The sequence below is a fragment of the Tyto alba genome, unplaced genomic scaffold (genome assembly GCF_018691265.1).
Source record: "Tyto alba isolate M040663 unplaced genomic scaffold, T.alba_DEE_v4.0 Super-Scaffold_14, whole genome shotgun sequence".
Classification (NCBI taxonomy): domain Eukaryota; kingdom Metazoa; phylum Chordata; class Aves; order Strigiformes; family Tytonidae; genus Tyto; species Tyto alba.
Genome location: NW_024881276.1, coordinates 25,657,005 through 25,759,773, shown reverse-complemented (window position 1 = coordinate 25,759,773; position 102,769 = coordinate 25,657,005). Strand labels below are relative to the sequence as shown.

Sequence of the window (102,769 nt, the reverse complement as noted above, 5' to 3'; positions counted from 1 at the left end):
TGCCTGCGGGCGAGCGAGCCCCCCCGGGGCCGAGGGACCCTCCGCCCGCCGGGGCGGAGCTGAGGGGGCTGCGGCAGGGCCGGGCGGGTTTGACCGAGCACCGGCGCCGGCCGCGGGTTTGCGCAGGCGCAGAAGCCGCAGCCGACGCGGGGAGCGGGCGGGTCCGTCCCCTCACGGCGAGGCGGGAGCGGGTGCCCGGGGGTCGCCGCCGAGCGAAGGCGGAGCGGTGGCCGAGCCCAGCCTTCGGCGCCGCGCTGCCGGGCGCCGCGTTTTCACCGCGCTCCCCTTCCGCGGGTGGAGCCGCGGGTTTCTCTCCATCCCCCGCCCCCGCGGTGATAAAGCCCGTGGTTTTACCCGGGGGTCAGGGTTGGTGCGTGCGCGGCCCGGCGGTCGGCAACGGCCGTTGCGTTGGGCGGGTGCAGCAGCAGAGGTTTATTTCGCGGTTTTCAGTTTTCCCCGTTGAGGTGTTTCCCAAACGTGAGGGGTGCCCGGTGCGGGCAGGGCTGCGCTGTGCGTGCAGGTCTGATGCTAGTGATTCAAAAAGTCAGGCACTGACATCATACTGGGTTAAGGAAAAAATAAATTAAAAAAAAAAAACATGCAAGTGGAAAAGCGTGCAGGACTCCGTATGCCAACTCAAGGGTGTTCAGCAGACACAGTCGACTGTGGTAGGGGCACACCTTTGCTGGGCTCGGTGTGTTTTGCGTCCTCTGTGGTGCAGGCTGACGAGGCCCCGCAGCTCATGGAGCCCCCCTAGTTCCAGAGGGCCTCGGCAGTGAAAAGCGGTACGTCTCGCAGGAGCCCTTGGAGAGCTGCGTCTGCGGGACAGGGCCCCGTTTCTGGAGCCGGAGCCGAGGCCGAGCTGCCAGCTCGCAAGCAGGAACGGAGGAGCTGCTGGTGGGAGCCAAACGTCCGGAGGAGAAGGGAAGCAGGCAACGGGCTGAAAGGCATTTAGGGTGGTTAAAATACATCTTCCTATGGCTGCTGTTGTAGCTACCACTGAACGATGCTACTCATCACCACCCACCCTCGAATTCTTCCATTTATAGTGCTGTTCATTTAGAGTAAGCCCCACCGTTTTCAATACCCTTCACACCTAACAGAGGCACCTTTAAAGATAAGAATGCATTAGCTGGCAATGCATGCCAACAGAGCTGGAAGTCTTCGTAGCCCAGTGTAAGAGACCACACACATTCCATTCCTGCTTCCAGACTCTGATAAGTGTCCTGTGCAACCAGAATTTGTGATTTCTTGCAGGCATTAATTGATTACAGCAAGTTCTTGCTCTACTTGAATTACTTCTTAAACCACTCATCATTCTGATAAAATGCTTACACTTAATTTCTAGACATTTTTTCAAAGTAGGTAGACTCAGAAATACTGGCTATGCTGTGAGAAGACAAAGTAAATTAAGGAAATGTGTATGCTGTACAATTAGAATGACAGCTATCCCTTTACTAACTAGAAATGCTCTTGCGGGCGACTGGGTAACTTTAAAACAACAGCAGCAAACAGAGCACTCTTTTCCAAGACCTTTCTGCCAGGAACACCTCGTATCTCTATTCAACCCACTTCTTACTTAAATAACCACACAAGTATATCATGCCTGGAGGAAAACTTAGTGCATGTTGGGATTTGCATGTATTTCATGGGAAAAAGAGTAGTGGAAAAGGGAGGTGAGTGAATGAGAAGTAGGTGCATTTGCCTTCAGGACAAAGTTTCTCATTTTTCTCTTTGATTATGCAATCTAAGATCTTCTCTTTGGCATCTTTAAAAATGGTGCTTTGTCACTGATTCCACTGTTTCTTCAGCAAAAATCTTCTGTTTGCGTCAGCACGGACTTCACAGAAGGGCATTAAGGCAACTATTCTTTACTTTTTAAGACACAGATCCCAAAAGAACCCACTATTGCCCAAATACTCCCAACCTATGTACCCATATTTACTTTGAAAAGCAATCCCAAATGCTACAAGGTAACTAGGGCCCTTGGGCACAAGTGCTATCTGTACGTCAGTCGGACAAATGTATTTATTCCTCTGGAAACTCAGATTAGGGTTTTAATGCAGGCATGGGTGTGGAGAGAAGGGAAGAGAAGCTCACACATGCAGTTGATTTATTTTTTACCTACTCACAACACAGCCAGTGTAATAGATTGAGAGCCATTGCTTTTCATCTCCGGCTCCTTGGCAAAGCAAGAAACTAGGGTCAGAGCTTCCCCACCCTTTCCTTTAATGAGCTGATTTGATTGTTTTGGTTTTTGATTGTAAAACACCCCTGTTTATTCCAGTGCCATCCCCTCGATGACACTCCAGTGCCCAACGTGCATGCAGACACCACGTACGCAACAGAACACGTCTATTCTGTGCGTGAGAAAAGACAGGCACTCTTGAGAAAACGCTGCCCACAACCCTGCTTTTGCTCTTCCCAAAAGTGATGAAATGTGGATCTGCTTCATTCTCTTATCATTTGAGCATCTTACTCTTTGGTTTCTGCATGTTGCTGCATATAACACACTGAGCGTGTCTTACCTTTGAATTTAATTTATGGTGAACTGAACACACACTAACACTTTCCCCTATACAAGTAACAGAATACAGGTTCTGTTAGAAAAAAGCACCTAAACTAATGTTAACAGCACTGCATCCACCATGACTTACCATAGTGAGGTACAGAAGGCTAAGTGTGTGTTCTCCCACATCGTTTTTAGCTATACTTCCAATGTTATTTCATTGCCTCTCAGGTCCCTCTTTCCCCCCACTTTTGAATCTGTTTCTTGAAGTTCCCTGCACGTGAGAGGTACAAGTCCCAGAGACAGTCGCGTTCCTGCGAGCTCTGGGGAAGCAGCCAGCTGGGTCGGGAAGAGATACTGAAATGAGCACGTGGCTTGAGGGGCAGGCTGACAGCGCTCGGCTGGTCCCTGCTCTCATTAACACCACCCAGCGCTTCAATTCCTACGTGAGTGATGTTGGCAAATGAGCCAGAGCATGTGCTGTCGCCTTCCTTGAGCTAGCCTCACGGCAAGAACCTCAGACTCTTGTGGGTAGGAGAAGGGTGCAAATCTGTAGAAAATTAGCATCATTAATTTCTCCTAATTTTAACTCCTCATTCTGTCATTACTACACATCTGTTTTTTGTAGCCTTTTAAATTTTGCCACGCTTACAGGACACCTTAAAAACTTTTTAGGATCAAAATGTCTAAGTAAACAGAAAAGTACAGGAAAGCACTCAACTGACAGCAAAAAGACATTACAACTTAAAAACTTTGCTTTAGATTAAATAAATCCCCAAACTCAGTATTTTTTGTTTTGACATCAGCTGCTCTACAGCTGATACACCTAATAACCCAATTTCCAAAAGCATTAGCGATTAACCAGGCACTGTAACTGGTCAAAACAGCTCCTGGGTGGGGCGGAGAGGCCATCGCATTGCACTGCAAACGCTGATGAAACCCTGGCTCTAGGGGTGAGACTGAGCTCTCCTGGGCAAGTCTCCCCTCCTCGGCCATGCTCAAAGCATACCTGCTCTGCCCTTTTCAGCTCAGCTGTTGGGAATTTAAGTTTAGCAACAGTGAGCTTGGACTCTTTGTAAGAGTGACCCGACATGCCTGCTGCCGTTAGCTGTACTGCAGGGGCTCAGTATGCTGAATTTCAGTCTGAGCTGAACTGGCAGCAGAACACATGCAGAACAGCATGCAGGAGGGAAAATAAATCCCACAGAGCTTTTCCACAGCATTTTAGGGTAAGAAACTTATTTTCCAACCATGATCACACTGTATGGCGAGGTACCTGTGGCTTTTGACAGTGTTCCAACATTTTTAATCAAGAAAATTTAATGCCTCCTTGCCAAATACAGTGAAAACATCACAGTAGCATCTCAGCACTGAAGAAAATCACTCTGAGTTGATGACCAACACGAAGGAAACACTTTTCTTCTTTCTCCTGCGGCCAACATGACACTTTGGATTTGCTACAGGGCAAAAGCCCTTATGTGAAAATAAACCTTGGTAACTAGTCCCACAGATGCAAGTCACTTGGCTGCAGAGTCAGTCTCCAAAACTGCAAGCAGAGCTTTGGTGTGCATCATGGTGTGGATCAGCAGTATCCTCCTCCAGTATGTTTCATTTTCCTTTACACCAGATGAGGCCAACACACAACGACCATGAAAAGGCGTGCCAGAAATACAAAGGGTTAAAGATTTTCCAATAGGTATGCCTGTATCAATAATAAATGTAAGGCCAAAAGTAATTGGGAGTGACATTATTATTACTTTAAATAGCACCAAGGAAATCTCATTACCAAACAAGAAATACTTCACAAAGTAATACTAACAAAGATATTTACCCTGTCCATTTTAATGTAGTAACCTCTAGTTTTTATGACTGTCATTCTGGTGTATGGTATTTTTTCCATTCCTAGTTTTCAATATAAGAAATGCAGGCATTTTTATGTATGCAGAACACTAGCAAATCACTCTGACAAGCTGACAGAAAAATCAGTTCTAGAAATAAATTCAACTGTACCTGGCTGTTAACTTTAAGTAATTTCTGGAACAATAAAAAGGTACAGAAACATAGCTGGTTGCATAGGAGACTGACTGGCAAGTTTCTGCAAAAACACTTGCTTTTTATACTGGCACATCTCAAAAGAACAGTTTAATTTTAGAGAGTGTAATAGCACTTGATACAGTAGGTTTTCCTGAGAGAACTCGCCACAGAGTGTAGCCAAGATTTAATCTCCTCTGCTTTCTGTTATTACCCAGTAACAAGCTACAGAATAAATATCTTAGAATGCTACCCCATCTTTCTGTATATCGTGAGATGTACAAAGTTCTATGAGATAGTGATTAAGTTTATCACTTTTGAAGCAAGGCTATGTGATTCAAAGAAAAAATGTTTGATGCATTAAAGAACAGAAAAGAATAACACTGGTAGAGAAAAGGTTCTGTACCTTGATGCTCCTTTACTTCAGAGCCCATGTGCCACAGACAGCATTCAATTAAATAATAGTCTTATTAATAAACAATGACAATACGCAGAACACTACACAATATCATTCCTTTGGCTCAAAGTAATTCCAGTTTGTTACTGAACAGTTGCAAGAACTCCAACACATGGCTGAAAACAATAACCTTCACATCCTATAGATGAAAAGGCTAGTAACAAATTGGCAAAAGGAAATTTAGATTGCACATCCCTTATGTAGCTTTATTTCTTGTGCAGTTTGAAACAGCATCAGTATAACTTTGGTATTCATCTGAAAAAGGCTGAGTTGGGAGGGCAGCTGGCAGTCAGTAGTTCTCCAAGGTAAGCTCTGTCTGAAAAGGCATCCATTTCCAACTTCTCCAAGCAAAATAATTTGTTTGAAACAAAACCAAAGTAATTTGTTTTGAAATGTTTCATGTTGCAGCACACCCAAGATACAGCTGTGTTCTCATAGGGATGTTAGTAACAGTAGTAATAATAAAATCATGCTGAGAGATGACAAGGTACCATAGCAATGGTTGCAGGGAAAGTCAAGATAATTTCTAAAAGGAGTGCTCTGGGAAGATTAGCTTTTAGAGAACTTTCTTTTGCCTGGCCTAGTCAAAGCCCTTGCAGGGGTTATAATTTTCCCTCCTGAAGCAGAATGTTATTTAAGATAATTTTTACAGTAAGAACAATCATCCCCTTGAACAGCCTCCCCAGGGACACAGTAGAATCCCTGTCACTGGAGGTTTTAAAGATGCAGTTGGACAGAGTGCTAGATAATCTCATCTAGGCTCCCTTTCCAAAAAAAGGCTGGAACAGAGAATCTTTTGTGGCCCTTTCCAACCTGCGCTGTTCTATGGTTCTATGATTTTGGGGGTACTGAGAGACCGAAGAGAGACATTTCTTTCCTATGAGGCCACCAACCACCATGCAAGCATTTATTGTGTGATCATTCCTGTTTAAATCAGCTAGAATCAATCACTACCAGAAAGGTAAGATGCTAACTTGCCTGGAAGAGATGATGCAGGCCAGTTAGCGTGGGAGGGGGTATGCTAGGCAGCTTAAGAGTACAGAATACCAGAGGATCACATTAGGATAAAGAGATTTTGTGAAGTCAGAGAGGTCTTTGTAATGGTTGATTACCTCCATATACAATTCTTATCAAAGAGGCAATTCCATGTTAAAATGACTCAGGTTGATCCAATGCATCATGAATGCTACTATCAGTAGCATTAACATAGAGCAGATAAACTCACTCTGCAGCTAAGGCAAAAACTCTCTTTCCCACTTAAATGCTTAACCACCAGTTACACACATCTAAACAAAACCCTGATCTTGTAGAAACTCTCTATGCAGCACTGTAACCCTCCGTGTGTGTGTACATAATATATATATCTGTATTTTTTTAGATGTTAGACATCTTTTATTTACCATTACAACTTGACCTAGGATCTCTCCATTTGCTTTCATTCATTTCTCACCCACCCCCCCCCCCCCCCCCAACACACTGACAAAAGCTAACATGCCTTTGCCATTAGGCACAAAAATGGAGGGGGCAGGGGAAGGGGGGAGTTTCAAGTACATACACAACATATTTCATAAATAAAACCTAGTTTCCTCTTGACCAGTGGGTTTGGTGTGAAGTGGAAGCATTTGTCGACAAGACAGCTGAGGAGAAACTGAACTGGCTCAAGCCAGTGGTGAAATACTCCAGGTGCTAGAGGGGCATAAAACTGAACTTCTCAGGATAGTGGGAGTCTAATAAAATTACAGGATCTCACGGTATTGTGTGAAAAGGATCTGAAGAAGACAAAAGGAGTTAGGGAATGAAAAATTGTCTTTCCCACACTGGTAAAAGTGTCCCTTTCTGGTATGCATCCTTGTCCCATCAAATACAGGTCCCTTCCACACAGACATTTTATAGGCTCACTGACATTTACAGAAAAGTAGTTCTGCTCCACTGACACACAAAATCTGTCACCAGACACCCCTTTCCTATACATGTCCTGTTGCAACCAAGCTTTACACAGAGCCTAGCACACTGAGCCTCCAGACACTGCTATGGCACCAAGAAAACCACTGGAGGTTAACTTTAATATCCAGACATTTATACTTTGGAAGAATTTGTTGTAGAGATTATAAGGCATCCTTTAAGGGTCAAGTTGTCCATGTTAATACAGACTTTCAAAGCTGAAGTAATTCCTAGTCATATTTTTGCTAATACATATAACATTTTCATAAATATGATAGGCACAGACAGGATTTTTACAACCATTAATCTATCTTCACTGGAAAACATAGCAGCTGCTTCATCCTCAGCAAAAATCTTTAGCATGGTTCTGTGGCGCAGTCTGCTGTCCCAAAGGACCTTGTTCTTCAGCCACAGCTGGAAGGACAGATTGCCTTTTCTGGATTCCAGGCAGCAACACGTTTTTTTACTTTCTTACTTTTTGATATCAGCTGCTTTTTCCCTGTGGGAAAGATACTAACTTCTTGACATGCGTAAGTCCAGACTGCACATCAATGTATGAAGAATGGAATGAGAGTGTAGTATCAAGCCATGATGTATTTGACCCAACCCACTATTTATATCCCAGACAGTCATGCAAACCTTGCCCATTATACACTAGGGCATGCTGCCTCCATGTGGCAGAATATACTCTAGATGTTCTTTTTTCTTGTACTTCACACAATCTTGTGTGCGGCTATGAATTTTGGAAAGAGTTTTGGAAACAGAAAGGGCAATATGGGGATGAAAAAATTAACGAATCATATTGATAACTGCTTTTTGCACAGATAGTCACAGGAACACACATTAAAGTACAAAGGCTATATATATATATATATATGTATGTATATATATATAAAAGAATGCTTTCTCAAATGTTTATTACACAATGAAAGAAAACTAATTGAAAAAAATTCACATCCTGAACTTGATCAAAGGGGACTGATTGCTCTTCAGGCATATTAGCTAAAAGTAAGATTGAATGAGCAGTTTTGAAAAATTACATAAAACCGTATCACATTGCTTTTTTCAGTTCATAACTGGTTTGATTCAAACTTGATTAGAAAACCATAAAAGTTCCTTTAGCATTAGACCAGCTATCTGATTCAAGTAGCACTAACACCGTGTTATGGGTACAGGGTTTTCCCTATGACTAAAATGGAAATACTTTGTGAAATTGGTATATTTTCTTCCACACCACACTTATCCCCACCCCAAAGCCCAAACCTCCACCTACTTTACCAATGTTGTTAGATACAAGACCTAAAGAAGATAAAAAACAAGACAGTTATTGTTTTGCCCATTTGTGTCTTTACATTTCAGTCTTTACCAGCTGACCACAAGTGCATGCCACCTCACTGTGAACAAGGTCTTCATATGTAATTTCCAGACTGGAAAGAAGTGACAAGGTATGGCTGAAAGGGTTTTGTAAATCGCCAGTGCCGTAATATTTAGGATTTCCCTGCTTTGGTTAAGATGTATTATGATGCTCCTGTCAAATCTCAATCTTACTACACAGTGCAAGGAGGAGCTAAATTTATGGTGAGATTTGTTTCCTTTTTTTTTATGACAGTGCAAGGTCTAGAGACAGCATGAGACTCTCAAGATCAGGGTGTTGCAGGGTGCTATGCCACTTTTAGCTTACATTTCATTGTATAAACATTTTCCCATCTCTGTTTGGTATCCAGCAAACAATCCTATGAGAAATTTTCCAAATGTCTGTGTGTTTTTGTCTCTAAGTTCTGTCCATTTCAAAACTTTTCAAAGTATAAATTAGTAGCTATACATCTGTTGTTGCTGCTCTGTTTGAACCTGTTGCTGTCCTGACTGCTGTTGTGCCGGCTGTGCCTGGGGCTGCAATACATCAGCCTGAGGCACTGACCTCCACGTCAGAGGATGCTGTTCTGTTATCTGGTTCCCCAGAGGAGCAATGGAGTTCACCAAGGTGGTCAGGTTTATAAAATGGGCCACAGACTGAGGATTGGCTGCCTCTGGCTGCGGCTGGATCTGAATGTCATTTTGGCGGTTGTGCAGCATGGCGGAACCACTGACGGTGTCAAACGTCACGGTGAGAATTGAGTTGTCCAGCTGTAACTGGCGTTCAGGTGCAGTCAGATGGCCCACAGCCACTGGCTGGAGGTTTGTGAATTGGGTCCCAGCTGCCGTCGTAATGGGGGTTACAGTGATGTTTGTCAGCCCGACAGAACTGGAAGGGGCTGTGACATTTGGGTCACCAAGGGTCACCACCACCTGAGGGAAAACAGAAAGGTAACCTCAACCTTATGTCCTGCACCTGACTACCAAATACCGAGCATCAAGAAAGATCACCTGAGTGCTGATGGGCTCAGATGTTGCTACTGCCAGCAAGAGAAGTCACACATACAGAGGGGAACAGAGTGCTTGGAAAATAACAATGTCCACATATCGCAAAAAGAAGGTAATGGGAGGGAGGCATATGCAACATGCAAAACAAGCAGCTGAATTAACTGTCACTTTTAGTCACAGCTTCAGCCAGCTAGTGGTATCTGGCAAACAAGGAGATGGTAATACCAAAGGAAGTGGAAAAAAAAAAAAAAACCCAAAACAAACCAACCATGAGGAGCTTACTGGTCCAACTCCTTGTTTTTTTAGTGTCTACTCATCTCTGTGTTACCACAATTTATCAAATTAGCCCTAAATGGTATGATCACTCCTTTGTGTTTGCTTTTAGGACAAAAGAATTGTTATCCCTCTAAGCAACGATTACTGCCCATCACCCTGCTACTGCAGCTCACCTGCTGGATGCTCTGTACAGCTGAATTAGTCTCATCTCCAACATTCCCCGTGAATTCACCTTCCTTCTCTGTGTATTCACTGAAGGGAGGGTCCTCAGGCACTTGAGCTTCCTCCTCCTCACCTGACTTTTGTTTCCTTTTCTGACCACGTTTAGGAGCTTTTATATGCTGTTTCCCTTCTGGTAATTCTCCCTGTTCCAAGGCTAGTTCCGGCTGGAGCAACACATTTCCAAACAAAACATCAAGGCATTTTGCTTAGTGAAGTTCCAAGTAAGAGACTATAACCTGAAGCTGTTTTACTGTTGATTCTCAAGTGAAGAAACAAACTTTAGCAAAAACGTGATTTCAGAAAATGAGACCTTACTCTGTAACTACTTCTGTTTTACCAGCACCCATGTTACATAACAACATAGATCAGCAGCTTGCATCTGCTTATACACATTAAACTGTGGCTGACTCTCTAAAAAAGCACATTCCTTGGCCATCAGTCTACGCTCAGCTACATTCAGTACCAAAAAAGTGACGTCCTCACCTCAACCTCCCATAGGCCTGGAGCCTACTGGCCACCAGAATTCTGCAATGGCAAATTTACCTGAACAATCCCAATGGAGGAGGCATCAATGGTAGTTGTCTCTGGCAGCTGCTCCAAATCGTCAATCCTCACCGAAAGAATCTGTGGATAAAGAAGTATCAGCCGGTGAACCGCAGCGGTGCATACCACAGTTGAACAATACAGCATCACCCTAATAAATCCTGTCGCAAAGCAAAAATGATATAATCTAACATTTTACACATATAATTTAATACAAGGGATTTAACCGCGGCTTTTTAAAAATAACCTTATGATATATCATCTTTTCTTTATCGCTGAAAACCAAAGTTTAAGGACAACAATAGAAGAATATGTTTACTTTCATATTCTAGATAGAACACAATCCACTGGGAAGTGATGAATTCTATAGAAAACAAACAATGTGTTTGAAAAAAAAAATATTATTTTATCATTTCTATTTATAAACCTATCAACTATTTTCTACTCCATTATTTTCCACTAAATCTATACATCTCAGCTTATCAAAGAACAGAGACAAATTGTCCACTGGACTGCAGACATGTAGCCACATTTTTATTCCAAAAATCAATAAACAAAGCTTTTTGTTGATTTCTTTCCCAGTCACAATGATAAAAAATAGGGATAGTTCAAGGCAAAGCAATACTAATGATAAATTTTGAGTTAAAAAAAAAAAAGCCTCAAAGGGAACAGACAAGCCTTAGTCAACCTAAACAAGAAATGCTGAGGAGAAACACAATAGCTATTCAGAAATTTAGAACAAGGAAAAAGCCCCACTGGGGTCAGACAAAACATCTCTCTAATCCAGTTACTCTGCAGTCAGCATTCATCTTTAATACTAAGAATAATTTTGTATCATCAGCAGATGCTGCCATCACCTCTCTATTCACCACTTCTTTCAGATCACTTCTGAATACAGAGAACACAATGAAGAAAAAGAATCAATTATACTCCCTAATGGATGAAGACAAAACATGAAAAAATATACATTTAAGCTGAGGCAGAAAAAGAAAGGAGATTTAAAATGATCAGAACAACTTCATTTTTAGGGACTGACAATCAGATATGTTTACTACTGAAACACAACATAATGAAAGGGCTGATTCAGTTAAGTGCATGCTTAACAGACACGACCTACAATTGGCCCCAAAAGAACAGAAAAAAAGAGAAAAAAGAAAAAGTCATTCTTTTCAAGTCACTGAAGGAAATAAGCTTTCTTAAAATAAGAAAAAAAACCCAAAACAAAACCACGACACAACCTACCTGCCAAACTAACTCACCTCTGGGTGTTTACGCCTCATATGTCGACTCATGGATGCTCTGGTAGAAACCTTCGTCCCACACAGCTGGCAGCTCTGGGCTTCTACCTTATCATGAGTGAGCTGGATGTGCTTCTGTAGCATGTAATCAGTGACATATTTCTTATCACAGACTGAACATGTCCACTGTTTTCCTACTGGTGGCAGATGGAAGGAAATGCTGTTAGCAACGGCCTCCGAAGATGAGTATCGTATTGTCAGCATCTCAAGAGGAACAATTTTATGTTGGTAACTTGATGTGTAACACTAGTTCCAAGACTGGCAAGTCTAAAGCAAGCCTAGGAACAAAATTAAGCTATTATCTTTGGATACTGTTTTTTAGAGGATTTACCTGTATGAATCAATTTATGAGTCTCCATTGTATTTCTCTCACTAAACGTCTTGCCACAGAGCTCACACATGAAATCTTTGATTCCTGCATGAAGAACATATTTTGCATCAGAGTGAAAACAGTCTAAGGTATCTGGGACAATTCTGAGTCTCATATTACTACTACTAATAATAATAAAAAAAAAAAAATCACAGGCATAAAAGTGGAAGTAGTCCAGCTTCACTAGCTATTTTTATCTAAGCCATGCCACTATATCTGGCAGAGAGTGAATCCAAGAGTAATTATGTGGGAGGTAAAATTTTGTTTTGGGAAATGAGAACTTGAAGACTAACTTAAAACAAAACAAACACTCTAGACCTCCCCTGGACCAAACCCACCTCTCTTATAACAGCAAAACATGAAACTAAATTGTCTCTAAATTGGAGAGACATGGATTTGACCCCCTGGTGGATAAGGAAATGTCTAGATCGTCACACACAAAAGACTGGCAATGGCTCAGTGTCCAAGTGGAGAGCGGTGACAACGGGCGTTCCTCAGGGGTCGGTGTTGGGACCAGCACTGTTTAACGTCTTTGCTGGTGACATGGGCTGTGGGACTGAGTGCACCCTCAGCAAGTTTGCTGACAACACCAAGCTGTGTGGTGTGGCTGACACGCCAGAGGGAAGGGATGCCATCCAGAGGGACCTGGACAGGCTGGAGAGGTGGGCCTGTGCAAACCTCATGAGCTTCAACAAGGCCACGTGCAAGGTCCTGCACGTGGGTCAGGGCAATCCCAAGCACAAATACAGGCTGGGTGATGAGTGGATTGAGAACAGCTTGAGGAGAAGGACTTGGGGATATTAGCAAATGGAAAACTGACTGTGACCCAGCAATGTGCACTTGCAGCCCAGAAAGCCACCCGTGTCCTGGGCTGCATCAAGAGAAGTGTGGCCAGCAGGTTGTGGGAGGGGATTCTGCCCCTCTACTCTGCTCTTGTGAGACCCCACCTGCAGTGGTGGGTCCAGCTCTGGGGCCCCCAACATCAGAAGGACATGGCCCTGCTCGAGTGGGTCCAGGCGGCCACGAAGATGATCAGGGGGCTGGAGCACCTCCATGAGGACAGACAGAGAGTTGGGGTTGCTCAGCCTAGAGAAGAGAAGGCTCCAGGGAGACCTGATAATGGCCTTCCAGTACTTAAAGGGAGCCTACAGGAAAGATGGTGAGGGACTCTTTGTCAAGGAGTGTAGGAATAGGATGAGCGGTACCGCTTTTAAACTGAGAGTAGATTTAAATTAGATATGAGGAAGAAATTCTTTCCTGTGAGGGTGGTGAGGCACTGGCACAGGTTGCCCAGAGAAGCTGTGGCTGCCCCCTCCCTGGAAGGGTTCAAGGCCAGGTTGGATGGGGCTTTGAGCAACCTGGTCTAGTGGAAGGTGTCCCTGCCCATGGCAGGGGGGTTGGAACTAGATGATCTTTAAGGTCCCTTCCAACACAAACCGTTCTGTGATCTTTCCCCAGTTAAACCCTGAACATGTATCCGAGTGCCTGACTCCTCTGTACCCAAGCCTGGTTGAGGCTACCAAGTCCAGCGCCCCCATTTCTCACCAGCCCTGCGTTACCAGGATGTTATGAGGGCCCAGCCTGATCCTCATATCCTGTGATTCTATGACAGCAACCAAACTATGCATCTTAATTGTATAACAGCTGGTCTTGGCTGATAAGAGGACAAAATCTCACTTTTCAAAACAAGAATATGTCTATTTTTTAATTCGTGTTCCTCATACTCTCTGACCGTTCTATGTAAGAATTCTCTCAGGAAGCATTTAAATGATTCAGTACAATTTTTTTACATCTTTAGAGACCTCACCTGTGTGTCTTTTGTAATGCTTCAGCATATTGACTTTCTGTGCAAATTTTCGGTGACATTCCTTGCATTCATATTCTTTAATCCCTTTGTGAAGTTTCATGTGGTGACGAAGCGCATGTTTTGTCTTCATTCCTGTGAGACAGAAAGTACAGCATGACCATTAGTCCATTGCTCCCACCTTTAGAGGAGAGCTCAGGATGATCATGTTGTTAGCCAACAGCTATAAGATTGTATCTGCTGCGTGTCCACAATTGCGTATTTTTATTGTTTAGGTAGCAGTGAATATCATCATAATTATTTTAATTCCTGGAAAAAGCTCTGGAAAACATCTGAGTAACCACTGAGGAAGAAATAAAACAGCCCGGACAAGCAAAGACAAAACATCATTAGAGATGTCAGACTTAATGCCCTCCACTAAAATACCAGTTCAGATTTGTTCAAGTTACAGTGCAAACAATTCAAAAAGTCAAAGCAACTTTGACTCTTAAGGCTCTTAGAGAGAGAAATTCATCCATTTCTTAAGCCTGAAAACAGCCTAGAATTAAAAAATTAACTTGTATTCACTTTTGTGCTGCAAATGCATCGGAACTCAGTCAGGCAAGCACTCCTCAATCTGACAAAAGTAAATTTTATTAACATCAGTTTTGTCTTACAGGCCATGAAACTAGATTGTATAAGATTAGGGGTAGTTTATGTACCCATAAGGCTCCTGATTAATACAGTTTCTACTGCTCAAAAATGCAGAATTTACATCACTCTGAGGACCTTCCCAATATTCTAAGAACGGAAGAAGTTTTAATTCAGATATTCACCTGATATTCAGTATCACAATTAATGGAAAACAAGGCATTAGACATACCTTTGCCACATTCTGCACACAAGTATTCTCGGATATTATCATGGACTCGCATATGTTCTTTTAACATGTCTTTTCTAGCAAATGATTTGCCACATTGCTCACAAGCATGACTTTTTACACCTTAAAAATAAATTTAAAAGACAACATAAACAAAAAAATGTTAATGAAAAATGTGCATCTCCTGAAAACTGACTAAACTGGTGAATTAGAGGGCAACAGTCCACCTGTGCTGTCAACCACATCTTTCATGCATATTGTGGCCCAAACTAAATTAGAAGACTTTGGAGAGAGAGAAAAGCTGGCTCTTTGTGTGAGATCTGAAAAAAAAAGACAAAGCTTGAGATTGGAAAATACTGAATAGCATGAAATAATAATGAGCTGTTAAAATGATTTAGCAATAGCAGTTTTCAGCCTGTGTAATGGTGAAAAGGTAGCATGGATAAGAATCTGGGGAAGAACAGAATACAGAATTAGAATTTTTAGCAGGTGATTCCTGCATCATATTAACTAGGAATCTGGATTGTGTGCCTAGACCAAATATCTTCATTAATACTATCTGCTTTAGATAACTTGTCTACCCTAAAAGCATAAATAAAACATTTATCTTATTGTAACTGACAGTAAAAACCCTTAACTTATTTCCTCCTGAAAAAAAATAAGGCAGGCACTGGCAACAGAAATTTCTTTTTAATATTGATAATAATAAACACATTTTTACCTGTATGTATAAGCTTATGTCTTTCCAGATTTCCTATACTGTTAAAAATCCTTCCACAGATTTCACATGGATGGATGTATCTGAAACCGAAGAGATCAAAAACTGTCATTCTTTTACTGAGACAGGGGTGGTTTTCAGGCATCTCTGTCAGTAACTATATTTCATTTGTTAATACTAACTACTATAAAAAGTTCCTTGAAACATGAATGCATTTTTAAAATGAGCCTTAAGAAATCCCCAAATTCACTGCAAGTTTGGAGCAGTCTGGTATTGCTCAAATCATAGCTTTTAGAAAATATTTACCAAAAATCATAGATTTATACTTTACAAAGCCCAAACTGGGAGGCTGTTGACTAGTCATCTGTGTGAACTGAATTATTAGTGATATATATTTCAAGCTTTTAATAAACATTTTAACACTCATTATACAGTTTCAGATATCTTAGTACAGCCCAATTCTCTAAAAACATCAGGTGGCAGAGCCACTGTAACTTCAAAAAAATAGCTCCTCTTATCAGTCCACCACGTCATCTTACTTCTGCACATTCGGATCAGGCAGGTTCTCCCGATGAATGACCATGTGTGCATGGTAAGTTGCCTTCAAGGCAAAACGTCGATTACAAATGCTACAGCCATAGCCTTTCTCCTTGTGCACATCCATTATGTGCTTCAGGTACTCCTTCCCTCTGCCGAAAGTCAACTGTGGAATGAACCAATAGTGAATGAAAGGCAAAAAAAGTCTGCGGGAACAGCAACGATCTAGTAACACGTTATCAGGATCTAGAGTCAGAGCTAGTAGACATAAATATCCTGTGTATCACTAGATGAAAAAATCTGTGAGAGCTAGATTTAGGCCTGGACCTCTTTGGCCATTACAAGCACGCTGCTACAGGACATCAGTTAACTAATGTGGAAAACTACCTTGAGATGGTATCTCTGCTTCTTACACTGCACAACTAGAGGACCTCCAATCATTTGTGTTCTGAGGAACAGCCTTGAAGAGAACCATGTCTAACCACTACCTGTCAAAGCAAGGATGCCACAGGTGGAGAAAACGTCTTCTGGGCTCCAGGGGCACCGTAAGCTCTAGTCTGCATAGTAAGCTTTGGCAGTAGCTCCACAAGAGTTGGTATTTCTAGGCACTGCAGGGTGATTCTAGCTCAGCTCTTGGAGGCGCTGAAACTGTGACAGACAGCTGCTCCATGACTTTGCTCCCCGGGCTAGGTAACCCTGCATATGCATATATGCTCCAACGTATCAGGGCAAAGTGCCATAACGATGTGATCTTTTGCTCCAGTTTTGGAACCAGTCAAGGTATTTCTGACAACATTGGGCGGCTTGGTGAAGGTGTACTTCGGGTTGAGAAAAAAATAGAGAGATTCTTAACAGCTCAGAAGAGATATTTCACTAACTCATTTGTATGTTGTTCTCCCTTAGGAATGCATGAACCGAAAGAGCCAAAAAGAGCCTCCCCATCTCATCACAGGTAATACTCATTTTCCACACCTGTTCCCTTAAACAACTGTTTACTCACAAACACCTGTAAAAGTGCTAAAAAACCCAGCTTCCAAAAAGTTTTATAATTTGAATGGCACAATTGCCCTCATTTGGAAGCATACAGTTTTATACGGTTTATGTACCCATTAAGTGTCAGGTGTTACAATTACCACACTGAAACCAAGCACGTGATTTACTGCTGTGATACCACATCTTCTTATGCTTACTGACATAAGCTTAAGATCAGCTTGCACTTAAAACCAGTTTGCAGATAAGAACAAAAAACTGAAGTATTATTATCTCCATGTCTTCAAAATGAAGATAAGGTAAGCATTTTCACTATATTAAGTGTAGACTGTGAAGGAGGCTCTGATTTCCAGGGGCCAGGTCAGTGGCTTAACTACCAAAATTCCCCTGTCTCTATGTCAGTTTGGCCAGTTTTGCTGTTCTCACTGATTCCTTTTGCATCCCACCTGCCCCAGCTCAGTGTGCTTGCCCAGTAAGGGCACAGAATCCAGACAGACCTTAAGGACCCCATTCTCCCCCACTGCTTCTTCACAAAATGGTAAAAGCCATGCAGTAAGATGTTTAAAAAGTCTTCCCCTCTCAGCTGACAACTGAATAAAGGATGTTCCAGCAGTACTTCTAATGTCATTCTGTTAGTAATAGAGTAGGCCAAGAATAAGCATTCACACTGAATACAAGCAGCAGTCTTAATCCTCCAAACTGGATATCCACTATAGGACCATCTGATCTCACAGAAACTTATCAATCTGTGGACTGCATAATTCAGAAATGCTATAACGATTTTAATTTGCACATAATTAAAAGGTAGCATGAGATTTGAATGGGCCTTTATGATTTTTTCCTCCAGTTTTGCTTGATTGCTTCCTTGCACACAGGTAAGTGTATGCATATGTATTTCCCGTTTTAAGTGTTTAGCATTCACCTTACAGAACACCACTTGAAGTCTTCTAGAATAGCATCACTTCATAGATTAGAGGTAGTAAGCACTGCAGAAGGGAGCAGACCTGTGGACTGGCCTACTCTTTGTTAATGCTTAATATTATTTAAAAATCTGAATGATTTATAGACATTTCCACTCCTCCTCCCCATCCCAAAACAAGTTAATTTGAAAGTATTTAAAGCTACCTGGCACCTTTTGCAGCTATACTTGTGAGGCTCAGAATCTGCACTTTCATCAGAGTTGTCATCGTTTTCCTCCGATGAGATTCCAATTTTACCAATGAACTCTTCTCTCTGGTGATCATCCATTAGTGCTATGTCCTGTGTAGGGTGGGAAATAATATTGTTTTAATAGATTAAACTTCTATTTCAAAAGGTAACAGTCAGCTTTTGTTGCCATGCAGACTGCCTTGCATTAACAATTGCTACAATTGCTGTAACATTATTTATTTAAAATATCCTCCTGCTTCATTCAATTCAGCTAAACAAAGTTCCTTGGTCTATGACTAAACAAGGAACAACTGTTTATCCAAACAAATAATATTTTTTTTTTGTGTGTGTGTATAAAAGGAACTTTAATGTAAATAGAGACTCAACTGGTACACTATTACATCCATAAAAGCATCTTTATGAGCACCACTGAGTGATTCAGTTAAATTCCTTACAATTCAGTGTTGACTTAGTTGCACCAAAATAATCTGGGTCTGATTAATCACTATTAATAGGTTTTTTTTTTGTGATTTGGAATATTTTGATAAAACCAGGTAAGAAACTCAATACACAGGCAGTTATGCTGGCATATACAAAAGAATCACAGTCACTGGCACGGAAAAGGCAGGAACAATTAGTTCCCTTGTTTGTTTGGTTGGTTTTTTTTTTTTTTGTTTTTTTTTTTTTTTTTGTTTGTTTGTTTTTTTTTTCCCCCCACAAAGAGAGGGGATGACAGTAACCCCTCAGCCCAACCAAACTGCAACTGGAACAGTTTATCTGTCTGCAGCCTTCCTGTTAAACCATCCTCCATGCTTTAAACTGAGCAATCTCTGTGAGTCACCCAAGGTCACAGGGGTGGTTTTCCCATAGCGTTCAGAATAGTGTTCTGTAGTGGGAGCTGACATAACTTCAAATATGATAGTCCATATACTTTGTAGCAATCCAGATGTAGAAACAGAGCCATGGATAAATCAGAGCACAACTCTTGCTAGGCTACTGTAGAAACATCACTGCACAGCGTACATAATCACTGTTGTGTTGCCAGTATGAACACCTAGCTGTAACAGTCTCAATATATTTATTGCTACGTTTATGTGTCTGTTAATTTATTAGAAAAGGCATGTTACTTAACACAGTACCTTAAAATGGACATGAATATGATCTCTCAACACATCCACTCTGAAAAATTTTCGTCCACAGATTTCACAAGTGTATTTCTTGTCTCCGTGTGTTAAAAGGTGTTTATTCATATTGCTCCTACAAGAAAATACCTAAAAGAAAATAAGGAAGAAAGGGTTTTGTATCACATTCCTCAGGGCTACGGTTCTTTGCAGGTTATCCAATGGATAGCACAGAACATATTTACCGTCCTGTTTTATTCATTCTAGTCAGAAACATGTAGGAGCTCCTGTTATCCAGCCAGCAGGCTACCTGACACTGCTGGCACAGCAAAATACAGGTGTACAGTTCCAAGGAACTGACTGAAATTGGCCGTTCATCAGCAGCGGACTTCCAAAAGGCTGCAGCAGAATTACATAGGGTAGACTTAGAAATATTTAGACAGCGTCTTTTGAAACATGGATGCTCCACCTATCTATAGAAAGACACAACCACAGAATCCACTGTCGTTGATATGTAACTTATTCAAAACACCAAACCCAACTACATGCCAATATAAGAGTTGCTTGAGTACATCTTGCATCATGAATCATTAAACTTTTATACAATCAGTAGTTAAACCCTCAGTCTTTGTATCTGTGATAACACCAACTTAAGATCACAAGTGTTAAACACTCAAATGCAACAGTGCCATGGTTATACCATGAATTCACTTTGATTTCCAATAGAAAACGATTCCCAATGCACAGAGTCAACTCCAGCTGTTTACATTCCAGCAGAAAAACTTCACTCTAAATAATACAAGCCATGAGATTTCACTGACAGATACATTGGCCATGTTACATTGTGCTACATGTCCTGAAAAAAAGTCTAGTCTGAATTCCAGTTTTGTTCTTATCTTTGTCCTAACAGCTTCCACCGTCCATGGCCGCAGCGGGCCTGGATATATAATGGAGCTAAGCCAGTTTAGAGAGTGATGTCTTGGCTGGGTGACAGGGCTCGCTGGTAACTAACCACATGCCTGTCCGAGCTGCGAGATAATCTGACTTGGCATGTGTCTCAAGGAGAGTCATTTACCTCAACCTTTTGGCAGGCTGTGTGCCCACCGTACCCCTGGAGTATCCTTGGAGCTACAGTGCAGAGCTCCACGCGGCACACGCTGGGAAAGGCGCCTACCTTCCCACACACGGGGCATCCTGAAGGCTCCTTCTTGTAGCGAACCATGTTTTCCGTGCTGTGCTCAAACTCTTCTCTTTTCACACGCCTCACCCCTTAACAGAACAGTCCCCATCAAAAAAACAAAACAAAAAAAATAAACCATGGTTTTCCACTCCAATCTGCATGCCCTTTCAGGTGAATACTGTAAAGAAGAGTGAAACACTGGGAAGAGCCTTAATGCAGAATTTAATTGCTAACAAAAGGATAATTTCTAAATTAAAACAGTGTCTTAAGAATATAAAAGCAGTCTGCCAAAGTGATATATTATGGCTTACTGGTTATTACACAAATTGTAAAGTGTCTGAAAACAGACATTTATTGTCAACACCTGGAACAGGCAGATCTAGTAGGCCTTGGTGCTTTCATCAGATACCTCACCCAGAAATTCCCCCTTGCAGTCTCTAAGGAAAGAGACAACCACCCAGCATCACCTTTAATGCTCAGTGAGGATTTCAGACCTTCTCTGCTACTTTCAGAGAAGGGAAGAGGGCTGCTGCTGTTCTGTGGCAGTTAAACATGAGACACCTTGCCATTCAACCCCCTGTCCTCCAGCTGTCCTCCAGTTCATGACACAAAGGTCTGAATCACAAGAGCACCCAGTGATGGTCTGCTACGCCCAAAGCACCAAATTAGACAATCTGGCAGCTTTTTTAAAGCCAACTCTGGTTCTATCATCTAGATTGCTACAGGCATTTTAATACATATTTCAGCAATCTACCATCACCCAAGTTTTTCCAGAGTCTGAGTACCTGTAACATCATTAGACGTTTGAGATTTTGAACAGTAAATTCTCAGAATCTCATTTTCATATATTCTTAAGACTTTGAAAGATAACATCACACAGCATAACATTAATACTATATTTATACAGTAGTCACTTTCAGTTATACATTGCAAGTTAATTCTTCGCCTTCAAATTTTCAAGTTAACACACTTTAAAAAAAAAAAGAATAGAATTCAAATAAAGAAAAATATGTAATTAAAATCAGCTCGTTTAAACTGCTGCATAATAAGCCAAGCAACTTTCACATGACCATTAGTAGCACTGAATCCAATCATGTGAGCGTGAGAAAAAATGTAAGTGCATCTCCTAGAAAGTTTTCCATAGAATTAGATAACTCCCCTCCAGGATCCATTAATATTATTTTTAATAAATGTCACATTTTACTGAAACCTGCTACACCAGATCAGTTAACTGACAAAAAAAACCCAACCCAAACAAACAGTTACCATCCAGAAGAATCTAATGCACAATCATTTCCTCAACCTTCCCACCTCTACTGGCAATCCAAGAGTAATGATTAGGTTGATCTGCAGTATACTTACCTTCCAAGTGTCGTCTCTGATGGTCTAGCATGACATCCTTCCGGTAGAACATCTTATTGCAGATTTCACATGCAAACTTCTTATCCCCATGCTTTTTCTTGTGTTTTGAAAGATTACTGTTTGTAGAAAAGAATCTGAAACACATCTCACACTGGAATGTCTTGTCATCTGTAAGAAAAATGAAAAATGCAGCTCTTTACAGACAAAACCAGGTTTTTTCTGTTTGTGAGATAGGTAGTTCTTTTGTTAGATCTGAGTCTTAACATATAATCCATCTTTATATGGACTGAGAAGTGCAAAAGCATGTGTTTTACTTTAAAAAGTTTTTCAAAGGAAATAAATATATATGATGCTAACTTGAACATGGAATCTAGTGTTGTAGCTTCCTCACATGGGCTATTTCTGTTGTGGTCTAGCATACATTCAAATTATGTTTCAAGCGGATTCTGTTACAGCTGATTCAAGTTTTTAATGTTGCTAAAATCACTACACATACAGCAACACGGCATCACACAAACAGCTGTGTCTAAGCACAAGAATACTTCTGCCAGCACTAGCTCCTAATACCAGCCAGTATAGAATACTCCAAAGTAAAGTATAAAATCTCCGAAATATACCATTACATGACAGTAGACCTATGGGGAATTTGTTTTGTATCCAGGAGTTGAGACTTTTCTTGGAACATGAAAGCATAGTCCTGTAGATGGAATCTGCCAGTGCTGCAGCAATCACAAAGAAGTAACAGTTTGATACCTCGAAGAGTAGAGCAAAAACTGCTGCTCATTTTGATCAACTCAGAGAGAAAACGAGCTGCTGCCCTTGAATAAACAGAATACTGAGGTTACTTGACATTACTTTCTATTCTTCATAAGGCTGAATTTTTATAAAAGCTGTACCCTCTGAGGAGAAGTGAGAAAATCTACTCTGAATAGTGCTGTAAGGAATAACTACCCAGGTGATTCTGGACTGACAGTTATCATGGGTCTATAAAAGTAATCAGGATGTCATTTTCTAAGCCTAAAATCACTCAGCATAACTAGTATGAGTAACGAGAGATGGCTATGGGAGAAAAAGACAGGTTCTAGCGACAGTAAGAAAAAAACCCAAAACATCCAGAGAGACTACTGCAAGCACAAAGCAAGCATGAGAAAGCCAAATAAAACTGTAATCCCAGAAAACTACAAACGATCAATAGTACTGGCCCCCTTCCGAGTTTCTCTCTCTGTGGGAGAAAGGAGGTGAAACTTATTTTCAGGAAAGAAAAATCAAACAGAGATGGTGGCAGTGTATCTGTGAACATAGAAATTAAAACCAGTGAAGATACTAGGTGAGCAGAGGATACATGCCACACAGAAAAGCAAAAGCTCAGTTCTAATTGAAATTGGCCAGAGATATAAAAAACTACAAGAAAGAGTTCTTCAGGTATGTGAACAAGCAGAAACAGAAGGAAACTACTGGTCTGCTGTTAAGCAGTAGAGTTGAATTAGTCACCAACAATGCTGAAAAGGCAGAGGTTCTCAACACTTCCATCACCTCTGTCTTTACCAGCACTGTTGGGCCCCAGGCCTTGGGAACAAAAATCCAGGTTGATGCAAACACAGACACACCGTCAGTGAAGGAAGAGTTGGTGTGTGAACTGTTACAGGAGCTTGACCCCTACAAATTGATGGGCCTTGACATTGTCCACCTGAGGGCGTTAAGAGAGCTGGCTGATGTCGTTGCGAGGCTGTTCTCCACAATCCTCGAGAAATTGTGGAGATTGGGGGATGTTCCATAAGACTGGAAGAAGGCTAATGTCACCCCCATCTACAGGAAGGGCTTAAAGGAGGATCCAGAAAATTACAGGCCCTTCAGTCCCTGGGGAAGTTACAGAACAAATCCTCCTGGGGGCTGTCATAAGTTAGATGAATCACATGGTTTGGAAAAGCCAGCACAGATTCACCATGGGCAAATCACACTTAGCAAACCCAATTGCCTTCTACAACGAAGTAACCTGCTCAGTTGATATGAGGTGAGCAGTGGACATTGTCTACCTGGATTCTCCAAGGCTTTCGATGAGGTTCCCCACAGCCTCCTCCTAGAGGAACTGATGTGTTACGCTCTGGACAAGTGCTCTGTGCGGTGGGTGGGGAACGGGCTGACAAGATGCACTCAGAGGGTGGTGGGAAACAGCCCTTATTCAAACTGGCAACCTATGGGGTCCCCCAGGGATCAATACTGGGCCCAGCGCTGTTTAATATCTTCATAAGTGATCGGGATGATGGGACCAAGTGTACCCTGAAGTTTGCTGATACCACCAAACTGAGTGGGGAAGTGGATGCCTTGGAAGGGAGAGCAACCCTGCAGGAAGACCTAGATAGGCTGGAAGAGGGGGCTAACAACAACCTCATGAAGTGCAACAAGGACATGTGTAAGGTCTTGCATCTGGAAAAACATAATCTAGGAGTGCAGCACAGGCTGGGATCTGCCTGGGTGGGGAACAGCTCTGAAGAAAGGGACGTGGGGGTCCTGGTGGACAGCAAGCTCAGTATGAGTGAACAGTGAGCTGCGGCAGCAAGGAAAGCCAACAGGATGCTGGGTGGCATTAACAAGGGGCATCACCATCAGGGATAAGGAAGTCATTATCCCACTCTGCTCAGCGCTTGTCAGGACACGCCTGGAATACTGTGCTCAGCTTTGGTCCCCACTATACAAAAAAAGATGTGGAAAGGTTGGTGAGGGTCCAGAGGAGGGTCAAAAAGACAATCAAGGGACTGGAAAGCCTACCGTGTGAGGAAAGGCTGAGAGAAGTGGGTTTATTCAGCCTTGAGAAGAGAGGGCTTAGGGGAGACCTTATCACCATGTTCCGGTATTTAAAGGTGGCTACAAAGAAGAGGGGGATGCCCTTTTTACAAGGAGTCACATGGCAAAGACAAGGGGTAATGGGTACAAATTACTCCCAGGTAGATTCTGACTGGACACTAGGCAAAATTTTTCACAATGAGAACAATCAGCCATTGCAATAATCTCCCCAGGGAAGTGGTGGATTCCCCAGCACTGGACACTTCTAAGATTCAGCTGGACAGGCTGCAGGGCCTTCTTGTCTAGACTGTGCTTTTGCCAAGAAAGGTTGGATCAGACAATTCCTGAGGTCTCTTCCAACATGGTATTCTATGATTTAATGATGCTAAGTGGATGTGTTGCTCTACAGAATATTGGTTAGACTTTTCTTATAACAAAGAGATTTTTTGATGGAAGCAGGGCAGGTTGCTTGTTGTGGTGATGACATAAATCTGAATTCCTACTCCCCTTCTGTAGTTTCTATGCTGAAACAGATTTGTGGACATTCCCCCAAAATGAAGTAGTGATGCCAGAGGAAGTGGAACGGTTAGCCATTCTCACCTGTCCTGCAGTTATGGAATTCCAATGCACTCTCTATCCGAAAGGCCTTTTCACACGTGGTGCACTTGTATCTGTACTCACTGTCAACCTGAGAATTTCAAACAGTAAGTGTTTAAGGGGGGGAAAAGTCAAGTCATGTCTGACAGAGAAGTTCTAAATCCCAACTACTTTTTCTGTTTTCTGTCTTTTCCAATTCTTCTTCCTTCGGCAGGACATCTATATACACACTGATGCAAAATTCTGATGCTACATCATCCTGCCATGTTCCTACATCTGAGCTCTATGCAAAAAAAAGTAAACCATGCACCTGTGTGCATGCAAGTCTTCCTGATAACCTCTGGTCCAGCAGAGACAGAATTTTTGAGAAGTAAAATGTAATCTGACTCATTCTCCAACTCCAGAACATATGCCAGCCATCTGAGAGTTTAGGACCTTGATGCCAAGTAGCAATGGAAATATTCACTGATAAGGCCCAACTACAGGCATGTATAATATTTACATGGGAGCAGCACTGAAAGGCCCTCACCAACAGGTATGGTGCTGCTGCTGCAAGCACTGCAGTTTTACACACATGCAGGTAGCCCTTAAAGATGCAGCCTTTACCCACAGAGTTCACACATTAAATAGATGGGGATAAATGAAACAGGACAAGCAAACAGGACTGGAACAATTTTATTTAGTACGATAAACTGAAGTCAGATCTCACCTCTACATTGTGCAGGTCCAGCTAACTCTACCCTGTGTCTTGCTGTAATTGATGCCTGAAAACAACTTTCTATAGGAAATTCAGTCACAAAAAAGGACTTGTATGCTCAAAATCACGTCTACTCTTTGCAAATTCATCAACTGTTCTAATAGAAGATGTTATCTCTATCAGTATCATCTCACTTATTCACAAGAATACCCACTCAAATATAATTGACCCAAGCTCCCCAGATAGCACCTGGAAGCTCACTGTACCTTTTCACCTAACCTCAGAAAGAGCCCGCTAGTCATTTCCACTCACTTCGTTCCTGCTGTGCTTGTATGAAACATGCTGCTTCAAGCTCTCTTTACGGCTGAACAGCTTTGCGCATTCCTCACATTTAAATAGTTTGTCACCTGAGGGGATCAATCAAGATAAAATAAAAAAAAAAAGAAAGCAGTCAGAAACTGATAATAATCAACTCCAGGCAAGACAGGGGAAACCAAAGCACAAACAACTGTAAACAAACAGGCTAGTGATGAGAAGCCCTAGTAATTCAGGAGATCCAAACAGTGGATTTTAACCTTTTCCAACAACATTGACAACAATTTTTGTTTGCTTCTCCCACCCTTCTTCAGTGATTATTTTTTCACAGAATCCTTACAAGCAGGTGACCGACCCCTGGACTGCAAATCACAAGCTAAAAAGCACTCAGCTGACATTTACACAATTACAATGTTACCCCATGTGTTTGTGAAGGTGAGCGGCAACACATATGTATATATTTAGAAGGAAGAACAGTTTTGGAAAAAACATCACATTGTCACCTCCATTTAAAATATGTACCTAAATTCAAATTTTTAGTACTCTAATTTCAACTTTCAACTGTTATCTTCTCATGTTCTGGTCTGCAAAACTAAAAGAGTTCCCTAGAGAGAGTTTAAAAAAAAAAAAAAAAGAAAAAAATAATTCTATTAAAATTATGTATCCCAATATCTAAGAATAGCCTAGCTCTTTTACTCAAAGGTGGAACCACTGAGAGACAAAATCAACACGCAAGTGAGGCAAAATCAAACCCACCGTGGGAACGGATGTGCCTGCTGAGGTTGCTGCTGTTCTGGAATATCTTACTGCAGATACTGCATTGATAGACTCGCTTGTGCTCCCCAAGTTGTTTTATCAGCTTCCGCCGTATACCATGTCTACTGGAGAGAATTAAACTTCTTTTGAGGGACATGGTGTTTTGGTGATGAGCAAACCTACTGGATTAGAGAAAGAAAGGCAGGGACTGAAAGGTATCCCAGATTGCAAGAAAGAGTCCCACCAGCTGGCAAAAGCTAGAGGAGTGTTACGCTCAGCTTCTGGCAGGAGAGGGGGGCCTGTAGCTTCCTCATTGCCAAGGAGCCCTCCTGGCCCCCCCTGGAAGCAGCAGATGTCAGAGTGCAGCTCACTCCAATTTTCTTCACCCAGCACAAATGAGGAAAAAAGCAGCAGCCACCAGCCTCAGAGATTCTCTTTGCAGGCTCCTCAGAGAATCATAAAGGATCTGTTCCGCTTATCCTCTGAAAACATTAGCACTACTTCAGCTTAGAAAGCTTGGCAGTTCGCATGCAAAAGGCATACAGGGTAAGAGGGCAGCAGGGCACCAAGAAGCAGTACTGTCCTATTTCCCAGCACAACCACCCGCTGCAATGCATTTTTGATGGCTCTGTCTCTGCTAAGGACTTCAACATATAGCATTACTAGCTAATTTTGAAAAATCAAGTGCTTTATTTTACAAAAAATAATTCAAAAAGCCAATTTTACAGAGACAAAAAGACATAAAAGGATCTAAATTAATCAAATAATAGGAGTCTCCCTGAGGTTCTGTTATACTGAAGTTTTCCCCTCCCACTGCTCTAAATGTGAAGTATCACACACACAAATCAACATGAAGTTATTCATGAGTTAAGATGACAAGCAAGACTGAATAATAATAATAATGGTGAGCATAATTTTTTTTCAGCAAAACTCTCTTTGCCTGCTTAATGACCAACATTCAGCTGGAGTAATATTTCACCTTGCAGCTGCAGGAGGCTTTTGGAATCACACTGAATAAAAGCAGAAACGTGATGAAAAATGAAATCCCCATGGTTTATGCTCCAAAATTCTACCACCAATATCTCACCATCTGTGCACCATCCTCCAGCCATCTTTGTGGCACTCAAAGTCAGCTCTTGTAGCAGCAGCAGCATCACACAATTTTTATGCTAATAAAAAAAGAGCATCTGTGGGCCCAGAAGTTGAGCAGAGCTGTTACATGCTACATAATCTTAATTAAGCCTATCAGGAAATTCTGCATCCCAGAACACTTACTTTGTCACTGAACTGATGCTATTTGTGGTGCTAGGCATCTTTCCTAAAACCAATTCCATAATCCTCTCTTCTGCAGCTGAAGACAGGGCTACCTCTTCTGGTGGGACCTCAGTTACAACATCAGCTACACGTTCCACTGCAAATACATCATAAAAATACAGTGTTAATGTGTATAGCTAGAAATAAAACCTCGAATGCAGAATTTGTAACGAGATGTGGCACCGAACACATTATTTGTCCACAAAAATGTTATTTGTCAATGACAAATAATGGATTGCTAATGAGTAGGTAGTACTTGCAAAAGAGAGAAAGTGGCTACTGAATGACAAGCAAGATGTAGCCAACGTCTCTTACAGAGGCCTAATTTCTTACCTTTCCATCATATCACTAAGGGGTCAGTTTACTATACATCATGAAATTTCCTACTAGAACTTCCCTTAAAGGAGGGTAAAGCCCTGAAAAAGCTCCTTTCAAGAATAAACCTTAAGGTAGAGAGAGGAAGGTGTCTCCTCTTGAGAGTAAGGATGTTTTCTCTCCTGCTCCTTCTTGCAGAAAGATAGGTAGGTCTCTCATAACCACTATCCTGTGTTTCTCTGGGCCTCTCTATTACTAAAATCGTCACAGAAAAATGCAGGTAATTTAAGTACAGGTGCTGCAACAAGGCCCTCAGAGATAATTAACAAATTTTGTAAATCATCTGCTTTAGTAATCTAACTAAAAGCCTCCATCTTGTCTCTGAGCTACATTTTAGGCCTTTTTGAGAAGGCATCAATGCAGACATATGAGGGGATATGTGCTTAGCATTTTCTTAAGTTTTGTTTTACCTGCAGAATCCTTTTCTTCAACAATGACAAGAGGTGCTTCTGCTTTTGCTGTTCTGGGCTTTCTTCCCCGCCTGGCCTTTCTCCTTGAGTCTGTACCAGCACTGGCTGCATCACAAACCACTGGCTGATCCACAGGGGGAGGCTCTGCTGCTTTCTCTGCAACAGCCTCATTTTGGCTGGTTTGGGGGGCACCTTTAGCTTGTTCCAAGTGACTCAGCAAGTGCTCTGAATGTATGGGAAAGAACAAGAGAGTGAGGAGGAAAAAAAACAGTCATGAAACACTCAAAGGGATAGACTGAGCTGAAGCCTCTCTATTGGGTCAACCTCACTTAGCAGAGACTCCTTTCAAATTATTTCAAAAGCTATTTAACAAAGACAGGTATTTGTTACTGCTTTTGACAGACTCTCTTTTCAGTCCTACATTAACAATAGATATCGCTGGAAAAAGGTTGTGTCCCCTGATAATGGGCACATTTCTCCAAATACCCAAGTTATTTAGCAGCCTAGGTCCCCCTTTCAAAAGGGATTCATCAAATGGTCAGAGCTCTTAAATAGCTTAAGTTCTTTTGAAAACTGCATAAAATAGCTGCAAATGCAGAAAAAAAAAATGTATTTCATTACCATTACTAAATCTGTGTCACAAATACTAGACAGACAGTATCACTAAGGATAAGCTGGCATCACTGACCTTATGCAGTTCCCCATCTGTGATATTCCTAACATTCACATGTCACCTTGCAGACAAGAGTGTTATTCCTTCTAGATTCAACATCACAGTTGTTTGCCCAGAGATTGACCACTGCTGTATACAAAATATCACTGTTTTACCTTCCCTGCTACTCTTTCCTTAAAAGGAACACAAAAATGAAAACTTTTATCTTACTCTATCAGGGACAGGGTATGGCTTCACAGTGTCCTGCTCTGGAAGAGCAGAATTCTCCTGATGTTTCTCAGTACTCTCTCGTGAATTTCCAGCACTTCTTACCTGTCAGCAGCTGAGGCTCCTGGAAAGCAGATGAACACACTTTACACGTCCACTGGCTGGACTCTGCTTCTGCAGCTCCACTGCCTTCTGGAGTGTTCACTAAATCACAACAAGAAGAAATACTGAAAAACCTTGAAAATAGGAAGGTGGTAAATCCCTGTAGTTTTATCTTGCAATGACTCCCTGGGTATCACAAGTTACAATTCAGGCAGTAAGAGGCCCACAGGGGCAGCTGGTACCACTTCAGGATTTTCCAAACATGAATGCTTGAAACATCAGAACAGATGAGAAGTCAGAACAGAAACTAAATTATGCCAGGAGATAATATCAGTGCTCTTGTGAAGTCTTGAGGGTCCCTTTACCACTTTTTAAAAAACTGTGATTATCAAAGACACAATATAAAACAATTTTTAGCAACATTAAAACTGGGGTTACCAGTCCTCTTCAGGGTCAGCTGAGGACAGAAGCAGGAGAAGCCTTCTTGCGCTCTGTGAAGAGCGTTGCAGAGTAGGAACATTTGGATTAACAGAAGTAAGGGTGAGGACAATGAAAACCTGGTTTTGAGTGGTGTCATTAATTAGATGTTCTATGAAACCACCATATTCATGTTTTAATTAACATATCAGCTCATGCCAGATAAAGAACATAAAGAAGAAATTAGGGGGAAAATGGAACTGAAATAAAAAAAAAAAAAAAGAGGAAAGTGGTTACTCTGTTCACAGTCCACTGTCTTTAAGTCCTTGGATGATATGTCTGAATTTGTCAAGATACGTCTGATAAATCTGGACTGATTCAGAGATTTTTTTGGTATGCACAAAGCTGAATATTCCTCAGTCTACAAGACTCCCCCAGAGGCGGGGAGGATGACACTGAAATTAGGCCAAGTGAATGGCAGCACAGGAGGTTCAAAAACTGTATCTCAGTTTCTGCCACAGATTTCCTATATGATCATTAGCAAGACAGCTAACCCCTCTCTACCTGAGGAGCCCATCTGTAATGGGACGATAAACTTACTTCCTTCTTTTCACTATTGGCTCTTAAACCAAAAGAACCCAAGGACAAACAAAGGAGGTTGTTCCCTGATACAAATTATGTTCAATGTTCTGCATTACAGAGGTGTGATTTCACCCATGCTATAATAAATAAATAAAACATGACTAGACAATACAGCAACAGAGATTCTTTCTTCACAGGCCACATGAAGAACTTCTTGAGAGCTCTGTCCAGGAGGCCAAAACCAGCAAACTTAAACCCCGAGACTCTGCATAACTTTAAAAAAACCAAAAAGTCAGATTGGTAAGCAACATGTAAACTACTGTATGTGTCTCATGAAGTTGCAGGCTAGTAAAACTGAAAAAGCACTATCTGAAAAATTGAAGTCTGTCTTGGAAAATTATCCCTGACTCTGCAGTTCCCTTGCTCCTTAGCTGCCCCAAGCAGTAAACCTACAAACCCTAGTTGTACACTGGTTTGCCAGGAAGAGTCAGGTCCTGTTTAAGTTTCCTCTTCTTCAGGCTTCCAGGGTGGCTACAGGGCAAACCAGTTTACTTGGAAACACAGATCTGTCAGTTGGCAACTGTTTTGTAGACTTTAGGAAAATAGTCAGAAAGAGGAGAAGCATATTTTGTTTTGGAAACACCAAAACACTGTAGCAATGGGAACCCCATAGGGTTCCCAACCTATAATAGGCAGCATTTTGTCTCTATTGAAGTTGGACTTACAGACAGTAGGATGAAGGATGTAGGAGAAGCTGTTCAAATTCTTCATATTTTTTGCACCCTGCATCCTGCCCATCCCCCCCCCCCAAATCAAGGATGCCAAACTGAAAGACAACTCCCCAGACAACTTCACATTTTAGCTGTGACAGTATCCAAGTTAAATGAATCGATCTTCTGATGAACTGCCCTGTACACATCTGCAACAACTCTCCTCCTCTTCTCCAGGCTACTTCTAGTATCAGTAAGCAAAATTTAGCAAAGTAACCTTTCCAAAGAATAGACACAGAATGGTTTTCTTTTGATCCTGTTCTCCACACTACGTACTCTGAACTTACTTTTAGACATGGCAATTTGTGTTAAGTGGGTTCTTAATTTCATTGTTCCACTTATCAGAGATTACAGAGTAGGGGGGCATTGTTTCATAATTGACTAGTTATTTCCTGAGCCGTTATGTTCTTTGCCAAGAGGATGTGTATTGCATATAAGCTTATCTAAATTTGAGCTCCTGTATCTAGAACAGTCTGAACTCTAATAGGCTTCTGGTATTATTGTAATTTGGGGATGGGCAGTGTTCCTGTCATTTCCCAACAGAACTGTTCTTACATTCACTCACAGTCTCATGTTTTCTTCTAGAACCTGATCATTTGAATGATTACACTTTGCACAGAGAGTCTGAAGATTTTCTTTGCAATTGCCCCCATCCCAACACTAGCCACCTCCAAAGTCAGAAGCAGTTGTGGTTTTCACAAAAATCATCCACCTAAAGGTTTATTGGCCCTTCTGTCACCTTTTAACATGCATATGTACCTTAAGAACCATGCCCACAAAAATAAAAAGAAAAATCCAGACTTTCAAATCCTTTCTAAATTAGTATTTGCTGAAAGTTATATAATCATAATATCTGCATAAAGTGGTACACCTAACAGCTATTCAGATTTGTATCTGTCCTCTATCTCCCTTTAAAATACTGTAATTTTGCATACCTGCTGGATCAGCTGTTGGTATGCTGGATTTCTTCGTTTTTTTATGGGGTAAGACAGCAGATGATGGTTTTGAAGGGATTTTATTCCCCTCTTTATCAGATTCCATCACTACCAAGCACATATCTGTGAAGAGGAAAAACAGTTCCTTTACTTTCCAGACCCTTTGATTCTCTTGCTCTGTGCTGAGGGCAGTAACCCTAGTCAGAAAGCTTTGCCCTATAGCAGGCCTGCAAAAAACATTCTCAAGTAAAATCCTAACCAGGACATTCTTATGCCTGAATCTCATACAACGTGCCTTTCATATTCTAGAGTGTATAGTGAAAGTGCTGAACAGAGAAAACAGGATGTACCTAAACAATATTTTAAAATACCCATACGCACACAAAAATACACAAACAGGTTAAACTAAAGAGGAAAAAGATGAAACCTCTCAGTTAATACCAACTGGAAACATCTTAGAATTCAGAAACCTGTTAACCACATTGATTCAGCTGTATCACTGAAGACTGTGCTTACCATCAAAACCAGACATAAAGTACACTGATGGCAATGGCCTCTCCCCAAGCCATTCGTCACCCCAAACTATACTCAGCATAGCAGTAATACCACTCAGGGAGTACCCTCAACTCAAGTGCAGAAAGAAAATGCCCTTGCAACGCTAAAGGATCATGCCTTTTAGCTGTAGAAATGCAAAAGTAGAAGAAAAAGAAGGGGCAGTGGAACAAAAGACTTCTGGCAATTCTAATTCAGATTCTAAAAAGTCTGCTGCCTTTCTTTGGCAATGCACAAACAATCATGTGGAATGACAGTTCACTCCTGAGCTTATCTTAGTCTAGTGGGTCCCGTGTAAGGCTGCATATGATAAAAGTTGTTTTTTAGAACTGTGTAACAGTTCTGAGCAAAAACACTACAATGGAAAGAGAATGACTTCTTTAGCAAATCTGCATATATGTTTAGACTTACACCGACATTTGGGTTCCTTTGCTTTCTACCCACAAATGTTTTTGATGCAACTACCAGTTTTTAGTTAAGAACTATTTATTCAGTTTGTTCACCCTGAAGAGGCTGAATCATCAACTAGGCCATCCATTTTCAAAAACTCAGATATACCATGGTGAAAAATCTATGTTTTTCCTTGTAGGGCAACCACGGATGCATGTTAGCCTGACTCTAAAGGCTAACAAACTCAGTCAGAGTCTATGTGATAAACAGCACTGTCAACTACAACAGTAGGGGACTATCAATCCCTATCAGGACTGGGCCCTTAGGAAGGATAAAAGGCCCCCACACATACCATTGGCAATACTAGTGACCTGCTTCAGCATTGGCTTTTCCATTTTTTTGGCGTAAAAAGCTGCATACCACACTCGCAGCTCAGTTCCTGGTGGGATGTCCCTGGAGGTGGTGAAGTAAATATCATTGTCATGCTGGAAGGCAGTTAAGTTTTGATGCTCATATTCAGTAGCTGGTCGCACCATCATCATCCAGTTGCAATCATCTTCATTTGAGGTGTCAAAATATACCAGGGGCCCATCCTTCCGGAACACCTGCCAAGCAAAGTATGCATATAATAAAACCCTAACAAATGACAGAAAGTTAAGAAGAATTTTTATTTTTTTGCTTTTGCAACGGCTTCCATTCATCGTACATCAAAGACAAAGCAAGCCTCAACACTTCCATCCGGCATGGCATGATTCATGTATCAGTCACATCCTTCAGATAAGTAAGTCTGAGAGACTACCAAGCGCAGGACGGGAACAAACTGAACTTCTATCTCAAGAATTCCTGCTATAGTCACCAGTTTCTCACAAAATTTGAACAACTGAATACAGGAGAATGGAGGGGAATCCAAACAGCATGCTGTGAAACACCCATCCGCCCAAGTCACATTTCTAAATCATTTCCTTCTGAGTTAGGTATGACTGAAAACTAAGACTAAATTCAATTTTTACAGTAGCATTTTTCCTACCAAAACCTGTCAAGAATAAAACAAATGCAAGACAGAAAAAAAATATTTATTCTGCATGTTCCATAAACCTAATGCGTATTTTGCTCATTAAGCAAACACAATCAAATTAAAGAGACTCATTAAAACAACTGAAATGAACTGCCACAATCATTGTCCGTCTTGTATCATCACATGCAGAAGGTGAAAGACAAGCAGTTTTGCTGACTGTATCCCAGCTCTATCTCCTATAGGGATGTTCACTTCAAACATGCAGAATGAGCCTCTAGTTAGATTCTTCTGTAGCTTGCCCAGAGAATGTTTGTTTAGCTAGTCTGTTATAGGGCATGACTAAAAGATGTCCAAAATAACACCCCTACACACATTTTTTTTTTCCATAACATCCGATAGCATACATTTATCATGGGTAAAATGTTATTGCTTTTCATGTGCCTTGTCTTACCTTCAGGGGAAAAATGGATTCTTTTTCCAGCTTGGCAACTCTCTTGGATTCAAATGGGCCAAACTGGGTACGTTTCACTAGCTGAGTCAGAGCAAACACTCCTTCAGTCCCATCTTCCAATTGTCTTATCTCCAAATTAGAAGGCAGAGATGATCTAAAAATTTAATTGATAAAAACCCCCATAGTTACACATGGGACAACACTGCAGAAACCCATGGAAGAAAGAAGTCAGCATCTATTTCTCCAATCTCCAGTGACAGCAAAGCTTTCTGATCAAAATACCCTAACTTCTATGAGGATTTAAAAATAGAGAACAACTACCAGCAGTGACAGAGGGCCAAATCAGTGGTTACTTGAAAAAGCTCAACCCATGTAAGTCCAGGGACCTGACAGGCTGCACCTCAGGGTGCTGACAGAGCAGTCCAATACTATAGTGAGACTACTCTCTATCATCTTGGAAGGATCATGGGCATCAGGGGAGGTCCCTGATGACTGAAGAAAGACAGATGTTGTACGCATCTTCAAAAAAAGGCCAAAAGGATGATCCAAGGAACTACAGGTTGGTTGGCCTTACTTCAGTCCCTGGGAAAATCATGGAACAGGACCTTTTGGGAGGCATTTAAGGGCACATGAGAAGGTGACTGGAAACAGTCACCACGGACTGATTAAGGGCAACTCATGCCTGACAAACTCTTTGCCTTCCAGGATAAAATTACCAGGTTTGTATGTCATTTCCCTTGACCTTAGTAAGGCTCAACACTATCTCTGTATCCAAGTTGGGATGTTATGGTCTGAACGGATACACAACTAACTAGAGTAAATAACTTGTTAGGTGGTCAGGCTTAGAGGGTCATGATCAACCATTCTTTACACCTGGAGGCCACAACAGCTGGGGTACCACAGAGGTCTGTGCTGGGACCTGCACTATTTAACATCTTTATCAATGACCTAGAAGGGGCAATAGAGTGCACTCTCATTCCACTTGCAGATCACACTAACTGGGGGACATAGTCCATGTGTCTGAGAAGGCAGGATTGCTATCCAGAGGGATCTAGATATCTCAGAGAGATACACCAACAGGAATGACATGAAATTCCAAGGAAAAATGCAAAGTCCTGCATCTGGGAAGAAAGAACCCTAGTCAGTACCATCACTGGGGAGAAAGACCCTGAGGCTGGCATTGGGCAGCAAACTGGACATAAGGCCATAGCACATCCCAGCAGCAAAGGGGGCCAAACATACCCTGGATGATATGAACAGGAGCAGCCAAGTGATTGAGGCAGGTGATCATCCCCCTCTGCTCTGCACTTGCTAGGATCCTATCTATCTGTTGCCTCCTGTTTTGGGCTCCCAGTATGGCAAAGACACTGACAAACTGGAGTGAGCTCAGGGGAGGACCACCAGGATGGTCAGGGCCTTGAGCAGTCACCCTGTGAGGAGAGGCTGGGGGAGCAGAACTTAGTCCCAAAGAGCCACCCGTGAACACCCACCTAGAGGGACTTCATCGGCACGGAGGAGTCTGGCTCCTCCTGTGGGCTCATGGTAAGAGCAGAAGAGACAATAAGCATAAAAATGAAAAATAAGTGGTTCAGCCTGGATGTTAGTTCTCACTGGAATATCCTGAGACCTCTTCCAAAATTAATTATCCTATGACCCTACAGATCTTTGATTATGATCCTGCTTACTTTAAAAAATAACCTAGAACCCTCACCAAATTAACACTTTATATTCTTATGCAGATCATAGCCCTTAAGATGAAAACCCTGGAAGTTTCCCTTCTGTCTTCTACCTTCCTTATTAAAACACTGATACAGTGATCACAAGTGCTTCTGTGCTCCCAGCCGCCCTCATTTACTAAACAAGCTTCTGCGAAAAACTTTGTGTCGTAAATATAGTTATTACATATAATACACAGAAATCGTCTTCCAAAAAAATATTGGAACCACCACATTGGTTTTATGGACACCAAATGCAGCCCTGCCTTTTCACATCTATGCTAACGGATGAAAAGCTAAAAATAATCAGACAGACTACTGACTACTCTATAAAAGCTGACACTAGCAGATCCGCTTTCCTGTCTAGATGAAGAGAAATACAAAAAGACTGCAGTCATAGTGATAAGCAAATTAATTAAAGAAATGCTTTCAATTTTAACAACAGAATATGAAATGTTAGAGAAAGTGAAGTTCAGGAGATGTTTCTTAACACTGTGTTTCTAACCATAAAGCTTTATCTTTTCAGTAGGACAGAGGAAACAACGATCATGTGGTTAAGCAACTAGACTGTTTTTTAAGAGATTCATATCCAGTTTGTGGTTTAACTTGCCCTCAACCTCAGATAACTCACTCTCTCAGCTACTGTTCCCCAGATGTAAAATAAAGGCTGCAATGACATTTCTTCTTTCCTTTACCTTACCTGTTTTCTGCTGTAAATTTTTCAAGAAAATAAATACATTTTTCTGTAACATGGCCATTTTTAAACTCTGCTTTCAAATCCACTATCCAGCAGCCCACACTTTCACTAGGGAAAACTTAGAATCTGTATGTCAAAAAAAGGCTGAAAACCAGTGTATGCACCATATTTGCAAATATTCACAGTTGGAGCATCTGGATCTATGGTAATTCTTCACCGTATTAATAAATAAGAGAGTTAAATTGCAAGGCAAAAAAAAAGAAAGCAAAAAAAGATAAGAAATAATAGCTTAACTTGTAATTGAATCTGCTTAGTACAGGCTAGCGACTTATTGCACTGCCTGGTTTCCATGTACAAGAAAAGCACCTCCATCACCATTTTCTATTATTCCTATGGGCATTTTGAAATTACCCTCAAGAATAAAGCACTTCCAGTGTCAGGGCTGTTAGTACAGTAGACTCCATTAACACTTGGTGTAGGGGATCATCCATGGCAGGTTTCCAGGCACAGGAAGGTGGCACCTGGCAGGAGCTGCAGGGAGCTTCCTTTTCTGGGAAGGCCCAGAAAATCGGCTCTGCCTTCTGCACACATGCCACCAGTATACATTGTGGGACACCAAGAGCGTCCTGCCCAGGCAAAGAGGGGTCATGTCACCTGCACGACAGACCCAGCACATTCAGTATGTGTTACAAGTGGTCCTGGGAATGCACTGGACGGCCTACACAGCCAGCATGCATCTGACTCGCTGACCACGTGCCCATGTTTTCTGTCCATGACTTCCCAAGAAGAAACAGGGAAGCCCTAAGCACTTATTTAATACATTAAGCCATTTGAACTCTCTTCCCCTTTTGGATTTGTACTGCATCTTCACAATAGTTGTTTCTTTCCCCTACCCTTCCATTTTACACCTTAATGTGAATCTTACTGACAAAGCCTGATTGCATTTCTCCGTAAAAATCACTACTCAGTGTTGTCTTTTCGTAACGAGATTTATTCTGTTTCTTTTGGCAAGAACAAATGTTTCTGCTGTGCTGTCACAGGTTATCTGACAGATGCATTACCTCTAATCCTATGTAAAGACTCCCAATAATGAGAACAACTTGTTTTGTTTCTCAGTGGAGGAACTACAGAAGTTATACCAAGCAGAAGGACACAACCATTCATACAAATGAGAAATCCTCACATGTTTCTCTGAAACTAATATGGTATATCTGAGGAGGGGGAAAATTTGCAGGTACTCGACCAAGACAGCAGTCATCACCCCATCTGGCACTATCCGACTTTTTGCCAGAAACCTCAGCGAAAAAGCCAAGTCCTGATGAGCAGCTAGTTATTTTTTGGCTTCAATTCAGTAGAGCACTTCAGCGCGTGCATCAGTTTTTCTATTTAATCAAGGCCATGCGCCTTCCATAGACTGGGACTTCACCTCTTAGCTGTCAGCATGACACCCATTAAACAGCAAATATGCTTTAAAGAACTAACATGAGTGTTGGATTACTCAGAACTAATACAAACATTCCTTACCTTGCTCTGCTCAATACAAAAGAGTCTTTGACTGTCACCACTGGGCCTAGTTCAGGACACTCTGAATCGTGGTACTGCCTACAGTCCTCGCACCCTGCAAGGAAGCAGACAGCATACAGAAAGGTTGATGGAAACACTTTTCTAAGTCAGCTGCCTCCTTCTTTCAAGGGCTAAATACAAAACCTAGCACCAGACAAAATACACATATAGAGGCAGGTGTTTATTTATGTTGCTTAAAATAACATATATAATTGAACATCAAGTTGATAGCTGGTACTTGTGTAGGTGAGATAACACACACCATGATCAATCAGAGGCCAACTGTTTAAATGCTCTCTCAAAGGAAAATAATTGCCATACATCTGCAGTAATTATTCTGCTTACAGATGGCATTATTCTTCAGATAGTGACATAACACCTAGCAGTTACAGAAAACTGCATTACTACCTTCACCAGAGCTCTGGCTTTTAGAAACAGCTTGGGTAGCATGTTTTTTTTAGTGACAGGAGGCATAAACCCAGTACCAGCAGCAGCAGAGCTGACACAGGGCCTCAGTGGGGCACGAGCATGCTGTGGGAGCCCAGCTCTGCCTGGAGCCATGCCTGGCCCACTCACGCTGCTCACCCACGGCGCAGGGAGAGATACCTCCAAGATACTTTCTGGCGCCTTTCCAAGCAAGTCAGCCGGCTGCGCAATACACTTTGGCCACTTCTTCATTCACTGTCAGCTTACCTAAATTAACTTCCAGTTTAAGTGGCTGTAAATTACCCAGGACTGAATGGTTCCTAAGAAACAATTTTCAGACCACGATAATTTGAGGCTTTCTAAAATAAGCCAACTTAACAGGATTTCGAATGCATACACATTGCTTTACAGTGAAAAATAGCTGTCAAACTGTCCTGCCTGGTCAGCTGCTGATGCAGCTTAAGAAGTGATCATCACACAGGGGTTATATTCCTATAGTACAATTTCCATCTGAGCTCCATGCTCACAAGGGCAAGTCAGGTAATCCCAGTAAGGATGCAAAGCAGAGGGTGATTGCACCTTGTTTGGTAGAAGAACAAGACAAAAGCCATGTCATTTCAGGGTATATCTCCTCTGGTAAAGTTACTCTGTACTCCTAACTGGAAACCTCTCCCTCCCAGTACTTTTCCCAGTGAACTAACAAAAGGATTTCTTTTAAGACGTGGAAAAGGGATCCCAAACTACAATGCACATCTCCACACTGTTTTTTCTTCTGGCAACAAAAACAACTTAGCAGTGAAAAATCCACATACATTTGACAAACAGCAGTACCAGCTCGTGCAACCCCCAAGCCTGCCCGCTGCTTCCTGTACAGCTGTTTGTGCCGCCTTCTGGTGAACCAAGGAAGGAAACAACCAGCTTTTCCCATCAGTTTATGTTTCAGCTGAATTAATTGCCCAGTCTGGTTTGCTGTACAGCACCAGAGAGCTGTATCAGAGGAAAGGACCTGTGGGCAAGTGCTATCTACATACCACCAGCATCAAAACTAAGCCTACACCCGAATGGCCTTCCCCATCCTGCTCTGTTCGCTCTATCACACCCCACATCCCCCTTATTGTGCCTGTAACTCACACTGCACTTAACATTATTGAAATAATCTGAGCTAAATACAAATTTGCAAAACCAGAGAGGGCGGAGGAGCCACAGAGGAATGTATAAACTAGACGGCTGTAAAAAAATGGATTATCATCCACAAAGGGTTGTTGTAACCAATGGGGACAGGAAGGTATAGCCAGAAAGACAGCTTCTTAAATGGACTTTGCTGCCAAAGGTAATGAAGCACTTCGTTGTTCCTCTAATCTTTTGACTGCACCTAGACGCTCCTCACTTCTGCAAAGATAGCCACAGCACAGGTTCAAATCAAGGTGCAAACAGCACTATCCAAAACTACATGCAGGAATAAGCTACATATTTCTCTTATTCTCATTCTCCTTTGTGGATGAATGATTAAAGCATGGGGAATATGATACTGACATTGTGTAGCATGTCTCAAAATCTAAGGGATGCCTTACAGCAGACATTTCCCAAGGCTGTTACACTCACCATATGTGACATTTTCAAGAGATTACAGCCATAGGAGAAATACAAAACTAAGCATGGGATAAATTGTAAAATACCCTGGGGGGGAAGTATATTCACAGACTTCTACAAAAAATATTCCAAAACTCTCTTATGTCCACGAAATGCGTATTCAATGATGTTAACTATGGGAGTGCACAGTATCATTTATAACAACTCATTTTTTCAGAACATAAGCAGTCCCCATTTCCCATGGGAAAAACTTACAGAGAGCACAAGAAAGCTCAAGAAATTCAACGACCACTGCCTCCACTGGAAGGGGGAAAATTGTGTTGTGTGGCACCTTCTATCTGTGCAATTAGGGAATGGTACCACATCCCCATCCTTGTTGCTATCCACCAGGGTCATTTTATGAAGGGGAAGATAAGGTAACTTCATTACTGGTATCTGCAACTCAATAAAAATGCGTACTGAGTCAACACTACTTGTGAAGGAACCTTGGTGAATCTGTGGTGGAGGGAAAAGTGGAACTTTCTGATATAGTTGCCATAAGGTTCATGTGCAGCTGTGGAGCCATCAGGGCTAAAAGGCTGTGGATCCATACCACCAAAGACATACGTTCCATTCTGCTCTTTACAGATCAGCCTGACAACATCTGGGCCCTCTCTGCTCATACAAGTAGAGAACTGGACTCTACATCTCTTAACTTCTTTCCAATGTAACACCAGATCCTGAATGTCTAGGCTTGTGATGAAGGAGAGGCGGCAGGGCTAGTATGCCACTGGGAAACAAGCCTACTAGCCAGGCTCCATCGAGCATGGGACACTGCCCACCATACTCCCTAAGCACACCACCGTTGCAGCCTCTCTTCACGTGCCGTGACCCCATGAGTCCAGATCCCAGGTCACGGAGCCCAGTCTGGCACACAGCGTTACATAGGAGGAAGACCACCAAGCCGAGCTGCATGAAGCACAGGCCTGGACACAGGGGCACAAGAAAATGCAGTGAATGCTGTGAGTGAGGCTTGTCAGGGCAGCCGGTGCATCGCAAACTGGGCTTGTCCAGAAAGAATAATGAGCCTGCATCCTCCTCCTGCAGATCTGCAACTCAGGCGGGAGGTCAGTTCCACACAGACACCCCTGGTTGCCAAAGCTGGCTATATAAACAAAGGTCTCAGACTAGTGTTAGGCCTTTGATCCCACTTACTTCAACCATGGAAAAGCTGTTCTGCTAACTCACATTCAGAGGTTTCTTGGTGTGTTTGCCAACAAAACCAGAAGAATGTGTATGCTTAAAATGAGCAACCTTCTCTCTACTCCTCCATAAACTGTCTGAGCTTCCTTTTACATAAATATATTTCTAAATAAAAACTTTGTCTGTTTTAGTCTTTAAATTCAAACATTCTAAGTAGATAAGTCACATCATGAGAATTAGATCGTTTTTCTTTCTAATACTTACAAATAAACATAATCTCATCATTGCCATCTTCAGCCATTTTTTAAACCTGCCAAAATACAAAAGATGGAGTTAGTTCTGAATGACTTTTACTTTCCACATTATTGAAACATCCGTTTACTGAGTAATAATGCTGACTGACCCAGAGCACACCCAAACATGTTACTGTCCCTGCAGGAGTATCAGTGGGAAGTTAAAGAAATTAAAGTTGCTAAAAATCCCCCAGTGACTGCTGTATCATTACACCTGTTGCTGCAATCACTACCAAGAAGCCTAAACGTCTGTAGGTTCACAGACATTTCTCTCCGAGACAATGCTAGCTGATGCAGTTCCCCATCCCTCCAGCCATTCCTGCCTGTCCCCTGCTACAAGCAAAATGTGGAACCCCAGAACAAGCAGGGCCAAGGGACTAATCCAGGCTAGCAACAACCACTGCAGAAACAAGGCCCATCTTGTTCAGTGCAACATTTTATCGAACAGTAGGTTAAAAAATTATCTGTGAAGCATGGATTATTTATTTAATAAACAAAATACTCTTAATAACCTAAAAATTGCAGATACATTTACAGGTTTGTTCCAAAGGCAAAGGTATACTGTGGTAACGAGCACCAGAAAACCTGGGAAAACAAATCCAGTCTCTGACACTGACCTTCCATGAAATGGTAACTCACCAATTTGCTTTCACACGTAAAATAAGGATAACCTATATTTGCTTTTATAAATCAGTTTTGGCAGTATGTATTAAAAACTTGCATAAACACTATCTATTGCTCCTCAACAATGTCTGGACAATCTAATTTATAAGAGAGAATGAGGCTGCAGAAACAGCAAGCACATGGCAAGAAGAGAACAGGAAGGAGTAAGAGATTGAACCTGTGAGAGGGAGGAGGACAGGAAGAGAGGAAACATGACCAAAGACATACCAAACTAGCAGAGCCCTGTTTGAAAAAATATAAAGCATTTGCTAGTACAACAACAAAAGTCAAGCCAAAGATACATACAAGCACAGCCACTGCTCAGGATCAGCGTAGAAGCAGGACTCCTGGTTAGGAGTTTACTTTTGAACACTGATGCTTCGTGTGCTCTGCCTGGCTGGGCCCTGGAAATATACCTCAGGCTGGAGCCTGAAGCAGCAGCTACTTTGGTGCAGGAACTGGCTATACTGGCTTCTCAGCACAAGTGAAGGCCCTGTCCCACACAACCCCTTTCACTGCTTCAGGACGGGCTCCACACTTGCGCCAAGCTCGCTCCTAACATCACGACAGCGCCTGCACACGTCAGGGAGTAATGTCTGACACGCAGCTGCCAGCTGCACCCATGCTCCCCTCCACCTCAAGCCTCCACGAGAAGCAGCCACCAAGTTTCTTCACTAAGCTGTAGGCTACTCTCAATTAGCAAGGGACAATCCATTGCCACTTGGAGATGTGCTGGGTGGAAAGCCAGCATGTCAACTGATGGGAATACAAAGGGACACCTGGTCCCTGTGGCCCTTGGTCATGGCAGGAGGGATCCTGCTGCTCAGTTACCTGGGCAAAACAGTCCAAGGAGGAGTTTGGTCACCAAGTCTGGAGGCTGGGCACCCTGGTATTCCCCTTGGCCCGTCCCAAGCACTGCCCTCCAATGCTTTGTGGATGCTCTGCACTATTTCAAGAGGTGTACGTCCAGTTATTTTTAGACAGTTTGTGTCCTGACAAGACTTTAATTCTAAACATGAGTGAATTAACAAATACTGTTCTCAGTCAATGGTTCAGATATGCAGGGGAAACAGTGCAGCAAGACCAGCAATACCCCTGTGTGACCTGCTTGACAAAGGCATTCTCCTTTTAGGACCTTCCTGTGCAGCATTCTTCACAAACAGCAGACTGATGACATGGGCCACTACAGAAGCAGCATCAGTCTTGTCCTAGGGGCTGTCAGATGAGAATAGCAACAAAGAGGAGGAGAAATCAGAGTAGTATAGCCCGTACAAATGTTTCTCATCAAGTACAGTGACCACTAATTACTGGCTCTATTGTGTAAGGCTGATATGATACAGGCCTTCATAACTACTATGCTACTGAAGTGGAGATTAGAGACTGATAAGAGGTAAACATTCAGCCCCAGAAGGCACCAGAGGCTGGATGATTGCCCAAGAAGCATGAAGTCAGGAGAAAAAAAAAAAAAAAAAAAAAAAATCTGTAATAACTAGGGGAATTTGCCCCCCACCCCTGTGAGGAGCATGCGTGCTAATTTACACAGCAAGTGAGGCTAATTCAAATATAACTAGCCAATAGCAGATGGAATAGTAATTACGGACCAGTGAGTATAAACTTAGGTTTTTACTAATCATGTAACAAGATAAATAGACTGCAGTTTCTTTGTGTAGTGGGCTAGCTTTGTGGAGTTATCTCCTTGCACTCATCTTTGCGCAACTATGGAATAAACTGATATCCTGGCGCTGTGTGCAAGATCAGCTTTTGCAAACCAGGTAACTAACCCTGTTTGAGGGACAAGAGTAGCATACATGTTCTTCAAGGTGACGGGGAGAAAGCATAAAGGTCCCTCTAACATACCTCACATAGTTGATAAGGGCACTACATCCTGGTTATTATCTGCATTAGCGCAATTTTCATTTTTGCAGCAAGCACTTTCATTTTCCACATCGCAAAATTTCTGATTCATCATCCATCTTTCTTATGGTCAGCACAATAACCTGCTATGCTCTGAAATAAATGGGAACGGGTAACATATTGTGTAACAAATAAACTCAAACCTCAACATGCAGGTGCAAAAAGAGGACTACCTTGCATTAATATCTGCACCTTGTTACAACTTCCTGAGTGGTCTTTTTTTTCCCCCCCTTCCTACTTTATAGAAAGTGTAAGAAAGGAAGAACTGCTCCAAAATTGTTTAAAAATTCTGCTTTGCAGACACATACTAGTTCTTACCCATAGGCTTCAAAAACTCCTCACAAATCTCAACTGTATTTCCCAAGAGTTTCTGAAATAAATTATATTATGCCACCTGCTCCAGCTGGTAAACAGTCACAAAATGCCACACCAGCTCACATGATGGCACTGAAGACAGACTTCAGAAGTGTTTACCCTCATTTGCTGTTGCTCTGGGCCGTGTCTGATTTTTTTTCTTCCCTTCTTAAGCATTTGTATCAGAATTACATTAAGTCACTCATCCTACTGCATGTAATCACGTTCTTATCTTGCAGAGATAATAAAAGTTTGTGGGAATTCCAGATATTTTTGTATAAACCAGAGAGCAATCATTAAGCAGCAAACAATTAGGTGAAAATCTACACAGAAGTAGTAAGACCACAGGTACGAGGCCTAATTCTGACCGCAGTAAAAGAGCAGAAAACCAGAATTTTCTGCTTGTCTGAGTGACTTTGCGCCCGAGAGTAGAGCACACAGCTAAGCATGCAAGCTCCAGCTGCAACATGGGCCCCTGAACACTTCTGAAACTCAAGGGAACCCCAGCCCAGACACTGAGGGGCTGCAGTGTCAGGGGTATGTGCTTGTGGAGCACAATGTGCAGTGTTAGTGCCAGGGGACCACTCGAGCCACAAGCTATGTAAGACCTGGTGTAAAAGCATATTTGCCTCTTATAAGCTGCTTTCTAAGAAAGAAATCAGGCTCCTGTGGCAAGATTAGTAATTTTGATCTTGCAAAGAGATTTAAAAGAACAGGTAAGAAGAATTTAAAAATAAACCAAATCCCTAAAAATCTGTATTTGAATGTAATGACCAGCAAAGTAAAACTAAAGCTTCCCTTTCCTCGGTTTTCCTTTAAAGTTCTAGAATGGGCTTCTACTAGCGTAAGTAACTTGAAAACACAAGCGGATGGGTACTGGAAATACAGGTGTGCAAGCAGAACGCACTTAAAAATACACCTTGTTTCCTTCATGATGCAGTCTGATTTTTCATGCTACTGCTTGCAGTAATCGGACGCTATCTGGCAGGATATCTGGCAAACTACAGCGAGGCCTTGAATTCCTAAAAAATTAACGATCGTTCTACCTGTTATTGCTGGGGGTGGGGGGAGTGCAGTGACAGAGCGGGTGTCCGGTTGAGGCCGCCCGCTTTTCCCAACATTTCCCGTGACGGCGCCCACGGGGAGCAACGCGTGTGCAGGGCTCGGCGGCTGCGAGCAGCAAAGGAGCGCACCGCGGAGTGGGGCTTCCTTCCTTTTGTCCGACCTGCCCCCCTCTCCGGATCCCGCCTCGCACCCGGGACGCTGCGCCCCCCCCCCCCACCCCGGACCCCTCGCCCCGGCTGCCGGCGGGGAAACGCCGCCGCCACCAACCCCGATTCCCTCACAGGGGCCGCGACCCCCCCGCCCCCGCCCCAAAGCCCCGCCTGTGGCGACAACACCCCCTCACACCCCCCCACCCCCCCACCCCCCCTTCGCCGGCGTTACACAGCCCCAGCGGCGCCGCCCGCGCCCCAGCCCGCCCGGCACACACCGCCCCGGCGGCGGGGCCGGAGCCTCCCCACGCCGCGGGGTGCGTGAGCGTGTGCGACAGGGTGGGAGGAGGAGGAAAAGGAGGAGGAGGCCGCGGCGCGGCCCCACGCCCGCCGCGGGCAGGGCCGGGCCGGGCCGGGCGCTGAGTGCCGGGACCGCGCCACAACCGCCAGGAGCCCGGCGGGGCCCCGGCCCGGGATCCGGGAGCGGCTCCGCCGGGTTTTGCCTCGGACCCGCCTCGCCCCCCTCCCTCCTGCCCTCCCTCCGCGAGCCGCGGCGCGGCCGCTGTAACAAAGAACAGGCGGCATGGAGGCGGCGGCGGCGGAGGAGGAGGAGGCGGAGAAGGCGGCGGGGCCGCCGCCCCGGGAGCCCTCGCCACCGCCTCCGCCTCGGCCCGGCGCGCCCTGGAGGAGCGGCGGGGCGGCGAGAGGAGGCGCGGCGGGCCGGGCTGCGGCGGGGCGGGCGTCCCGCGTGGAGGATCCCGCGCGCGGGCCGGGGAGGGGGTGGTGGTAGGGTTTGGGGGAGGCGGAGTGTGGGGGGGGAATAGATGTCGGGCGGGAGCGCGGGGAACCGGCGTTTACCTGCCTGGGGAATGGCCAGACCCGGATCGGATCCGGACTCCGGGTTCCGATCCGCTCCGGAAACCACGCGCCACCGGAAGCCGGCGCGACCGGCCGCAAAGCGCGGCGGGAAATGTAGTCCGCCGACGGCGGGGGAGGGGAAGGGGGGGGTGGCCGGCCCGCGCCGTTACCTGGGGGCGGCGGCGCCGTCCCTCTCCCGGTGCCCTCATAGCGCTGGGTCGCCCCTGTCAGGGCAGCGCCGCGTCGCGGGGGTGAGAAACACCTGTGGGAGGGGCGGCCGCCCCCCCCCCCCGTCCTGCGCGGCGCCTCGGCCCTGCGCTGGGCGGGAGGAGGAGGAGGAGAGGAGCGGCTGCCATTGAGGCTGGGTTTTCCCCTTCTCCTCGCGGGGGACAGTGCCAGCGGCGAGGTCCCACGGGCGGTCTGCCCGAGGGCGCTCGGGGTGCGTGGAAGCGCTGCGGCGGGCACATAGCAGGCTGTGGGCCCTGGGATTTCTTTTCACACGATTCTTTCCTGTGAGGGCGGTGAGGCACTGGCACAGGTTTCCCAGAGAAGCTGTGGCTGCCCCCTCCCTGGAAGGGTTCAAGGCCAGGTTGGACGGGGCTTTGAGCAACCTGGTCTGGTGGGAGGTGTCCCTGCCCGTGGCGGGGCTTTGGAACTTCATGATCTTTAGGGTCCCTTCTGACCCAAGCCATCCTCTTACGATTTTTCCCCAGTGAAACCCTGAACAAAGAGCAAAGAGCATGGCCACACATGCCACTGAGGAACCACCAGCGATGCCTTTTTTTTTGTTTTTTAATGTAATAGGCTACTGCTGAGACCTGATGCCCAGGAAACAAAGGACGTGGACCCTGCACCCTCAGCTCAAGAGGTTTTAAAGCCCCAGTTTGGGTTACTGTGGTGCCTGCCCCTTTCCCTGCTGAAAGGTGTACTGCGCAGCCAAGGACGCCCCTTCAGAGGCAGAGGCCAGCGCCAGGAAGTCCTTACGCTTTTTGCATTCAAAGCGAGATGCTTTTTCCTCTTGTAAGAAATGTCTCCTACACCGGAGTCCCCCTAAAACCAAACAGCTCCCTGCGGCTGTGGTGTGACCGGCCAGTCTTCCCCGTAAGCGTGTCCCTGCCGATACAAAGATGATGGCAAGCGGGCGCCAGCTCTGTTCTCTCCAGGGGATGTGCTCTTCTCACAGCTACATCTTTAACAGCTGGCTAGGCCTGGCCATTTCTCGCTTCCCACCTGTTCCACAAGTACCCAGTTTCAAAAGGAATGCGCAGTGTTGTGCCTCTTCTTCTTAAGTGCTTGGGTAAACTGAAACAGTCCAGCATTTGCATTCTGAAAACGTTGTTTCTTGGTAAAAGAGTGTTAATTTAAGAAGGGGAAACAGTTTATTCTTTAAAAATGACTCACCAGGTGTTTTCAATGAGCACAGTAGTAAGGGCATTTTTTCATGGACCTAACTGCATGTACGGGTCATTTACTTTTTCAAAAACTGAAGCCACGTGGCCTTTGGGTTTGTACAGTCTGCTTTTACTTCCTTTTCCTGCACACCTCAGTACATATTCACATTCACAATGATGTCTTTGGGCCTCCACCTAGATTTCTCCAGCATCTAGTGCACAATGGTGGTTACCCTACTTGCAGTGCATTCACTCTGTCAGAGTAAGTATTAACTAATTCAGGATAGTCATCTGTATGTTTCCTAGCTGAAGCAGTCTGGCTTTACAATGCATGCGAGTCTGGATCCTGCAGCTCCAAAGTTTTTTGGTTCGTTTTTTTTTTGGGTCAGTATTCCTACCTTTGTGTAGCATTAACATCAGACTGTGAACTTGCATCTTACACGAGGCTCACTGGGGTAGAGATGGAAAAAATGAAGATCCCTTCCATTCATTGTTTAAGAATGAACTGGAGGAAAGAGTAGGGTGGCAGACTTAGTGCTACATCCCTTCCTGATCTCGCCTTGATAGGTCTTGTCACTTTTGCTCATACATGATAATGCTCATACATGAATGGCATTGCACAAGTTAAAAAACTTCACCCAAGATTAGAGCAGGAAGGAAAAGAAGGTTTGTTGGGAAACTATTAGGAAATTTCAGCTAAGCACTTCAAGAATATGAAATAAACAAGCACAGAAATGCAGGCCGCAACTCCCAAAGAGGGAACATATAATTTCCTTGCAAAAGAAGGTGTAGCACTCACTTTGGGAAGGGAAATAACACTATCATGGCTATTTTCATGTGAATGGCTATTTTTGGTGTTTTTGTTTGTTTTTCTTTCTTTTTTTTTCTTCTTCCTCAGTCTGATAGGGCTTTGTGGCAGCATTAATTTAGAACATAACTTTTTCAGTAAAATGATCGCAAGAGAAACTTACTCTCAGGCTGTGCTCATTTTAGTACTGGTGTCCTTCTACATAGGATCTAGGCCCTAACACTCCTCCCCCTTTGCCCCCCAAATTACAGATGGTTTCAGGATAATACAATGTAAGCAAGAGAAAAAATAACGAGTAACCACAATGAGCTTCACAGTTCCTTCTTACACTAGTTTCCCAACCCAGTCCACATTTCAGGCAATTTCTCAAGGAACAAGAAGGGGTAACCTGATATGGCCAGGGTTATCAGAGACAACCCACAGTGTCAGCTGAGTGTAGGTGGGGAACTCTGCTCCTGAATAAACAGGTAAATGGACTGTGTTAAGCAACAGGTCACATTAGTGAAGGAGAGTAGAAAAACATCTGTTATGCTTGGCTGACTAGGTACGTAGGACAGCACACTACACAGAGACAATTGGCTTTTATTGTACTTACAGCAGTAGTTATTTCTTTAAAAAATCCTCAGGCTTTTTAGTGATATAATAAATCTGTACATCATAGACTTCTTAATTGCACCAACTTAATTTTGTGTATACACAGAAAAAAGAAAAAAAAAGACAAAAAAAAAAAAAAGAAACCCACAGCAGAAGTAACTATCACAGTTGAATGCTAGAGAAAAAAATGCTTTACCCTTCCTGGAATATCAGAGCATAACACATTATTGAGAAATACAGAGTTACAGTATCAGAAAGACCTCAGACACATCCCTCCCAGCTATTTTCACACCATGCCATCACCTTGCATAGTAACAGTTTGGATATCCTGAGTGAATGGTATTATTCACCCTTAGCTTAATCACCCTTGTTATATAGTTAATCTTGAGCTGTTTGTCACCAAGGCTGTGGCTTAGCATGTACAGAAGCATACACTCACTTTAAACACATGAATAAATCCACCTAGGTCCTGTGGAGGTCAAAGCGTGAGGTCAGCTGTTCCCACTCACACTGGGAATGTCTTAGCCAGGAGCTACGGTATATTTAATTCTGTACCAGGATAAGCACATATCTCAAACTTCAGCTCTACTATTCAAAAACTGCAATAAACTAAATTTAAAAAGCCATGCGGCTCCCACCTTGTATAGAGCTCCTGCTCCTTGTAGCACCTTGAGCTACCAGAGCTGAAAAAGATGTTAAAACAAGCGCAACGTTCTTATTTTGCTTCCCCATACACATTTGGTAGTATTTTATATAGTTGACTTTGCTTTTTCCTATGATACTTTGCATATCAAGAACACCAAAACTTTACAAGAAATACATAGCAGAAAGCTTTCACTTGAAAACCACCTGGAACCAGTGAGTTTGCAGTACCAGGAAACGCTGTAAAATTTCACTGATCCTCAAAACTGGTATCACTGCCAGGCAATAGAACACCTCGAAAAAAGCAATGCTGTAAGCCAAGTCCTCCCAAGAGCAAGAAAGTAACTACAGGTCTGTATGACCTGGAGCCCCAACCTCTCTCCCAAAGGAAGAGCAAGGGAAAATCTAACAGAAACCGTAAGAATAAAGCCCAGTATTTATGCCTGCACAGTTTATGACCTGTCCATTAAGTTGAAGTTTGACAAAGGTATTTTGCTCTTTAAAAGAATATGAACTTTTTTCCACAACGGCATTCCTTCTCCTTCCCACTGCCTAAGATTCACAAGTTTCATACATAGTTAGGAGTGAAATGACTGTAATTTCTTCCTAGAGTGAACTGGATATGAAATACTGATGATCTAGGGATAAAGGATCCCCTCCTCTTTAAAGTGACTTTTAAAGTGATCTGAGTCACTTTAGGAAAGTTATCTAGTTTGCATTCACACTTGAGATATCAGGTAGTTTTATTGCTTTCATCTACTAATTGAAATTTAATTCTTGTTCTACTTACTTGGTCAAAATTCACACTAAAGCCAAGGCAAATCTTGGTTAGGTAAGGATGCAGGTTATCTCCATCAAGGCAAATGAAAAGCCAAGATACCATAAAGCAAATCAAACCACAAACACAGATTAAGAAGGTTCAATTATGTGCAGAAAAATTCTTTAGGAAGGAAAAGCAAGCCTTCATCTCGTAGTCCTCATAAAATAAATACCATGCCTTCTTTGCTGTACAGAACATTCTGAAACACAAAAGTGTAAGGAAAGAGGCAAAAAGGAAGAAAAATTTCACAGGCTGTTTCCAAGCTATTATTCTGAAGTAGTTAAATTGGAAGGTAGAAAACAAGTTTTCAGTGTAATACCATGCAGAGATTTGTTTTCCTGTTCAAATGTGTAGTTATTAAAATCATGAAGATTGCAAAACATAAAAGAGCAAAATGATTCCCTCCAGCATCCTTCACGCAACTGCACAGGAAATACTCAGCAACTGACAGGATACATTGCAGTTAGTTATGCCAGTTTACAAATCCAGTCCTCCTGACCCAAACCTGTAGCATAGCGCCTGCTGGTTGTCAGGACACAACTTATGCTGACCTAATTAATAATACACAAAAAATGGACATACTGAGATCTCCTGATTTTAAATGACAACCTAAATCACCTCGGAAGGGGGAGAATGGGATTCAATATTGTGGGCCTTTGGGGTCGTCACGACTGAGCAACTCAGTTGTCCCTTTCTGTTTAGTACCTTAGCTTGTTTTTACAACAGAACATAAACTAGTTGTAGAGGAGTAGGTGAGAAACACACCAGCCAGATATAGAGGTCAAACATCAAACCAAATGGTGTTTATTTTCCTGAGGAGTGAAGTCAATTAAAAAACCAAGACTCCCTTTCTATCCCAAATGCCTTGCTTTCCTTGTCTTAAGAAATAATTATGTCTCAATATACGTGAGCCCAAACTTTCATATAGTTTGCAATATAGGATGTTTTTGGTTCCCACCATCAAGACACACATTTAGGCAATCACCATGACCTTAAGAAAGAGGAACCAAAAAACCACTTCTTCAGTGTGTATCTGTTCTTTAGGGTAAGCTACGAGCAAACCCTGCTCCTGTATTCTGCAAGTTATTCAGTGTTAATTCCACCCCATTCTCTAGTACACGATAAAGCTTCTGTCAATTAAAATCCCAGTTCGGTAATTTAAGTAGACTTCAAGTAGTGTTATGTGCTCCCTTGACGTTCCCAATTCCACCTCTTTTAGTATAAGGGGGTGCTACCCATGGAGCTCAGTCTCACTTTGATTTCTTGAACTCAGTGACCAGTTGTTTTTTTCCTTCAGCAAACAAGACTGAGCATTTAAAACGGCAGGGATTTGACTCCCCTACACTGCCCCATCACATGAAGGGCTCCCTGTAAAATCAAAGGAAAAAAATGTATGTTGAGAGAACATAACATCAGGTTTTTTTAATGCTTGTATCATGAACCACTGTAGAACATACAAATGAAGATACCTAAATTCTACTTTCTATTACATCAACAATAAACAAGAGTGTTTAAGCACATTCAAGCTGGACAAACCTGTATTACTGAACTGGGATTTTTATGCATGTTATAGTTCTAGAAGACTCACTTGTAACTGATTTTCGAAATACAGAATATTAAAATACCTTCACACGTTTTCATAATAAGCAGCATGCTTAAATGTATAACTATTTGATAGTCTGGACTGCTGTACTACCACAGTGATTTTAGGAAGTTACACATAAACAGTACTTTTAAACAGTAGGCTCAGTTAAAAGATTTTGACAGTTCATTTCTAATATTTTCTTGGTTAAAAAGAAACCAAAACCCCTCTACTTTTGTATTCTTTGTAACAATATTTACCAAGGAATCTACAGTCCATCAGAAGCTTTGAAATGTATTTCTGTTCTTCAGTGACTTCCTATTTTGAAGAACAGTTTAAGTTGAAAGCCCAAATATCTGCCAAATGTTGGATGTCTTAAGGGGAGGAAAGGGTCGGGGGGAATCACTGTTGGCAAAGCAGGCACAAATCTATCATCCATTCATGTCAGTAATTCAGATGGAACAGGTGTTTTTCTTGGCTAAAGAGAACAGGCTTGGTCCTTTTTCCTCAGTAGGAATGTAGATGATGGAAAAGTACAGGTATGCACAAAATACGGTACCTGTGAAATACTGACTTTTTACTCTTCCAAAACAAGAGCTATGCCTTTACTTTCATCAGTTTTTCCTTTTAATTTAAAGGAGCCAGCTGCATAAAAAAAAGTTAAAAAACTCACCCAACGAACCACTCACCACATGACAACACTGGTAGATCTAGAAACTGAAGAACAACTAAGGGAATTGTTATTATTTTTTAAAAAGCTCTCTTCATAACTGTGTTCTCTAAGATCTCAGCATTTGGCAAGTAAAACAAGCTGTCTAATGAAAAGCGTTATAGGGTTAAATATGATCTATTCATCACTTATTGCTCGTAGCTTTGCATTTGATATGATGGTTAACACACTTGTCTAACAAGTACTTGGGAGAAGGAATTAGAGCCCCTAAGACAGGTTTTTGCATTAGCAATGCAGCTTCTCACACAGGGAAGAAAAGCTACATATAAGAATTTGTAAATGTTTTGTTTGCAAGTAGACTCAAGTAGACTTTAAAAAAAGTTCTGTTTTTTTTAAGCATAACTTATGCACAGAACATTAAACAATATGCTAGTATAAGTATTTGCATAATTTATTGATTTATGGCTAATATCAAAGGCATCTCTCCACCTACATGGACTGAGCAGTTATTACAGCAGGCTACAGTTATTACAGTAGGCTATCTTAATCAGCATTTTAGTTCTGCTTCTGAAAACTTACCCGTTTCCAAATTACAATACAAACTGGTTCTGGGTCTCTCTTTTCCCTTTCAGCCTGACTAGAAAAACAAGTTGAGACTTGCGTTGCTACTATTCCAGGCTGCAGGAAGGAAGCACAGTGGTATCTTCTCTCTTTATTGTGGTTCAGTCATGTAGCAGGTATGATGTGTTAGTTCTTAGCACCCTGTTAATGTAAACTAGGTGCTTACACGCAGGTTCTCCCCACCTGCACCATTCTGCATCCCCCTCATCTTCTACAGTAAACCACATGGTCCTCCAAAAGCTGTCGCGATACAATTAGTGCTGCTTGTATTTGGAGGAGCAACTTTATAACCAGAGAGAGAAAGCGTTCTGGAAAAATAAACAAAAAAGACAAGCTTTCTGTTTATTCCCAGGCCACTGTTTCAGTGAACATCATTTTATGCAAGTCATCATCTGTATTTGTATTCTCTAGTACTGCTCTGTAAACAAATGGTCAACTGATGTGCACGTATCCCACCAGAGAGTGTTGAGTCTTATATGTATGGTTCTGCCGAAGCACCGTTCAGTTTGTTCTTGCTTTTGTTTTTGGAAAGGAGCTTTCTGTTCAGAATACGTGAAAGCGTGCCTCCCTTCTTGCGTGCTTCCTCTGACAGTGGCTGCTGCAGGTAGACAAGATCGTTGTGCGACTGACTCATTCCTGGATCCTTCTGATGATGTCGCCGGCGGAAAAACAGCTTTGCGCTTTTTTTCAAAATCCCACCTGCAGAAGCAAATAGCAGAGGTGCAGGACACTTTAGATAGAACAGGCTGCTTTCTTCTTGGAGCTCAGCCTTAACTGTAACTGCAGCATGACTGAAAAAAGCCCTGGTCTTAACATTTCCAGTTTAAGCATCACCCTCGTAATGATTCAAACAATGTTAGAAGGCTAAGAGCGTGGTGAATCTAAAGCAAGAATATTGATGGTTTGGAACCTAGAGGCCAAAACAGTATGAGTTCCACCTTGGAACAAGTGATTTCAGATACTGGCAGACGCGAGCAATCGTCGTGCTTTCAGCCAGAGGCACACATACATACAACTGCATGCTCCTGAATCCTCCCTGCCCCGCTGGTGATCCAGCTCTCTCCCAGCTGAACACCGCTGAGAAATTCAGACTCCATGGAAGCATGTATTTCTCTGCTTCTCCTCATTCCATGCAAGTATCATGCAAACTGAATCATGGCAGACTGTGGTAGTTCTAGATATATGCATATGCACACACTTGTACAGTTAGCAGAAATATTCAGGAGAGAAGAGCTCACATATGCTGCTAGAGGAGCGCTAAAGAAAAAAGGAGTTTTCTTTCAGTTCTGTCAGATATTATGCTGTTGAAAATGAAGGAAAGCTACTGTGAAACATGCTTATGAGCAATCAAATATTAATCCTATGATTTAATCTTCTAAAGCCAATCCACACATCTTGGGGAAGTCTTCTTCCTTACACTTTATTAGTTTGAAATGCTTTTCTGAAAGCTATGGTAGTGGTCAAACATATACATGCACAGCGCTTGGTGTGGGTTGTACACTGGGTTCTCACAAGTCAAACAGGCATATCCAATCCTTCCAATACAATAGAAGTACAGAGTATTTTATAAAAAGAACTACATAGAGGAAGTAATGTTACTCTTTGTTGTTTTAGAGATTAAAGGAGCTGAAAAGATTAGCCTGTGATGCACAGAAAGGTGGCATTTTAATTTGAGGTGAAGGACACTGTTGTTGCTGGAGAACGGTACCTGACAGTCAGCCCATACAAGCCAGACAACACGTAATCTATATGAATTTGGTAGCACCACCTACAGTAACAATCACAAAGCATTTGCTATTTTAAAATCCTGTTAGGAATAGCAATTCACTTCAAGCAGATTAAAATAGTATCACATCTGCGCCCAAGAGGTTCAGAAATTTGCTCAAATCCCTTCTGCGGTAAATTAAGTCACTTTATTTTGTTGCATTCCTTCCTTTGATCCCATGTCAAACCTATTATGCAGCCAAGGCAATTGCAGCTGTCATCTCACCAGGGACTCGGGACTCCTGTTGCCAACATCAGCCACCAGTACTCTTCTCTCTTTGCAAGCTCGGGTAGTTTTTGCAGCCACTGTTCTGCCAGATTTCACCTTCCTTTTCCATGTGCAATTGTGCCTGATGTGTGAGGCAGCTTGGCTGCAGCTGGCAGGGACACTGCTCCAAGCTACCAGCAACACTTAGCCTGGTGACAGTACATCAGCCCCGTGTTAAAATAGCAACGGTTTTATGCAGAATCGGGCAGTGGTGGTGTCCAAGTGGCACGAGCCGATTTGAACGAAGGAGGACCCAGGTACCAAGCCAACACAGGAGCCTTCTGGCAGTCAGACTAGTACGTGAGGACACTCATCTCCCTGGCAAAGCTTCCACAGCTCGTCCCACACCACTATCACGTTTCCCGACTCTTTCTCAGTTCAGCCATTAATTCCTGTCACCGCACAGTCTTGATTCTGCTTTTCCTCCCATTGCCAACGGATACGAAAAGCAACACACAGACCAATTCTTTCATGCGATACTGTGCAATAGCTAGAATTACATATTTGTCCCCCGAGGACTTGACACAGGCGGCGTGTCATTTTGGACAGCGGCAGCTGCAGAATAGGTATTTCACGGCAGCTCTGCTGCACGCAGCCAGATGCTTCTTTGTTCAGACCAGAGCAGTTACAAACATGTGCTTGGGTTTATTACTTCATATTTTAAGGACTAAGCACTCAGCACCTGGGAAGACACTCTAGCATGTTTTGTCTTGCTGCTGCTGAGACTTTTTTCTCACAGGGCACAATGGGATGGAGCAGAAGTCGGCTGAAAGCAACCGAACTCATGGATTTGAATCTTGACTACTCTCCCATCACCCTCTGACTTATCTTTTTGGCAAGGCAGTACCACTTCAAGCTATTGTCAACAGCATAAAAGAAACAGTGTTCAACTCCATGATACTGACAGTTGTTAATATGCAAAGGCTGGGGGGGATTGATGAGGCCTTGCTGCTGCGCGGCTTTTGTTTCAGCACTCAGCTGGTTTGCCCAGCAGTCTCGGCAGCCAACAGGAGTACGGCAGAAGGGTTTATCCATAAGCAGCTATTTAGTCCTATCCATTCAGACTGATTTTCCATACTAGGAAATAGAACTGAACCAAGAATGCTGTAAAAATTGTGCCAGTGGCCTGGGGCAACTTGCTGCAGCTGAAAACCTGCAGGCAGCACTTCCCCGAGAGTGGCACAGGCTCGGCACAAGCAGCAGCCCCCCGCCATGAAAGCTCCCTGTGTTTTCGGAGGTACTGATGTCACTGCTACCTGGAAGCTTGCCACGTCCCCGCTGCCACCCATCAGTCTCTAGCCAGCGTGGTACGTGCTGCCTGACAGTGGCTCCAGCTGTTGTGGAGGCATGCACCCCTGCTAAGAAGGCAGGATACAGCAAATCACAAGCTGGGCAACACTCGTGCTGGTTGCATGCTTACTTCCCGAGTTCAACAGGATCCATAAGCCAACTCTGCCCCTAACACCAGGAGCTAAGCAGAGAGCATGTCAAGAGTGCTGTACAGACTGACTGGTCTTCATAGGCTCCTCTGCACTAGTTTAGAGTGTTCTGAAAACACTTGAGGGGCTAGGATCACTTCTGAACCTCATTTTTGTTCATGAAGGAAGATTTCCTTCCATATCTACAAGGATATGAACAGAGGGTACTTATTTCCATTCCTTCCCAACTTCCAAAACAGTTTTTATCCAGGTGGTTTTGTAAATACCTGCTGAGGTCTTGGTAGCTCTACAAGTCAGGCTAGAAAAGAGATCTAGAAAACTGTAAGCAGCAGGTTTTAAAATAAGCTTTCTGTGTGTGCATATCCAGTTATGGGGTCACACAATTTACATGAGCAGATTTTGATTGATGACCAGACACTACAAGAATGGGCATGATGGAGAGAGAGAAGGACTCTAGAACACCCCTCCAAGCCTTCCCTGCTGTCCATTCTGTGTGATCCGCCTGGACAGCATGACCATCAGAAGAATGATTTGTTACACCAGACTAGTCTGCTAAGACACCTGAGGACAAGAAGGTAATTTTGGAGGGAGGAAAGAAATGGATGGGGGAAGAAGAAAATGGGTGCCAAACTACGTTTTGCTTCAGTTTTCACAATGAGTGTATCACTGTAAAGCTACATTTTTTTTTTTTTTAAAAAAAGACAAAAATAACTTACTGTGTAGGTAATTAATTCTGGTTGGCATAGTCCTCTTAAGTTTATAAAAGGGAATGGGTAAGAAAAAGGAAGTCAGAAAGGTATAAAAACAAAAATGTGCAAGAGTAAAAAAAAAAAGACTCATAACATTAAGACATCAATACATACACAAGGCTTTTTAAAGCAGAAAGGGTTTTGTCTGCTTTGTTTAGGTTTTTGTTGTGTTTGTTTTGCCTTTTTTTTTTTTTTAGTTTTTTAAAAGGGAAAGCATTTGACAAAACAGAAACTTTAAACTATTCAAAGCTAACTGAAGGCAGGGGGGTTGAAATGTTTTCCTATCTCACTCCGTAAAAGCTACTTGGCTCTGACAAAGCAGAGTTTAAGACTTCCACCAAGAGATCTGTGTATAAAGAAAGGGATTTGAGAGAGTTTTTAAAAATATTTTTTCAAGGTGAGACAACTGTCTCAAATATTAGAGATACTTGGTGCTTTTAGCAGTCATATACCACACCGTGTAAACAGGATCTTTAGAAGGCTGATCTTTTTGAAACATACTGCACAGGGAAAAACAAAACAAGACAACAGCTCACATACAAACTTCCACTTGCTTGTTTTCCAAATAACATGTTAAAGAAGAGTCCAGAGGTTTTACAAAATCTCAGCTTCCTAAGCTTCTCCAGGCTCCAAACGAGACAAATCTCTTCACAACTAATCCCCTACCCCCACCCCAAACACACCCAAAACCTTCCAATCCCTAACCATCTATGTCAAATTGATTGTTGCTGTACCATCCTGATCTATCAGATGGAGCAATACAGCCATGAGAAAGCCAGAAAACCTCTATGCTCTAAGGAGAGCCTTGCCAAAGAGGTCCAGTGTATGCCTTATGGGGGGGAAATTACGATAATTTAGTATGATACTGAGGTTTTGTAGTAAGCCATTTTACAGTATTTCTGGGTAAGGAAAGACTAGAAAATAATAAAGCAAAAGAGGGATGGATATGGGTGAGAAACAACAATTTTTGCAACTTCAACATGCAGCCCATGAGACTGATGGGGCACCTGTTCAGGGCACAGTCCACTGCGCTGGCTCTTGTGTCAGACTTCCTAACAGCCCCTGTGTTTACCACTTAACCACAAACCAGTGCTACATCCTCAGCAGTGGATGGATTTATAAAGGAAACACAAAGAATCCTAAGATATTTTCAAACTGCAGCTATCCAGGTGCATAACTGTATAAGCAAAATGACCTGACTCCTTATTTACTTATTAAATTACTTTTTTTTTTTTTTTTTTAAGCAAACTATGTATTAATGAAATCTGTGAAAAGGGAGAAACTGTTCACAAGGCAGTTAAGAGAGAATGTATTTCTGGTTTAACTGTGGTGCTTCCTGAACACATGCTTTAGTGAGGGCAGGGAAATCCTGTGCTCAGAGATGTGAAGGAGAAGAAGAAATGTATCAGAAAGCTACTATGGAACCCTGACATTTTCACATTAGTAACGGGGCTGTTAATATAGCACAAGTCCTTGTTTATGTGAACATGGTTTTCATCAAGGAACTGACCATGTGGCTAGTTATTTCTCTCCCAGATAACTGAGTTGGGCTTAGTGAACTGCCCCTCAACTTCTCAGAGCAAGCCCTTCTTCCTGATGGAGGGGAGTGTAAGACAGTCTGACCTGGCTCAGAGAGCCAGAAGGCTGCCCTCTTTATGGCTGTTAGTAGGACACCTTCAACCAACATCACAGTCATAAGGAGTCTAAGGACAAAAATCAGTAAGCAAGGATGAACTTCTACAGTGTTGCATGACGTTGCCAATAATGTAGAGAAAGCAGTTCACTGAAGCAGAGGTAAGGATCACATACCTTTAGATTTCTTCATGCTCCCAGTTTCTGAAACACTTAACGAGCTCCCCGATATATCTTCACAGGTCTGGTCTAAGAGTGTGTTGGTGTCCCACTGTTGGCTGCCGTTCTCCAAACCCCAAGCCTTACGGGCACTTTGCTGTGGGTCAGTAGCAGGTACTATTTCTGAAGCATCTAATGATAGCTTTTCATCAGTGGTGACTTTTGCAACAGCTTCCTGCACAGTGGGTGGATCTACTTCTTTGCAGGAGCTGTCCATGGCTGCAGCATAGTCCATCATCAGCGCAGCTTCACTGTCCTGAGATAAAGAGGTCTGTCCAGTGAAGATAAGAGACAACATTGACACAAGCCGCTCTGCTGGAAAAACACAAGCCTCCCTGCAAAAGTTTTTATCTTCTTTATACTTTTACTTGTATTGCTCAGGGCTATCAGAAAGCCACTGTGAGGCTTCCTTACCTGCACTAAAGGAGAGGAGCATATAGCCAAGTTCTAATAATGTTGTTAATGCTAAATGATTGGAAAAAAAAAAAAAACAAAACAACAACATTATGTGCCTTCCACCTATACCCAGCCTCACTGCTAATAATGGGACTCTTTCCTACATGTGGTGCTGTAATGAAGTGTCAGCATGCATAAACAACAATCTTTTGGTCTTTTTAAGAAAATAAACATCAAAGTATTTCATCTTCTAGAAGGATTTCTTGGCATTCCTATCAGGTGTATATAAATCCACACAGTCCCAGTGCCCCCATTTCTCAAGCAGATGCATCCGTCACTGTGGCAGCTGATCCTCACCCCCCCCCCTCGGTACAGCACAGTGATCACGAGCGGATCCATGACCACTGACTCAGCTTTCACTCTGAGGTCTTTAGGGGTCCTGTGCATAACAGCAAGACTTAAAAGCAGATGTCTGCACAGCAGCCTGCAGGGAAAGGACTGCAGGCAGGCACCAAGCATCAGATGGGAGACTGAGGCTATGGATGAAGAAAGTCTGGAGAAATGCTATATACTATGGGAGAAACTGTCTTCTGTTTGCCCTCCCTCTGGAACAGAGTCCAGAGGACTAGGAGGTTTTTCAGAGTTTCAACAGCTTTGAAAAAAAATAGAAAAATCTTTCATACTTTTTCTGTGCATCTTCCCTACATGGGTGAAACACAGAGAAGGACTGATTATCCTCTGTTCTCACCTGAATTGGTTTTCTCAAATCCCTAAGCATCCCACTCCCATCCAAGGATATCATGCAATTTTAGCCAGGCTGTCAAATCTAACAATCAAACCCCAACTTCCTCCCCAACAAACCCACCCCGATTTGGCTTAACTTGAAACAGTTATTGAAACAAACTGGTGCACACACCTAGATCCTGCAGAGACTGCTGAATGGGAGACAGCAGAATGCATGTTAAGTTAATGTTACACTCAGTGGAGCACTTTACAGTACTAAGCATTAAATATAAGTGTTGTTCTCTGCTCTACCTTGGACACCCCTGATATGATAATGGTGCTTTTCTTCCTAGGAGACTTCAGCTTCTGCTTTGCAGACTCACTTAGCTGCCGAATGGCAGCTTCTGCAACAGGATCGGTGCCATTCAGTACTAGCAATTCTGAAAAGAAAGCATTATTTCAGAGGGAAGGAAGAAAAACAGGAGATGGCAGTTTGTTCTTGACTTAAAATTCAAACAAATTAGCAAAAATGGTATAAACACCAGGCATACCAAAACACCTTCCAACTCACCACCGAGCTATCGGGTCTGGTCTTTCCCTTCTGTCACCCATTCTTCTGAGAAAAGATACCTAAATTGCACTTGCAACCCCTTTCCCTGAGCACACAGGAGGTTTTGGAAGCCTAGACAAAACATTCAATTACTTCAATGCACTGCTACACTGCAGTGACCATAATCCAGAAGCAGTGGGTAAAGCATAGGGTATCACAGTCATGAGGAGCCACAGTTCTAAAGCTTGCATGTGCCACTACTTCTTCAAGTACCTATTTTGCTCTTTTTACAGACATCCTTGTTTGACATTTCCCAATTTGCTATGGTACTAGGACAGGATGAGGAAGGCAAAGTGGCAGTCACTCTGCTCTTTATCAGCTGCCTCCAAAGGCTATGCAGCGTACTCCCTGTTCCCTCCAAACATTGCACAGAAATAAAAAACCTCCTTTATAAAGTGCTCTTAATGACAAACACAAGTTTATTTTTAAGCACAGCCATTTCTGGCATCTAGTATGCAAGTACTTCAGGCAGAGCAAATACACACTTGTCAAATTCATCAAGGGACAAACAAGACTAAAAAAGTTAACAAAACACCCCCCCCCCCATATTTAATTGTTTGAGGTGGGTTTTCTATTAGAAAGAGTTTTAACAACAAAAGAATCAGACAGCAATAGCACTAGTGTTAATTAAACTGAGCAGTGCCTTTTGTTACTGTGACATCAATGCAATAAAAGATGAGGCCTGAATAATTATGCTGTACCAAGTATCTCAGATACTTTTGGAACTTAAGAGTGTGCGTGTACAAGGTGTATGCATGCCCACACATGTCTGCACGCTTGTTATAAACCCCTACTGCTCCATCTCCCTAGCCACTGCAAAGGCCCCAGGAACAGCCGAGAGCATCCAGGACAGCATCAGTGGCACTTGCTAATGCTTACTGTTGTCATCACTTAGAACTATGGCATGGCCATGGCATCTTTTCCATAGTGCTTGTTGCTATTTTGGCATGATGTTGTTTGCAGTAACTACTACCTAAGTTATTGCCATACCAAATCCTCCTTTGTATTTCTTTCATTTGGCTTATACTTTTGTTCTATGAGTAATTCTTCCTGTTGTATAAACATTTCACAGAAATTCCCTTGCAGTCCAATAAAAACACTGTCCATATCAATGTGGTCTAAATTGTCTTCAGATGAGTTTTCCAGTAAGTGCTCTGTATCTTTAGTATCATAAACAGTTATGAGAATTAACTTGGAAGTCTAGCACTATCTTAGTATTTCCTAAATTGTCTTAGTAAGACCATCCTGCTTCATGGTATCTGAGTCTAGAGGTAGGGAAAGATTCAAGTGCTAATACAGCTATTCATGGTTACTGGTTCATGCTCTTCCCCAGATTTCTGTCTTTTGGCCAATACATTTCCCTCTCTCAGCAAGCCTTCTGAATGTTTCCAGGAGCAGCCTAAATCATCTCCAGATTGTCCCATCTGCACTCAAATCTGTACAAAGAAAATTAGACTCCACATCATGTGCCATTTGCAGCTAGACTAGGTCACATCTTTCATTACTGTTCTGTACAGAGCTACAGAAAGATCAAACGGTGACCACACACAGGACTGAAAAATATGCTGAAGATTCAGAGTTGCAACTCGAAAAGATAAAATACCCCAGGGGCAAAATCAGGTTTAATACAGTAGAAGTGAATTTATAATTACATTTATTATCAGTGACACCTGACGCTCTGAAGGCACTTCAGCTGTATGCCAGGTGACTCAGGAAGGTGGAAGAACAGGCACAGCAAGATTGTGTATTTGCATTAGCACAAAAAAGCCCAGCACAGGGCTAGGAAGAGAATTCACTCCTCCTTGCATCAGCCCAGCCTCGTGCCTTCTGTCCAGACAGGGGGGACTTCACAATGGCCTTAAAGGTGAGTTCCACAGCGTTTTCTTTTTGTGCAGCGTCCTCCATACCTTTGTAAAGGAGGAATCTTACATTTAAGAGTCAGAGAAAAGATATCCTGGCTTTTCTGCAGTCCCTTCCCCTCTCCAAACCACACAAGTTCATTTTTGTTTATTCAAAATTAGTAATTTAAATCACCAATTAAAAACAGACCTCTGTTGCAAGACTGCTATGTCCCCAACCTCAGTACTTGCTAACATAAACACCTCAGTGCCTGTTGAAAGGCAGTAGCCATATGGGTCTGCTGCTATTTTAAGAGGATTATATTAATCCCATGTGCAGCAGAGACAGATGTATTCTTATTAGCAGCTTTGAATGTTTCTATTACCTGTATCTGAAGACGATAAAGTTTTGCTGACTGGAGCGCCATGAGAATGGATAGCTTGAATAGAGAAATCCTTTTCAATCACCTTTACTTTAACTGGAGTTTTCACAGGAGAATCTGAGGACCAAGTTTTTTCGTTATTTAAACTATTCAAGACATTTATGATGAAAATAACAAGAATTTATTATACTAATGTTAAAGCCTGTTCAAATCATAAGTGTTTGAGAGTTGTTTAATACAAATCCTCAACATCTGCTCTCTATGGCAACCTGACCCCAGAAGACCTGTGAAGTGGAAGAATGTATTGTTTTTAAACATTTTACTGTAATATGCTAGACAACACCCACTTAACTAAAAGATCTGCTTTAACATCTTAAAAGAATACAGCTGTTTGTCAGACTTCACACAAAGACTATTCAGACGTTTTTTCATACTTATCCCACGAAGAATCAGAAAATCTACTCCTGAGAGGTACACTGAAAAAAAAAAACAAACTTTGCCACAAGATAACACCAATATTAAGAGATTATAATATAGATCAAGGCACAGGATGGTCTGTCATCAACAACCGCTCTATGAGTCTGATACTTTTGTCATGTGGACAACCATCCACCAAAACCAAGCTGTTCTGCATTATCATTCTACCATGCAGCTTTAAAGCACGTATTAAAAGGAGCATTAACCACCCCTCTTGTAAGAGCAAGACTTCGTGAAAATTAAAAACCTGTTTCTGAAGAATACAGACAATGCTCCCCATCATCAACACATCAGAGAAGTCTCGACAACAGTGCCTTTCCTTCCATCCCACTGCCCCCCACCAATTTCTGTTCCCCATGGATAATCCTAAGAGTGAACACAGAAAGAAGCAGACTTCCTCACCTGTGCTCAGTGGAGATGATCTTCCTTCTAGACGAGGTTTGGTTTTCACAGCAGTTACAGTAGTGACCACAGTGCCACAGGGCATCACAGTGCGATCCTTTTCTACCTTGGCGGCTGGCACTGGAGAAGAGACTTGCCATGTCTTTAATTCACTGGGTTCTATAAAAGAGAACTAAGAGGACAAAAAAATGTCACCTCAGAAGCACAGTGAAGCGAGGAGGCTAATGTTTCTAGCTGGGACTCCTTTTGCATTTTTACTGGCGTTCAAGAGCCCAATAGCTAATTCTTTTGACAGACACAAATACTGTGTGAAGCGTTACCATGCAATCTGAATGCACTACACTAAATTTGGTCACAAATTGCACTGCGATGCGAGCAACAGTCCAAAGCACGAGATGAACATTAATAAGTACTTGCTGAAGTAAAATATCCACCGTAAACCCACCCAGATGCAGTAGTACCTCTGCGCTAATGGATCCCAGCCTGGTCCCTGGCTCTGGGCTGCTCTCACTGGCCCTGCTGTTCAGTGCAAAGCTTTGCTGGCCAGAAGGTTGTTTCCTGAACAAGTCTAGAGGTACAGTCGCCTTTGTGGACAAAGGACCTAGAAGAAACAAAATCAACAAAATCAGTGCACATCTGAGCTGTCAGTACACTGAAGGGTGAGAAGATGGGAAAGAAGGAGGAAGAACACAGGCAGCCAATTGCAAGAACTGCTTCTACACCATGGGGCAGAAACATGGCAGTTTTCACAGCTTGCTTTCTATTTTATGAGTATGCCTCAGCCTGGCCTAATACGGTGCAACAGGAAAGAACAGTGACATGAAATACTACTTATTTTCCACTGTTTCTGGCTGTTTTTTTCCATGCAGAATGCTTAGAGGAAAAAAAAGTATCTAGAAATATTACAATTTGGTTCTTGAACAATCTCTATAACTTGTATCCTTCATTTCACAGAATGCTCTGGATTCTTGGTAAACTGGTACAGCATTAAGAATAGTCTTTCTTAATTTGAACTTCAGTGCAAGTTCAGGAGTTCTTTTGTTCCTCTCCTTACTTTAGTAGCTACACTAAACTGGATCAAACTACTAGCAAAATTGCTGCATAATTTCAATTTCAGAGATTAATTTCTAGTTTTCTGAGAAATTCAAAGACAAGTAGACATCTACATTATATTCACATTACCCAGCTCTCTCGCCACTAATATGATTCTACTTTGTGTTTTATACTCAAATTTTTGGGAGAAGAACAGCTAAGACGGTATGGGGGAGGAGGGAAAAGAGAATTGTCAGTGCAATCAGTTGGGACCTTTTTCTTCAAGCAACTGGATTGATAGTTACACTCTTGGCAGGACATGGAATATTACTGGCATTTTTTTGAAAGACCCATTACCAAAGATGCTTAGGTACAGGCAAGACTGAACTTTATGCAAGAAACAATAAAGAATTGCTGACTGTATATAGATCCCATTTTTTTGTTAAAAATAAAAAAACAGCATCTACATCAGAGACATTTTTTAAAGCATTTGCCTACACTTGACTTCCCAATCCCTCAAATAATCGCAGATCACATGCAAGGTATTGCACTGACTTTGTATATCTAGATTATTAAAAATAAAAACAGTAACTCAAACCCAAAAAATAAACACAGTCCTCCTGGCTATACTACTTATTAACAAGGCTTAGATAAAATATTATTACCTAATAAATTATTGGCCAAGCCTTCATCCACTATCACAAGACACTGTGAGTAAAAGCACATTATTTGAACCACTGTGTATGAAGAGCTTTGGTCAATACATTTAATTTTTTCCTGAACTAAACTGAATACAACTGACAGTACTAAAACACGGAGAAACAGCTGAGTGTCAAAAAGTAATGCTTCTTTTTTGTTTGTTTTACACCTAAAACCTGACATAAGAAGGAAAAAGCAAATGGATCCAAGAGGTGCAATACAGTTACTTTTTCCAGCTACAGCAAAACTCTGTATCAGCAAAAGAACACACAGCATATATGAGAGGACTTTGTGATGTGGTGTCATCACTTCAATAAAGCCCAAGTTATGAAGTATTTGGAGCAACTTTACAAAGCTTATGCAAACACCTCATAATGCTCTCTGGTCTCAGCACCAACCTTCCCCTCACACCCACTAGGAAAGTAATACTTCTCCCAATAAACCAAATGCAGTAGTTCAGTGCAGGGGCTTTCTTGCCACTGAAGGCTAATTGCAAACTGCAACAACAGAATCAAATGGTAAAAATGTTTAACTCCCCATGCTTTATATTTAATCTGATATAATCAGAATTAGCGTGTTTTATACCTGGTAATTACTAGACAGCCTCTGGGGCTTGAAAAGAATGGATTTAAGATTAACACCCATGATTCCCCTTCAGTCACAGGAAGACCTGGAAAGCTTAATTTGAAATCGAAATTGCTCACAGTAGATCTGTCTGAAGTTTAGAAGGCTGAAAAATTAGGACTTCAGCACATGGAAGACTCAGTATGTTGGCAGTCTAGAAAGAAACTCAAGGTTTCTCTGTAGCCTTAACTCAGAAGAGGACAGACACACATGAACGGTGTATTCTCTCTTCTGTCCATGATTAGTGAAAGAAGTAATGGTGTGCATAGACAGCATTTAACCCAGATCAATCAGTGTTGCCAAAGAACTCAGCAATTCTCCACGTATTTCAAGTCTGGGACCTACATTTGAGGACTGGCTTACAGAATTTAAAAACACAAACTTAAGTTATAAATTTTCCCCAGGTTGTCAGTTTCACACAAGTTTGGCTGGCTGTTTTCAGCTGATCTCCCTTCCACAGCTGTTCTTCCTTGCCAGAGCCATGTGTGAGGCATACCCAGTTTCACTACCAGGACAAGTCTGCAGAAGACATACACGTTTTAATGCAGGTTCAGAAATCTGACAGTTTCTTGCTTGTCTATACAGTGGGTAGAACTAAAAGAGGACTTAACGTCAAGATTTAGCAAGGCTCACAAGCTGATCATGCAAAGCAATTCAGTTTTAATACTTACTATCCAACTTCCCATCTTCTACGATTTGCAGTTGCAATGCTTTTGATTTGGCACTTAGTTCACTGTGAAGTAAATGAAACTATGTTAGGTCTTCGCAGGCGAGCAGATTTTGGTTCCCACTTACGTTTTCCCCTTTCCCGTTCTGGTTGCCAAGCCTGACTCTCCCCGGCCCACGCTGAGCCCGGCAGTGCGGCTCGCTAACCGGGCATGCCGCATGCATCGTGTCTTTTTGACCTCGGCTAAGACTGACTAACGTGATCTCAGTCAGAAAAACATGGCTTGCTTCTCTCCGGTACTGTTGCAGAAATTTGCTTGCCTAAAATTTCAGAGGCTTTTCTTCTCCCCAGTAGTTGACAAACACGGCCCTTCAAGCTGATGTTGGTCCCTAATTTGGCTGCTACACCACAGCAGCAAGAAGCTATTTTTTTTCCTGGCAGGATCAACTTTGTAAATCAAGATGCTGGAACAAGTCCAATCAGCAACCTATTCAAAGCTGTGGGGTATCCTGTCAAAGCAGGAAAGTGTCCTGCAAAAGCAGGATAGATTGAAGTAAATAAAAGCAGTTACAGTCTTTATGTGAGAAGAGTCAGTATTACTTTGCCAAAATGACTCAAGGATGTTGCAAGATACCAAGAAGTAGCTTCTGTGTGACAGAACCAACGCGAACTATTAGCAGAATTACTGGCATAGGTGGTACTTCTTAAGATGGACTAAACAATAGATACAAAACTGTAACTGAGACAGTGAAGCAAACTGGGTACCTACTGAGGAGTCTTCCAGTACAACTTGATTTTATAACCTTCTCTATAGGTGTTCTGCCAAAAACCTTAAAGGCACACATATATGTATTTTATTTTTGTATGTCTCCATTTCAGGATGGTGTGACCTTGGTTGCAGGCATCCCACCTCCATTAGATGCTGTGGGACAACATTTATGCAGCAGGTTTTAAGCTTTTCCCTGTCACTACCATCCCCTCCTGCCCCTCCAAAACTTGAAAGGAAGCGCCTTCTTCCCATGAAGCTAAAGCAGAGTTTGACATGGTGGTCAGTACACTCATCTTGAGACTGCTGGGTATTTTGGGGTTTGAAGAAAGAAAAGGGGGGGGATGCAAACTTGAAAGAAGGTATGCAGCTAAATCCTGACCACTCATCTGTAAAAGTCCCCAAGCTTACCTCATACATTTCTGAAATGCAGCGATCACCATGGAAAACCCAGCATTATCCCTAGTGTCAAGGCCAAATTCCAGTCAACTTAATCACATCCTGCCTGCTCTCCCTCTGCACTTTCAGTTGGAAAGGGTATTATTCTTGCAAACTTCCCATCCCAAATCACTGAGACTGTGTCTGCTCTGTGACACACAGCACAGATGCCATTCCACCAACAGATGGCTGAAGTGATTCACAGACACAGCAGCTGAAACACTCCGAGATACTCCAGAACATAAAGCTGCTACAGAAGTGCATTTTTCCCCTCTTACTGTGGAAAAGAAATTGTATCTTGTTAATCCTTAGGTCCTGATGGCAACATAGCACACTGTCACAGAAGAACGTCATCTGATCTGTGGCTTTCCACAAAAGCTGTAGGTTTTCATAACTAAAATCAGACTTTGTAAGTCATTGGACTGTATGTGCCTGAAGGAAGAGCTTCCTAGCTGCTTTTCCACTTGACAGCAGAAGGAGAACCAGGTGCACACACCTCCATCGGACCCCATAAAAAGGTGAGGCCTTTCAGTGGTGGTCTACAACATCAATTTTTCTTTGCTGACTATAGTGATTTCTAATCATCTCCACCCCCTGCACACATGCAGAGGGGTCTGGCGTTCTCCAAGTTCTGTACAACTTGTGATGACCGATCTTGGCACCTTCCTTCAAATCAAGCAGCCCCTGTCTTTCCTCCCAGCCTTCCTGTTTCTGTAGTGCATGCTCCATAACATTCACCAGCGCAGTCCAGCAGACAGAAAAAGATCCGTGCACTGCATGCTCACTCCCCTTCAAGTTAAGAAGAAGCACACAGAAGTGCACACCACTCCTCGAGGAAGAGATCACCCAGCATAGACAGGCACAGGTCTGAACACACGCTCAGTTCCTTGTAAGTTAAGCCTCTGCTTTGCAAGAGAAGGAACAGACACGGTGGATGCCAGGCTGCGACTAGGCAGTGAAGACGAACATCACACAATACCAATTGAAATACTACTCTCTGAAACATATATTTATTTTATATAGAGAAAGAGAAATGGAACTGAGATGGAAGATGAAAGCTACAGAAAGAACCAGACAGACTACAGAGAGACTCCACTGCGCATGAAGTGTCTCTCACATTAATAACCTGGTAGAAGGAAAAAGAAAGCAGTATCTGCAGTATGTTGCATCTCAGCATCTCTATCCCATTCCCCTGGGAAGCTGCTTCTGCCTGCCTCTGTGTGTTTAAAGCCACCAGAGAAACATCCCTCTGACCCACACTGCCACCAGTGACCTCCCCTCCCCTTCCTCAAATCATACAATACAGAAGCTACCAGATATTTCTGCTCTGCCAATAGAAAGTAGAAATGAAAGCAGTCTTAGAACTGCCCAATTTTGACCTTATTTACAGAAGCTGAGTCACAGAACACCATGCAGGCTGTCCAGAAGTCCCATTTTTGTTTACAGGAAAAAAATGTAGTTGGTTTTATACTTTCTTTTTAAACATGGCCACCATCCTTTTAGATGGTCAATTTTTTTGCACATTTACATTTCCCACTCAGGGGAGGGAAGGGAGAGACATCAGATTCTCTCAAATGCAATGCAGTTTTCAAGGTAAAGTGACTTTAAAACTTTGCTAACACTTTTTTTTGGCACTGTATAAAAGAAGAGGGTAATTTATTATGCCTGTTACTGCTATCACTTACTAGAATCAGACATCTACCAGGGAATATCTAGACACCTGTTTGATCTCATATTCATGCAGAGGGTAATTAGATATCCTGAAGTCCCTACCAGCTCCAGATTGCCAACCTTGTGTAGTTTAAGCAAAAAAAAAAGATGCGTTACTATAAAAGTATTCTCAGTAGGTAAGTTACTTACAAGATAAACTCCTCCTTCCAAAAGGGATTTGCAGCATTTTTGGCGACAGAGCTGGAAAACTTCTGCATAGGATCATTCAACTGAACTATACACACAAGGTTTGTGCTGCCTGTAAGGGTGAGAAAAAAAGATGTCCAGTTATTAATACTCCATCACCAGGAGGCACACTTACTCAAAAGAAAGCTAAGAACTCCCTTTCTTACACACTACACTTCTGAATAGGCTACTGCCAAAACTTCTTCACCCTCCCACAGAATAAATGTCTTTTCTCAGTTTGTATACCATCTGCGTTAATGGTGATGGTCAAGATGGCATCATCATTCATTGTTCCATGCACTGTTCTACTTAGTGTGAAACATGACGGCCTGATTTAAATTCTGGCACGAAGCAAAAAGGCACAGGCATAAAAAGATCAAAAAGGTTGGGGACACAGAATGAACAGCAAGGTGGTGGTGGTGTGGGTGTGAGGGAGGAAGTAAAGTTGCTTTAAGCTGCTTTAAAAAACCCAGAAATTTTCAAAGTTCCTACTGCCCACAGTCACAGTGGTTTCTCTGGATGTCAAAGCAAAGTTTTTCTGCTAGCAAGTGAATGATGATAGTAGTGTTAATTAACAATGGCTTTGTGGATTGTGGGTTTTAACAAGTTCATTGCATTTTGGAGTACCAGTGCAGTGCTATCTCTACCTTCATCTTGGAATTTGATAGCGGGGCAGATTGTCATATTAGAGTAGGGATGTTGATGCTCCAAGGGGAAATAGCTTGTACAATGTGTTCCTCTTTAAAAAATTTCTTTTGTATGGCTTTCACAGGATCAGAAATAATTTCAATCTCGGCTTTCCAAAATATCAAGGAAAGCAGCAAAAACCTCAGTCTTGACGGTGTGCAAAGCAAACAAAAGATATGCTGCCTCCAGCACTCCAGAAGAATTTAGGTTTCTATTTACTATCATCAACTCTTAGTTGTCCTCCAGTGGTGCATTGGGGCTGCAGATGAGCCCTACTGCAGGCACAGAAGCAGCTTGGGCCTGGCAAGGTTACTGGAGGAGACAAAGCACTGTGTACACACAGCTTATTTGGGATCCAAGCTAACCCTGGAGTAAGTAGTTTAGCTGCTTTCACAACAAGCTGAGCCCGAGTTAATGAACCTGGGGCAGTTTTCTGTTAACCCAGCCACATGTGTCTGCAGCCTGCTCTGGCTGCCAGCGGTGCTCAGCAGCCTGGGGCAGAAACGCCTGTATAGCTCTGCCTGAAATTACACCAGAGCCACTGGCTGACTGATACTGAACAGGGAATTTCAGCATTTCTGCCCTGCACACCCTGGTGTACACACTAACAATTCTTTTCTTACCAGCAGAAATCGCTTTTGCCCTAGATGCTACACTCTGGACTAGACAGTACTAAATCTAGGATAATCTTTGTTTACATACACAAACTAAGGAGATAAAAATGGGCACAGCCTATAAGCAGAGACCAGTTCTGCTGCTGGTTACTCACCAGTTGAGCTAACATATCTATAGGAAAGCCACATGATCCTGTAAACCATGTTAGCATCCATGGTTTATAGGATGATAATTACCAAGACAGACAAACTGCCCCTCCCCAAGCCTCCATGTATCTATGCAGGTTAGCCTGCAACATTGCATATTTTTACTGAGTTGCAACAGGAGAATTAATTATTGCTGCAAAACAAGGCCAGGAAAGGGAACAATAATTAAAAGGCAGCAAGCTACCTCCAGAAGCTAGCATCTTGCCAGCTGCGCAGTACGTCCACTGGATTTCAAGTGTAACAGCTAAATCCCACTGTGAAGCTTTTTCTCATACTCAGTTCTAAAGCACTTACACTCCCAGAGTTGCTAAGGAACCAGCAAAACTCCCTCCACCTCCTTTTAGAATAGCAAATGGTGATTTTGCTCTCAGTATCTAGGTTTCCAAAGTAGAGCACATTAATTGTCCTCTCTTCCTCTCATTTTCAGGAAGCAGGCAGAGGTTTCCCCTAAAATGAATCTTCTGTTGTATGCACAGCAAGGTGCCTCATCTCATGACTTTTAAAGGCAGCCAAAATGATCTCCTCTTCTGAAAGATTTAGTTTGCACTACGAAATTGTGGAGTAATAACAAATTCTGAATGAGTTTTCCTGCAATCTGCAGTTTCCAGCAGTTTTATTTATATAGGACATTTCACTGCAGAGTTCCAAAACTGCTTTAAAAATAATTTCTTTTTAAAAAAACAGTCTGCAGAAAGTTTTAGGGGAATCATTTCCAACCAGGATGAGCAAAGCAGCATTATGCAAGTGTCTAGGGCAGAAAACTATTACATCTAGCTGAAAAAAAGGAGTATAGCAAGTAGGATATATTTATCCAAAACTAGTGCCTTGCTTAATTTAGCAGACACAAGCTTCCATTAAAAACACTGTTATGGAACTGTTAGTGACCATAAATAACCGAGTCTCAAATTTACATTTCTGCTGATGAAATCTGAAATATGCTTGCTTGTGCCTCAATCAGTGACGGAAGCGTGCTTGCACTTGAAGAAATCTGTTGTGAGGCAGGCTTGGTGCTTCTTTCCAAAACCAACACTGCAAGTTCACTAGGCAGTGACCTCCTTTTTGGCTTAATTCTCCACTTGCAAGAAGTACTCCCTCCCATACCCAAAAGGTACTTATCAGGGGGGAAAAATCCCTGACAATAAAACACTACCTTTGAAGAGAGTTTACATAGAGGAAGAGAGTTTTAGACAAATCACCAGATTGCTCAAAAGTAAAGAAAAGCAGCTGTAAAAATAGGTAATACCAAACCAAACCACTGTCATTGCTAACAGTTAATGGAGAGTTGGATTGGAGCCCCTCATCTTGGGTACACCCAAAATGGTAACTTTTAGAAATTAAAACTAAAATGCAGAAGATAACCAACTTTATAAGTATGCTCATTTCGATTTGTTTTCAACAATGATGGATTTGCTTACAAGAAGATCAAGATGTTTAAATACTCCAACCAAAACATACACGGTTTTGTACAAGCATGACTAAGTCTGTTTCTCAGAGTACTGCAATTTCTTACATGTTCTTCTGAGAGAAGGTTGTGACCCAGAACTTCCAAATTATTTCAGCTGAAAGGAAAAAAACAACCCAACCCCGCTTGAAAATGAGCAGCATGTCATGGGCTACATTACCAGCAGCACTGGGATCAGTTAGGTTTACTGCGATATTCTTCACCAGCAGTTTGAGTTCATGAGCCCTTGGAGGTTTAGGCGGACTAGTGCCCTGAGAGAGAAGGCTTATGTTCTGTACATTCTGTGAAAATAAAGGAGAATAAGAGGGATTGTGCATATGCAAATACCAAGTACTTTTATATTCTGTCACACAGATATATGGAAGAAGACATGTGACAGGTGTGACAACAACAGCCACACGGCAGTTACAATCACAAAGCCTTCACTGCCAAAGGCTACGTTATTTTAAAGAATGTGTTCTAGCTGTTTCTGATCACCAAATGGTGTTAAACTTACTCATTTGTGAGTCATGAATATATAGTAAAAACAGTAAGCAGAACAACACTTCTCAAAAGAGTTAGGCAGGAATAAGACTTACCTGAATCTCCTTTATATCTGTAGGCCTTGTACTCAACACTACAGATGGAGAAACTGAACTAAAGAGGTTCTTCAAAACATCTCTGAGCGTTTCAGATATTGCACATGTCCCTGCTGTCTGTCCCTAAGGGGAAACAGTCATGCTTCTTAAAACTCAGAAGAAAGAAGTTAAGGCAAAAATTAATTTGGTATAGCTAAATCACCAAAGCTATTGAACATTAACTTTGTCAGAGAGACTTGGTTTCTGTTGCCAACAACAAAATGTAACAAGAGATCATGCAAATAATTACTTACATTTCTATATTATGCATTAAAGGAAAACTAGAAATATACACTGACGAAGTCACATGCTGTTCTGAGAATTAGGAAGGCACAGCTGTCAGCCACAAAACCAGAAGTTTCAATTAAGAGTTCATATCTTATGGTGGTGTTTTAAAGTTTTTGTACTGCTTTGCACCCCACTGAGAGAGCAGATGAGGTCATCAGATAGGCAGGTCCACACTGTTCCACTGATTCAATGGGAGTTATGCCAGCTTGCAACAGCTGAGAAGAAACTAATCCTATGCTGCACTGAAAAAAATTATTATAGCATCTCTTGCAGGCCTTCAACCTTGCTGAAAAGTGCACTGTAAAGACAGATAGTCGTGCTGCCCTGGGGGACTGACTTGTACATTTGTCCATTCAAAAATTTCAGGGCAATCTGTGCTTAACATCACTATCTCTGAGGGATCAGAACAGACCACAGATCTTGCTTACACACACAGCTTCACATGATTAACTGGAAGGTGTATGAAGACGGTGAACTGCCCCTGCCCTCCCTGTGCTCCCGGAGAAGCCTGCTTCCTCTGTCACGCTGCTCAGAGAATCTCTTCTACTAGTTATCTACAGGAAGCAGATTTTTTAAGTTAAGCTATCACAGAAAAGGCAGTTCGATGCCCAACTGCTCTGCAGGTAGCACAGGGAAAACCTCCGTGACATTTCTTTCCTAAAGAAAAGACTGAAGCAAGAGACAAAGATCTGTCCTAAGCAACAGAGGACTCATCTGTCTTCTCTCACCTGATACCACACCTGAGAAACTTCACTATGACAGAACAAGGCTTTAAAAGAACGGGAACTGATTTACAGATGCAGGTACAGAGTAGCTGGAGAATGCAATAATCACATTGAACAGAAAAAAGGTACCCTTCTACAACATGTTGCTGTCTGACAGGAGCATGCCTACAACCAGCGTGCCACGTCCAACAAACAAAGCCCTGCTGCAAAGGCAAGGCACACTGATGACAAGGACACCCTTATTTGCACCAGCAGGAAGATCAAGTGGGGGACTGAAGGCCTAATCCCGGGTGATTGCCATGGTGACTGCCAGTGCTACCTGACCCACGCTGGTGCAGCCACAAGGCAGTAACAGCAAGTCTCAAACAACCCCATCTCCGTGAAGGTGGCAGAGCACGGGCTTTGCTCTGCCACCCTGGACACCCTGTGGCACGCTCCTCCGTTACACAGAGCTCTCGGCACAAGGGGCAATCTGTCCTTTCAAAAGCCTTGGTCCTTTCTTAGGTGTAGGAGAATAATCGTGCAATGAATGACGTCTGCACTCCTAAAGGTATGCCTGCAGCGTGCACAACAGGTCAAACAGATTTGGAGTAACAGCCCTTTCCCAATTCCCTGAGTGTTACAGAAACATTTAGGGTGTTTCGTAAAAATCCCAGGAATGCTGTGCACAGAAATCCTGTTTCACTGCTTTCTTACATCACTGCCCTTTGATGACAGGTTGCTACGGTTCAAAACATACAACAGTATTGACCCGTCCCACAGAAATTCTGCTTTGTTCACACCATGCTCCCTCAAACAACAGCCAAGGAGAGAGGTAGTATAATACTCTTTTACTTTAAAAAAAAAAATTTAAAATAAATTAAGCTCTCTAAAGCTTCTGTTCCAGTAATTTCATTACTTACGTTACTTAAATAAGCAAATAAATCATAGTTAGTTTTCACTATTTTGGAGGTAATTTCCCTCCTACCTAAACACTGTTTGATGAAGAATGCTGTGAAATCGTAAAATCCCAGACGCCTTTCATTCTGCCATCAACCTAATCTGATATTTGTTATGTAACAGTAACAACAGCAACCATAGTCTTTGGACTTCTACTTGTAGGTATTTTCTGATGTTTTCATAGTTATTTGGAAAACAGTTTGGTTGAAGAGCCTCCTGGCACCTCAACTTCATTTTTAGCCACCCTTATTCGGAAGGTAATGCTCCATCATGACACCCTCTACAAGGCAAGCCATAATGGCTTAACTGCCAACCAAAAAGGCTTAAGACAACACCTTTTACTTTGGGTTTGGCACGGGCTAGGGGTGTACAGCCAACTACCGTGCCCAGCTGGGGGCACACTAACACATAAAGTCACAGTAGCATAACCATGTGCAAACCCAAGCCCTGGCAGTCATCCAGGTTGCCAAATGCAACTCAGGTTCACCCAGCTATTATCAACAGAAAATAGATTATATACACCTTGTTTGACTGGTGACAAAACCACTGTGTAGATAATCACAAGCAATTAAAAGGTATTCATGTATACATACAATATTGCTTCCAAAAGAGGAAAAAACAAGACACAAAAGCTGACATTTAAGTTTAGGAGCTGAAGCAATTTTTGAGGTGTAGGATGCTCACAGGTTTTAGCTCTCTGTTTACTGCCTCCCCTCTTCCCTAAGTGCTGATGGAAACCTCAAAGTGAAAATAAAGCCCTTAACTATTAAGAACTTCACAGGCTTATTTTAAAAACGCGATCAAAGCGCAACGAGTTGCAACTCCTTTGCAACTCTGGACTCAGGCACCTCTCAAAAAGCAGGTTGTGAAGACCAGTGACTGTACCAGAGTCATCTGCATTTGTTAGTGAGCACTTAATGACTGTTCAATGTGCGGATAATCAGCATGCCACCCCAACACGTGAAGGTCATTTACATTGCTACACATGCACAGTATAATCTACATTAAAACACACTTTAAAAGACTCATCTGTCTTTAGTTATGAGTTTCACATTTTTGTGTACAAAACCTGTGGTAATAAATTACTACAATTCTAGGTCACTCAGTACAGGTCTTTAGAAGCAGCTCTACTATATAATAAACTTATTTTTTAATGAGGCTTTCAGCCGGAAAACCAGCATCACAAAACACAGGCAAGTCTTCACCTACTGTTGTAAGAAAGACTTAAGTCACCACATTTGTGCCAAAAAAAATATAACTGTCAAGGGTCAAAGGCAGAATAGAGTCTCGGTCATGAAGAAAATCTTTCAGGGGATGTCCCAGTAAAAAAGCCCCAATGAATCAGTGTTTATACACTAAGATAAGGTGCAATTCCAAAAGCATCAACATATTTTTAGATCATCCATCATTTCCTTAAATAATTGTATTTTTTTCAGAGCTGTTTCTGAAATATCCTTGGCAGATTTCAAGTTTGATTTAAGTTAAGGAAGTGGCAACTTTGTAATTACTTTGATGGGAATACCATTACAATTTTTTTTTAATTATTATTATTATTTTAGAAGTGCTCTGAGAGGAGACATTTAGGAACAGACATGTTTCACACCTCTGAATTTGGATGAAAAATGTTCACAAAGTCATTTACCTGTGAAATACAGACTTGATTTATCTTTAATGCTTCAGTAATCTTGAGAAATGCCCCTAGATTTCAGAGATGTGGGGTTTTGATGGATGAGCCATGGCAGATTTGACTGAAGCAGCTCAAGATGGCACTGTTGACAGGTAACTGCTGCTGCGGAAGGCAGCCAGCAGAAAGGAACGGGCATTTCTGCTTCAGCCCTTCCAGCCTCACCTGATACCTTAGCTCCAGGCACTTCTACTGCTAACCCGAAGCATTACACTGGGTTTTGCACCGAAGGGATGGAGACCCATGTTCTCTGCCATTACAACAAATAAAACTTACTGACTGACCTCCTGTACTGTTGGCTGGATTTCAAAGTTGGTTTCATTGGTGTTAATGAGGAACCACTCAACTTTGACATCTTCTCCTTTGTCTTTCACATAGAGCTGAAGCTGTGGATAAGAAAGCAGTTATTGGAGTGTTCTGGTGTCCTGTAAAGAAATTGCAGGCCAAGCTCCAGACTAAGGCTTGCTGAAGGAAGAATGATACCAGTTTCTGAGTAAGTAAATTCAAAGTGACAGTCTAAGGTGGCAGAAGTTACTTAAAAAAGGGTATTGTTGTTCTATACTCCCATGTAGTCAACCCAATGTGTTATTTATCCACCGTCTCCGAAGAAGGTGGCTTATCTTATGAATTTATCACTTGGCCCAGAGGAAAACTGCAATACTATTAAATGTTTCACTGAAGTTAGCATGAGTTGGTATGCATTTTGCAAACCAGAGGTTCACCTCAGCTTTGGGATGAGACGTAACAAAAGGAAAAGGAGAGACAACAACACTTAACGCTTTACCTGCAAGTGAAGTGGAGACAGTGTCACGCTGTACGTCTGACCTTCTGCAGCCGCGGGCGAAGTATGTGAGACAGTGACAACAAATTTAATGGAATCTCCCACAACATTACAAGAAACCACCTAAAGAAGTGAAAGGGCAGGGGGGACAAAGGAAGGGAAAAACAAATTAGTCTTCAGATGAAGATTTGATGAAGGCAAGAAAGGAACTAAGAAAAGGAAGGACTTTAAGCAACCAGAATTATGCTGAATTCCATAGGTGGGAGATTTCTAAGCAATTTCATTAACATCCCTACTTGCTTCTGTACATTCACTTCTAAAAAGCATAGTTCAAGTGTTCACTTCTGGACATAGAATTTAATACGTGGAAATTCTGGTATTTTCCAAAGTTCCTTTTGCACTGTTATCCAATACAAAAGTAACCCTTCACCTGACAAGGAATCCTCTGTATTTCACATATCTACATATTAAAAGCTCAAACATCACAGTTTTGCATCAGAGAAAGAAAGAAGTTTGTTCTTCTTCCTCTTCTGCTCTAAGTACTTTGAACTAAGTAGCCTACCATAGAACAGCTGGTTTTACCAAACAAGATTTGTTTCAGTAATATCATACAAAGATAAAACTTTGGCATAACCCAGCTGCTGCAGAAGAGGATTTTATCTGAGTAATTCTAGTTCTCAGTGGGGTGGGGAAGGGCAGGAGCCTTTAAAAGTTTATTCAAGTCTTTGGCCAAACCAAGAAAGGCCCTAAAATTTGGTGATGAAGGTAAATGCCTGGGACTAGTTTGTATGCCACTCAACTGCTATAGACTTAGTTGAGTATATGCCCTCACTTTCATGAGCAGTAATTTAACTTGTTATCACACTGAGTTTGCAAACATTGAATGGTTTTTCCTCCCTCTCCTCTGCAAAGCGACTGAGGTGCTGAAGTTGCTGTGCAAAATTCCTGGAGTGTGCAGAAAGCACCTGGTGGCACAGGAAAGCCCCAGGTACACAAACCAGAAATCACTCATTACACCAGAGAGAGACGCTCACTTTGCAAACAGCTCTGCTGGTTGAAGACAGCTGCTTGCCACTGTCCCTCTGTGGTAACTGTCCCCACAGCTCCAGCGCTGGGAAGGACAGCTGAGCCCTCCTTAGATTGACTCAGGCAAAGTTAGCCAGGTTCATGCAGTGCGCAGACAAATAATTTGCTGCAACATTTGTTTGATGGAAACTCTTTGTGTATGCTATTAAATTATGTTTGCGCACTTAATGCTTCACTTATGGGTCCTGGAATTGAAGCTGAAGGCTTTAAAATGAATCATGTACCTTCTGGAAGATCCTTATCAGGCTCTCCTTAAATATATTTAATCTCCCTGGGCTCTATACCATACATTTTAAGAAGGACCAGAGCATTATCAAGGGCTTCAGAGCACATCAATTATACTAGAGACTTAACTACAAAGGAGCAGGAGGAAAGGGGTGGACATGACAAAAACAAATCCCAACCATACCCACAAGCAACAAGATTTGCCTTTTCAGGTTTGCCTTCTGCAAATTATACTTTAGAAATGGACAAATCAATTCCCCTCACCTCTCCCCTTCTCCAAAGTCTAAATTCCTTCAGGAGTGATTTCTGACTCTTAGTCTCACATTACCAACATGAACACCCACTATTATGATATGACATAAAAGATTTTAACGCACTTTTAATAGCTAACGACCAAAGAGCCTAACTGCTTATTTTACTTGTAGTTGAGTTGAAACACAGAATCACTCCTTTCATTCACAAGGATGGATCAGCATGGTGGCTTTTTAAAGACTTCAAAAATGAGAAGGTTCTTTCCTCTTTTTCAAGGGCAGAGGAGGCAAAAGGACAGGTCTGATGCAAAAGCTGCTGATAGTTGCATGTCCTAAATGCAGTGGTTTATCATCCATGCACATTTCATACACACATGCATAGGAAGTTCAGTGCATTCAGAACAAGTTGGACTTGCTGCACATGTGATGCGGAGCCATTCATCTGGAATTTCTGGATGTCTGAGCCAAGGTTGCCAGGTACGCAGTTGATTACTGCTTAAAAAAAATAAAGTATGGCAGGAGACGTGGTAGATGAGTTCATGTGCCACTTTGCTTAATCATGTTTACTTCTAAGTAAAGGATGGAAACAGACACTGCAGGTGGTGGAACTTTCACTCTTCTTTGTATACCTTGTCAAGAGACACTAAATCCCTTTTTTCATATTTGTACCTTTAGTTTAGGAGTCTCCTTGATGAATTTATCAGAAAAATGAGTGGTTGCACATTCATTAATGGAAAATAATATGTCCTTATATCAGGTGTGGGAGCAGGATGAATTATGGAGTCAGAATACTGAGAGAAGTAGAATTCCAGGATAGAATTTGAAGAAAAAGTGATTCTGTTTTCATCTAAGATGCTGCCATAAGTGGTGAGAAGTTGATTAAAGAGACCAAACTGTCACTTTACTTTTTAAGTGACATTCCTTTAGAAGTGTAGCAGATGACTTTGATAGACCAGAGCAGAAATATGCAGGCTATTTTCCCCAGAAGAGTCACATGAAGAAAAATACTGAAGCTTCCTGTGCTATGCTCCTCTTCCTCCATGCCCATCCGACCTGCTTCCTTAAATTCATTTTCTCTGCACACTTGAAGAGCAGGAGAAGGGAGGGTCAAGCAAAGCATCCCTTTCTGGTTGACAGGAGAGAGAAAGAGGAAGGATAGATGTTCACAAGAAAACAGTAGCACCCGGAATGATGGGAAGGGAGTTGCTCTTCATTTACCTTCCTCACCTCTCTCTCACACCCCTCATTAGCAGGGACATCACTCCAATGAGCTGCAGATGCTGTAACACACCTTGCTTATATGTATCTAACATCTTCAGTACAATTATTACAAAAAAAAGTCTCATTCAGATAAACAACTACACAAATGAAACAGACTGAAAAAGCACTACCGTTGGAGCAAGACAAACATTTTTCTGAAAAAAATCAGGTGTCCAAACATATGTACTCACAACTATTAAAGCCATTCCCCCTGCTTGGCCTTCTCCCTCCATATCTTGACTCCTTCCCTTTGCAGTTCCTCTGGACAGAGCTGTAAATTTAAATTTCTTTCCTTTCTAAAGCAGCAGCAGAAATTGCTTCATCTCAAGGAGCACCAAAGCGCCTCTGCTCCTCTCGCCTTGAGGTTTCAGGTTTGGCACTGGCAGCCCACCAATTTGTGCATTTCATACGGCCTTTTCGGTAATCCTCCCTCCCCACTCCATGTGCAGCAGCAGGTTCCCTCCCGTGGCCGAGGGCGGGTGAAGGGCCGTGACTTCAGGGGGAAGTTCTGACAGCCCCGCCGGGGAAGGTCGTCTTCACCTTCCCCAGGCCCCAACCGCATTACATGCACGTATAAAACCCTCAGCATTACAGGTCTTGATTGCTTTTTTCTGGAAGGAAATCAGTGTTACGGCACTTGGTATTTACTTCCAGAAAGAGCAGGTTACTTGAGGTCACTCAGTAGTACGTAATACAAATATTTAATATTTTCACAAGAAAATGAGTATGCACCATGAGGCAGCCACAAGTGAAAGCTGCCTTGATCTCAACTGTAGGGATCAGTACGCTATTAGATTTAAGACCCCCACAATTCCCCATACTTGTTTTGGAGTACTACTCTGAGAAGAAGGCTCTATTTTTGGCCATTGATAAGGTAAGTTTTCCATGCCACACAGACAGTTTGTGTGCTCAGCTTAAAACCTCACCATAGGAAAATTTTCCAGTCAGAAACTTCTGTCTTCTGATTGCTGTAACACTCAGCTGTTCAGAAGAAGTATTACACGATCTTCCTTGGTCACTAAGCCATTAACTTCTTGAAGGGGTTTTTCTGGCTTCTTCCCACTCCCTCTTTACTCAAGCAGTTTACCAAGTGACACAGACAAACTGAAGGAGAGAAGTCTAATGCAACATCTAAACCAGGCACAGCTAGGGGCGGATTTTTAGAAGCCAGTATCAAAGTAAATTTGCCTGCAAATATAACGAGACAACCCCGAACCAGTTTTCCAAAATGACGGTAAACACCAGGGTGAAGGCAGGGTGAGAGATGGAATGAGTGCGGAAGAGAAAGAGCTACTGTGTCGGCAATAGAAACAAAGCAGAAACTGGTAAAACATGTGAATTTATCCACTCCTTTGAGACTGACAGCCATACAAATTCAAAAAAGTGGGAAAAAGGGGAGGGGGCTTTAAACAAACAAGCAGGGAGTACAAGGAGACACGACAGGAAGCACTTTCAATCCACATATTGAGTTAAGTGAATACCAAACAGTGCGAGGACAGGAAGCAGCACTTACATTTTAGAAGGGGGGAAAATACATAAATACCAGAAACAGACTTGCTAGTTTGGCCTCACTAACCCGCAAGCCTTTACAAACTATTTGAGAGACGGCATATCTGAAGACCCGGAGACCAGCAGAAGACAATAAAACGCAGGAGAGGTTTGCCAGTTTGTGCCACGGTAGCTTGGAGAGAGATTCAGTTGCAGAGACACTGGCACATGGTGCCATTTGGAGTACTAGAGGCATCCCTGACCCCTGCGCCAAGCTGGCAGAGGTGGCACAAGGCTGTAGGAGGCCCACACACACCTGCAGTAGCAGCTGGAAGACAGGCAAGCTACCTGACAGCGCCAAACCCAATATTATCTCCACTGAAGCCAATAAATCCCCACCCTGATGTCTTCCTTCAACAAGACACTCAGTTCTTAAGTAGGCTAGATCCATTATGTTGTCTTGTCTATTTTAGTAAGGTCAGCCCACTGATAATTAAGCTAGCACTCCATCATTCTCACGTTAAGGTGAACAGGGATGTGTTTGAAAGGAGAGGACACTACAGTAAGCAGGGAGGTGAAAGCTGGAAACAAGTTACAGAGGAACCTGTCAACTACTGACCCTACTGCATAGTTAATGTCCAAAATCCCTCAGGAGAAATCTGAAACAAAGTGTGATGCTGAGGAAAGCAAGCTGGGAAGCAAAAATATAAAGGAAGATTGGGACATTACACAGGAAAGCTGAAAAACTTTGAAGACTAGAAGAGAAATGCAATTCAAAATAGAGTGTGTGTGTGTGTATGAGCATGAACAAATGCTATTTCTACAAAGGGCAGCTTATCACTGGGAGAACACCAAAGGAAGAGAGACCCAGATGCATCAAGTCAGTCACAGAGCGAAGCAGCCACAAGAGAGGCAGATTGGAAGCCTAACACACATTAAGAAAGTCCTTCTAGAGACACAAAGAAGAGGTAATCTCCTCGCATGGTGAGACCTCACCTGTAGGGTTGTATGTCACTTCAGCCCTCAAGCTCAAGAAAATGGATTTAACCGGAGCTGCTGCAGAGAATGGGTGCACAGGAGTGACTTACAAGGCAGGACAACATTGTAAAAGAAGACATAAGGAACAACTTATTTATCCAAGCTTAACAAAGACTGGAAGGAAATACAGTTCCTTCACAACATATTTACTGACAGCAAGCACCACGGAAGAAAAGTAAATACATTAAGGATAAAGGATTATATTAGGAGAGAAACTAAAAAACAAGGAAAAAAAAAAAAAAAAAGGAAAAAAGCTGCATGTACCATGATTCCACCTAGGCTTGTAAAAAACCAGTCACTAAAGCAGCAAAGCTCTGGGACAGCTTTTCAAGCAAAACGGAGTTAAAAGACACTAGGAACTGAACATGATGGTCAGGGGCAGTTCACCCCATCAAAAATAATCAGAAATAAACACACATACGTAACTAGGAATGAGTCCAGTTAGCACTGTAGCAGTGATAACGAGAAACCAGTCTTTCCCAGAGGAGAAAGCAGCCTTTGCTGTACAACATCTCTACCTGCTTCAGAGCAAGTAGAACTGGAGGCCCCGACACTCAGCATGGCACGAACACGAGCTCACAGCTCACAGCAGGGTGGCTGCAAACAAAGTGATACCAAGATGAAGTTATGACAGCTAAGAGGGTGAACAAGGCCTCTTTGGGCATGCTGCACACACAGCTCATCAGAAAACAGGACCTCTCACAAGACCGCAAAACAGTCCTCCTTTCTCTCTACCATTTCCCTCAGCAACATTCATCACACAAAAATTAACATGAAGCTTTCAGATTTGCCGTCATCTGTTGTGATCCAAGACAGTCATTCCTTGTATAGCAACTTATTATCACTCATTAAAGGAATGGCACTCTGAGGGCATTTTATCCCGTTCTATTTAAGCATGAAGCAGGAAAAGAAGGGAGACTTCTGCTGTAGCCTGCTCCATCTATGCCAAGTCCCCAACAAGAGGAGCCTCTTTTTTTATTGCCTTTGTTGTTGTGAAGTTCAAAGCCTCTGGAAATAGACTGCAGTAAGGGAAAGGTTGGCAGAAATAGCTAAGAATATTCCTAATGTTTACTTTATTAAAACAAAACAACCAACACCACACAATGAAAACAGGCCACTTCATTCTATATATTTAGGCTCTGGCCCAAAATTGGAGTGAAGGCAACGTATAAATAGAGGCTTTGTCAAGAAGCAGCGTGGTGTAACCTTCAGCCACAGAGCATCTCTGTTCCTATCACGGCAGCTTTGGCCAAGCTGACAACCAGCAGCTTCCCCAGCTGTGCCTGCAGCACTGCACTGGGGAACATACACCAGTTTTACAACTTTCAGCTTCTTCAAGGCAAGGACAGCATCCAGGTACCTAAGGACTGTATGTGTCAGCGTGTGTCCTGGATATAAACAGGGCTGTCAGCAGTAATATAATAATTACAGTCTGCCTGGCAATCCCGTATTGTTTTGGAGCAAGACTTCCCAGGCAGGAGCTCCCTCACAGCACCAGGCAGGCTCATCCCCTGGCTGCGCTCCATGTCCAAGAGGACAGAGGACCACCCACCACAAAAGACATACCACAGCACTTAGTCAGCATACAGCTGCATTAAAGTATTACACATCCCGTGTTTACTGCTATTTTGATCTCTCACTCTCAATCCTCCACTTTGATGACCACAACTTCTCTGATGCACGGTCAAATACATATTTGAAACAACATGCAATAAATCAAGCCCTTGATGCTGAACCAAGGCACGTATATGTTCTTGCCATACCAATCACAAGTAAAGCAGCATGTTGAACCAGTTGCAGGAAAAGTCTTGTGCCAGTTGATGCCTCAGGCAAGTGGAGAGCTCTGTGGTGCTACAACATTGATAAACATGCAGCACATGGTCAGAAACTACATTCAGAGCCAGTCACACCAGTAGTGAGTTACAAACACATATCAGAAGTTTGAGTTTGAAGAAGCTGTAGAGAGAAGTTTCAATTTCATATGCAAAGATTAAGATTTGAAGAGCAAGGGGGCAGGGAGACAGAAAACGCCACAAGAAAAAAAAAACAACCTTTGGATCCTTGGTATTATCTGAGCAATATGCAAGAGAGACAGTTACTGTATGAGAAAACTCCTGAGGTGTTTAGAGAAATGTATGCATTTGAGGAAGGAGGGAAAGTAATTACCAGAGTGTCACTCTAAGGTTGTTGTACACTGAAATCCAAATAAATATTCAGGTTGCACCTAACTGAAGGAGTAAGAATAGTTCAGAGACATTTTTCCAGCAGCTGTGCACAAGATTACGGAAATGGTTTTTGGGACAGTTCAGAACAACACAGCTTACGTAAGCAAACGTGGTTTAATCCAATACATTTTTAAATGTGCTTATATTGGTTTAAGCTGCTGTGAAACCACATTAGATTGCTGGCTGCAGTTTTACAGCTTGATCAACACACTGAAATGGCTCAACCCAAGGTCAGACAAGGACCAGAGACTGCACAAGGGAGGGTGTCAGATTGCAAAGCCACAGGTAGAGGAGAACAAGAGAGCAGTCCTACAGCAGCAAGCAGTTCCCCAGGATTAGGCTGCCGCAGAACCAGCACTTGCTACCTTCTCCACTACCCAAGCTTAACCACAGCAGGTTAAGGTGCCCACGGGGCACCCTGGGCACTAACCTACCTCGCTGCTACGGCAGTCAGAATCTACAGTTAAACAACACTGAAGTAAACAGAGGACTGCAGCCGCAATGTTCCCAGTGGTACAACATGACTTCAGGGAAATCCAGGGCTGCAGCGTTGTGCCTTGGTTCTGGTGTGCAGGCAGCACAAAAGCAGGTTTTAGCCGTGAGATGCTGCTCGCGTTGTGGTCCAGCCACGGCCGCAGTACTCTGAGCACAGAGGTGGCCCACGCAGCCCTGCTGAACTCTGACACGGGCCGAGGGCAGCCAGCGGACCCAAACCTCCTGGCCATCTCCCACGCAAACACATCCGCAGCCCTGCCCGCCTGCCAGCAGTGTTTCAGACACTGCACTGCAAGACACCTTTTTTCATGCAGTTAGTCACTAGCTTTTGTTTGTAGCAGATCTCCCTCAGTTGCTGGCTTCACACGTTCTACAGCACACCACTTTTAGACCTAGCAGTCCCCTCTCCTTACAATTTCCCACTGTAGTGTCTTCCAGCAGCGCAGAGTAACACTAGTGCCAACTCCAGAGACCTCCATAGCCCCAGTGCTGGGAACACTGGTAGGTGGGGGGGGGGAAGGGAGAACAAGTGCACAAACAGCTTCACATGTTGGCAATCCTCAGCTGCCACCAATCAGGGTGTGCCTATAAACTGCATATCAGGCAGATAAGCATGCATAGTTTTCAAAGGAATCATAGTAGAGCTGCTGAACATCTAAATCAGACAAGCAAACCAAAATAACAAAGCAAAACTAGAAGAAAAGCATTAGGTTGATTTGATGCAGGTACCTAAAGCTGAGCACCAGTTCAGATGTGACTAGTAGTTACAGTCACTGGGATGAAAATGCAGAAGCTATCATTGCTAATAAGAATACATAGATTTTATTTTTTTTCCTTTTAATGCATTTCTACTGTAAGAGCCGCATTCTGCCTCATTTTAATTTTACATGCACTAAACCACTTCTCAGTATGTGTGGTGGGAGAGGAAGAAAGACCATTCACTCCTCACTGAATGCAGGATTCAGTAGAGTCAAGACTTCACCCCCAGGACTTTGCACCTGTTCCACTGATCCCTACCCAGCTCCAACTTACGAAGCAAACCTGTAATCAACCACACAAACAGCAAGAGGCAGATAAAGATGTCTTCCTGTCCCAGAGGAGAAGTGTCCCTTTGCTTCTTCATGAAGTCTCCACTCACCCCGCACTTCAGCAACAGGATGGGGAACCATCACACCGACTGTGAGGGTGTGGGCAGAGGGGCTGCTGTGGGAGTTCACTGAAGGCATACCTATAAACTTGGCATAATCCTGATTATTGTTCGTCTGGTAGAAGCCCTGGCACACATTCTGCTCATGACTTGCACAGGTTCATTAGAGCGGCAGCCTCATATCAGCCTCGACAAACTAAGGTCAAGGGTACAGAAGTATTGACAAATAAAACTCCCGCTGTCATTAATAAGAAAGTAAACATTTCCTGACCAAAAATACACTGGAACAAAACAAAACCTAAGTTTACCTTCTCTTGAGCTGACTTTACAACACTGACAACTTCTTTAACTGCTAGCTCAAGTGGTTCTGCTGGGTCATCTTCCTCAAATGTAAGCAACTGTGAATCCTAAGAAAGAAGAAAAAAGGAAGCATCATTAGGTGATGAACCCATCGCTTGAAAATGAGCGATAAAAATGCACTGCCAGTGAAGTTCCTGGAAGAACCAGATACAGAATTGCAAATGTATGTCAAAACTTGTATGTATTAATTGCATGACACCTCACTACATAATACAGGGTAGATCCTGAAAACCTATACTTAAGACATAACTACAGGCCTAATCATAACTCATCTTTCTCTGTAGCAGAATATCAAGGTACACAGTACAGTGCAGAGCGAAGCCCATGAGCAGCGACAGCGTTCAGTGAAACTGATTTTCTTGAGTAGAGATTAATCAGTGCTGCAGTTTTAAAAGGTGTTTTTGGTTCAACCTAACAATACGGCTGCACTAGGCTAAGCCGAAACTAAGAAAACACCAATGTCTTCTTTCAGGGGTGAGGAAAGAAGCCTTCCCCTCCCCAACCCTTCCTCATGTGTGACAGTAGGCAGTGATGACAGCTACTCAGTCTTCACATATACAGCAAGGAAAAGAGCATATACCTGATTTGGCAGTGAAGTCATACTTTCAGAGGCATCACCACTCGCATTCTCTAGCTGCTACCCACATGGAGCAGCCAGCGCCGCTCCCCTCGTCACCCGAGGTTGTTTTGCACACAGGAATTTCATTACCCGTGCGCCGCTGACATTGTTTTGGGAGCCAGACAGCGGGAGCAACGCCACGCTGCAGTGCCAGGCGGTGAACTCACGGCAAGAGATGGCTCCAGCTGCTCACCCGGGCAAGGGGGGGTGTGTGTGCCCCCTCAAAAGGGCTTTGGTCTCTGGTCAGCGATGGGAAGCTGCGGCTTGTTTGTAGTTGCTTTCAGTTCCCAGCACCTGTGCCCGAGCTGTCTGGGCTCTCCCCTTTCAGAGGCACAAGGCAAACCTTCGTTTCTTAGCACGGCTCATGCTCTTCTCAACTGCACCGCTCAATTTGAAAGGGCAAAGTATTTTCTCTCTGCTGCCCTAACTTACGGTGATGTCTGGAAAGTGTTAAATTGCTTTCCTTATCTTTCACACACACTTGTTGCCCTGCTCTTCCTTCTCCCCCAGCCTGCCCCCTGACATGCTAGAAAGAAGCATGCTGGGGCCGCCGGGAAAGGAACCTCCTAGACCCAGGGAGAGGGTTACACATAAATTCGGAGACCTGAGTACCCGCTGCTTCCTAGACAGTTTAGCCTCAGCATTTTCCACTGACACAGCAAGGGTTCAGTGCTCAGGACCAGAGAATTAGGTTGCCACGGCCTCACCTAACCTCCTCGCCTCTTGGACCTGGGCACACCATTACAAACCAGCGAGCAGGATGCCACGCTGCGCCCTTTGCAAGAAGGGTAGGATGGGAAGGGGTGCCACGGTTTGTGCACCTTACCTGACCAGGGTTAAAAGCAAACTGCCAAAACCCCAAGAAGCCCACCGGCCCGCGGCCGTCTGGAGGACGCCTCAGCGTTACACAGACACGCACAGGGGTTTGGCGTGGCGTCAGACAACGAGAAGGAAGCCCAGCTCCGGGAGTTACCTGCCGAAGGACGGGCTGCAGGCCCCGTGCCGGCGCCCAGGCCAGAAGGTTCCATTGTTTCCCCCTCCCCGCGCCCAAACAACGTTTATCAGCGGCGCAAGCCCCTGCCAGGGGCCGCGGGGGTCACGGCTCTCCTCCCCGTCTTTCCCCGCTTCCACGCGTGTGCCCGCTCCGTGCCTCTGGCCAGCTCCCTCCTGCAAATCCTCGCCAAAGCACCCACCAAACGCGCACCTCCGTAGATGCGCGCACACACGTGCACACACGCAAGACACAGGCACACGGAGGGGCTGTAACACAGCGGCAGGCGCTCTCAGCGCCCCGATACGCCTCGGGACCGAGTCCCGGTGTCACCTCCAGCCGCACCTCGCCCCGGGCGGGGACGGCCCCCGCCGGCACGGCAGCGCCCGCTCCCAGCACGGCGGGACGCCCCACGCCCGGGGGAGCCCCGGCCGGGCCGCGGGGGAGCTCCGCGGCCGGGCCCTGCGGCGGGGCGGCCCGACACACCCCACACCGCCCCCCCAGCCCCGCTCCGTTCCCCTCCCGCCCGCCGCCCCTCACCTGCGTCCCCGGCACTCACCGCCCGCGCCGCCGCCTCGGCGCCGAGCGCCGCCACCCAGGCCCGCCGCCACTGCCGCCGCCAGCTGCCCAGCGACAGCGCCCAGGCCAGCACCGAGCCGCCCTCCTCCAGCAGCTCGTCCCGCCGCGCCGGCGGCGGCGGCAGAGGCGGAGGCGGAGGCGGCGGCCGGCCCCGCCGCAGGGCCAGCAGCGCGTACTGCACCAGGTAGACGGCCAGAGTGGCCAGCGCCGCCACGAAGAGGGCCACCAGCCCGCACCAGCGCAGCTCGGCCAGCCCGCCCGCCAGCCACGCCATGGCTGACCATAATGGGGGAGCCGCGCTACCGGCCCCCACCAAGGCGCGCACAGTGGCGGCGGGGCCGGGCAGCCGCAGCCCGCGCTGGGGCCGAGCCGGGAGCGGCGGCACCGCCGTCCGGCCGCCCACGGCGCAGTCACCGCCCCGGCCCCGCGATACCGGCGTGGGCGGCGCCGGGGCGGCCCCGTGGGCGCGGCGGCGGCGGCGGCGGCGGTGGCGGGGGGGGGCGCTGGCGCGCTGCCGGGCCGCGCATCGCCCGGCCGGGGGGGCCCGGGGGTGCCCCGGAGGGAGGGAGGGAGGGAGGGAAGGAAGGAGGGAGCGGGGCTCGGGGCCGGTGCCCGGAGCTTCTCGGAGAAATCCTTCGCCGTGTCGGGCGGTGCTGTGGGCAGAAGGGGGCGAGAAGAGCGCTGCCGAGGATGGGCGAAAAGGGGGGAATTTCGGAAGAGACGGTGGGGGAGGGGAGGCGTTTGGGTGCCCGGGAAAGACGCAGGTGTCAAACTAATCATATCGGGTGTTTTTCATGCAACTAAAGGTTTACCCTTACATCAGTGTTACTTAGGGATGTCGTTTGCACACTGAGCAACAACTGCGAAGGAAAAATTACGTGAACAGCCCCTCGGGTCTTTGCGCACAACAGACAAACGTGTTAATGCCTGCCAGTGGGCAGTGGGAGTAGGTTACAAAACAGGCCTGACTTTTTCCCCCAAAAAAAGAAAGATCACAGAAGCTTTGTGTCCGAGGCTGAGGCATACTCACCTAGTTTATGTCAGAATTACAAAGCCCGGTGGATAAAATTGCCACGCCGCCCCTCTGTAGCAAGTGAGCATTTCATGAAGGCACCTCAGCACCTAACAGGGTAACACTTGCAGGTCTGCGATCGCCTTCCTGCTCACCCCTTTGCAGCACGGCAGGAACAGCTAAGGACATCACAGGGCTTTTTATTTTTCACTCTGCTTCCTATCAAAGGGTGAACACAAGCTTCCTTTTTTTTTTTTTTTTTTTTTTTTTTTTTTTCTTGGTGCCTCATCATCTCCTCTGCCAAGGGTGTCAAACACACCGGAAGGAGGCAAAAAACAATTTTATATTTCATTGTGATCTGCGGCCTGGAGTATAAACTCAGAACAAACCATGCTGAATGACTGTTGTTATCAGTAGGAGATATGCGATAAAGGGAAGGAAATTGTCTTTTGACAGTAAATAGAAGTTTCATAATTATTTATTTCTGTCACATTAATTTTTATTAAGTTCCTGTTTGGTTTTCAGAGTGCTACCTTATCAGCTCACAGCTATTTGTGTCCTCATTTTTCTTCTTCTTTTCTATGTCTGCTCTATTTCTTTCATGGTGACTTTTTTTACCCTTGGCAGATCCCAGCCGTTGAACCTCACTTGTATTTTTTTCCCCAATCCATGCACTAAAGCAACCAGTCATTGAGGTTGGTAGTGAAATGTCATTGTAGTTTTTTTTCTCCACCTGGATTTAGGCTATTGCCACTGTAGCCTTAAAGGGCAGAAACATCTTTTCCATGCTGGAAACTGGAATTCCAGACCATCAGAGTGCATGTCATGGATCACAGAAGGGAATTACTGGGGGTCCCACGGTGCCTGCCTCCGGCGTGACTCCCCAGGGAGCCGTGCCGAGGTGCAGAAGCCATGTGGGCTCACAGGCCACACAGCAAATGGTTGTTTGCTGAACATTTTCTAGCATATTCACACCTAGAAGCAGGGGTAAAAAGAAAAGGGAAATGTGTACGCTACAGGATCACCCAATGGTTGAAGTTGGAAAGGGACCTCTGGAAGTCATCTGGCCCAACCTTCCTGCTCAAGCAGGGCCACCCAGAGCTGGTTGCTCAGGACCATGGCCAGATAGATGGCTTTTGAATATCTCCAAGGTATCCACAACTTCTCTGGGCAACCTGTTACAGTGCTTGGTCACCCTCACAGTGAAAAAGTGTTTTTCCATATGTTCAGAGGGAACCTTCTGTGTTTCAATCTGTGCCCATTGCCTCTTGTCCTGTCACTTAGGCACCACTGAAGAGAGCCTGGCTCTATCTTATTTTCACCCTCCATTCAGATATTTATATACACTGATAAAATCCCCGCTGAGCCTTTTCTAGCCTTTCCCCCTCCCACCTTGTTCTCTCAGCCTTCCCTCGTACGAGAGATGCTCCAGCCCCTTAATCATCTTTGTGGCCTTTCTCTGGACTCTATCCGGTGGAGACACAGCACTGCAGGTGTGGCCTCACTGTTGCTGCATTGCTGAGGAGAGGGGAAGGATCACTTCCCTCAGCCTGCTGGCAGCACTCCTCCTAATGCAGTCCAGGATGCCATTAGCTTTCTTTGCTATAAGGGCATGTTGTTGGCTCATGTTCAATTTGCTCTTCACCAGGACCCCCTGGTCCTTTCTGCAAAACTGCTTTCCAGCTGGTTGTCCCCCAGCAGTTACTGGTGCCTGAGGTTGTTCCTCCCCAGGTGCAGGGCTTGGCACTCGCCTTTGTTGAACTTTGCAAGGTTCTTGTCAGCCCATTTCTCCAGCCTGCCAAGGCTCCTCTGGATGGCAGCACGACCCTCTGGTCTATCAGCCACTCCTCCTAGTTTTGTGTCATTAGCAAACCTACAGAGGGTACACTTTGCCCCACCATCCAGGTCATTAATGAAGCTGTTGAACAGGATTGAACCCAGTATTGGCCACTGGGGTACAGGCCTCTGGCTAGACTTTGTGCCATTGATCACCACCCTCTGGGTCTGGCTGTTCAGCCAGTTTTCAATCCACTTCACAGTCTGCTCATTCAGCTCATACTTCATCAGCTTCTCTATGAGGATCTTATGGGAGACAGTGTCAAAAGTCTAGATAGACAACGTCCACTGCTCTCCCCTCATCTATCAAGCCAGTAGTTTCATTGTAGAAGTTTATCAAGTTGGTCAAGGATGACTTCTCCTTGGTGAATCTGTGCCACCTAGTCCTGATGACTTTCTTATTCTTCATGTGTCTGGAAATGGTGTCCAGAGTTAGCTGCTCCGTCACCTTCTCAGGAATTAAGGTGAGGCTGGCTGGCTTGTAGGTCCTGGCATCCTCCATCCTGCCTTTCTTGAAGTTAGGAGTGGCGTTTGCTTTTCTCTAGACCTTGGGCACTTCTGCCAGTCACCATGATCATTCAAACATGATCGACAGTGGCCTTGCAATGACATCTGCCAGCTCCCTCAGCATTTGTGGGTGCGTGCCATCAAGGCCCATGGACTTACATATGTCCAGTTTGCTTAATCATAGAATCACAGAATGGTTTGGGTTGGAAGGGATCTTAAAGCCCATCTAGTTCCAAACCCCCTGCCATGGGCAGGGACACCTTTCATTAGATCAGGCTGTTCAAAGACCCGTCCAACCTGGCCTTGAACACTTCCAGGCAAGAGGCATCCACAAGTTAAGTATTCCCTGACCCGATCCTCTTCCAGCAATGGTACATCTTTACTTCAGACTTTCACCTTGGTCTCTGGGACCTGAGGTTCCTGAAGGGCTGTTACATAAACATTCAATACAATATTTTAGAATATGGGGGCTAGGCCTTTGGGAGGAGAAACAGGTTGCTGCCTGGGAACCAATCTGATAAAATTGTGTTGTAAATACTTTGTCCACAATTACACCTATAAGCTGCAGACTTGACAGGGCCAGAACGTGATTTTAACTGCTGTAGTTAGTTTACTGTACAGCCATAAGAAGAATGGGCTACTCAGAGCTTAAAGTATTTGCCTGGGACACAAGGAAATCCTGCACTCCATTCCCTGACCAGCTGCCTTCTGCCTGCTTGACTCCAGGCAGGTGATTTAGAGTACACCGACATGATACCAAGGAGCAAGCTGCTGAGACCTCCGGAGATCCACAGCCAGAGCCATACTGCTATATTAGCACAGCTCCATACATAGGTTGATTGACCCTGCTGAGAGACCAGATTGATTATCTTGGCTAATTTTAAGATCCAAACCAGTATCTTTGCTGCACCAGCTTCTCTGCAGATAGCTCAGGGATTTCTAATACAGCACTGCATTGTGTCATACAAACCTCCCTTAGCTTGTCCCATGTTTCAGTTCCCCACATAGGCCACATAGACAGGTTTTTTTTAACTGGCAGGGATTTTGTGAGTCTGATTAGTGAACATGAAGTTACAAGACAGTAAAAGAATACATTGAGATATTAAGAAGAGTTTTACTTTACAAAACTTTATCAGCTATCTTGTTACTAGAAATATTTTACATTTTTACTTTTAAAGTGTAGCAAAAATATGTGGCAGCTAATATGTAATTATTTTCCTTTTCCATGCACCTGTGAACTTAGAATAGAACTCTCTGAACATTCAGGATCTTACCCATCAAAGCATAGCTCTGGGGATGCGATTAGTAAAGTAATTAGTTTTTCATAATTCCAGGTACTTTGAAGCTGGGAAATGTGATTCTGACTTGCTCCTAGGCTCTGCTATGTGCTGTGTTTCTATGAAGCAACTTCTGTATTTCCCAAATGCCAGCTTTCCTTTTAATTAGCAAGTATGTACCTCTGTCAGTGATGGTTGCAAAGCAGGTTTAAAAAATGTAAACTGAGTGAGATTGATACAGAGTTGATTTTACAAGGGTTCTAGAACAAGAGAATTATAAATACATCATTCATCGTGGTTACCTCACATGTCCTGTTTTGGTCCTTTGAAGTATGAATTTTTTTAACCATTTCACTCTGTGTTGGAAAGGCAAGAAGAAAACTGCAGAGCTGTAGCTTAGTCTGACCTAGTCTAAACTAGAATATTTTGCTGGTAGAACTACCCTAGGCACATGAACAACAAAGAAATCTCTCGCCTGTTATCTAGTGCTGCCAGTTCATCATACATCTGTTCAGAGACGCTCTTTTTCACCCCACAGACAGAATGTGGACAGAAGTTTTAGGATCTTGGCTATTTGTTTGTACTTTCCAGATTTGTTGCAGGTGGGTGGAACAGTAGCTTGGACTTGGCACAGGCAAATGGGTATGCCAGGGTGGGACACAGCAGGGTATGCACTCAGATCTAGCACCTGGAAAGTGCTAGATCTGACACTACCCTGAGCCCTGTGTTATAGATATAAGCAAGGGGAGCAGGATGAGATCACAGTTATTGAAACAATTTAATTTTTAAAGCTGTGAGCAGAACAATGAAAAAAAAAGAGCACAGTAGACTCAATCACTGCAATTAAACGATCACTTATACAATTACAATGCACTGAGATAAAATCAATCCATACCTTTCCCACTAATTCTCTGCCTCTGAGCTCCAGGGTACTTTTTACACACATGAAAGAAAGAGAAGGTTCATAGGCGGCCATACATGCAGTCTAACATGAAGTATGAAACAAATGCTTTGTCCAGACAGTATAATAGTGTAAGAGAAGCTTAGTTTGGCAAAACCGCACTTTGGCCAGCAGAGGTTTTTTTCCCAGTGTCCCAGTACTCCATGTGATGCCGCCTTTCCCTGTGAGGTGGCTATAACCATGCCTTCATTATGAGATTTTGCTAGCGTAACAGTCAGCCCGAGGTGATACCACTGCACACTATTCACTGACAGCTCCGCTGGCAGAAGTGGACTTGTTAATCTTCACACCTGAAATGTGACCCCTCAGCGTGTTACTTCCCAGGGAAGAGGGGACCATTTCCCCTTTCACATGTAGCATTTCAGCCTCTCTCTCACTCTTTTACTTGCTGTGCCAGAGGCAGGTAACAGGCATGTCCTTCTACCTGCTGACAGTAGCAAGTTTGCTCAGGAGTTGTGGGGCAAGGACAGGCACAATGCTAAAGCCAGAAGATGAGCCCCTTCATTCAGTCCTGCCCTTACATGTACTCTCCAGCCTGTTCTCTGTCACCCCTGGGTAGGTGAGATTCAGCACGTGTGACCCACCTTGTCTCACATCGTGACTCGACATACCAGAACCATTGTCCCCCGCTTAGCGACAGCTGTCCGGGAAGGAGAGTGATGGGTGTGCAAAGAGCTGGAACAAAGGCCGGGTGGGATGACCGTAGAAGCCCCATTGGAGGTCGGTCAGCAGTCTGGCACCAAGGGGGTGCCACTAAGCAAACTCTCGTAACTAGGAGCTAAAGTAGGAGCAAAGAGGCTGGCTCTCGGCTGGCTCTTGATCTGGAATAACTCCCCCAACTCGTGTCTTCCAGAGAACATCCTCTTCTTAATGAAGGAGTCTTGCTCTGTACAAAAAAGGCTCCGAGATGATGCCATCATTAGAGCTTCACTTTGATTAATCGCTCTTATTGTTGGTTCTTTTGCAAAAACCAGGAGATATCTGATCTATCCAAACACCAATCTCTATTGAAGAAAAAGTAGTATGTTCATCATGACCTTATAGTAAACTTAGGTCATTTAGTTCTTCTTTGCCCAAATGCCTTCATCTGTTAAGTGCTTACAAAGGCATACTGCCAGGAGCTGAGTTTTTCATTAGATCAGAAAATTGCTCTTAGAGCTTTGTTATTATATATGTTATTAATATGCAGGCCTAGTCCTAAAAAAATCTTGAAAATACAACCATGCCCTATAAATATAATTGTTGGCAATTTGGCCAAGTTTCACAACAAATGGGTCACAATGTTTTATTTTGACCAATCATAATTTTGAATTATGCATTCAGTTATAAAGCAAAACTGCAAGGCCATGTTTCAATTCCATTACAGCAACGACGGACACAAGTTGGTACACCTTGGATACTTATACTTTCTTCTGAAGCCATTCATGCACTAGAAATACAGCTTATCAATGAAGAAAAGCCAACATGAGAAAGCAGACAAATAATGGCACCATGGTGTTTGTATTCACTGTAGCACATCAGTATTCTACCCAGTTATTTTAGAAGTCTCTTATCATTTTGTCATATTGTAACTATTGCAGTTTTCTCTGTAGGATCACACTTTTCCCTCTCTCCACTATCCATTAAATAATCTGTTCCTAAGTGGTCACAACTTTGCAAAAGTAAAGAAGGCTAACAACAGCCATTTGTTCTGGAATTGCTCATCGTTTCTTTTACTACTTGTATCTGGCACTGCAGTGGAAGAAGGAAAAGTATTTTTGAGGGTATTATTTTTGCTATTATGATGACTCTTCAAAAATACATTTACTAGACTTCAGTAAAATACTGGAAGTTTTTAGAAACTAAAACATGACAGACAAGCTGCTTTTATGTTTTTATTTTCACCTGCTGGAGCCAGTTATATTCTCTCCACCAGAGAGCGCAGGTATCACCAGAGGGGATGGTTCTGGGATGGAGAGCCCTGTTCTCACAAGCAGTACTGTGAGCTGCCCTCCTCAAGGACGGCACTCTAGACATGATGTGTGATTCCAGCTACATTACGTTTCTTGCCTATGGGTTAATTTAGGCTCAGAGTTAACATCGTGTCCAAATAGTTAAGGCTTCCCATGTCCAAGGAACTACTGGAGAGATTCCTGCCTCTCCTGGATCTTGGGCTCCAGCCCAGGAGATGCTGACTTCTCAGGGACGTGTGCTTCTCCCATGCAGTACAAACACTCAGTATGCCCCTTGGACACATGCTTGAGGGCACTAAGACCAACTGGCTTTGGGAATGTTGGGCATCATAAAGAAGAAAGGACTTGGTATGTAGTAAGAGAGATCTTCAAGTTTTAGACTGAGAGCAAAAACATTTCAAGCAATATTGTAGGAAATCAATAGCAAGAGTATGAAATAAAATAAAGGCTTTTGAAAAATCTCAGAACCCACACCGTCCTCTAGAATAACAGTGAAAATGCTCCAACTCCACTAGACAGCTGAGAAAATCCAAGGACATGTACCAGTTTTGTGTTGCATGTCATCCCAGAGCGCACCCTGATGGGTGCTGTGCTAAGGCTAAAACACCTTGACACTGGATCACATGGGCACAGGCTCACTCACAATATGGTTATGCAAATCCTGCCAGTTACTTGAAGGAGAATGCAATGTGTTATGGCACCAGCACAGGGTAAAAGACTTTTAACTCTTCAGTCATGAGTTCACATTATGTTCAAGTGTGTTGACTGCATGTTATCATAATAGGCGTTAAGCTACAACTAATGCTCTTGCATTTTCTTAGATATCTGCCTGTGCTGCAGAAACCGTTGGGATAGACTGGCCTCCTCCTTGGCAGTCCTAACAGGGAGCCAAGGATTCAAGGGTCTGGAGATGCACCTCATCTCTCCACATCTAGCCATCGGTTGAGCAGAAAGCGTGCTGCTTAGTGAAGGAAATACCAGAGAATACAGCTTTTTGGCAAAAGTGTATTGGAACACACCTTTGACTTAACAGGGAATTTTCTCCAAACTCAGCAACTGATGTGTAACTGAGCCATATTTAAACACACTCACATGAATTTTTATATACATACGTACATGTACAGAGAGAGAGAGGTTCACATTCTATGTGATGATTTCGAGTGGGGCTCTTCAGGTGGATGTGATGGTGCAGTCTTGTTTCTGGCTCCTCCAAGTGCCTGTACACAGTGTTAGAGGTACATAATAGATGATAGGATCATCTCTGTAAAACGAAGGTTCTTTGTGGTGGTCTGCATCTTGAGTAAGCAGTAATACTTGCTAAAAAACTACCCAATTTCAAATCTCATTTTTAATAGTTGTAGTTCTCCTTCAGACTTATTCAGAACGACAGTTTGGTATTTTTAAAGTTTTTTTTTTTTTTTTCCTTCATGCTTTTAAAAAAATGCATTTACTTGTCTTTACATGCCTCAGTCAAATTTCTCCTGAAACAAGTAATCTGAGTGCAAGCCAACAAAGCTAAATTTCCTTCTTCTAGCATCTGGCTGCTCAGTTGATTGATGAGTGAAGAAGAGGCAGCAGCAAATAGCAGCTGCCTTGTTAATCCCAGCCCTGAGCTGCCATGCAGAGAGGAAGTCTTTACCTTTCCCCTATGGGTGGGAAGAGCTGTGTCCGTTAGGACATTAACTGGACTCCACGCAGTATGCCCTGCAGAGCAAGAGATGTGCATGAAGCCAAGGACTAGCCAGCTGTGAAAGGAGTAAGTAGGATGGTGGTCAATAAAGCTATAGTTATTGTTCTGTAGATTATCCTCTGGTTTTAGATCCCCCTCTTTTTAGGAACCACAGGTGCAGGTGGTAAAGAGGAGAAACTGTGAATGCATCTCCACAGGTATAGTTGCCACACCTGGTGAAGCCCTCAGGACATGCAGTTTTCAAAGCCTGTTCCAAGAGGACCCAAACTTCCTCCAGTGCAAGATAATAGGGGAAATATTAAGAAATCTCTAGGGAAGTTTTTCTTCCCTTAGAAGTTTCCCTTAAAAGCCAAAAAGGGTTAGAAGGTGTCGAACTCTAGGGACACATAGCTGCTCATTAGGGAAGAAAGGAAAAAGCAGGAACCAAAGAGCCATTTTCACCACAAACACCTTAAAACAGAGGCTGATTTTGTCTCGTTTTCAGCAGGGCCACAGTGTGCTCTCTTCTGTATCTTATGTTCTTCTGCCACTGTCATTCTACTTTCTCCCACCTCTTCTTCTGGTTTGTTGCCCTTTGTTCCCTCAGACACCTGCCCACGGAGCCTGCAAACCTCAGCATGGTCTCTTCCTTCCAGCAGAAGTGTCCCTGGATGTTAATAATCTCAGCAGGTCTTACTGCCTCATCACTGCCTCGATTTTAACACCAGTGGACCTCATTGGAGAGATGTATGTTGCTGGATGAGAGCCTGTGCCCTCAAATACCTGCTTAAACTAATCACTACAACCAAGGCTCCATGACATTGAAGAACTGTATCCATCCCAGATCTTGAACTGGTAAGATGTTAAGAAATTGTTAAGGGTTGTATCAAAACTGCAGAGGCAATTTAAATCAAATTCTTTGTTAGCAGAAACTGGCTTTGCTTTTGACATACTTTTTCAACACATGTAAAATGAAGGGGAAATAAAAGTTGTGTGTTGCTTCATTGCAGCCAGCACCTTGAAAATTTTTATTGCCAGAGTATTTCAGGACTGGCAACAGAAATATTATCCATGTAGGTCTAATAGTAAAAATTATCCTGCTAGTATTTGTATAGTAAAAAGAGTGGTAACTGGAAGCAGTCTGTGAATGGAAAAGTAAATGTTACTGGATTTGTTTGCAGAGCAACTGTCTTGCAAGCGGCCATCTCGAATTAGAACCACCACCCCCCCATGAAAACAGGTGCAATGCTCATGACATTATCAGTAACTTTTTATCATTTTGGTCTGCTTCTTGGCTTTTATGTCAAATATAAGCCGTATGGTGTCTAGAGCGGACATTTTCTGTGAAGCATTTAAGCAGATGTTAGCTCTGAAACAGTAACAGGGAAAGGACTGTATGTAGGTCTTAACTGGATGCAGAAAGAGCTGGAGGAGTTCCTTATGCTGAAAGGAAAAAGAGGGAGCCAAACCTTTGGTGATTTACAACTCTGTGAACGCGTCAGAGAGCAGCTCTCCGCCCCCCTTATTGCCTTTTCCACAGCTCACTTCACTTAACTTCTGACATGCAGGGATACTCCATGGAGGGACAGGCCAGGACAGGCCCTTTGTCCCTGTTTTCAATGAGATTTAAAGAGCATCAAAGGCCCCAGTCCTCTTCAGTCTGGAGTGCCTGTTCAACCCTTGATTCTGATCACTTGGCAGACCTGGTACTTCAGCTCTGCCGTATGTCTCACCTGACCTATTGCCCTGCTTACTCTGACAAGACAGTACACATGCACACCGTGACAAGCACTGGGTTAAAGAGCATAGGTAACTGTTCAGCACATGCACTTGCTGCAAATCTTATCCTTCCCACCATTTTTGCTACCCAGTCAGTGATTTTTATGAAGCTTGCTGCAAGATTAACTCTTGAGACCTTGTCTCCTCTATCAAATGTGAGTGAAATTGGTAAATAGGTTCAACCAAATTGCACAAATTAAAAATGGCAAAAAGGACAGCAAATGTGGAGTCTAAGAAGATGAGAGAACTGACCTAAGAGTTTTCAAAGATAGGTCTCATCTGCTTTGAAGACAGGAGTCTAGTAAACCCTGTTCTCAAAAGA

General features: G+C 43.3%; 2 protein-coding genes across 13 annotated transcripts; both read right to left on the bottom strand.

Moving 5' to 3' along the window:
- Nucleotides 1-4,938: 4,938 nt before the first annotated feature.
- Nucleotides 4,939-48,323, bottom strand: PRDM15 (PR/SET domain 15). Of its 11 annotated transcripts, none has more exons than XM_033011334.2 (25): nt 47,537-48,323; nt 42,505-42,550; nt 39,004-39,097; nt 35,068-35,221; nt 33,954-34,206; nt 32,660-32,782; nt 29,959-30,057; nt 28,974-29,198; nt 28,150-28,285; nt 26,875-27,056; nt 26,116-26,210; nt 25,110-25,197; nt 21,729-21,896; nt 20,361-20,455; nt 19,205-19,336; nt 18,042-18,176; nt 15,929-16,092; nt 15,393-15,472; nt 14,675-14,794; nt 13,816-13,947; nt 11,970-12,053; nt 11,600-11,775; nt 10,341-10,421; nt 9,749-9,961; nt 4,939-9,224 (listed from the first exon to the last, which is right to left on the bottom strand). In XM_033011334.2, the coding sequence occupies exons 2-25, from the start codon at nt 42,539-42,541 to the stop codon at nt 8,748-8,750; spliced, it is 3,543 nt and encodes a 1,180-aa protein (XP_032867225.1). In that variant the 5' UTR covers nt 42,542-42,550; nt 47,537-48,323; the 3' UTR covers nt 4,939-8,747. The 11 variants fall into 11 exon arrangements, with proteins under 11 accessions (XP_032867225.1, XP_032867231.1, XP_032867230.1 ...); XM_033011340.2 differs by having other exon boundaries at nt 11,600-11,772; XM_033011339.2 differs by having other exon boundaries at nt 26,875-27,053.
- A 1,978-nt stretch (nt 48,324-50,301) lies between these two features.
- On the bottom strand, nt 50,302-91,886 carry C2CD2 (C2 calcium dependent domain containing 2). 2 transcript variants are annotated; one of them, XM_042788502.1, is made up of 15 exons: nt 91,435-91,886; nt 89,214-89,312; nt 79,694-79,813; nt 79,194-79,295; nt 75,235-75,357; nt 74,817-74,937; nt 71,651-71,759; nt 68,591-68,652; nt 66,026-66,165; nt 65,565-65,736; nt 64,689-64,802; nt 62,167-62,294; nt 60,694-61,006; nt 58,852-58,885; nt 55,249-55,363 (listed from the first exon to the last, which is right to left on the bottom strand). In XM_042788502.1, the coding sequence occupies exons 1-14, from the start codon at nt 91,726-91,728 to the stop codon at nt 58,863-58,865; spliced, it is 1,920 nt and encodes a 639-aa protein (XP_042644436.1). In that variant the 5' UTR covers nt 91,729-91,886; the 3' UTR covers nt 55,249-55,363; nt 58,852-58,862. The 2 variants fall into 2 exon arrangements, with proteins under 2 accessions (XP_042644435.1, XP_042644436.1); XM_042788501.1 differs by lacking the exon at nt 58,852-58,885 and having other exon boundaries at nt 50,302-55,363; nt 91,435-91,885.
- Between the last annotated feature and the right edge of the window lie 10,883 nt (nt 91,887-102,769).

Bases quoted from the DNA above. Each gene is read 5' to 3' on its own strand.
- PRDM15 (XM_033011334.2), bottom strand. From the start codon at position 42,541: ATGGCTGAAGATGGCAATGATGAGATTATGTTTATTT. The intron at 20,456-21,728 runs GTAAGTATACTG...TGTTCTGTTAAG, and splicing joins TCAGAGACGACACTTGGAAG to GGGTGAGGCGTGTGAAAAGA. The intron at 14,795-15,392 runs GTAAAAATGTGT...TTTATTTTTAAG, and splicing joins ACATAAGCTTATACATACAG to GTGTAAAAAGTCATGCTTGT.
- C2CD2 (XM_042788501.1), bottom strand. From the start codon at position 91,728: ATGGCGTGGCTGGCGGGCGGGCTGGCCGAGCTGCGCTGGTGCGGGCTG. The intron at 89,313-91,434 runs GTGAGTGCCGGG...CTTCTTTCTTAG, and splicing joins CCGAGGCGGCGGCGCGGGCG to GATTCACAGTTGCTTACATT. The intron at 79,814-89,213 runs GTAAACTTAGGT...TCACTTCTTTAG, and splicing joins TAAAGTCAGCTCAAGAGAAG to GTGGTTTCTTGTAATGTTGT.